Genomic DNA, 121,248 nt, shown 5'->3' with positions numbered 1-121,248 from the left:
CCCCAAACGACATGAGAAAGGTCGAAGAAGCTTCGTCGGGAAATGGGTCTCTCTCAGGTAAAGAATCAAACCTTTATTTGCTTTATGAAACTCGATATTTCGAACATGCAAAATAAAATGAAAAATGATGTTGTAAAAATGGAGGATACCTTGAAAGTTATTTTGTTCTTCGTCCGAATACTACAAAGCTTTTCTCGGATTTCGACGTGTATTACATGCGTATTCCTCGGTGATTTCTGTAAATCGTGTGTGAAGTACTTGAGCGTAAATCCCTTCTGATTTCGTATGTATTTTTCGTGTATTTGATGTAAAAACCCCCCCTACAATGGGTGATTTTACATTTATTTATAGCAGAAGAAAAATCCTATTTTTAGATTACATCTTTAAATCCTAATAGAAGTCTAATTTTGGGTTGATACTTTGGTTGTTGGTGATGAGCCGGACGTTTCGGAGACTGTTGGAGAGGCGTGCACGGCGAGGACTGAGGCGGCTAGAGTGAGGCGTGAAGAAAATGGGGTCTTGCGGTGCACTTAGGGTTTCTGGAAGAGATTGAGCATGCAAGAAGCGGCGGTGCGCTTAGCGTTTTCTGGAAACCCTGACTTTCGAAACGGGTCTTGGGTCCTCATTGTCGGGCTTGTGATTCCTTGGGCCTGTATCATGTAAAAACAAGAGAAAAAAACGTGTTATATAATTATAATAAATCATATGTATATTATGCAATACACATATATATAAACAATAACACATAAACATGAATTTATATGGTCGAAATTGAGTGTCTTCACTAGGATGCAATCCTTCATAATATGTATGCTTGATTCTGGTTGGTGTGGGCAGACCATACGAGCTTGTTCATTGATCACATGCCTGCCAAATAAGACTTGTTTTGTAGACAGTAATGCTTCCAAACTTGTATCTTTATTTTACGCTGCACCTCGCTTTCCCAAATTTTCTTCAATGTCTGCATTCGGCTCTAACTCCGTGCCTAGCAAATGCGAAAGCCACTCCTTACCGTATAGTCCCCTGTTTGTTCACCTCCCGAAACAAGCACGTCTTGTTGATCAAAATTCGAAAGTGGAATGCTTCTTATTTGTTCTGCCTCTGGTTGAGAAAAAAAACTCTATTAATAATATTGGGGTAAACTACACAAGAGACCACTAAACTATGGTCAAAAATCAATGTGACCACCGAATTTTCAATTGAATCAATCAGACCACCCAACTATTTAATTGATTCAATCAAACCACCAGCCGTTAATTTTTAACAGAGGTTTGGCATAATTATATATTTGGTCCTTAATATTTACATATTTTATCAATTTAGTTATTATTTTAATTCAATTAAATAAATGTAACTATCCAATTAGAACGTGACACGTGTCAATATATGATTGGAAGGTTTTATTTATGAATTTTAAATTATTTAATTAAATAATTTTTCTATCATCACCCAATGGAAGTGAAAATTAAAGGGACAAAGTTGCACTCTAATGGGATCTAACCAGGATCACACAGGGGGAAGGATAGAGCAGCCGCTCAAACCATTGGGCCAAAGGTCCCGAATGGTTTAAAGTTACAAAAATTTGTATTTGTCTTTTAAATGTTTGTTAAGGATAAAAAATTAAACAAATTATATGTTTAAATAAATTATTAAAAAAATTAAATAAATTATTCACGACTAATAATTTTCAAATAAATTTTGGTTCAATGGTTAAAGAAAAAAATTCGGTTAATTCAGTTCGATTAATTGAACCAAAATTTATTTGAAAATTATTAACCTAACCGAATTAATTTGAAATTTATTAAAAGAACCGAATTAACCGAATTTTTCAAAATTATTAACCAAATTAATTGAAGCAAAAATTCGGTTAATTTGGTTCGGTTAATCGAACCAAAATTTATTTGAAAATTATTAACCGAACTGAATTAATTTGAAAATTATTAACATAACTGAATTAACTGATATTTTTTAAAAAATTATTAACCGAATTAATCGAAGCAAAAATTCGGTTAATTCGGTTCGGTTAGTTTAAAAATTATTAATCGAACCGAATTAATTTGACAATTATTAACCGAACCGAATTAACCAATTTTTTAAAATTATTAATCAAATTAAGCGAAGTAAAAATTCAAATAATTCGGTTCAGTTAATCGAACCAAAATTTATTTGAAATTTATTAACTGAATCGAATTAATTTGAAAATTATTAATCGAACGGATTTTTTTTCTTTAACCATTAAATAAACCGAAATTTATTTGAAAATTATTAACCGAACCAAACAAATTTTGATTAATTCGGTCAATTTTTGAATTAACGAATTTTTTTAATTTTCTAATTTATATAAAAGTTGAATATTTTAATTAAAAAAACAGTTTACAATTAATTTATATAATAATTTGTTTAAACAAATAATTTTTTTAATTTTTTATCATTAACAAACTTTTATAAGTCAAATACAAATTATTGTAACTATAAACCATTGGGGATCTTTGGTTTAATGGTTTGGGTGTCTATTCTATCTCCCCCTCCCCCGCGAGACCCTTGTTTGATTCACTTGGAGCATAATTTTGTCCCTTTAATTTTCACTTCCATTGGGTGGTGACACTAATTTGATCGAAAAATAATTTAATTAAATAATTTAAAATTCATAAATAAAATCTTACAATCATATATTGACATGTGTCACGTTTTAATTTGGATAGTTAAATTTATTTAATTGAATTAAAATAGTGACTAAATTGATAGAATATATAAATATTAAGGACCAAATATATAATTATACCAATTAAGTTTAACGGACACATCACCACCTCTGTTAAAAATTAACGACCGGTGATTTGAATCAATTAAATAGTTGGGTGGTCTTATTGATTCAATTGAAAGTTTGGTGGTCACATTGATTTTTTATTATAGTTTAGTGGTCTCCTGTGTAGTTTACCCATAATATTATCCCTCCATTGGTGTGTATCAAAATCAATTAAACTCTATTAATATTTTTTTTATACTTGAAGTTCGATTGATATAATCTCTAAAGCTGCACTCTTTAAAAATCTGTTTGCATTACGAAACCCTTTATAAATTATGGAAATTTACAAACGCCAGAATTGATTAAATTTATGACTAAATAGATCTGACAATTAAATGTAAAATAAAATTGAAATATCTTTAAAAAAAAATAAGGTATCGTAATAACAACGGTCTTAAGCAAAATTCACTCATAACACGAATTATATCAAACATTCAATGGACCACAAAAAATTCTGGATTTTGAAATAATTTCTCTATAACCTTAATATTTCCAAACCAAAAAGTGATATAAACTAAAATTATGAACAAAATCTATAGAGATATAACCTTAAATTTGGTTAGTTTTGCATTTTTTTCAAGAAGTTAAAATATTTTTTAAAAATCTAAAGAAAAACAAAAGTTTCCAGACTTTAAATATGGTAAATATTTTTGAACGAAACATAAAATGTCTACAAAATCTACAAAGTTTACATAAAAAGCTAAAGAAATAAAATCCTACAACATCTAAGTTAAGAAAGATAAAGAACTCAGTTCTCGAAAGAAAAAAAAGAAGAGAACGTTAAGCTTACGTGGTGAAAATATCCAAATAACAATAAAAAATCAAAGAAAAATAGAAGTTGGTGAGAAATGTAAATTGTCGATGAGTGGGTGAAGAAGGTGAATTGTGGAACTAGAGTAAAAGATTTAGGGAAACAAAGATTTGGAGAGATACAAATTACCCAAACATTTTTGGTAAGTCATTTTATCCTGTTTGAACGCTTTTTTTTTTGTTAGTCATAATTAGTTCCTTTGATCTTAATTGATTTTCCCCGATCAAACACTTGAAAATGAAAAAAAAGTATTTTTAAAAAATAAATTCATTCTTTGAATACTTTTTATAATAGAAAAATATTTTTTTATTAATGAATTTTAAAAATTAAAAAAATAAAATATCCATCTTTAATTAAATTCAAACAACTTATTAACTTGACCATTTTTATAGAATTACTTGTAATGATCATTACAAGAAATATTGACATTGAAATGAGATGTACTACAGCTGGTAGGAGCTATGTAACATTCCCCCATGAACAAAATTGAGTGTGACAACAAAAAATTGGATAAAATTCTATAGTTTTTTTTGTAATGCCATCTCCCTTCTAGTGGCCCTAAAAAAGATTTAATAAAGAGTTTAATTAAGAACAAATATAAAATTTCGAAGAAATTATGTTGATGGTTATCACAAATTTAATGAGATAAGTTTTTTTTGTGCTTAAATGTATCTTTGGCCCCTAAAGTTTAAAAAAATGTGGCCTCTATCGTTTTTTGGATCAATGTGGTCCTCTAACTCGAGAAAAGAACACAATGTGGCCATTTGACTAACGTTTTTCGTCATTGACCAAAATTTCGTTAATTCATGCTGTTATAAATTGGGTAAATTACACCATACATCACTTAACTATTTTATTTTCTTTTTTTATCACTAAACTCTAAAATGTTTGGTTCTTTTGGTTGTATATCGTTTCCTGTCTATTTGATTGCATAGTTTTTCTTTCGATTTTTCTCTGTGTCCCTCTTGGCAGCTTGTTGGGGGTAATATATACACACTCTGTTGGTGGTCGTTGCCGAATATCTCAAGATGGGTCAATCTCGTTCGGCGTTCGTGGCACGACTTTTGGTTTATGGAATATGTGTGCTCTGATTTTTGTTTCGTGGGTTATGGAACGTATTAGCTCGATTTTGTGATATTTCCTTCTTCGGGTGCCGAGGATCTCGGGCGGTGGATGATTTTGGAGCCGCGTTACCTTCATGTGCCATTGAATGGTGACCACTGCCCTCCTGGTATAATCCAGACCGTTAGATTACAAGGCCAAAAAGTGATATAAATTAAAGGGTAAAGTATAGTAATAGTCACTGAACTTTTTTAAAACTTTCATTTAGGTCCCCTAACTTTTAAAACTTGTAATACAATCCTCCAACATTTAGTACATTTATAATATGGTCCCCAACGTTACACTGCCATTAGTACATTCGCAATATGGTCACTAAACTTTTCAAGCGCTTATATTTAGGCCCTTAACTTTTAAAACTTATAACGCATTCCTCATTTTCATTTTAAACCCCAAATTCCTTTTCAAACTCGAATTTCCTTTTTCGCTTCTCTCTTCTCATTTCCAACGTAACTTTTCAGTCGAGGATACATGAGAAATTCTAATCTAACTTTGAATTATGTGGAGGTGTTGACTTGAATAAGGGTCCATTGAGAGAAGACTCGGCTAAGGGACTATCGGGACCATCAACGATTCAAGGTGTAATGTTAGATACATGTCATCTCAGGTGAAGCATAAATGTTCGATGAAATGCTTGTGAGAAAAAATGGGGTTAGAAATACAGAGTCGACAAATACTACTAAGATGAACTAAGTATCATTTTTGAAAGTCACCAACAAAGCTGGAATTATTTTGTATAAATGACATATAATAATTTATGCGTTTAATCCTTGTGGTTAAATATTTTCCAACAGATGATCAAATATAATGATATCCCAAACAACGCATTCACCTCTCAGTCTCTTTCGCTCACATGCACTCTCGTTTGGTTTTTGTTCTTCAATTTTCCGCCATGTAAAATTGTAAACCTAAGCAGAGCTCTTTCAATTTTTTATTTATAAAGAAAACAATAGAGGAAGAATTGTTGGAATGTAACACCGATTGCTTTTATTTCTTAGCCTCTCCCCTCACTTGCAAGAAGGTATTTATTTTCTCTTTTAGGCTATCTGGAAGTAAGCTTTTCCTCTTTCACACTTTTTGTTGAAATTTTTATGTTTCTGGAACTGCATGTCAATGATTTGGATATTCAGTGTTAGTTTTGAACCAAAACCATCTAATTTTCTTTCTTTCTTCTTAATCAAAACTTTTAACACTCCTTATGAGATATATTCAGTCCATCAAAATAGAAATGAAAGAGGGTCCTAGGTTAAATGTTTTTGATCTTCTTGTTTGGTTTTTCTTTAAATCAGGGAATTAGTTGTGAGTATCGACATAGTGAAATCGCCAGGCTCAATCCTAGAGACTACTATACTAGTTTACTGGGAATTGTATTGATCCGACATGTGGTTTTCGGTGTCTTGTGAGCTCGTATTCTTTTTAATAAGTTCATGTTGATTATGGGACTGATATATCGTGAACGAATTAGAATTTTTACATGTTTTGGAAATTTTACAGTTGAATTGTATTGAATTATATCTTTAGAAGACAATTTTGCACGCACACAACTCGAAAGACATCATGACAGGGTAATATATTTGGAGCAGCTACTTGACGCTGTCATGATGCCTTTCGAGTTGCGAAAGAGACTGAGAGGTGAATACGTTGTTTGGGATTTCATTATATTTGATCATCTGTTGGAAAAAAAATTAACCACAAAGATTAAATGAATAAATTATTATATGTCATTTAAACAAAATAATTCCAGCTTTGTTGGTGACTTTCAACAATGATACTTAGTTCATCTTAGTAGTATTTGTCGACTCTGTATTTCTAACCCCATTTTTTCTCACAAGCATTTTATCGAACATTTATGCTTCACCTGAGATGACATGTATCTAACATTACACCTTGAATCGTTGATGGTCCCGATAGTCCCTTAGCCGAGTCTTCTCTCAATGGACTCTTATTCAAGTCAACACCTCCACATAATTCAAAGTTAGATTAGAATTTCTCATGCATCCCCGACTGAAAAGTTACGTTGGAAATGAGAAGAGAGAAGCGAAAAAGGAAATTCGAGTTTGAAAAGGAATTTGGGGTTTAAAATGAAATTGAGAACATTGTTGCAAGTTTTAAAAGTTGGGGGACCTAAATGCAAGCGTCTGAAAAGTTCAGTGACCATATTGCAAGCGTACTAACAGCAGTGTAATGACAATGTAACGTCGAGGACCATATTACAAACAGACTAAATGTTGGAGGACTATATTGCAAGTTTTAAAAGTTATGGGGTCTAAATGAAAACTTTAGAAAAGTTCAGTGACCATAAACTTGGTTAGTGATATAACCTAAATTTGGTTAGTGATATAACCTAAATTTGGTTAGTTTTGCATGTTTTTCAAGAAATGAATGGAAGTTAGAATATTTTTTAAAAATCTAAAGAAAAACATAAGTTTTCGGTCTTTAAATATGGTAAATATTTTTTGAACAAAACATAAAATGTGTACAAAATATACAAAGATTACATAAAAGCTAAAGAAAGAAAATCCTACAAAATCTAAGTTAAGAAAGATAAAGAACTCATTTCTCGAAAGAAAAAGAAGAAGAAGAAGAGAACGTTAAGCTTACGTCTGGTGAAAATATCTGAATAACAATAAAAAATCAAAGAGAAAAAGAAGTTGGTGAAAAATGTAGATTGTCGATGAGTGGGTGATGAAGGTGAATTGTGGAACTAGAGTAAAAAATTTAGGGAAACAAAGATTTGGTAAGATACAAATTATCCAAACATTTTTGGTAAGTCATTTTATCGTGTTTCAATGCTTTTTTTTGGTAATCGTAATTAGTTCCTTTGATCGTAATTGATTTTCCTCAATCAAACACTTGAAAATGAAAAAAAGGTTTTTCAGAAAAATAAATTCATTCTTTGAATACTTTTTATAATAGAAAACTATTTTTTATTAATGCATTTTAAAAATTTTAAAAAAATAAAATATCAATCTTTAATTAAATTCAAACAACTTATTAACTTGACCATTTTTATAGAATTACTTGTAATGACCATTACAATAAATATTGACATTGTAATGAGATCTACTATAGCCGGTAGGAGCTATGTAACATTTCCCCAAGAACAAAATTGAGTGTGACAACAAAAAAATGGATCAAATTCTATAGTTTTTTCGTAATGCCATCTCCTCCTAGTGGCCCTAAAAAAAATTTAATAAAGAGTTTACTTAAATGTATTTTTGACCCTTGAAGTTTTAAAAAAATAATGTGGCCCTTATCTTCTTTTTTTTTCAATGTAGCCCTCCAACTCGAAAAAAAGAACACAATGTGGGCCTTTGACTAACGTTTTTCGTCATTGATCAAAATTTCGTTAATTCTTGCCGTTATAAATTGGGTAAATTACACCAGTCGTCACTTAACTATTTTATTTGCTTCTATTTTGGTCACTAAACTCTAAAAGTTTTCAATTTCAGAAATCCTAGAGAATCAGGGACTAAGTCTGTAGTTAAACCATTTTACCCCCATTTCTCTAGCTTCTTTCCTCTCTTTCTCACCGCCGCCGCATTATTGCTCTCAATCCAGTAAGTTGTGGTTTTTTATTCAAAACCACTCGATTTCAACTCAGCAATATCATGGAACGTCTGTTGGAGTTCCTTTATCTTGTGAGCCATCCAAAACGAGATTAAACCGAACTCAGTAAATTCATAGTATTTGGGAAAGAGTGAGCAATAAGCAAAACATTGCTTCAACCGAGGAGACAGTTGATCATAACTTAGTTTCAGAACATAAACTATTTCATCATCTTCCTCCATTAATTTCCAAGTCTCACTATTTTTCACAAGTTCCCACTTCCGCTCTGATGTTTTGGAAAAAAACATACTCCCCCGTCCCCAAGGTCTTTAGTAGCAGTGGGACCCCATTGCATTTCTCGACAATTTCCTTTCCAATTTCCACAAGGTATGGATGTCGTTTCTCTTCCCCTTTCTCTGTGGTTTTGAAATTGAAAGGAAATACATTACCTTCTGTCGGATGTTACTCTTCCGAGCTTGCTTCCTCAGTACTTCATTCAATACATCTTCTATATCGTAACAGGCATCCCTCAGCCTTTGTATCCAAACCCGGAGTTCATGTCGATGAGCCTGTTTCTCTTCAGCATCTAAAAGCACGGCTTTGATCGTGGTTGACGTGATTTCAAGCTTTTCAAGTTCCCCCCGAATGCCCCAAGCGAGGCTAATTTCTTGAAGAGCAAACTCGCATAGTTTCGAAACATTTTCTGCAACCTTAAATTTAAATTTAAAGATGATCAATTTAAAATAGACATTGAATTCACATTATATATAATTTTCTGATTATGCATTTATGGTTGATCTATATCATTTGATTACGCATTTTACATGGACTACTATTATTAATATAGAAGCGAAGAAAAGTTTGGGGAGGGAAGATGTCCTGAAATTTTTGACCCCAAATCTCTCGCATGTTAATTTTTCTGAATGTTTTTAGATTATCTGAGCTCTCGAAACAACCGATTCAATAAATCAGAAGTCTAAACACTCTTATCAATATATCTTGCGACTATCGACTGTAATATGATACTATTAGTTTATCCCACAACTTTACGAATTAATAGTCACTATGTTTTATAAAAAATAGTCATTAATTATTTTAGGCACGCTTCTCACGTATGGTTTTTTCGCATGCTGCATTTGGAATGATGCAATTCAGTTGTGCAGTGATAATTTTTTTTTTCAAATATTTTAAACTAAAATTAAAGAGATTCAATTCGATTTTGTTAATTTTTAACCACAATACATAAATTTTCTTTTAACAAAGGTAAATGATAGCTAAATCTTGAGTGAGATTTGTTTAGGCTCGGTTGAGTTAGGCTACTATTTGAAAGCTCAAATAATTATTTATCATAATATATTGTAGAATACTTTTTTAATATAATTTTATAGTTTAATATAAATAAAACATTAAAATTTAAATAATAATTCAAATTATACTAAATTAAAGAAAAAAACCTTATCTAAGATAAAGTTTTCTCCCGCGATAAAGTTATCTTTTCTTTCAAATTCTCGTTATAATTTTTTTTATTAAGTTGGGGTGATTACTAGGTAGTATCTATTCTAAAGATTCTAAATCATTTGATAATGAAAGCGCTCAAACACCTCTATTTGTAAACATTGGTGCTCGAACTTGAGACTTTTAGGAGCAACAATCATCCCTTTAAACGCCGAGGTAACTTGATTCGTGCAATTTTAACCGTCTATGAAGCATGGGGATGGAGGGGCTAACTCAAACCCCTTCGATAAAATAAGAACAACACCCACATTCAAAGCCCATTTCTTACTATTAGCAAGAACTTGTTTCAGTTTCATATCATAAGGAATTCTAACAACCGCTTCAAATACAGTATCAGGAAGTACCGCTTGTGGAGCATCAATATCCACAGGTTTATTAGCTAAATAGCAATTGGCACATACAATATGCCCAGTTACTTCTCGTGGATTATCATACCCCTGTTGCTAAAAAAATGAGATATCTATTTTAAATAGACGCCTCGGTTATTTTATAGATCATGAGCGATACGAAAATGGATCAAGTAATCTCCTTCTTTATCCAAGAAAAGTAATTCTGGCAGAGGAAGGGCGTTTCAAGTACTCGTCAAGAGGACGACTGAGGTATGTACCGGGGACGTGCCACGGTGGCATGGTACGATTGAACGAACTCAGGGACGTTTTGATGCTTATCTGGGGACGTTTCGGGAACAATATGTGATTATCGCTTGCATCCCATGGATAATTTTTATATTTTTCATTAAAGAAATAAAATAATGTCCTCACACGAAAATAAAAACGGAAGTGGTAATGCAATAGAAATATTTGGGATGTTGACATCATTATATTGTTTATATAAATTTGTAACAATATTTATATAAATTTATACATGATAATTTTTGTCAAAAAAATTATGCATGATACTTAATGATGTATTAACATTTTTGGAAATTTTAATTAAAACGTTGAGAAATTTTTTATAGGAGGAGATGTTATGTTTTGTAAATTATGATGTTATTTATAAAATAAATTTAATTAAAATGATCGTTTATATTGGACATGTATAATATTTAATGCTAATTAATTAATTGATTAATAAATTTCAAATTATTAATAAAAATATTAATTAATTAATAAATATAAAAATATCTATATAAAGCGGAACGATAATTCAAAATATCAAATATAAAACGAGTCTTGAAATTTGATATTTAAATATTGTGATCTACTTATGGATTTCATTTTCTAATTTTCTATGATGTATTTAATTTATTTATGAATTTTTATATTTATTTATAATTTTAATCTTTTTTATGTTATACCCTTGCCGTCTTCATATCCTGTAATTTTAGAAATTATTGTTTCTTGTTCCCGCTCCCACCCCCGTATCTGTCCCGTATCCATATTAGTGCAACATAGATTCCAGTGATAAAGTTAGGTTGAACATAATTATCTCCCTTCCTTCTAGTTTTCTGAAACAATGTAACATCAAAACAATTCTTTCAACGTCCTATAACGAGAGAGATGTATTTCTAGAGGTCGAAGCCCTGTAGTATCGAACTTGTATTTATGAAAACCTATTGCTTTAGAGTTGCATTGTCGGAATTGTAACCACCCAAAAATTACAAAATAATGTTTAATTGAAATTTGAGGTTAATTATGAAAATTGGTGAAATTTGGGGACTAAATTGGAAGTTCTTTAAACTTGTAGCTTGTTTTAGAGTTAAAGGAAAATTCAGGGACCAAGCCATGAATTTACCCTAAAATGTTAGGTATTGGTTGTTATACACGTGAATTGATTTATGAAAATCAGAAACCAATTCCTCCCAAATTTCCCTCTCCCAACCTCAACTTTTTGAAAGCACCATTATGTTCGTTATCGAGTCAGGAACAATCCCCTCAATTTAATTGAAGCAAAACGCTGCCAAACGTTGTGAATTTCAAGTCAAAGTATCGACGTTTTTTTAGCTCAATCGCCTAGAAAATCCTAAATTCATCGCCGATCGTTGCTCCATTTACGACACCTCCCGCACCATCGTGTTCCTTGTGCCGTTCTGAGTCCGCCGGTGTTATCCTTGGTCTCCGTCGACGGCGGCTTGTTGGGAGGTGGATCAGTCAAAGATTCGGCCGAGTCGAAATCGAGCTCTCCGCCGTTCAAAAATTTGAACCGATCTTTGTAAGTATCTCGAAATCGCTCAAAATAATTTTTAGAAATTTTTCCGTAATTTTTAGAGCCCCGGAAGATGTCGCACGCGCCACACGTGCCGCCGTAGGCGAGTGAAATCTGAAAACCGGTCATGACTCGACCCGTTGACCTGGCCCTACCCGTTGACCCGACCCTACCCGTTGACCCGACCCGACCGTTGACCGTTGACCGGTGCTATTATGGGAATTAATTCGATTTTGGTGCTATTTTGGGAATTAATTTGAAAATGGTGCTAATTTGGTAATTGTTTTCAAAAAAGTGATATTCTGGGAATTAATTCGAAATTGGTGCTATTTTGGGAATTAATTCGAAAAGGTGCTGTTTTGGTAATTATTTTAAAAAGGGTGCTATTTGTGTAAAATGTTTGATAGTTTGTTGACCTCCTTTGACCAGAACTTTGACCGGCTATTAAACGACCGTTAATCTTTTCCGAAAATACCTATACTGACAGTTTTTGACGTCCCGAATCCGTTTTTGAGGTCCGTTTCACTAAATTAAAACCCGAAAGTCTCCAAATCGTCAGTCAAACCCGTTGACTTTAATTTTGACCAAGAATTCGAAATTTCGGAAGATCATACTTTATGTTTTTCGACGTCCTGAATATAATTCCAAAGTCCGTTTTTCCAAATTCTGACCCGAAATTCCTGAATCGAGCTTGTAAACCCAAAAGGCTTAATATTTTAATATTTTGATTATTTAAATGAGATTTGGTCAATGATTTATTCAATAAAAATATTTTATGAAAGTACTTGTGTTTCACCTGAGCAAGGATCAATTAGGTCCGGTGTTATCCGTTCGTTAGATCAGCCTGAACCGCGTACTACGAGAATTACCCGTAGGTTTCCGTATATTATTTAAATAATATTTAGATTATTTATATTAGGATTCCAATATGGATTTTTCCAATTCGTAGGATCTAGCACTGCAGAACGTGATCGACAGACCCAGTAATAGGCTTCCCTATCTGATTTCCCAGACTGTTACAAGTGTGTTTCCTGATAGTGTTATATTATTGTTTTAAAGTATATAAATATCTAAATACTGTGTATCTGATTTCTGATTTACTGTATATTTCTGATATGATTTCTGGTTACGGTATTTATTCCGTTTTCTGAATACTGATTACCCAACATCTGAATTACCATACATTACTGATTTGATTTTTGATTTATGTATTTCTGTTTATGGTTTTCAAGCTTGAAATATTCTTATGTTTTTAAAGAATTATTCATTGTTTTATACGAATACATTCATGTTCGTTTCTATCATTGGGGGGATATTGTTGGAGGAAGATTACTGCAGGCTCCTCGGCTGTGTGCTCAGGGCCTTACTGTTACTGGTTGTGCGGGGTGTAAGGTTCTGGGTAACCTACACAAACAGATTGTGAAAGGATGGGGGTAGTGTTCATGTTTTCAAAACATGTGCATAAATAAATTTTATTGAAATATTTCGTTAGTATGTTTTTATACACAGTTTGGAGCACACTGGGCTTTTTAGCTCATTCCGTAAATTTTAACCTTTTTCAGATAACAGCAGACCGTAAGCTAGCAGATTTGGTATCAGGAGAAATCAACTACTTTATTTTGTACGAACATATATTTCTATATGTTTTTCGGTTATGTTTGGTGACATGTATTTTATTATCGTTTTGGACATATCTGTATTATTAATATTATGTTCTATATTATATTTAACGTTCTATAAGTTATATAAAAAAAAACCTCTGAATGGGATATGTGACCCGCTTAGGTTTGGGTCTATCTTACAGACCGGGTATGGGGGGTTATATTTGGTGGTATCAGAGCCTTCGGTTTTAAACATTCAGACTGTATATGGGTCCTAAACTTTGAATTTTTAAGAAATAAAAAAATGTCACCTTATGTTATGATTTAAAGTTTTCTCGAGGTCCCTGATGCTAATCTGACATATGTTTCAAATTCTTTCTCTAGAGCCTTATAGATCCAACGATCAATGCTGCTAGAAGTTGTAGGACAGGACGTGGACGTGGTAGAGGGCGAGTCACTCGACCTTTTGTTACGATAGATGATCCGATGTCACCACGTGATCCTTCTGTTCCACAATTAGATCCGACTCTTTCTCATGATGATCAGTTTACTCCCGTGAGAGACCCTCCCGTCACTGAGGATGAGGATACTGAGATGAATGAAGACGCCATTAATAGAGTTATCTTCCGCATGTTTTAGAGAGCTGCTAGAGCCCCTAGTAACATGACTGCAGTGAAGATTTCAAATTCTTTGGTCGCTGCTGGTGTAACTCCATTCGAGGGTATTACTGGTGGACCCCCGACAGACGCTGAGTATTGAGTGGAGGACACAGCGAGGATTATGGATGAAATGGACCTCAGACCTGAGTAGAAGTTGAAGGGGGCCCTAACTATGTTGAAGAAAGAAAGCTTCAGATGGTGGCAATCCATTTCTGGTAGTATTCCGAGGAACCAATTAACATGGGATCTTTTCAAGACGCGCTTCCGGAGTCGCTACATCAGAGAGATATCTGTAGGAGCGACGCCAGGAGTTTCAGAATCTGGAGCAGGGTAATATGTCTGTTATGAATTACGAGCTTGATATCATCCGATTGAGCCGATATGCTCCTGGACTTGTGGACACTGAGACAGATCGATGCTTGAGGTTCGAGAATGGACTTAGGTATGAGATCATGAGTCGAGTCGCTACCCGTCGAGAGAGGAATTTTGATGCTTTGGTTGAGATAGCCAAGACTGCTGAGGAAATAGAGCGACTGGGTATAGAGCACATGAGAGACAGTGATCGAGCTCAAACCCGATTCAGGAGGCCTTCTGGTTCTGTTGATTCTTCAGAACACCCTAGCAAGAGAGGCAGGGGTGAGTCCTTTCAGAGAGGTGGTAAGAGTGTCAGACCTGTTGCATCTGGTTCTTCGACTGTTCAATCTTCTAGACATGGTGGATCTTCTGCGTCGCAATCTTTGCAGTCATGTAATTATTATGGAAAACCTCATTATAAGGAATGCAAGAAGAAATTGGGTACATGTTTTAGATGTGGTTCAAGTGACCATATTGTATAGGATTGTCCGGAGATAACTCATTCAGTTCAGACACCATCTCGTACTCAGAGTATTGTTCAAACTCCTACGGGTGGTCGTACTCAGGAGAGAGCACCTGGATTAGGTAGAGGCCGAGCATCTTAGAGTAAGGTCCAGTCAGATCTGAGGCCAGACAACCTGCATTGGTTTATACTGCTAGACTTCGACAAGATCGTGATGGGCCTAATGTGACTGCAGGTACTGTTACTATTCATTCAGTTTCATACTTTGCATTGTTTGATAATGGCTCTACAAATTCCTATGTATCATATTCCGTTTCTGAGGGTCTAAATATTCCTGTTGAGAATACTGAGCGTTCAGTGATAGTTCAAAGTCCCTTAGGCAAATCCATCGTGTTGGATCGTATTTTTAGAGAGTGCCCTATAGAGATCAATGGGGAGATTTTTCTGGCTGACCTGATGGAGTTACCCTTTGAAGAGTTCGATTTGATTCTCGACGTAGATTGGTTGGACAAATATCGAGTAAATATTGATTTTGAGACTAAGAGAGTTGTTCTGAAGACCCCAGATAATCGAAAGATTGTAATGATCGGGGAACGACGTGGATTTCTGACGAATGTTGTGTCTGCCTTGGTAGCGGAGAAGATGATCAGGAAGGGTTCCGAGACGTTTCTTGCTTATATTTTGGACACTAGGAGATCACAATCCGATATTGAAAGCATCCGAATTGTCAAGGAATTTCCCGATGTTTTTCCCGAGGAGTTGCCTGGATTACCTCCAGATAGAGAAGTCGAGTTTGTGATTGAAGTCTATTCTGGTTCCACCCCGGTTTCAATGGCTCCTTATCGTATGACCCAAAAGGAGCTTAAGGAACTAAAAGTTCAAATTCAGGAGTTGTTGGACAAGGGATTTATTCGACCTAGTGTATCACCGTGGGGAGCTCCAGTTCTCTTTGTCAAGAAGAAAGATGGGACATTGAGACTCTGTATTGATTATAGAAAACTGAACAAGCTCACTGTTAAAAATATATATCCTCTGCCAAGGATCGATGATCTATTTGACCAATTTTGAGGGGCTTCTATCTTTTCAAAGATAGACTTGAGCTCTAGTTATTATCAACTCAAAGTGAAAGATTCGCATATTCCGAAGACTGTTTTCGTACTCGATATGGGCACTATGAGTTTTTAGTGATGTCATTCGGGTTAACTAATGCCCCTGCTGCTTTTATGGATCTGATGCATAGGGTGTTTCGACCTTATTTGGACCAGTTTGTAGTTGTATTCATTGATGACATACTGGTGTATTCTAGAAGTGAAGCAGAACATGAGGAGCATTTAAGGATTGTTCTTCAGACTCTAAGGGAGAATAAGCTATACGCTAAGTTGAGAAAGTGTGACTGGCTCAGCGAAGTGACTTTTCTTGGACATATCATCTCTGCTGATGGCATTCAGGTGGATCCGAGCAAAGTGGAGGCTATTCTGAACTGGAAGCAACCCAGAAACGTCTCTGAGATCTGTAGTTTCTTGGGCTTAGCGGGTTACTACCGCCGTTTCGTTGTTCCATTTGTCTGGTCTGATGACCAACGAGCTAGCTTTGAGAAATTGAAGACTGTTCTAACTCAAGCCCCAGTGTTGATTCAGCCTGAATCTGGGAAGGATTTTTCTGTCTACAGTGATGCTTCTTATTCTGGATTAGGATGTGTTTTGATTCAAGATAGGAAAGTTGTTGCTTATGCGCCACGCCAGTTAAGGTCGCATGAGCGTAACTATCCTACTCAAGATCTGGAATTAGCTGCTGTGGTTTTTGCTTTAAAGATCTAGAGACACTACCTCTACGGAGAAAAGTGTTATATCTATACTGATCATAAGAGTCTGAAGTATCTACTTACTCAGAAAGAATTGAATTTGAGACAGTGTCGCTGGTTGGAGCTTTTAAAGGACTATGATTTTGAGATAGAATATCATCCAGGGAAGGCTAATGTAGTGGCAGACGCCTTGAGCCGTAAGACGATATCAGATCTCAGAGCCTTATTTGCCAACTTGAGCTTATTTGATGATAATAGTTTGTTAGCAGAGTTACAGGTTAAACCTACTTTGGCCGAGGAGATTAAGGCCAAACAACTCCTTGATAGCTCGTTGCTTCCCATTATTGAACAAGTTAAGCAAGGATTGAGTTCGGAGTATATGGTGGATCAGGATGGTATTTTGTGTTTTCACGGTCGTTACTGCATCCCTAAAGATGATGAGTTGAGACGGGTTATTCTTCAGGAGGCTCATAGTAGTCCTTATGCTATGCATCATGGTGGGGACAAAATGTACAATAATCTCAAAGAGCGCTACTTTTGGACTGGTATGAAAAAGAATATTTCAGATTTTGTGGCGAGTTGTTTGACTTGTCAGCAGGTTAAGGCAGAGCACCAGCATCCATCTGGATTATTACAATCAATTAAGATTCCTGAGTGGAAATGGGAGCGCATTACGATGGACTTCGTTACTGGTCTTCCTCTAACTCCTTCCAAAAAGGATTCTATCTGGGTGATTGTTGATCGACTCACCAAGTCAGCCCACTTTATCCCTATTCGGGTTAATAATTCTCTGGATAAACTGGCTAAGTTGTACATTTCTGAGATCGTTAGACTTCATGGTATTCCATTGTCTATCATATCTGATCGAGATCCGAGATTCACTTCCAGGTTCTGGAAAGCTTTGCACGAGGCTCTGGGTACTCGTTTGAATTTCAGTACATCTTTTCATCCTCAAACTGATGGACAGTCTGAGCGAGTGATTCAGGTGTTGGAGGATATGTTAAGAGGTTGTGTGATTGATTTTCGTGGTAGTTGGGAAGATTTCTTGCCATTAGCTGAGTTTGCTTACAATAATAGTTATCAAGCGAGTATTCGCATGGCACCGTATGAGGCTCTGTATGGACGTAGATGTCGTACTCCTATATGTTGGACAGAGTTACATGATAGAAAAACTTTGGGTCCAGACTTGGTACGAGAGACTGAAGATACTGTCAGATTGATCCGTGATCGCTTAAGAGAGGCATTTGATAGGCAGAAATCATACGCAGATAAGCGACGTAAGGATATTGAGTTTGAGGTTGGAGATCAGGTTTTCCTCAAGATATCTCCATGGAAGAAAGTATTGAGATTTAGACGTAAGGGTAAACGGAGTCCGCGATTTATTGGGTCTTATCGTATTCTGAAGAAAGTTGGATCTGTTGCTTATCAGCTTGAGTTGCCTTCCCAGCTCAGACGTATTCATGATGTTTTTCATGTATCTATGTTGAGGCGATACCGTCCAGATCCAGATCACATCATTCAGGTTGATGAGGTAGAGCTGAGACCTGATTTGTCATATGAGGAGGAGCCTGTTCAGGTTTTAGAGAAAGATGAGCGAGTTCTTCGGAATAGGCGTATTCCAATGGTCAAAGTTCAGTGGAGTAATCGTAGCCCCTCAGAAGCTACTTGGGAGACATTGGAGTCAATGGAGGTTCAATTTCCTCATCTATTTTCATAAGGTAAATTTCGAGGACGAAGTTTCTTGTAGAGGGGGAGAATTGTAACCACCCAAAAATTACAAAATAATGTTTAATTGAAATTTGAGGTTAATTATGAAAATTGGTGAAATTTGGGGACTAAATTGAAAGTTCTTTAAACTTGTAGCTTGTTTTAGAGTTAAAGGAAAATTTAGGGACCAATCCTTGAATTTACCCTAAAATGTTAGGTATTGGTTGTTATATACGTGAATTGGTTTCTGAAAATCAGAAACCAATTCCTCCCAAATTTCCCTCTCCCAACCTCAACTTCCGACGACGATCCCGCCGCCGTCCGAATTCCGATCGCAGTTTTGAAAGCACCATCGTGTTCGTTATCGAGTTAGGAACAATCTCCTCAATTTAATTGAAGCAAAACGCTGACAAACGTTGTGAATTTCAAGTCAAAGTATCGACCTTTTTTTAGCTCAATCGCCTAGAAAATCCTAAATTCATCGCCGATCGTTGCTCCGTTTACGACACCTCCCGCACCATCGTGTTCCTTGTGCCGTTCCGAGTCCGCCGGTGTCATCCTTGGTCTCCGTTGACGGCGGCGCGTGGGGAGGTGGATCAGTCAAAGATTCGGCCGAGTCGAAATCAAGCTCTCTGCCGTTCAAAAATTTGAACTGATCTTTGTAAGTATCTCGAAATCGCTCAAAATAATTTTTAGAAATTTTTCCGTGATTTTTAGAGCCTCGGATGACGTCGCACGCGCCACACGCGCCGCCTCAGGGCGAGTGAAATATGGAAACCAGTTTAACCGGTTTTGACCGGTCATGACCCGACCCGTTGACCTGACCCGACCCCTTGACCCGACCCGACCGTTGACCGTTGACCGGTGTTATTCTGGGAATTAATTCGGTTTTGGTGCTATTCCGGGAATTAATTCAAAATGGGTGTTATTTTGGTAATTTTTTTTGAAAAGTGATATTCTGGGAATTAATTCGAAATTGGTGCTATTTTGGGAATTAATTCGAAAAGGGTGCTATTTCGGTAAATATTTAAAAATGGTGCTATTTGTGTAAAATGTTTGACAGTTTGTTGACTTCCTTTGACCAGAACTTTGACCGGCTATTAAACGACCGTTAATCTTTTCCGAAAATACCTATCTTGATAATTTTTGACGTCCCGAATCCGTTTTTGAGGTCCGTTTCTCTAAATTCAAACCCGAAAGTCTCCAAATCGTCAGTCAAACCCGTTGACTTTAATTTTGACCAAGAATTCGAAATTTTGGAAGGTTATACTTTATGTTTTTCGACGTCCTGAATATAATTCCGAAGTCCGTTTTGCCAAATTCTTACCCGAAATTCCCGAATCGAGCTTGTAAACCCAAAAGGCTTAATATTTTAATATTTTGATTATTTTAATGAGATTTGGTCAAGGATTTATTCAATAAAAATATTTTATGAAGGTACTCGTGTTTCACCTGAGCAAGGATCAATTAGGTCCAGTGTTATCCGTTCGTTAGATCAGCCTGAACCGCGTACTACGAGAATTACCCGTAGGTTTCCGTATATTATTTAAATAATATTTAGATTATTTATATTAGGATTCCAATATGGATTTTTCTAATTCGTAGGATCTAGCGCTGCAGCAGAACGTGATCGACAGACCCAGTAATAGGCTTCCCTATCTGATTTCCCAGACTGTTACATGTGTGTTTCATGATAGTGTTATATTATTGTTTTAAAGTATATAAATATCTAAATACTGTGTATCTGATTTCTGATTTACTGTATATTTCTGATATGATTTATGGTTACGGTATTTATTTCGTTTTCTGAATACTGATTACCCAACATCTGAATTATCATACATTACTTATTTGATTTTTGATTTATGTATTTCTGTTTATGGTTTTCAAGCTTGAAATATTCTTATGTTTTTAAAGAATTATTCATTGTTTTATACGAATACATTCATGTTCATTTCTATCATTGGGGGGATATTGTTGGAGGAAGATTACTGCAGGCTCTTCGGCTGTGTGCTCAGGGCCTTACTGTTACTGGTTGTGCGGGGTGTATGGTTCTGAGGAACCTACACAAACAGATTGTGAAAGAATGGGGGTAGTGTTCATGTTTTCAAAACATGTGCATAAACAAATTTTATTGAAATATTTTGTTAGTATGTTTTTATACACAGTTTGGAGCACACTGGGCTTTTTAGCTCATTCTGTAAATTTTAACCTTTTTCAGATAACAACAGACCGCAAGCTAGCATATTTGGCATCAGGAGAAATCAACTACTTTATTTTGTACGAACATATATTTCTATATGTTTTTTCGGTTATGTTTGGTGACATGTATTTTATTATCGTTTTGGACATATTTATATTATTAATATTATGTTCTATATTATATTTAACGTTCTATAAGTTATATAAAAAAAAACCTCTGAATGAGATATGTGATCCGCTTAGGTTTGGGTCTATCTTACAGACCGGGTCTGGGGGTTACAGGAGCTGTATTTATGAAGCTCGGTAATAGTAAGTATAACAATCACAGTTCTATAAGAATTAAAAATTCAAATACTTTATCGATGATTAAAGGAATAATTGTTATCTTAAAAATTTTGAGTTTGAGCATCAACGATTACAAATGTATTTAAACGCTCATTGTTGAATGACTGAAAATCTTTAAAACATATACAATCATTTATAATTATCCTAGATTAATAAAAAAATTACCACGTAGACTATTTAACTATGATATGGGATTAGTTTATCCCAAACCTTATAGATTTAATGGTGATTAGTTATTTTAGGTACAAGTGTTCGTTTTCCAAATGTTTCAATTGGAACGGTGCAAATCAATTATGTGGTGATAATTTTTAACCACAGCACAGTTAAAGTAATAGCCAAATGTGGAGAGAGATTTGTTTAGGATTCTATTGAGTTAGGCTAGTATTGAAAGCCCAAATAATTATTCACTTTCAGATATTGTAGAACACGTTTTTTTTATATTTTGTTTTATAAAAACACGTTTTTATATTGATTTTTATATTATTTTATAATTTAATTTAAATAAAAAATTAATATCAAATAACAATTCAAGTTACTCTGAATTTAGAGAAACTTATACGAGACCTAATTTGATTTGTATGGTTTACAATAAAAATATATAAATTGAATATTCACGTTATTATTATTTTAATAATTAGTTATTCTGTTAAATGAAAATTAAAAAATAAATTAAATTATTGCCACCGGCCACCAACCAAGAGCTAAGTCAGAGGAAAGGAGTGTGGACAAAAAGTGTGTTTCCAGTCCATCAGCCAATCAGAAACCAGAAATCCCTCTCTATTTTCCATGCTAATCCCTTGCCCCAATTCAACTTTGGATAAACTATGTATTTAGTCATCCACCTATTTCTGTTATTTAGTTATGGTAATCTAATTATTGTTTCTCAAAAGGCATAGTGATAAAGTTACCCTCAATGTTTGTAAAAATTGTCACTTTGACCTTTACTTTTTTTTGGAGCATTTTAATTCAATGTTTCAATTTTTTTTAAAACAGATCACGTTAAATGAAAATTGTTAATTGACGTGATATTTTCACATGTGTTCAATTACAAATATGACACGTGTCATGTCTCCCAAAATGATAACATGACATGTGATAATAAAAAAGTGATCATGTGGCATGTGGTACGTGAGTAATTGAACACATGTGAAAATATCATATTAATATTGAACACATGTTAACTAACGATTTTTATCCAACAATGTTATGCTTAAAAGTCTAAATGTATAGGGTTAAAATGTTCCCAAAAAAAAAATAAGACAAAGTGATAATTTGTGCAAGTGTCAGAGAATAATTTTGTCATTATATGTTTTTTTAAAATCATACCTAAAATTACATTTTGATCAATTATCGTAAAAAAAAACATAACTACTGATATTAGGTAACAAAAATAGGACTAAGACATAATATTAAATATGTTTCAAAAATTAATTGATTAACCAAAGCTTAACTGAAGAAGTATATGAGTGGCTAAATACATAATTTACCCTTCAATTTCCCCCACATTTTAGGATCTATTTGTTTAATGGTAAACAGATTTCGGATAATGAATTCCGTAATGAATTGTATTTCCTGAAAAATATTTTGTAGAAATTATTTTACGGTGTTTGGATGGTATTGTGTAATTCATTTTCCAATGGTTGGTAATTTTTTAAATTATTATAAACATCAAATATAATAAATAATATTATTTATTAATATAATAATAATAAAATTAATTATTAGAATAATTTATTTAATATTATTTATGCCTATATTATTATTAAAATATAATATCTATAATTGCACGAACCAAGAGACCTCAGTGATAATTGAATTGTTTTTATTCCTCAAATGGTTGAGAGTCATCTTTAAACAGATAATGCCTTGTACTTGCCGTAGATTATTTAAAAAAAATTATATCTATAATTTTATAAATAAAAATATTAAAAATATTATACTTTATTAAAATAAAATTATTATAAATTATTTTAGTTATTTGCTAAAATAAGAATAACATGTTATTAATTATATTAATTACTACTTATTAAAATAATAATATTACTAAAATAATAAAAAAAATATAATTTTAAAATGAAAATATTATATTATATTTTTAGAAATATATTTTGAATATTCAACAATTCAATAATATTATTTTTATGAAATTAATAAAAAAATATTAATTGATAATTTATTATATATTATTAAAATAAAAATACAATATCATATATTATAACAATAAAAATAAAATATTATATTATTAAAATTATTAATAAATATAATTAATAATTAATATTTTTATTAAAATAATACTAAAAGAATATATTAATATTAAATATAAAAAACAGAAAGCTTGAATTGACCCGTTGTTGGTTGAATTTTGGTTTGGGTCAATTATTTCATACCAACTAAACTAATACCCACCCTTTATTTATTCGACCATATACAAATACCTACTCAAACCACACGCCTTTTCCCATTCAGGGCTCACGCTCTATTTCTCCCTTCAATTTGGGTTTCTGGGTTTTAATCTTTCTTTTTGGGGGGCTTAGATCGTGAGCTTTATCAATTTTCACATCACCATGGCGATTTATTCGAGTTTTTCCGGTTCTAAATTGGAGAATTTGTTGATGAATCATTGTTCATCGTCTTCGGCTTCTTTTTCCCGATCTTATTTGCCTTATCAGCAACAATTGAAGATCTTTAACAAGCCTAATCGTGGAATGAAAGGTACACTTTCGAGGAATGGATTAATTAGATGTGAAGCCGTCGAATCCAACCCGGCTTTGGAAGTCGAAAAAATCGATTCCTCCAAGACTGCAGTACTCTCTGCTCTTGAACAACTCAAGACATCCGCAGCAGACAGTACGTTTATCTTTTATTTCTGCTAATTTTTCTTTTCTATATTTTGCTTTTGATCGTGGATTGTTATTTGATTGATGTGGTGCTTAATTTGATTTCTCTGAAATGTTTCGAATTTTATTTTTTAAGCCGACCTGTTTGACTTGTTCATATATTTTAAATATTAGGGTAAAAATTTATAAGGAATATCTAGTTAATTGGGATTGGGAATTCCCCAAAATCATTAGTTTCTTGTGCTCATAGCTAATCGGTATAATTTTATGCTTTTAATGTCAGAGCGATTAGTTCTTAATCAACCAATATTTAGATAGAATGGCCCTTTATCTTTAATGTAGAATTCAACATTTTTTAGATTTAGCCCATGGATTTTAGTTAAATTCAAGATTTACAATCCTTTTTGCAAAAATATACATGTCAATTTTCCTTTTATGACTGATTTTACCGAAAATCTTCTTTTGATCCATGCCAGGATATACAAAGGAAAGGAGCAGCATTGTTGTCATAGGGCTCAGTGTTCATACTGCGCCTGTGGAGATGCGTGAGAAACTTGCCATTCCCGAAGCCGAATGGCCACGAGCCATCGGGGAGTTATGTGGTTTGAATCATATAGAAGAGGCAGCTGTTCTTAGCACCTGCAACAGGATGGAAATATATGTTGTGGCTCTATCTCAACATCGTGGAGTCAAAGAAGTAACGGAATGGATGTCTAAGGTACATTACCAGTTGGCCTTTTTAGTTTTGTCGTATTAACCTCTCTAAGTTAGTTTCATGGATCGGTTTTATGTGAAAACTTCAAGGCAGCAGTTGCTTAGCTAACGACAATTTGGTTTGCAGACTAGTGGCATCCCAGTTTCAGAGATTTGCAAGCACCGGTTTTTGTTGTACAACAAGGATGCTACCCAGCACCTCTTTAAAGTATCGGCAGGTCTAGACTCTCTTGTTCTTGGAGAAGGTCAAATTCTTGCTCAAGTTAAACAAGTTCTCAAATCCGGAGAAGGCGTCCTTGGTTTTGGAAGGAACATACATATGATGTTCAAGTGTGCGTCTACTGTTGGAAAACGTGTTAGGACTGAGACTAATATTGCTGCCGGAGCTGTTTCTGTTAGCTCCGCTGCTGTTGAACTAGCTTTAATGAAGCTTCCCAAGTCCTCACATGCCACTGCTCGAATGTTGGTTATTGGAGCTGGAAAGATGGGAAAGCTTGTGATCAAGCACTTGGTATCAAAAGGTTGCACCAAGATGGTTGTTGTTAACCGAAGTGAAGAGAAAGTTGCAGCAATCCGTGAAGAGTTGAAACGTGAGGCAAAAGGTGAGGCGAAAGGTGTAGAGATTAATTACAGACCTCTTCCGGACATGCTCGCTTGTTCAGCTGAAGCTGATGTGGTCTTCACCAGTACAACATCTGAAACACCACTGTTCTTAAAAGAGCATGTTGAGTATCTTCCCCCGGTCAGTTCTGAAGTCGGTGGTTTGAGGTTATTCGTCGATATCTCTGTTCCCCGAAATGTAGGATCATGTGTCAGCGAAGTTGAAGGTGCACAAGTTTACAATGTTGATGACCTGAAAGAGGTTGTAGCTGCTAATAAGGAGGATCGACTACGAAAAGCAATGGAAGCACAGTCCATCATTGCTGAAGAACTGGGAGAGTTTGAAGCATGGAGGGATTCACTGGAAACTGTTCCTACACTCAAAAAGTTGAGAGCCTATGCAGAAAGAATTAGGGAGGCAGAGTTCAATAAATGCTTATCAAAGATGGGTGATGATATCCCAAAGAAATCGAAAAAGGCAATTGAAGATCTCAGCCGTGGTATAGTGAATAAACTTCTCCACGGTCCAATGCAGCACCTGAGATGTGATGGTAGGGACAACCGAACCCTAGACGAGGTCCTTGAGAACATGCATGCACTTAACAGAATGTTCGACCTCGAGTCAGATATGTCACTTTTTGAACAGAAAATTAGAGAGAAGATAGAAAAAGGCCAAAAGTAAGCTTCGAATACCGAACCTCTAAAACACTACAATCAACAACACTTCCTCACAATTGATCTAATCTGTTTGAGGCCCTTGTGGAGCAGCTTTCAATTGATGTAAAAACACTATTGCTCGGCTCTCTGATTTGGCTAAACCATTTCTACTGTGCTTTTAATGGTCTTTCGGCTTTATAGATTGCAGAACGAGGTTACAGCTTGAACCCTGTTTGGGTTCATCCGTAGAATTTTTTTTATTGATACAATGGGAACAATATTAATAGTTGTAATTAATTTACTACTTATTTTAATATAGTGCTGGAATTTTCTGCAAATGCATTTATTGGGATTTTTCTTAGTGAAAATATATTCAATTATTCATTCAAATATAAAATTCTTCGTGCATACCATACCAATCTTGTTGGAGAATATTTCTAGGCTTAATACCATGCAATGCCATTAGGTTAGGTTACTGTGTTTGGCTGCTCAGAAAGGCAGAAACAGGAAAAAAGGAAAAGGAAACAATAATTTTAGGCTTTGAAAAACTGGATTGTACTTGAAAAGGAAGTTTCAAATGCATCAGAAAATTCATTTCCATATTTCCTTTTGCTGTGTGTGGGAAACAACTCAGCAGCTTCCTAAAAGTTACTGTGGAAATATTCTCATGGTATTGGGACTTTCACGTGTTGCATTCCCATAAGGTTAGTCATCTCCTGGTGTAAGATCAGAATGGTTTTCACCAATCAGGGCTGGCCGACGGCGTAGGAGTCTAACCGTTTGGTGATAAAATAACAGTAAAAATTATCCCAAATTATAGTTTTACAACTCTTTTTCCTTATTTTATAGAGCTATTCATTCATTGCATTTTTGTTAGCTTGTGCTTGGCCTGTTGCCTGGTTTCATCAAGTCTCTTGGCTCACTTTCCCAGTCAGAATTGCTTGCAGGATCCCTATATATCTGCTGAAATTCATCCCAATCTTCTCCATCTTCTGGATTCTTCCCCCCCCCTACTTAATCACTTATATTTGATTTGTTTCATTTATACTATTAAGATTTAAATCTTTAATATTATTTAAGAAATTTAATTAAACTAATTGATTGTCGGTGAATTCCCATTGATTATTACCATTTTCTTATTCTTCAGTACCATCCTGTCATGTAATATCAACATCTTTAACTCATTATTTCCATTCAAGTCAGCTTCTATTTTATAATTTTGTCCCCAACGCCATTTTCTTTTAGAAGTACTTATGTTCAAGGTCTCCAAATATATAAAAATCTTGAAAAAGAAGAAGATATAGTCTATACGACTATGAGAAAACCATAACACATCTGTCAAAGTCTGAAAGCACCATGAGAATTGTTTGATGCTGTCATACACGGATATATATTCCAAGTTATATATATATATATATATATATATGGCAAGATCTGTTCACACCGTAATTTACTGCTAATGAGCCTCCTTTGTCAACAATGGTTTTGTTCCATGCTTCAAATCTTTTGATGGGAAGAAAATAGAAACACCCAAGATTCCTTTGTCGATAGCTTACAAATGTAACTTTCAATTACTTATGAAATTAAAAAGTCAGAAAGGGAGTTTTAGTTGCAGAATTTCACTGTCACATTCCTACCCATTGAATAATAGAGAGTGGAGAAAAAGTTGATTTAGTCGAATTCGAGCTCGAGTATCGAATATGAATATTATTTAATATAGCTATTTCCATACTCATATTTAAAGATTTATAAAACACGACTGTCGAACATGGACATTTAAAAAAATGGAGAACTTGTGGAAACATAATAAAAGTTGATCATAAAGTAGCTTAATTTTTGGTCCTACAGTTTACAAACATCTTCCACCATAGCCAGCATTTCTAAACAACGCCTGCTTTATATCATCACAGCTCATTGATGTTCTCTGTTCCAAGTCCTGAAACAAAGATTAATTAATCCAGAAACAAAAATTAAAATTTACCAGCAATTTTATTACCTCAGAGCATGAAGCGTGCAATGCAAAATCATTGAAACAGCTAATCACACATTGTTGAATCTCAAGCCCCAGTGATTCCATTGATGTCACAGTTGATAACAACAACCCTGGATCCCCTCTGCAGCAAATCTCGATCCTCGTATCCCCATTTCGTCTTTCGACATCGAACTGCGAGGAAAAAGAAACATGTTTACGAACTCGGTTCCGGATTCAGGTACTAAAAACATTTGCAGAAGAATCAGTTCAATTACCTTTGGTGTATTTCTCACTAAGATTTCATTCGGTTTCTCGGCCTTGAAAATGTGATCCGTATTTAACTCGTTCGAACTTGCTGCAATCTCTTTCTGCAACATTTTGATCCTCTCCAAGAGCTCTTTGATATAATCTATAGTATCTCCAAGGATTGATGTTCGGTCCATCTGTTGAAAGAACAATGGTAAATATAATCAGATTAGGCCCCAAATAAGAACTTGAATTCTGCACTTCGCAGGTCACTTACCTTGCTTATCTTAGGCACGATGGATCTCAACATGGAGAGGCGATCGTTTAGCCTTTTTCTCCTCCTCCTCTCTGCCATTAGATTCTTCGAAGGCTGCCCTTCCGATTTCTTAGCTCGATTCTTGGGTTCCAAGCGTGCCTCGAAGTCGAAAACCGGTGGCTCGGGAGATTGGATTTGAACAGGCTCGATTTTGCAAGTAGCTTTGACATCCAGCTTGTGAAGTTTGTCAACAAGGAACCCCGACTCTTCCTCTTGTTCTCCTCTTTCCACCATGTTCAATGAGTGATCTTCCCGAACCGGAAACGGGGGTGTATCGAACGTGTTGTTCGATGAATCCGTAGCGAATTCATCGACGAACGGACAGTAGATTTCATTGAAGTTGTAGCTGAAATCCTGGTGAAATGGCAGTGGAAGTTCATGGCTGAAACAACTTGGGAGAAAGCTTGATGATGGAGGTCTATGATCATCAAAGCAATCAAAATTCCAGCTTCCATTAGAGAAAATCTCACTCATTTCTGTTGGATTTGTGTCCCAATTCTCTCTTCTTAGAGCTAATAATTCCTCTAAGAAACCTTGTTCATTAATCTCCATCTCTCTTTTTTCCCTCTATAGGAGATGCCTTGAGAAGATCAAGTTGAAGAATTTATAGATAGAAGGGGACTGTAGGAGTATGGTTTGGAAATAATAAAATATTCATTATACAATTATTGTGTGAAATTATATACTATATATGTATTAGCCCTAAATGCCCAAGCTTGAAATGGAATCTGCTTTTTTCTTTAATGTATATTCCACCGAATATCTTGGATAAAAAGTTTATAATTAATCCAAAATTTGAATCAGCTTGTTAATGAAATACGATTAATACACGTGTCTGATGCTGATATAGCCACATGTTAACTAACTGATTGAAATCTCCCCCGTAACAAAACACCTCTAGGCGCTAGCTAACAGCCTACTGGGTCCTAAATCTTGATCCATACGTTCTCACGGAATTCATTGAATAATTTTAGGCTATGATAGTTTCGCATATGATATTTTTTAGAAAATGTTTTTTTTATTTTATTTTTTTATGTTTAATTGGAGAAAAATTAATTAATCAATGTAAAATATTTTCCAGATCAAGATAATTTTCTTTGTACTTTTTGAAAAATGACTCACAGTCTTATTTTCCGTAAGTTATTTTTTGAGTTTTTTACTTTAAATTATAAATACTCAAAATAAATTTATTTTATATATTTAATATTAATATAATATTTTAATATCACTTTGATCAAAATTTTATTTATTAAAATATTTAGAATATAATTATTAATATTTTTAATAATATAATAGTATATTTTTTAAATAATATACTCACTTATATTATAATAATATAAAATATTTTATTTTTATTTTAAAAATTTCTAAAAGTTTCATCAACTAGTGAAAATGATTTATACAACCTATTCCAAACATCGTAAAACATTTTCAGGAAAATATTTTCCAAAAAAAGTAATTTATTTTACGGAAAACATTTTTAGTGAAATAAACGAACTTGTGATTAAAAAAGTGTTATTGTCGTTTGAGGTATTGAAGTTCAAATAATTACATTTATAAAGTTTGTGTAAGATATCAATATTTTTTTATTAATCTAGGATAAGTACAAGATAATATATGTTCAAACATAACTCACAACCTTTCGACATTAAATGCTCACACCCTAAAATCTATGGTGATCGAGTCCGAATCCTCAAGAAAAAAAATAATTCTTTTACTATAAAGACCAACTAATTCATATAGTAAATTATCAATAATTTAAAAAAATATAAACAAATACTGTCGTATAATTATACCCATTACGTTCTCAAAATATAACATCAACAAAACTTTTTCACTTCTTAGTGGGGTGATAAAGAGATATTCAGAATCCAGTTCTATGAAACTATTTTTTTAAATTTAAATATATCATTAATGTGAAACATTAGTACATATCACATTTGTTGTATTTTTTATGGGTGTAAATTAAAGGACTAGTCTTCTTTAATATGGAGCGTGTCAGAGGAAGATTGTCACATCTATTTTCAACTGTCTTGCTTTTAAGCTTATACAGAGAAAATAAATCGTCTTGCGCCTGTAGCTTAAAAGTTAAAAGGCTGTATTTGTCTCCCTATCAAGGAGTACTGTACCCTTTATTTTTAAAATATGATATATAATTTTTCGTCCAAATTAAAAAAAAGGATAAATCACAGATGAGTCATTTACTTTGTTTTACTGTTTAAATCACCGCTAATCACTAGCTCACCAGTTCTTGATGTTTCGTTGATGAAACTATGGGCCTATCTAATCGTACCGTGGCATCTTTAGTCCAAGTTCAGGACATGCATCTTCTAGTATACAATATTAATATACACATACATCTATCTCTTCAAATACAATGTGTCACTGTAAACCTTAGTCATTAATGTCAAATTGTCGAATACATTTTATCTCTAGTAATTTTTTTAATTTTTTTTTATCAATATACATATTTGAAGAGAGATCATCTTATACGTTATCGGTAAGGTTTTATAAGTTACAAAAAAAAACATAATTTTAAGCTAATAAGCATTGACACGAGTGGTTGAAATTCAATAATTTGAACTTGTAAAATCAATTTCGAATCCCACCAGTGTTACTCTTGATGAACAATATGTAATTTTCTATTTAAATTACAATTGAATTTTAAATATACCCTAACCCTAAACTAAGGGAGTCAACCCAGACTTAAATTAAAAAGAAATGTTAAATAGTTTTAAAAATTGTCTAATAAAGTAGGTAAAAATGTGTATAAATTAATTAATGTCACGTTCGAATCTAAAACAAGAAAATGTTTCAACTCAAAACCATGGGCATTTTTCAAACGAAACTAGGCGGTTTTTCATTCTCATTCAAACAGTAGCAGGAAAACAACTTTGACAGCCCACAATATCTCATTTAGGGTTTTGTGTGGAGTTGAACGAAACCACCCTTTCTTCTTACGTCCATTTATTTATTTCTTCGTACCTGTTCAAGTTTGTCGGGTAGTACGGGATTCAATGTTATGGGATCGGCTGTATTAATGAAGAGTTTAAGATCACTGTTTTCAAGCATTTTTTTAGTTATTTGAGTTTAGGGTATCGTTTTGTTTAAGGTGGTTTTATGCACTGTTCTGCTTGTGAAAGAAAGTCGCACACTCTCTCATTTTTCAATTACTTATTTATTTCATTTATTCAATATATTCATTTTATAATTTATATTTCAAATTCGTAATTATTATATTTTAATAATATCATTTCTTAAATTTATTTCTATTGTCTTTTATTTAAGAAGTCAACTTGTATTTATCACCGCAATCGATTAACATTTATCTACTAATATATTAGTATTATAACACCTCTTTCAAACTTATTCTACGAACAAATCATCCTATAATTAAAGCCTCAAGAATAAGAGTCATCCGAAAGATCTCATACTGACTCATGTAATCTATCAAAGTCAAATCTATTGTTATATTTTTATATTCATTCAACATGTCACCCTATAAGTAGTGATTATGATCTTAAGCCTGACATTAATCCACCCAAATCAAAATAATTGAATTATCAATAACAACTACATTTTTTTTGTGAGTAAAGGAGAATACACTAGTCCAATTCTATCTTAAGTCATACGATCCTTACGTAATATATCCACAACTCCATTTGGTGGGTGAGTGAATTCGCTTTTACTGCTTTGCATGGTCCAAGCATGTTTCGCGAGAATATCAGCCACTATATTTTCTTCTCTTGAGACATGAGACTAACTCTCCAGTTAAGCTTGTAGACCCTATCGATGTGTTGCAGTAAGGTAAGTTGCCTCCTTTCAGCGGTTTCCTCATTTATTAACTGAATGGCCTCGCCATTATCCGTTTTCACAATCACTTATTTTTCTCCTCTATGCCAAGATATTTGAAGTCCTTCGAGAATTCCCCATAGCTCCGGCTCTAAAGTATAACAAAGTCCCATTTTTTTGGCATAACCCCATATCCAATCGTCGTTATGGTTCCGAGCCACTCCTCCACAAGTGGTCTATCTTGGTAGCGAGTTACGAGCTCCATTCATATTTATTTTGCACCAACGCGTATCCGGAGGTTCCCATTTCCTTGTGACCGTCTGCTCTTATGTGCTTCTCTTATTTACTAAGGCCTTTGCTTAGATCACTTCCTGGGATATTCTTAATCCCTTCTCAATAACCGATTCTCTTTCGATCATATTATTATCGAATTTAGCATTATTCTTTTTGCTCTACAGTGCCCACAACACAGCGCTAAAAAAGGTTGTCCAATCGGGTATCTGGTTCGATGGAGATTTAGTATAGGTCAATTTTTCACTATCTAATCTTTCATATCACTGTTCAAGAATTCCTCCAACTTATCTGGTTGAATCACCTGCTTTCACGTTATGAGTGCTATCGAGCATTTTCTGAGGACATTGTTAATATCTTTTATAGCAACACCATAAACTTTGCAGCTCGCATAAGTTGATATATGACATCGGACTCTCTCTGCATTTGTTAAGAGACAACCTCTGCACGTGAGCCAAATGAACGTTTTAATCCTCGGTAGACTCTAGTGCTTCGCTATAATTTTCCAAACTTTGTTCCTTTGTTCGTCGCCGTTCCAAGTTAGGGTTTTGTATAGTGTTTTAGTGAGAACGGTCTTTCTCTAAGACTTTTCATCCTGGCTATCAGGAAGACTACTGTTTATTGGTGGTGCTACTGCCTCTAACGTTTTAAAAGTTTCCACAGGTAATATGTTTTCCAACTACTCATAGTCTCAATTTTCATATCTAGTGATCATGTCTTTAACTTTGATCGTTTAGTCATCAATAGTGCTCGGTTGTAGGCATATGCTGTTTAGCGGTCCCTTGTTTGCTAGTCATTCATCATTCCAGAAGTCAACATCTTTGTCATTTCCCAAGTTCCAATTGATATTATTTCTGAAGAAAGACCAAACTGTGTACAACACTTTCCACATGTGTGAGCAATTGCACCGGTTAAAAACCTCATGCAATCTATCTTCAGCCTTATACTTGCTACGAATCTAGGAAGCACAGGGACGGGTGGGGTACGTACTGGGGACGTGTCACGGTGGCAGGGTACGACTGAACGACATCGGGGATGTTTCATCGAGTCCTGGGGACGTTTCGGGGACGGCATGTGACTTTCACATGCGTCCCCAGGATATTTTCGTCATTTTACAATAAAAAAAAAGAAAAGAAAAACCTAATTTGAGGCTGGAGCTTTCAGCAATAATACAAAACCTAGTATTGGAGCTTTCAACAGTAATTGCTTCTGCTTCTTGAGCTTTTTGACAGTAATCAGCAGCAACTGCTTCTGCTTCTTTTACCAACCAAGTACACTGCTGGGATAAACTTGAACAAGCCAGATTTTTCTGCTACTCTTTTGCTGTAAGTATTTCAAGATCTAGCTGTATCCTTTTTGTGCCAATATCTTCAGACTTCAGGCTTCAGTTGGGTTCTCAAGTGCTGCATCATAAGTTATTAGTGATAAGGCAATTTGGAATCCAATTTTGTTGCATTATGTTATTGTTCTCCATAAATAATCCTCACCCTCAAATGGTCGCTACAAAAACTTAAAAAGGGAATTCATAACTTTTCCTTTTTTAAGTTTCAAGGAGATTTAGAACTTATAAATATTTTGTTTCGTTTTCACTTTAACAGCGTGCGTGTTCTGAAGGTATAAAGCAACGGATAGAATTTATAAATATTCACGACTTACGAGCCTGAAAAAGGGTTGCGCACCACACACTATTGTGTATTAAACAACTGAACGATGGAGCATATATATAATTATAAATACGTGTGTATGTATTGGAACTATCCAGATTCTTTTTTTATAACTTTTGATGCAATGTCTTGTATAACTTCAAGGTTACATGACTACTCAATAGACATTAGTTGCTTTCTATACGTGTGTATGTATTGGAACTATCCATATTCTTTTTTTTTTTTTGTAACTTTTGATGCAATGTCTTGTATAACTTCAAGGTTACATGACTACTAAATACACATTATTTGCTTTCTATGTTGGTTTTCATTTTTCTAGTAGTAGCAATTTTGATTTATCAAGAACAAAAAAACAGAGTATAACAAATTTCATATTCGAAATAGAATAGAACGAAATTCATTTTTCGGGGATCTTTTTTCAATTCAAAGCAAAACATATTGATGGTTGCTTATTACGTGGTTATTAAGAGAGTTTAACTATATCATTATTGCCATTTTTACCAAATAATGTACTTAGAGCACGGTTATTAAAGAGAGTTAAACTCGATTGATGCTGCTTATTACATGGTTATCATTTTATAATGTACTTAGAGCATATTAGACATTACCAGGAATGTTTGAAATTTGAATGGAAAATATAGTGAATGAAGCAATGATTGGAGAAGTAAGTAAAAGCTTCATTTTTTATAAAAAAATTGTATCAGTTATTCTAAAATATTATTATTTAATACATAAATTATATAAAATAAATTTTACATGAGTTATTTAATAGTAGTCTATATGTAACTTATATTCACATATATTTTCACCTTTTATATTCGCCTTTTATATTTGCATGTTTTGTTTTCAATTACATTCAATTGATGCATGATATTTAAACTCATTTAATTTTTTTTATGTAAACAAGTTAATTTAGTATAAATATGACATCTCAAAGTGGTAGTGGGACTGGAAGTAATAGTGGGAGCGAGTCAATTTCAACGTCCCAAAATGAGAATTTATCTCCATTGTGGAATTATGTGACAAAGATAAAAAAGCGAGGGACTGTTGGAGGAACTTGGAATTTTCGTTGCAATATTTGCGGCGAAACTCGTAATGGAAGCTATACTAGGATAAAGACACATTTGCTTCAAATTTCAAGTGAAGGAGTTGCAATTTGCAAAAAGGTAACTAGAAATCAAAAACTTGAAATGGTAAGGTTGGTAGAAGAGTGAGAGAATAGAAAGAAACAATAAGTAACTACATAAGTTTCTTTGCCCTCTCAATCTTCAGCTGGAATTGAGATTGATTCTTCTTCTAAGAAGAGAAAACCTAGCTTGTCACCTCTTGCTAGAGCATTCGACATGAATACAAGAGCCTAATTAGATGAAGAAATTGCAAGAATGTTCTACACCGGTGGTTTTCCCTTTAATCTTGCTAGAAATCCTCATTATCATAGGGCTTTCACTTTTGCTGCAACTCACAATATTCCTGGTTATGTTCCCCCTGGTTATAATAAATTGCGAACCACATTGCTCCAACAAGAAAAATATAATATTGAGAAGCTCTTGCAATCGATTAAAGCAATATGGCAAGAAAAAGGGTTAACTATTGTGTGTGATGGTTGGAGTGATCCAACAAGAAAGCCTCTCATTAATTTCATGGCTACTTCTGGAAATGGGCCTATGTTTCTTAAAGCTGTGAATTGTTTTGGTGAAGTCAAAGATAAGTTTTTCATTGCTAATTTGATGAAAGAAGTGATTGATGAGGTTGGTCATCAAAATGTGGTGCAGATTATTACTTACAATGCAGTTAGTTGCAAGGGGGCATGAGAGATTATTGAGAGCATGTATCCTCATATTTATTGGACACCATGTGTTGTCCATACACTTAATCTTGCCTTGAAGAATATTTCTTCAGCAAAAAATGTCGAGGGAAATGAGGAAACATATGGCTTATGCCATTGGATTACCGATATTCATGGGGATGCCGTATAAATCAAGAATTTCATCATGAACAATAACATGATATTGGTAATCTTTCAAAGATTTAGTCCTCTTAGGTTACTTTCAGTTGCAGATACTCATTTTGCTTCGATCATTGTGATGCTTAAGAGGTTTAAGCTCATCAAACAAGGACTTCAAGCAATGGTCATTAGCGATGAATGAAATTCTTATAGGGAGGATGACATGGTGAAAGCAAACTTTGTGAGTGATGATTGGTGGGATAAAGTAGCTTACATCCTTGATTTTACAAAGCCCATCTATGACATGCTTATAGTATGTGAAACTGATAAGCCATGTCTTCATTTGGTATATAAGTTATGGGATTCCATGATTGAGAAAGTGAAGTGTGAAATTTACAAGAAGGAAAAACGTCCTCTTTCAGACTTCAGTCCTTTTTATCATGTTGTTTATGGGATTCTTATAGCTCGTTGGACAAAGAGTTATACTCCTCTTCATTGCCTAGCTCATTCACTAAATCCAAGGTACATACATAACTTTGTTAGTTTTGAATTTTATATTTTCATCTCCTAGTTCTTTGATGCTATGTATAATTTTCTTTTTAATATGTTGAAGGTTTTATAGTGACGGTTGGCTAAGCGAGGATCCTTGTAGAGTTGCTCCTTATAGAGATGGTGAAATATCTCGAGAGAGAATAAATGTTTTCGTAGGTTATTTCCAAATAATGATGATTATGAAAAAGTCTTGGATGAATTTGCTTGTTTCTCACTTAAGCTCGGGCCTTTTAAAGATTTGATGTCTCTTATAAAGAGGTATTCTTCGGATCCGAAAAGTTGGTGGGCTAACTTTGGTACCAAAATTTTATTGCTTCAACCTTTGGCTTTCAAAGTGCTTGGACAACCTACTTCATCCTCTTGTTGTGAAAGAAATTGGAGCACTTATTCTTTTATTCACTCACTTAGGAGGAATAAGTTAACTCCGAGTCGCGCCGAAGACTTAGTTTACATCCACTACAATCTTCGTCTTTTATCAAGTAGTTATAGTCAATATGAGGATGAGAAAACCAAGATGTGGGATGTTGGTGGTGATGCTTTTGATTCATTGGGAGATGTTGAATATTTAGAGTTTGTCGAACTCTCGCTTGATGAGTCGGATTTAGAGAGTCAATTAATCTCAGAAGATGTTAACAATGTTTGATTTGAGTTTAATATTTTTCTAGACTTAATATTATAGTTTGAGTCTTAAGATTTGACACTTTAATATTATGGTTTTATTATGGATTTTATTATTCTAGAGTTAATATTATGGTTTGAATCTTGAAATTTGACATTTTAATATTGTTGTTTGTTTATGGATTTTACTACTATAAACTTAATATTGTTGTTTGAGTCTTGATATTTGACATTATTTATGATTTTTTATATATATTTATAATTATAAAATTATTTTATATGCCGTGCCCTTACCGTCCCCGTACCCTATAATTTTCAAAATTATCATTTCCCATCCCAGTCCTCATCCCCGTATCCGTATCCGTGCAACATAGCTACGAATAGCTGGCACCCAAAGGAGGTCTTGTCTGCTTACAAGTTTCAAGGTGATTCTCATAATAAATGCTTGATTTTGTTTATGCATGTGTTTTAGACCTTGGCCTCCTTCCTCCGTTGGTTCATACATCAAATTCCAATTGGCTAGGTGCTTCCCACATCCTTTCATCGTGCGTCCCCAAATAAAGCTCCATATTAGCTTTTCAATTTCATCACAGACTCCCTTAGGTAACAATGTCGTTTGCATAGTGTAGTATGGAATTGTCGATAGAACTGATTTTGTAACACCCCAAATTTAATGAAATTAGGGACTAAATTGAAAGTTCAGGAACCTTGCAACTTAGATTTGAACTTTTAGGGAGTCAGGGACTAAACTAGGAATTATCCTATTTTTCTGGTCAGTGAAAAAAAAAGAATCTGAAACCCAATTCTCCCCCTTGTGTGTGTTAGTGAACCTCGTGAACCCCAAACCCTTTCCCCTAAAACAACGACTTTCCCCCATCAAACCACTCTGCTTCGATCGTCCGAGGTGTCACCAACCATCTCCAATCGAAGTGTCAGGCCATCGTAAAGCTACCCCAACCAACTGTCGACTCTAATCGGCCGCCAACAGTCGTGGAAGAGTCGAAGAAGCTCCGTCGAACCTCTCGCTCTTTTGCCTCGGTTATTTGCAAAATTCGGTCGCCACGATCGTCCCCTCGCCTCACCACCGCTGCCACTAGACTCACCATAGTCGTCCGCTCGTAACCCAGCCTTTGGGTCACTCTATCGTTGCCGATTTCCTCGTCGTCAGCATGGGTAAGCCTGAGATATTTCAATTAATTATTTTTCTCGGTTTTGGCATGGTTTTGGATGAAATTTTGGGTAAAACTTGATTGTGTTGTTGTTTAGGTGATGTTGGAGTAATCGGCAGACCACCCCGAGCTCATTGTCATCGTCATGTGCCGCCGTACGAGCATGGGGCTCTTCTCCAGCCAAGGAAACCTTCTTAAACCGATTCAAGTGGACCGAATCGGCCCAACCCGGTCTGAACCGGGTCTGTTTGAACCGAACCGAGTCAACCCAATCTGAATTGAGTCAACCCGACCTGACTCGTTGACTTTGACTTGACCCGTTGACTTTGACCATAGTTGACCATTGACTTTGACCAAAAAGTCAAAATTTTTGAAAAGTTATATTTTATGTTTTTCGATATCCTGAGTTCGAATTCGAAGTCTGTTTCCCCAAATTCAATCCCAGTAAGTTGTTTTCAGTATTTTACCTTCCGATTCGAATCATTTTCTGCAATTAAGCCCCATTTCTAATGTAATTTCTATTTATATGTATCTGATGGCGTTAGATTCAAGTTTGAGAGTGATTAAATGGAGTTTAAATGTTTGATCGGTGAAGCACAAAATCGAGGTAATACATTACTACCTTATGTATACTTTATGGAATATGTTGGCAATGGTTAATGCATAGACGAATATGTTGGGATATATGTGTGTAATTAATACATTTCTAAACTTGATCCAAATGCGATAAAAAGTATTAAATTGAATATGACTTAAGATTTCACGCAAAAGACACTAGAAGACTGACAATAAATAATTTCAGGTTCAGTGATTAACCGATAAAGCAATCAACCTCAGGATCTTTAAATTCTTATTATTTTCGTTAAAAGTTTTAATACCGGAATTACATGGTTACCCCTATGAGGTAAAAATGGTATGGACTGACCCTGACAGTGGAAGCACCCTGAGAATTCGTATTTAATCCAACAAACTACTGTTCCATCTATTAAATTCCCGATATGCTCGGATAATAACTGATAACAGATCCTAACATTTGAGAAGATACAAGACCATAATTGTTGATTATCAACAAGCACCTATAGACTAAAATATTGGAAGTGCTATTCATGTTTGAATTATTCAAAAAAATTGAATTAAATGGAAAGACTGGACGAAAAAATGACATATTTGGCCAATTATCAGAAAAAGTGCATATGTTTGGATTGAAATAAATTACCGAAATGTCATCGAACTACGAAATAACTAAAATAATCTCCCATATTCAAATGATTGAAATACCCTAAATCCAAAAAGGACTAAAATACCTTGAACCTCAAGAATACTGAATTAACCTCGAGTGTTGAAGTGACCTAAATATCTTACCGACTTGGAATAAGTGATTATATTTGGATAAATTCTAGAAACACCAATAAACTTATGTTGTATCATCCCTAAAGGTTATGGAGCATAACTCAAGTATACTGGTATTCTTAATACTGATACATCACAGAAAAATATAATACCATCGAATTCCTGATCGTCTTCTCTAGTTCCGTTCAGTGGTGATTCTGGAAGTTACCAGTTCAACCAGTGTAATCAATATTAAAAAGTGGTTATCCGTGAAGTATATAAGTTTGATTTATTGACAAGTTTTACAGGGTGGAGATCGATTTGTACGATTTGACTCGAAGTTATGATAATACGATATAAATTCAAAATAATGCAAACTAATATTTTACCCTTATTGGATTAAGTTACTAAGAAGCCATCAAAAATTAAAATGTTCAAAATACCCTAAATTGTCTGAATAATGGAAACACTCATGATATCTCTAGGTCTTCAAAAAAATTCTGATGTAAAAGTTCATGAGTACTCTTTTTAATACATTCGAATCTTAAATGAATTTTGAAACATCAATTTCGGAAGGTTGATTAAATATGTTAATGAATGAACCCTTTTTATAAGGACCTCGATTATGAATTCTGTCCAATCTATAGAAGTTATACATTTTTTCTTATTAATAACGATCAATTGCCTCCGAAAAGATCTGAATACTATATGATCTTGATGAATCACTTCCCGAATGACTGATGAATCCATCAGCTATCAAACCCCTTTTTATAGGGATCTCATTTTAAATTTAATCAGTTTATAGAAGTTTGTGTTTCCCCCACTTGATAATTGCTAAGTACATCCGGAAAATAACTGGACCCTCTAGTGTGTTCCCTATGTACTACATGTCTGATTTATATGTTTTGAATTGCTTTTCACAAAAAATTATGATTTAATGGCTTATGAACCATGTCTACATGGTATGTGTTCTTTGATTCCGTTTTCATTGGAAAAGATAATCATTTCTGATTTATGGATCATGGGATCTATTGGTTACTACTTGAACTATTTTATTGAGACATTATCTGGGTAGGTTGGAGTATGGAGGTTTAGCTCTTATCAAGCTTGTAATTCCTTACGGACCTAAGGTAACCCTTAGGTAGGCTTCGAGGCCCCGAGAAACTTTCTTGGGTAGGCTCTCAGGCCCCAAGGCATTCCCTTGGGTAAATCCTAGGACTGAATATGGTGTACGGGTAGAGGGCAATTATGTAGTTTATTTCATTGTCACTCTTACGAGATTTTACTGGATCACGATCCTGATATTACAATTTACTGTTAAATTTGATTTCTACTGGATACCATATGAGTAGGATTATAGAGTATGAAGGTTCAGCTCTGATCAAGTTGGTAATTCATTACGGACCTAAAGAGACCCTTGGGTAGGCCCATATGCCCCAAGGTATTCCCTTAGGGTGACTGCTTTGTTGTGTGCTTAGGGTAAGTCCTTATGAATGCAATTCTGGGGAAAGCTACATAAATGTGTTCGGTTGGAGGGTATTACTGTGGTTTTAAAATATGTTTTAAACTACTAACGTTTTTAAAGGATTTATATACATTACTCTATTTTGTTGGAACACACTAGACATCCTATTATGATCTCTTGAACTTGGTCATATGAATGTTTCCTCTTAATTGAAATCTTCATGTCTTTTACTCGAAGAAATATCAGTGGAACCACATCTCATCCCGAAAACCTGTAGACGCTTGAATTGATAAGAAAATTTTTATGCTTGTCTATTATCTGCATGTCCTTCAACATCACTTAGTAGTTATGTATTATTGAGTTTCCCAAAGCTCACTCTTTTACTCACCATTTCAGGTTGAAAGAATCGAACCAGTGCAGCTATCGACATCAGTAAAGGAGTTTTACCGTTGTTGCTTGCGGAGTACGGTGCATGTAATTGGGGGGCATGTATGTTGTATTCTATTTTTATATCTGAGTCTAAAACCGGTTTTATTTCTGGATATTGTTAAATTCTACTTTTAATATAAAAATTATTTTACAATTTTATGTACTTTAACATAAATTTTAATTTTTTTTTGGTTTTTTACGATGGGTTACTTCAGTGGCCCTAATGTGGCACCTCGGATCGGATCGGGTCACTCGCATCAATATGAGGGTGTTACAGATTTTTCTTAGACTATTCTTTCAGCTAATGACAAGACTTTAGCTTTCCAATATGAGAGGTGGTCAAGCATTTTTTGGGTTAATAGCCGATAGGTTGTTTTGGTTACTCTTTTAGTAAAAGCGGAATGCCCTAATATATTCTGAGATCATTAACCACCTTGAATCCGAGACTACCACTGATCATCTCTTTGACTTGTTACGGGATATTTTTAGAGAAGAAAACATTGGTATTTGGGTTAGTAACCCTTTGGCCTAAGCTTTGGCAAAATCCTTATAATATCACAAATTTCAGGTTAACCCGAGACCCATAAGTTGATCCCATTAGATCTTCTAGATCAGTCTATGATGGTTTTGGGCTTAAGTTTGGCCCAAGAAATTAAGGTAAGTGATGGTTTTAAGTTGGGGTAAAAAGAAGAGGGACCAAATTAGCAATTTACCCATAGCTTTTTAAAGGATAAAAACCCCTTATTTTTCTAGAATTCATGTGAGAACCAAAATCCATCAAAATATCTCTTCCATTTCTCTCTTTTTCTTCATTCCCAAGAGCAAGCAAAGGTAAAAGCTTTAAGATTCTGAATCCTAGATTGAAGAAGTCAAGGTAAGAACCTTAATCTTCATCCTTCAAGCTTTCTTTCAAACCCTAATCTTAGGTTTTAGGTATAATTTCAAAAATGAGTTTTTAAGGGAATCAAGGATTCAAGTTGGTTTTAGTAATTTTGAGTTTGTTAGAGTATTCTTACCCTTTATTTAAGCTTTAGACAAGTAGTATTTCATAGTTTTGTCCTTGTTTAAGAAAAGAGGTGGGAGAAAGTTCCAAAGCTAAAGGTAAAGAGAAAGTGGGTTCTAGTTGATTTAAGGGGAGTTCTAGCTGCCAAAAAGGCCATATAACACACTCACATCTTCCTTATAACAGTTGTAGATCATTAGAAATTAGTTTAGCTAGAAAGTTAAGATTTAAGCATGTTGAGTAGAATTTTATGGTAGATTTAATGTTTGATGTTTATAGCATGTTTAAAGCCTTGTTTATGACCCCTATGGTGCATATAAGACTTAATAAAATATGGGAAACCTCAAAGTAAGGAAATAAGGGAGTATGGGTGGTGAATTCGTGCCCAAATAGGGCATTCTGGTCCGTTAGTATCGATACTGGAAGAACAATACCGATATTGTTCTTCGTGAAAGAATAAAACCCAACATTTTTATAAGAGCAGTATTGATACCTCCTTCAAGGAGTATCGAACTCAAGTGGTCAGTATCTATACTGAGGTATTTTTGAAAACATTGAACTCAATTTTGGTATCGATACTCATGACAATATCGATACCCCAATAGTAGAGTATTAATACTCAATATAGAGTATCGATATTACCTAAACCAAATAGCCTATATCAGTAGAGAGGTATCGATACCAGCAAATGAGTATCGATATCAAGGGGCTATTAATATATACTGAAGAGTCAATATCGATATCCACGGTCATATTTGGATGAGTAATATATGAAATGTTATGAGAAGTTGAGGTTTCCTAAAAATCGTATAATTTCTCTCAAATAAGACTACAAGTGAGAGCAATCATAATGTTTAATTCAAACATAGCAACGGGAATAAAGTAGGGTGAAATAAGACTAACCTTGTTTGTATGCTAGGGAAACGATCAAGACACCTGAGTTCCTTTAGAAAAGCTAACAGTCGAAAGTATAGGTTTAGTCCGGATATATCCTTAGGGAGTACGCAAGGCACTTTAAGCTGACTAACTAAGGCCAAGGCCTGACACTCGCAAGAGGTGGGTTAGTCGAGAGTGTTGTGTCCGATGCAGAGATTATAGGGGCCACATTCTCAGTAGACTAGATGGGTGTGTGAGCTCCGAGATGCAGAACCCTCAGCCGCACCATGATATACCATAGAGTAGAGAGTGAGTATACTTGTATACTCACTAAAGAAAAATAGTAGACTTGATAGCTTGAGCCTTTCAGTGATATATAGTTAGTATGATTTAGTTGTTAGTGTGACACTAAACTAGTTAGCTCAGCGTTTGGAACTTGTTTCCTTACTCAGATTAGGTGGAGCAGTCGAGGAGCATCCTTAGAGTAACCGAGGTATAGACCAGAGCATGTCAGAGTACGTCTCAGCGTTTTGAAGGGCATGTATATTTGTAAGCATTGTTGTCCATTTGAGTTGTAGATTCATTTTAAAGTTGGTATGTATTATTTTGAAATATAAATATTTTATTTATTTTGGAGCTCCCCGTTTAAAGTTTTAAAACATATTTTATGGAAGTTTTTTATGAATAAAATGGTCGTTTTAATATAAGAAAAAGAAGAAATAAGTTGGTCAACCACTCCGGTGGTTCTGTGCACGCACAAATAAGATTAAGTCATCAACAAAAAATAAATGGGTTATCTCGGGTCATGTTTTAGAAAGTTTCCCCCCACAATATGCAAGTTTTGTTGATAGAAGGTCGCGTGGATCTCCTCTGCTCCTGGTGTTTTTAAAGGTCTAGTATTGAACAAATGCTTACCTAATCTCCGAATCTTCAAAAGGTTTTCCCAGGGACTCAGCTTGCTTCTTGTTAATTTTTGGGAATAATCCTTGAGTTGCATTTTGAGAAACCTTAGCCCCTGCTATAGTAAATAAATTTACGAAGTACTCCATAGCATGCTTTTTCAAGTCTTCCTGGTTCGAGCTCCACTTTCCAGGCGTAATTTCAAGCTTTGTGATTTATTTCCTTCTATGTTTGGCTACTGCACTAGTATGAAAAAATGTTGTATTCTTGTCGCCATGACTAACACATTTGCTTCTAGCTCTTTGGGCCCATAATAATTCCTCATTTCTAAGGAGGGTGTCTAGCTCTGCTATGAGCTCATTGTCAAGATCAGTTAGAGTAACCGAGTCGTGATTGCGTAACGCCCTATCAATGCCTTTGAGTCGAGCTTGAATCCTTTTCTTCTCTTTACCAATGATTCCGAACATGTTGATATTCCAGCCTGCAATCTCTTTCCTGAATTGGTTTAGGTTAGTGCTACAATTTAAATGTTACTATCAACATGTATTTTCGTTAAATATATTAAAAATAAAAATAAAATTATATATTTAGTATAATATTTAATATAACAAATAATTTAGTAATTGATTTTAAAAAATAATATTTGGGTTTACGAAAATTTTGAAGAAAAATGAAGGGTTATACTTATACATCACGAGGAAGGGGACATTGCTTCACGAGTCAGTTCCTGCGCAAGGAAAGGAGAGGTCAAGACTTAAAATCACGTAAATCTCAGTCACATTGACTTATCAGAAGATGTGTCCACATTCAGCTCTTCTTTTGAATTATAGTTGGGAAAATCATTTTTTTTTTCAAAATCAAACAAAATAATGATAATAAAATATATCATTAGTTACTTAATTTTAGGTGTCATTTCATTTTAATCATTGAATTATAAAAAAACTCCAATTTACCACTATAATTTTTTGAATTGGTTTATTTTGATCATTGATCCGATAAATTATTAATGGCATGATAAAGTGATTGTTGTATTTTTTTTCATAAAACAATCAACTCATGATTTTCATTTCTGGTAAATCATTGTTTGTCATCGATCACTATTTATAGCAAGATCAATATCAAAATATTCATATTTATCTGTTCTTTCTTCTCAATTAATTTTTCACGAAATTCTTTTAAAATAAATGAAAATTCCTCTAAAGACTTGACCTTTAGTGCTATGATCTTCTTTGTTGGAAAACATTTCTCATTATTTTAGAATTTTAAATCAACACTCAAACCTTACAAAATGATGATTTTTTGAGTTTAAAATAGGTTTTAGAAAATTTTAAATTGACAAAGTGATAACAAAAATATCTGAACATAATTTTTTCACAACTAATTATCAAAATGAGACATAAATGATAATAAAAGAGATTAAATAATATTTGGAAAAAGGAGCTAACAAAATTTCCTAGTTAACTTTGTTAGGCAACTGTAGGTTGAATTCTTTTATCTCTTGTTTTAACTACCAATGCAGTTGGTGATGGTGATGGTGATGGTAGCCAATATGTGAGTGGCTCCACCAGAACTTAAGGTCCGGCCTGTCCCATATCGGCTGCTGATTCCAACTTTGATTTAGTTTTGTGCCCTAAAATTAAAATATGTAGGGCTGTTGACCTAGACGTTTAGGCCATCTTTTTTTTCATGAAAAAAGTTGTGCGGGCAAAAAGTCCTTGCCTAAAAACTTCTCTCCCCCACCCCCACTCCCACCCCCACCCCCACCCCCACCCCCACCCCCATTCCCACCCCTTCTAATCTTACTTTTTCTAATTCAAATTTAATCTAATAATAAGTAAAGTACATAAATGGTCCATAAATATATGACATTGCTTTATTGAGTCTTTTAATTATTAAAAGTTATAAAATAATCCTCTAAGTATAGGGAGTTGCTTTATTGAGTCCCTTGATTATTAAAAGTTATAAATGGTCACTTGACTATTTATTATGTTCCAAACTTGTCTTTTTCCGTTAAAAAATTGATGAGAGTTTGAGTTGTACGTTAACCAACTTGACTATTTATTATGTTCCAAACTCGTCATTTTTCGTTAAAAAATTGATGAGAGTTTGAGTTGTACGTTAACCTGCTGATTGAGATATGATAAAATATGATCTCATAATCTCAAACAACTATCATATCTCATTCAACATGTTAACGTCCAACTCATATGACTAATTTTTTTTTAATGAAAATTGATTGTTTGGAACATAATGAATAGTCGAGTGATCATTTTGTAACTTGTGCAGGTGGAGGGACTCGACAAAACAACTCCCTACAGCTGAGGGACTATTTTGTAATTTTTAATAATTAAGGAACTCAATAAAGAAGTATCCTATAGTTACGGGACCATTTATGTACTTTACCCTAATAAGTAAAAGTTCAACTTTGGATTTAAATTGAGGATTCAAATATCAAAATTAATAATGTGATATATGAGGTTGTGAGTGTCCTAATTTATGTCCAAAAGATCTTTATATTTTAATGTTTCTTCACGGAAAATAATTAAGCTAATGAAAAATTGGTTAGGTAGGAAGGGTTGATGATTAGTTCGTGGTTAATTTCAACGTTTTCTTTGATTTTGCAATTCCTTAATGGCTCCTACATTTATCACTTAATTTATTTTAAGGGCACGAACCAACTTACATAATTCAGTGATTAAAAAAAATGTTGTTATTCTTATAGGTCACGAATTCGAGAGCCAACAGTTATAACAGGGTGATTGAACATTCGTTATCAAATGGTTAATAATATTTAGAACATATATTACTTTGTAATCACCTTAACTTAATAAAAAATAATTTATTTTCAGTTAGTATTTATATTTTTAATGATTAGTAAAGATTCTAAATATATAATATTTTATAATCATTTTAGATTATTAAAAAAATATTAACTTTTATTTGCAGTGGGATTTCCTAATTATTTGGTAGAAACTCCCAATAATAAAGATATATATTATGTTCTCGTGGTATTTTCTTGTTGTTTGAGTTTTAAGATTTATCGTATAGTCCTAAAGAGGGTCACGAGAACGCCTCGATCGAGGAGAATAAAATTTGTAGATCGTATAGTCCTAAAGAAACTAAAACATTTGTAATATAAAAACAATATATTAAATGAAAAGGAAATATAAATTAGTAATTATAAACTACAAATAAAGCCACATATAAGTTTACATATAAAAATTTTAAAATTCGAATCCATCAAATGACTTCAGTGATAAAAGAGGAGTGTTGTTCTCCTTAAAGATTTCAAGTTTAAACAATTATGTCTGTAGGGCCAGATTATTAAAAAAATTGTATATTATGGGTGATTATAATATTATTATTTAAAATTTTCTTAATCTATTAACAACACACCCTGTAAACATAACTACTTGAATCCAAAAACTTTAGAGAAAATAGCATTATCTTTTACGACTTAATATACTCAAAATATATATGAATTGGTTGAGTGATTTTACTAATTTAAGAGAATGTTATTCTCTCTTAAGATACTGAATTAATACAGAATCCTATGACAAATTGAATGTCAATTAAAATTTTTGAAAAATGGATCGATTGAGTTTATAACTTGTGGGAAAAGGTTTTGTTTAGACAAAAAAACAAAAAACAAAAGACAGTTGAAATCAATGATTCCTCTACGGCCATAACATAAATACATCCACTGCTCACTGCCCCGCCGCCAACGAAATTATGTTTGAAAAAATCTCTGCATTTCATTATTGGTTTGATCCAAGAAGAAATCATTTATAAATATTAAATCTATTAAATTTATTTATTTTGATAAATGGGTTTTCATGTTTTAGGTTTATAACAATTGTTTTTTAATAATATCATTTTAAAGTCAATAATCTCTCAAACAAATGGTTACAAGCTCTCGATTAATATATTCACTCTCTCGTATGTTGTCAGTTCAATACTTATTATTAACAAAATTTCTCTTTTCTCTCCCCTGAGTAGATATTATTGAAAAAAATAACATCGTCTTTAAAGTTTAAAAATCAATTTTTTTCTTTAAAAAAGTTTAATATCTCGAATCATTACATTAAATCAAAACTTATTTGAAAATACCATAATTAAAAAAACCAAATAATCATTAAAAAGTAAAAAAATGATGTGAAAAATAAAAGAACTAAAAAATATCACATTCACATTACCATTAAAAAATTAACGACGAATGACCAAAACGGAATTAAAACCTAATATCGGGTATGATTCAAATAAACAATTGGGTGACTAAAACGGAACCAAAGTGATATTTAAGGTACTAAATGTATTGTTTACCCTAATTTCTTTTTTCTTTTTAATAACATCTACCTAGGAGAAAGGGAGATTTACTAGGGGTGGGTATTGAACCTACTCCAACTTAAGAGGAAAAAAGAAATGTTACTTTTAATTATCTACTCTAGATATTGTTGATTAGGTAATTTGTTATATTAAAACTTTTATTTTCAAAGAGAGATTTGAAGCTAATGAATGAAAATTTGGTGATGAATTAAAACAACTTGGTTTAAGATAGGACATTTTTAATTAGTTGCAAGTTCAACCATGAGAGAATCTTGGCCCAACTCAGTCTCGGAACAAAGCAGGCCTACTTGGTCAAGCTCAAAGCATGGTGAATTTCAAAGATTAATTATGATCTCACGCTTGGTCCAAAGCAACTATAAAAAAATAGCCAAAATCAGCTATAAAATATATTTTGATATAATATCTAACTCATTTTAAATTCTTAAATCCAGAAATAATATACGTTTACTCGAAGAAAAGGTGGTTTATGCTTTATTCCTGATATTGACAAAGCATGCACAAGTTTATTCTCTTGTATCCACTCAAATTGTTTTCTATGAGCGGTCATCACATGGCAATTCAACATATTCCAAAATTGTCTAAGTCGACTTATATTTTGTGAAAACATCAGGTGTCTTTAATAACTGATGACTATGGTCTTACAAGTTTCATTTCTGAATCCTGCATAGTTTATTCAAGTATAGTCAGGATCAAACATTCAGAATCCCGGCTATGTATTGTATCACAGGCAGGATAAATTGTTGATATCTTGATTACTGTCCACAGTAAGTGCAGATATACTACCTCACCTTACTTGTTGGAATACTACTGGAGCGTTTTGGAACACGATATACAAAATGTTTTCTGCTCGCTCAAGCGCCAAAATCGCATCTCTTAGGTATAGCCTTCTGTTGAGAGTTATTGCACTCATATGTATGCAGCAGTTCCAGACGTGCTTCCATGCATGCTGATACATGATTTAGTTGAGATGGTTATAGAATTAATAAGAGTCTAGAAGCTAGTTGGTTATAACACAAAATATTGTTAAGCGGTTTTTCAAGCTTGTAAAAGCTGTTATATAAGCTGAAAGTATGTGAGAATGTAATCATCATTTTTTACTGATTGAGTAAAGATAATTTCAAAAATTCTTGAAGGTTTTTGATTACTCAACATGGTATCATTCGCTTTTGGTCCTGGAGCGTTCTGCTGAAGCTGCGATGGTGCCATTTGCTGATTCGTCCTCCTCACAAGCTCGATTGTTCACTAACAAACGAGTGAATGTCGTGTTTGACGAGATGAACTTCCTGTTATGGAAGCAACAGGTTCTGCTTACAGTGCGCAGTCACTGTCTTGAACGGTTGTTGAACGACACTTTACCAGCTCCATCAGAAACGATTGTCGATGAGCATGGTGAAACAGTGGTGAATGAAGCTCATGAAGACTTTGTCGCACAAGACAATGCGCTTGCGTCATGGCTTCTCTCCACGATCAGTGCTCCATTGCTGCCACAATTTGTGGGTGCTGAGTCGACTGTCGCTGTCTGGAATACCGTACTGCAGTTTTTTGCAAATCGATCCACGGCTACTATCATGAATCTTCACTATAAACTTCAGTCCATGAAGAAAGGTGATGACTCGATTCGAGTTTATCTCACCCGAGTTAAAGAGATCTGCGATGCCCTTGCTTCTTGTGGGAGCCCAGTGTCCCAGGTCGAGCACATTGTAAGCATCCTTAAAGGCTTGCCACGAGAGTATCAGCCATTTATGGCAGTAATTACAACCACTCGTGAGTCACTCTAGTTAGATCAGGTTTATTCCATGCTGGTCGATGCCGAAACTCAGATTGTTGGGTTTGATTCCCAACTTGAGAACTTCCCAATGAATGCACATATAGTTCAAGGGAGGTTTATGGCTGCTTCGACTGAGTTAATTTGTGGGGGACGGTCTGGAGGTCGAGGTCGTGCTCGTCTTCAATGTCAGCTCTGCGGCAAGATTAGGCATTCGGTTGATCGATGTTGGTATATGTTTGATCGAGACTTCCCTGGGGTCAATGCGGTGTCTGGTTCATCACGATCCAGGGATGAGTCGGGTGCTGCTAACTGTGTGCTTATTGATTCGTCAAGATTTGCCTGTTGCAGTGCTAAAACTGGTTTCAGTCTTCCTCAAACACATATGGCTTCAGGTGAGTAGTGGGTTATTGATTCCGGTACGACCCATCACGTAACTCCAGACGCATCCAAGGTGGTGAACTCCTCTGAGTTTACTGGACCAGGTAAACTTTTAGTAGGTGATGATGTTTCTCTAAGGTTAAACTTGGTTGGTTCTTCTGTTTTAAATGCTTCTCCTCATGCATTAATTTTGAGCGATCTTTTACATGTACCAAGAATAACGAAGCATTTATTTTATGTGTCCAAGCTTGCTAAGGATAACAAAGTCTTCCTAGAGTTTTGTGCTCATGAGTGCTTGGTTCGGGATGAGATGACTGGTGTTGTGGTGCTTCGAGAACAACAACATGAAGGGCTTTATACGTTTTCTATAGAACATGCAGTTACTCCATATAATAAAGCTGAAGTTCATAATGTTATTGCTTCTAGTATGGTTGAACTTTGGCATAGGAGATTAGGACACCCTTTGTTTTAAACACTAAAAGATGTGTGTACTTCGCTCAATATCAATATTTGAAATTCTCTTAATTCAACTTGTGTTGCTTGTTGCATGGGAAAGAGCCACAAGATGCCCTTTGATTCCTCTGCTACAGTTTATAACGTTCATTTTCAACTAGTTTATTATGATCTTTAGGGTGCTGCACATGTTCCCTCTTGTGGCTATCGGTATTACGTATCATTTGTAGATGCATGCGCACGCCATACATGGGTCTACATGCTCAAAAATAAATCTCAAGCTCTTGATGCATTTCGATTATTTCACGCAATGGTTGGAACTCAGTTTTCTTTGAACATTAAATCAGTTCAAAGTGATTGGGGAGATGAGTATAGGCAGCTGTCATGTGAGTTGACTCGTGCAGGTATCTCTCATCGAATTACATTCCCTCACACCTCTGAACAAAATGGCGTTGTAGAACAGAAACATCGCCATTTAATCGAACTGACCATTGTACTACTTGCTCAGGCAGCCCTTTCATTCAGATTTTGGTCTTATGCTGTGACCATAGTAGCACATTTGATAAACCGATTACCTACAAAGGTGTTAGGTAACGTCTTACCATTTGAAAAATTATTTGGATCCAAACCTGACTTCAAGTCACTACGCGTGTTTGGTTGTCGTTGTTTTCCTCATTTAAGGCCTTTTCAATTGCATAAGCTAATGTTTGGGTCTGCCCCGTGTGTGTTCTTGGGTTACAGCTCTCAACATAGAGGATTTCAATGTCTTGCTCAGGATGGTAGAGTGTATATTTTGAGACATATCAAATTTGATGAAGATGTGTTTCCGTTTGTAGAAAAACAACAATCTGGTTGTGTATTTGATGTTCGTGCGTGGCAATAAACACCTTTACCGATTGTGTCAAGACAAGTACACGCAAGGGTTGTGGCTGAATCTTCACTGCTTTCTCACACGTCTTCGCATATGCATGAAGACTCTAGTAGTCAAAATGATGCAGGTTCCAGTGTTCAAGGTGTTGCTGATAATTTAGCTGAACAAGACAGCACAACCGAACCTAGAGATACAGAACCCATCCGTTCTCTCCTGCAGCGTCTGAACATCTATCTAATGACCACATGCAGTTTGCTCCTGAGCAGAATATGACCTTGACAAATCAGCATCTCATGCTAACAAGAAGCAAGTGTGGGATATTTAAGCCCAAGGCATTTGTCAGTTACTTGAATGACTCCCTTCCTACATCCATTGATGAAGCGATGAAGTCTAAAGAGTGGAGTGCAGTGGTTCATGCAGAACTTACTGCACTTCAGAGTAATAACACGTGGACACTTGTGAAACTACCCGAAGGGTGAACCACTGTAGGTTGTAAGTGGCTTTTTAAGATAAAGCATAATTCTGATGGGTCTGTGCAACGATACAAGGCACAATTGGTGGCTAAAGGGTACTCTCAGGTGCCCGGGAAAGATTTCAAGGAGACCTTCAGTCATGTTGTTTGATTTTCCACACTGAATTTCATTTTTGCTCTTGTCGTGTCTAGAGGATGGTCGTTGAGACAGGTGGATGTCAACAATGCATTTCTTCATGGTGATTTGTATAAATATGTATACATGCAACTGCCACCTGTCTTCGAGCAATTTACTCCCGATTGTGGTAAGTTAGTTTGTAAGCTCCAAAAATCTTTGTACGATTTGCGCCAAGCACCACGGAACTGGCATGCTAAATTGAAGAACAATCTGCTTCAACTTGGTTTCAAGGAGTCTAGAGTCGATGCTTCGTTGTTTGTTCTAACGGAGGGATGAGTGTCAACTTATGTCTTAGTTTACGTGGATGATATAATAGTCACAAGACAATTAGCTCATGGAATTGAGAAAGTGGTGTTGCTATTGAAAAACCGTTTTGCCTTAAAATATTTAGGTGAGTTACATTATTTCTTAGGTATTGAAGTGAAACGGTGTGATCAATTACTGTTTCTTAGTCAAAAACAGTACATCTTGGAGCTTGAGAAGGCACAAATAGTCAAAGCTACGTCCACGGCCACCCCCATGGTCGTATCGTTCAAGATGAATAAGGATGAAGGACACTTGCTTGATGATGCTCGTGAATTTCGTAGTTTGGTAGGGGGACTACTCTACGTGTGTCATACAAGACCCGATATTGCCTTCAGTGTGAACAAGGTGGCCCAGTATATGCATGCTCTTCGAGAGCAACACTTACTTGCTGCTAAACGTATTCTGCGTTACCTGGAAGGGACACTGAACTATGGCCTTGCTTTTGTACTAGGAAGATTGCAAGTTTCAGCCTTATCGGATGCTGACTGGGGAGGTTGTGCTGACGACAGACGATCAATGTCTGGTCACTGCATCTTCATTGGAAACAGTCAAGTGTCATAGAGTGCAAAGAAACAAAAGGTAGTATCACGATCTACCATGGAAGCTGAGTATAGGAGTCTTGCAGATGTTGCAGCAGAGGTAGCGTGGGTAGATGCTTTGCTTGCTGACTTGAAGGTGCCACGAGATAAGCAGTCCACTATATGGTGTGACAACACAAGTGCAATTGCTCTAAGTGCTAATCTAGTATATCATTCACAGTCCAAACATGTGGACTTAGATGTTCATTTTGTTCGAGAAAAATTGCAGCAAATCAGCTCTATGTGAGCTATGTTCTAGCAGCACCTCAAACTACATATGATTTGACCAAGCCATTGTCAAAGTCAACATTCATCAGCTTTCGTGATAAGCTAAAAGGTTGGTTGATTGCTGAAGACGAGAAGAAGCATGAAGAATGTTGAGAGTTACTGCACTCATATGTATGCAACAGTTCCAGACGTGCTTCCATGCATGCTCATACATGATTTAGTTGAGATGGTTCTAGAATTAATAAGAGTCTAGAAGCTAGTTAGTTATAACAAAATATTGTTAAGCGGCTTTTCAAGCTTGTAAAAGCTATTATATAAGCTGAAAGTATGTGAGAATGTAATCATCCTTTTTTACTGATTGAGAAATGATAATTTCAAAATTTCTTGAAGGTTTTTTATTACTCAACAACATACAGAAAAAGTGTGATTTAACAGTGACTGAGTATCTAGCTAGAATTAAGGTAATTTATGACTTTCTTAATGCTTAAGGCAGTACAGTCACTGAACAAGAACAAGTTAGTGTTGTGTTAGCTGGTCTTTCTATGGAGTTTGAGTCGGTAATCACTATTGCTTCTAGGTAGTTGATTTCTCTTAAAACTATGACTGAGATGATGTTAGATTATGAAACTCATCAGAAGATGTTTATTCAAGAGAGTTTATTTGCTCCTACCAATTTGATTACACACTATATTGATAAGAACTTTTAGGGTATTTGCATTTTGGTCATTTAACTTCTTAAACTTGCAATACAATCATCGAACTTTCACTTCGTTATCATTTCTATCTCTACTGTTATCTTAGTTAACTTTTTACTCACATGACATTTGTCTCAACTCCCCATTCTTCTTCTTCTACTACTACTATTATCTAAACTAAAACCATACAATGCACTCCACAATCCAATTGAAATCTCAATTTCTTCAATCCAGAACCGATTTTTTCTTAAACCCATTTCTCGAATCAATTGAAATATACTGTTTTTGCCGCTTCTCCTTTGTGTTCACGTAAAAACCAGATGATCACCGGTAAGCCTGCAAAACGTCCATTCAGGCAAGACTTTAGCACCCATTTGTTCATAAAACTTAATGGCATTTACATTCAAATCCAAAATCACCCATTTGACTCTCTCGTATCCCATTTTCATCGCCTGCTTCGCAACCGCCGACAACAACATTTTCCCAACCCTTTCCTTCGATAGCATTCCCTGACGAACAAATCATGTATATAAAACCATGTTTTCCCCAGAAACGTCGAGTAGTTCAAGAAAAACAAAATGAACCCAGCGATCGCAACTTGATCATTTCCATAATGAACCGAAAAGGCATCTTTTTTCAAGGCCGTCTAAGGGGAGGTCGAAGTTGAAAGTTTTCTCTATGGGGGTGAAAGTGGGGGAAGGGGAAGGGAGTGGAGTGGAGGAATAGGAGAAGACGAAAGTTCGAGGAGGAAAATTGTGGAGGATCAATTTGCATTATGCTCATTGCCCCGTAATCTAGAAAAATGTAAAGTTTGTGGTGATATGATTCCAAAAAAGCATGCAGAGGAACACTTCTTGAACATTCACACTCCGGTAGGTCTTTTCTTTTGAAATGAATCAATTCTGTATGTTATGTGCAAGTGCATGCCTAAAAGACAAGAATGATGCATGTCTTAACATTTGTGATGCGATTGACCACATATCTGTGCAAGCAGGTGGCCTGTTCACTGACCACATATGTAATGGGGTAAGGGAAGGTAGGGTAGTAGGCTGCTCCCAACACCAGATTGAGAGCAGCTTTCGTGGAAGACTTTCGTTATGAATTGCCCTAAGTGGGACTCGATTCCACGATCACAAGGTTAAGAGCCTTGCGCTCTACCAACTGAACTAGACGAGCAAGACATATTATGTTAGAAAGTATTTATTTCAGTCCAGAATCAAGCCATGCTGTGCAATCAATGATTTCATGAGCCACGTGATTATTGTAAGGAACGTACCTCTATTTCTGTGAAGACCACCGGTTAAAGTCTGAGATTTTAAGTATGCTTTGCAACTAGATTGATTGTGATTAGTATGTTGTTCATAATTTATGTGAAAGCCGTATCAGAATTCATCTCTTTGTTATCTGCCATATCTCTAGAGAACTGCAGCTATTGCCATTAGTTTTAATCAATGCATTTGGGACCGTTTAGGGATGCAAGGGCAATTGAAAGAGAAGAAGGCAGTTCAAGACGGCAGCGACCAGAGCAACCGGATTATTCAAGGAGACGAATTCTATTCACGATTGCAATAACCAGCATAGCTGTTCTACTAGGATCATTTTTTTTTCCAGAAGAAAACAGATAACAGTCAGGTACATTAGTTTCTTTTATGTAAATCCAGCTAGAGAACTACACATTCCATTTCTGCAGTACTGCTGGCATCAGAACTCATTCGGATTGTCATAATTTACTGCATTTTATTCGAAATTATAACACAATAACACTGAATATTCTAATGTATCGAAAATATTCTAATAATCTTTCTTTTAAAAAAAATCTAATATGAATGTGGTATTGTTGATATTTGAACCTTGTGCCCTAATTGGCGCGATCCTGATGATAATTTGCACTGAATGGGCTGAAAGGTTCTCTTTGAGCGTTGTCTTAAATATAAATTTGCATGACACCATGCATCGGCTTTTTAAGCAATGAAATTTACCATTAAATTTTTGACACGCATTAGTATTGTTATAATTTTGTATTCATGTAAATGTGTTTTCTTTAATAAAAAGAACACATAAACTTAGATTAAAATATTAACCAATTTTCAGCGAGGGATTATAAATATTTTTCAGGGTGAGCATACATATATTAATAACATAAATTTTTTAAATAGGATTGATATGAATAAAATTTTAAGGTGGGCACCGTACGTAAAATAAGTAACTAATTGAATACAATTAAGATATCAGGATGAGCACGAAAATTTTTATGATGAACACCTTCAATAAAAATAAATAAATAATCGAAAAAAATTCAAGTTACATGCCCCTCACCAAATTGTGACTTATATATGGTTTATATATATTTTTTTCTATTCAAGTTCAGCCCATAGATTAGTTTTACCTATTTCTTTGTTTTTCTCACTTTGCACCTTAAACTTTTTATTCTATTTTGGCCTTTAAAGTGTACTAATTTTCTCATTTTTGCACTTTTGAACAATTTGGACCAATTAGCTTGTGTTACGTGGTTTTATTTTTTGACTTGTTTTCATTGCTTTAAATTTGTCTTTGAGTGTAAAATCGATAAACGAGAATGATTTAAAGAAGGTTAAAGCGAGAAAGAAAAAGTTTAAGATAAAACAAGGTTGGTCAGTTTGTGAATTAAGTTTATTATTTGTCGTTTATATACTTTTGTAATTAAATTTAAATAAATTAATTATTAAATAGTTATTTAATAGGGCTAAATTGAAATGAATACATATAATCGTCATGCTTTAAGAAAACAAGTGTGATAAATAGATTAATTTTATTTAGAAAAATATATTTCATCAATTTTGGTAGACATAGTATTAATAATGTACGTAAGATTTTATGTTATGAAATAAATTTCAAAGATAAAACCATATATTTTTAATTATTAAAAATTTAAATTATATAATAATTTTAAATTTTCCAACACTATTGTAACTATTCATCAGTCAAATCCAATTAAAGACATTGTTGGCTACGCAGCTCCTTTTGACAATAACATTAAAGTTTTGATATAATAATATTGTTTTCGAAAGATATAATGACAATTTAATTTTAATTTTTAAAATATTTTTTTTATTTCTTTTGATCGGTAAACTTTTAATTATTCTGTTAAATTAAATTGCAAAAAAAGTATAGACTTATTAAAGTGATATTACACAAATGGTAATTATTCTTTTTAATACTGAATTAAATTTTAACTTTCTCATTATCTTTTGACTAGCTATTTTTTTCTAACATATATTTTGGGATTAATTTAGTGTTTTAAAAATTATACAATGGTCATTATTCTTTCTAATAAAATTTATATAATTTTTTATTTAACATTTCTATCTTTTTTATTTTGGTCACAAACGACATCATCATTGGAGAAATCACTCAGATGACCTATCACGTAAACAAAGGATCTTCTTCAAATACAAATCTTTCAAACAGTTGTACGTTTGTGTCCAAAGAATATTATTTTCGTAAATAATATTATTTGAGTGTTATTTAAAAAAAATGATTCTAATAATTTTGCGTTACATGTTATCTTTATCGTTGGGGTTAATTGATGACAGAGAAAACAACTTAGCATACAATTGGACAGTGACACGGTCTTCTTCAAAACTTGGCTTCTGAGCAGCACTTGACATGTTTTGTAAGAAATGCAAAGGTTCAAAACCAAACCTTCAAGCCATTGGTCTACTTCAAATACAAGTGTGGTAGGGAATATAGAAGAAAAAGTTAAAGGAAAGTTAATGATTAAGTTCCCAGTAAATGGAAGCCATACATGAATGGTCATAATGAGAGGTGAAATATAGTAATATTAACCCATTCACATGTCTACATTCTCCTTGGAAACATCCAAAAACTTTGAAAACCCTAATTATTGTCACGGGTTTCACAGGCTCTTTTACTACGTTTCTACCCATAATTTCAACACTCTTCACTCCATCTTCTTCTTTTTCAGAATTACATTTCCATCGGGCTTGAAAAATGTCTTCTCCGGGAGTTCAGTTATATGTCCAAGATAAATATGTAATATACTCTTTGTTTTCATCGTCTGTTTCCAAATTTTTTTTCTTAAGACAAGCACTTTGTTTAATGTTCAATCTTCATTCCGGCTTGTGACTTTGCAGGTGGTGATGGATAATGGTGCACTTCAGGTGACAATATCGAATCCAGGTGGCATTGTCACCGGTATTCAATATAATGGCATCGACAATTTGCTTGCTGTTGAAAACGTTGAAGCTGATAGAGGGTATTGGGACCTTGTCTGGAATCTAGCAGGAAGCAAAGGGACAAAGGGTAAATTCGACAGGTAAATTCGAAATCGGAACCTTGTGTTCTCATTCCGGTTCGGATATGCTTAGGACATGAATGTCGTACACGGATACTTCGAACGAAACCGACGATCCAAGTAAGGTAGGTTTTCGTATGTGCTTATGCAGGATTGAGGCAACAAGTTTAGAGGTTATAGTGGAGAATGAAGATCAGGTGGAGCTTTCGTTTACTCGGACATGGGATCAGTCCCTCGAAGGTGAAGTCGTCCCGTTGAACATCGACAAGAGGTACTCACACATCGGACTCGGAGCATAATGTTTTTGAACTATGTTACATGATGACGGGAAATTGTAACAAATTATGTTCTGTTTTTCAGGTTTGTAATGCTTAGTAATTCCTCTGGATTCTACACCTATGCGATTTTCGAGCACTTGAGGGAATGGCCTGCTTTCATCCTTGACAGATTCAGGGTTGCATTCAAGCTGAGAAAAGACAAGTATGCATATACATATGTATGCATGAATGTATGTGTTTTATTACCAGATTTCCTTCATGAGTCAAGTTTGAAACCTGTTTAAAATGCACAGGTTTCATTACATGGCAATGGCAGACAACAGACAAAGATACATGGCCCTGCCTGATGACCGTTTACCTTACAGAAGCCAAACCCTGGCATATCCAGAGGCTGTCCTACTCATTGATCCGTTGGAACCCGAGTTTAGAGGCGAGGTTGTTCCAAATTTACGAGTCGAACATATATGTATCGGATATGAATACTTTAAGAGTTTAATCCCGGACTTTGTCTAGGTTGATGACAAGTACCAATACTCGTGTGAGAACAAGAGCAACAGGGTGCATGGCTGGATTTGCGACGACCCGCCGGTGGGGTTTTGGCAAATAACACCGAGCGACGAGTTTCGATCCGCGGGGCCTCTCAAGCAGAACCTTACCTCACATGTCGGACCGACCACCCTTACTGTGAGCTCTCTATTTTTTTTAGATCGGTTCGTTAAAAGATGAACATCTTCCATTGAAATTGTGCTATTAAAACCACAATAATACTTACTTTATTTACAATCTTACGACCAATTGATCAGGTTATGCACAGTGTTCATTATTCTGGAGAAGATTTGTTATTGAAATTTGGAACTAATGAGCCTTGGAAGAAAGTCTTTGGCCCCATTTTCATCTACCTTAATTCTTTGTCGGATCCTGGAGATGACCCTCTTTCACTCTGGGAAGATGCTAAAGAACAGGTTCAGCTTTAAATACAGTCTAATTTTCTTCTTGCATGTTTAATCTATGTTACTCGAACTCGAGAATCTATGTCGGATATGAACATCCGATACGACTCTGGACGGTTTTTCAATATGTATTATCACGAGTGTCAGATAAGGATACTTGGAGGAATATGAATAGTATTTACTTTGAATTTAGATGAGGATTGAAGTTGAAAGCTGGCCTTATACTTTCCCTGCTTCAGAAGACTTTCTTCAGTCTGATCAAAGAGGCAATGTCAGTGGCAGATTACTAGTGAAAGATAGGTAATTCACCTAATCTGGGCTGTTCTATTCAAAGCTACACTTATGAATCATTTAGACTATGAACAATCGAACATACATTTTCTTATTCCCCGTCGGCTACCGGAATCATTTGATCAGATTTAAAGGCTTTTTTTCGTTCAAATTGATCTTCAGATATGTTTGCAATGAGAACATACCTGCCAATGGTGCCTATGTGGGCTTAGCACCCCCTGGAGATGTTGGATCTTGGCAAAGTGAAGTCAAGGTAATGCCTACAATTCGAGACGTTTTTTATACGAATTCGTTTCGACTTCGATTCAAATCGTGTCGGGTACTGAAATCTGTTTAGTCTGAATATGAACATCACATGATCACCTTTGTCACATATCAGGGCTATCAATTCTGGACCAGAACTGATGAAGATGGCTATTTCTGCATTAACGATATTCGGACTGCCGACTATAATCTGTATGCTTGGGTCCCTGGTTTCATTGGAGATTACAGATATGATGTTATCATCACCCCATGTGAAGGTCGTCTACTTAAATTTTGCATTTGTTTTTTTCCCATTGAAACCTTATAAGATCTTCTCATGAAGTATATATTTCGTAACATTCTGCTGCAGGGTATGATACTTACATGGGCGATCTAGTATACGAGCCTCCAAGAGATGGCCCTACGTTGTGGGAAATCGGAATCCCGGACCGAACTGCCGCGGAATTTTACATTCCCGATCCGAGTCCCATGTTCATCAACAAATTATATGTCAATCATCCCGACAGGTTAGCTTCTTTTCCTCCAATTTACAACTTCATGTAGGCCGCAGTCAGGTTCGGGTTATTTGGCCTGCTTTGCGGCACAAATAAGTTATCATTATTTGCAGATTTAGGCAGTATGGGTTATGGGAAAGATATGCAGATTTATATCCCGATGGAGATTTGGTCTACACAGTTGGGGTCAGTGACTATACAAAAGACTGGTTTTTTGCTCAGGTCACAAGGTACTCCCCACTAGAATTGGGGTTATTTCGATCAACATTTCCGGCTTTAGAGTCTACGAACCTTTCTTTCGATTCGCAGGAAGGACGACGGTAACACTTATCGAGGAACAACATGGCAGATCAAGTTCAAACTAGACCGTGCCGCGAAAGAAGCCGAAACGTACAAATTGCGATTGGCATTGGCTACTGCACACGCAGCTGAGCTTCAGGTAAGGGTGAACGAGGATGATGCAAACTCACCTCTGTTTTCAAGTGGACAAATTGGTAAAGACAACACGATAGCCAGGCACGGCATCCATGGGCTTTACCGGCTTTATAACGTCGATATTCCGGGGAATCTGCTCCTCCAAGGCCATAACATCATTTCTTTAATTCAACCCAAAGCCACTAGTCCTTTCCAAGGGATCATGTATGATTACATTCGATTAGAGGGCCCTGCATCCTCCAATGCAATCAAGAGACCATAATTTATTGTCCATGAAGCTGATGTTAGATAACAGGTTTGAACAAGTTTTTGCCAAGGAAAATAAGAGCGTCACTTGCTACATTTTAATGGTTATAAAATGTAGCCATGATTTGCTTTAGGAGTTGGTCACGCAAACTATATAATAATACATGGAATCCATAAAATAAAATAAAATCATCCCATAAGAGTCCATTACTTTTGTTGAAAGCTAGATCTTTACAGAAGCACTGAATTTCGTTTTTACAGAGTGAATGGTTATTGTGTAAATGCAAATAATATTAAGTTAAACTACATGTCTAATACCTAAACTATCACTTTTATTTTATTTTTGTACCTAATTTTTTTTAAACTATGCCTAACATTTACTTTTTTGTTTCATTTTAGTTTAAAAGTTTTTAATATAACAACTCAACTTTTAAATTGCTCTTGTTTTAATCACTCTAATTTGTTTTATTAATATTTTTGTGAAATGAAACTTTTATTATAATTTTATTAACATATAATTAAAATAAAAAATTAAATATAAAATGATATCTGTAACCCCCTAGACCCGACCTAGAAGTTACAATTGAATCGGAGTAGTGCACCGATCCTAGAAATAGTTTTTGGAATTTGTTTGATAAACCATTTTAAAATATTTACCAAATACGAGTTCAGAATAAACACATGTCACAATTTAAAGAGGTTGAAAGCAAAAATTTAACCTCACGTAATATAAATCGAGACTACTCCTCCAATAAACAAATCGGTTATGCATCCTAATATTCTGAAAATAGAAATAACAACAGAGTGAACTACAAAACCCTATGTGTCCTCTAAATGCAAATAATAATTCAGATATTTCAGGCATGTTATATGAACAATAAAATAATTAAGTAACAACAAAACTATATATTTATTACCAGAAAATCATAGATAATTCACATCAACCTTACCTCTCGTTACAGACGAACATAATGGAAAATACTACCTGTTGAAGGAAATCTAAGATCTCCAAAGTAGATCCAGAGTGGAAAATAGAAATCAAAATGGAGGCGTTACCCTCCGAAGAGGAAGTTGAGTTAACCTATAAGGAGGAACTCATCAGAAATTAGAAACAGAACGGGGATATTACCCTCCATAAAAGATCTCAAACAGAAACTGAACGGGATATAATCCCATACAAAACAGATCAGGGAACAAATCACATATAGAATAGATCAGGAACAAATCTCATACAGAATAGATTAGGGAATAAATCCCATACAGATATTAGAAATGCCTCAACATGCAAATAAATGGTAATTTCACAATATTCAGAAATCAGACATTTCACACACATTTATAAATATATATATACACAATTCACGAACATTTTTACAAATAACAACATATGACATAACATGTTAAATATATCAAACATGTTAAGGGATACACCTATATCAACTAATCTATATCACTTCCCACGAATAATAGTACTAGATCTTGCTAAAATGGTAGGAGATACAAGATCATCTCCTAAAACACGAAACTACAGTGTTTACCCATTTGTTTTCATGAGCTCCATAATCATAAGGCATAAGCTTGCACTATTTCCCCCCATCAAATTAACAATCGTAACATATAATGTAAAAAACATGTTACTATGATTACAACAAAGTAAACTTGTGCAAATACCCAGACAATATTCAATACATCAATATGTTATATTTACAAGTGAAGTTTCTGCCAAACACTATTTCAATAATCAATGGATATGGGGTCCACCGCATTATACCAAAACATTATACAATTCTTTGCATCGTCTTCTTAAAAGTGACAAATCATATTTAGTTATGAATATAGAGAAACATAAGGAATAATTTCATACTAGTCAACAATGTAATTTTCTTCGCTAGGTCCCATGTGTCGATCTCGGCAGAACGTTAGCCCACACGGGAGTTGGGCTCAATTAAATGCCAAGGTTCAGCGAGCGGGTGAAGCATATAAAGGCCTAATAGTTCGTATAAAAAATTATAGATCGAGATTTACAAAGAAAAACAGGTCATTTCGTGGTGCTTGCCTGACTTTATCAAAAGCTAGTTCATATGTTCTTGTACGGACTACTTAAGCTTCCCCATGGGGCAGGGCCGACTGCATATTATGGGCCCTGGGCGGGCGCCCGTCCTGCCCCCCTCTTATAGGCCTCCTCAACTCGTCATTTCCTTAAATCACAAAAATTATACCACAAACCTTAAATCACAAATCGTTTCTGGGTGTGACAATATCTAAACCCAAAAATTATACCATAAACCTTAAATTATACCACAAACCTTAAATCACAAATCGCTCATCCCACCCTCACAGCCTCCCTCTTATAGGCCTCTTCAACTCGTCATTTCCTTTTTTATTTTAATCATATATTAATAAAATAATAATTAAAAGATGTCATGTCAAAACAATATTAATAAAATAAATTAGAGCGATTAAAATATGAGTAATTTGAAAGTTAAGTGATCAAATTAAAAAATAAATTTCAATGACCAAAATAGGATTGAGAAGATAGTTGAGTGATGAATGATGTAATTTACCCATAAAAATATTAAGATCCTTTAAGTTTTTAATGGTATGATACTAAAATGAAATAAAAAGTAAACACTATGTGTGATTTAAAAAAAATAAAAGTTTGACTATTAAAATGAAACAAATAATAATTTAAGTACTAAACTTGTAGTTTGTCCAAATATTAAATACTATTCCCTTTGTCCATTAAATCCATCACCATTTTTTCCCCAATTTTGTAGATTCATTTATTGATAAAAATTTAAAAATATATTTAAAAAATATTAAATCAAATATTTTTTGAATATATATTTTATTAAATTTAATTATTTAAAATGTTTAAAATAATCATGATCAAAGTTTAAAATTTTTAACTTTAAGCACAAACCAACTTATTTAAGTGTTAAGAGAATCATTGTTATTTCTAGATATCATGGGTTCGAGTACCAATGACAACATCAATGTGATTAAGCATTCATTATCAAATGGTAGAATATTTATAACAAATGTTATTTTATAATCACATTGGCTTAATAAAAAAATAACTTTAAAAATATCAATAATAGACCCATATAATGAATATGAATTCAATATCACATCCTCCTATAAATTATATCAACGACATATTAATGAAGTTAAATTCAATTGACTATTAAATTTAAATGCAGTACACAGATATATGATTATGAACTTAAAGTATTATTAAATTTGATATAATTTTTAAAATACAGTTACCATATAAAAAAATACAAAAACAAAATACGAATATATAAAATTTAATATATTAATTGTATTCGATCTTTTTATTCTAGTGGTCCTTAAAAATCATTCATTATTTTACAAAATGTAAAATCAAATTTTAAATTCCTATAACCCCAATAGTTTGGTGAGAAAAATATCATTTTTGATACCGAAGACATATTTTTTTGCAACTCGATATAACAAATAATATATTAAATATATTATATTTAAATACGACTAGTATTATACCTTTTAATATGTATAATATCACTTTTAAAATTTTATAATTAATGCAAATAATATAAGACATAATATTTTTATTTAACAAATAATAACTCACATGTATAGTTTACATTAGTAAAATAATTCTTCATTTTGTGCTATATTATAATCGTTTTAATTTATTACATGTTCTTATACTTTTAATACAACAGAATATATTTTTGGCGGCCTTTTTTAACCTCTATAACAACATTTTAAAGCGTCATTAAAAACTCTTCCGACATAAGAAAAAAGGTCGCAGGCAGCCCGCTAAAGTAAGCGCTACAATTGTACTGTTAATGACGTTTGTGAAAATAAAACGTAACAACATATTAATGATTTTATATAGGTTTTTAAAATATTATATTATTTTTATATCATATTACATTTTGATTTAATCCTTATCCAATAGTCCTACTTTTTTTTCTTAGTCATTGTTAGTTTCTTTTCTTCTTTATTTTTTAGATTGACGACAATCGACAACATCAACCTTGGTGCTGATCGTCGACATTCAATATTCATTGTTTTTCTTTTTTTTATTATAGCATATCTTTATTTTTTTTTTCTTGTTTTTTGTTTTTAATAATTCTGTCTTTATGACACGTTTTCTTCTGCTTTTATGACACGTTTTTCTCTGTGTTTATGATACGTCTTCAACCGTTATTTTTGTTTATTTTTTAGGGTTGGATTTGACATCTCATGACTGATCAAGATAATGCTTTATTTGTTATCATGTTGATCTTCCATGTTTTGGACCCTCATATTGGATTTGGATATACGATTTACTTTCGTGGATAGTATATTTCACGTCGCTCAATTCTAATTTACGATTTGTCAGTGACCTTTCAATAACTTCATCCCCTTTTGTGATTTGTTTACCGATACGATCAGATATGTTCGTATGTAACACCCTAATCCAGCCTGACCCGAAGATCCATGCATTTCAATGCCACACGAAATTACCGAAATGGTCAACCCAAATTTTTTTCAAAACGTTTATAAGATATAAAAATCATTCATCATAACATAACAAAATCACCGTCAAGTTTACAAAATATAGGAGTCTCCCAAATACGTACAAATACAACCATTAAGTTTAAATCAAAATAGAGTTCTGACTCAAATAAATACAAGGTCCACATAAATACATGCCCTCTAACAGAGTCAAGACATACTATGAAACGACTGATCTGGAATCTATCTGTATGATATGCTCGTCGTCGATCCCCTACTGACCTGTGCACGCAAACACATTTCATACGCTGAGCTCACAAGCTCAGTGTCACGAAAACAACTATGCAATACTACATGCATTCATTACATGAACATGCTGGTGCGTAAAGTCATGAATATGCAAAAGTACATAAACAAACATGAGATAGGCCGAGTGATGTGGTTAGAGGAATTTAACGTGCATCTCGGACGACATACTAGCCTATCTAAAGATAACTTCGGGGTAAGAACCAGAATTTTACGTGCATCGAAACTTATAGCCCCAGTCTATCTCGGATACCCGAGAATTCGAGGTGAGGACCAGAATTTTACGTACATCGGAAGCTCACATCCTGAACCTATTCGAGCATAGGGGCACGATCCAAAATTTTACATGCATCGGTTGCGTACATGATTAAATAATATCTAAATATTTCACAAACGTAGGACAATCGTCATAATGCTAGAGTAACTCGAGTGTTCTGACCGTTTCCCGAGCGTCATACGAAGCCAATCTCATGTCATCCTAACTTGCTTGGTTTCTAGGCGTGATTTCAGTTAACTTGATTGTTTTCACTTGTATCGAATACTTAAAGCTTATACCATCTCAAAACACCTAAGCCCAAACCCCCAAACCAAATGAACCAAATTGCCCAAAAAAGAAAACAATATATTGTGCCAATAATATTGATACTGACCCTTGGGTATCGATACTCACCCTGAGTATCGATACCAAAAATACCTTTTATGTTTTGAAAAATACCTTGGTATTGATACTCTTGTGGGGAGTATCGATACTCTACCCTTTGTTTCGATACTCATATGAGTGTCGGTACCAAAAAATGAATTTTGGAATCCTTATTTTACATTTGGTGTCGATACCACCCCTTGAGTATCGATACTGGACCACAAGTATCGATACACTTTGAAGGAGTATCGATACTACCCTCAAGTATTAGGCACGAAATTGCATCACAACCTCACCCATCCACTCCCCTAAGCCTAAAACATGTTATTAGAATTTTATTTGAGTTCTTAGGGGTCAAAAGGAGTCACCTTTCATGCTTACAAACATCAAATGCATATTTTACCATGGATTTACTCTAGCATGTTTCATGAGCCAAACTAACCATTTATGCACATTTAATGACCTACATATGGTATGGACAAGTTAGAATCATGCTACTTTGTTGTTAGGTTGATGAAAAATGTTCTTGAATCACCCAAGGACTAACTTTTCCTTGTCTCTTGCCTTTGAGCTTTCCCCTTGCTCTTCCACTAATCAAAACCATGAAAAATGAGTTGTTAAATCATTTTGAAACTTAGGGTGATGCTAGAACGATTTCTACAACACAAAACTTTTATTGAAATCCTAAGGTTTCCTAAACCCCACTTAAACCCACTTTTTTGCTAACTCAACCAAAACTTGTAATTAGAGGCTTGAATTGAAGCTTGGAAGGAGTAGTTTGTAGCTCTTACCTTGGTAGTTTCAAAGGGTGCTTGGAAACCTTAAAGTTCAAAGCTTTGTTTGATGTTTGGAGATGAAGAAGATAAGGAAGAGGAGATGAAGAAGAAAGCTTGAGGGTGAAAAGAGGAGTGATTTTCTGACGTGATATTATCAACAATTAAGGAGTTTCAGCCTTTGATTAAAAATTGGTCTAATTAACTTCCTAGTCCTTCCTCATTTGGTTTATGATTAAAAACACCCTTTTTAATTCTTATTGGACCCATCTCAAGCCCAAATCAAACCCACTTGGGTCCAACTCTTCATAAGCCAAAGAAAATTTATTCTATGGTATATTTGAATAAACCCGTAACTTCTAACCCAAAATTCAGAGCATTACATCATATATATACATTCTATCTAAATTTATTTGATTAGGTTTAAAAAATATCTTTATTATATTTTTAACTTAATTATAAATTTTTAACTTATTTTTTTATTTTTAATAAAATTAACTATTTGTATTAAAAAAATTAATCATTGTCCAAGAAATGCCGCCAAGCCTGCGACAATCTGATCCTGTTTTAAGTCAAAAGATTTTGGAATTAACAATTTGTATTAGTTTAAACAACTTTGGAATAATCTAGATGAGTCAGTGAACATATCCCAAAACAGAAAATTAATATATAAACAACGTCATTATTTAAAAAAAAGCCCCAAGTTGACAACATGTACTCCAAATTTGAAATACCCAAAATAACAAATTTCAGTATAAATAATTGACCAAAAATGTCTTATAATATACGATTTTAATCAATTTTTTTTGGATTTACCAAAATGACCAACAAATTCGCAACTCAGGTAACGCGAAAGTCAAATTCGCAACGCGATACTCCAAAATCGCAATGCATTTGTTTCTTAAGAATTTTCTCTAAAAAGATAGTATCCGCGCGGACATGTCGAACACACGTATTACCACGACCATGACGGGACGGACGGCGACGGCGGTGCGCGAGAGTCCCCCTTGTTCTCTTTCACTCAACAAGGAAGTGGGAAATCCAATCATTAAATATCCATTCCCAATAGTGTTTCCAATACTATGTGGGATTGAGTATTACCAACATTTGTTTCCAATGCTAAGTTGAAACATTTAACATTTGGAAGTTGGAACACATTTAACCAAGTGAACATCCTTTCGATGGCCAAGATAATAAAGTTGGAACACATTTAATCAATGCTTGAGAAGGCAATGTACTTGGCGAAAGTTGGGTTAAGAGAAGATAAAAGAGATGATGTGAAACAAGAATAAACACTTCGTCGTGTTCCCCGACGATGTCGCCATCACACCATGTAGCCAACACAAAATACATTTGATTAACCTCAATGTGTTGTATACATCCTGGCACGTAATAATGAAATAAGATCTTATGTTAAAAACAAATATCACTTAAATATTGCAAAACAAACCAAGTTTTCCCAACTCGATTACAAATGTCACTTAATTATCTTGGACACCGAAAGGATGTTCACTTGGTTAAATGTGTTCTAACTTCCAAATGTTAAATGTTTCAACTTAGCATTGGAAACAAGTGTTGGTAATACTCAATCCCACATAGTATTAAAAACACTATTGAGAATGGGTATTTAAGGCTTGTATTTCTCACTTCCTTGTTGAGTGAAAGAGAACAAGATGGACTCTCGCGCACCGCCGCCGTCGTCCGTCTCATCCCGTCGTGGTCGTGGTCGTGGTCGTGGTAATACGTGTCTTCGACACGTCCGCACGAATACTATCTTCGTCATTTGGTGACGCGTGCATGCTCCCCACAGCCATACATATAATATAAATAATAATTTTTCCAATAAGCTCCCATTTCTCTCCTCTAACACTGAATTCAATCGCCGCTATATTATTAAAGGAAAATGTTTATGTGCGACAGTCTTAATATACGGTTAAAAAATCGTTATCGGTTTTTTATTGTTTAAATAACAAAACTGGTAAAAAATGACCGGAAACATTATTAGGTGCTACCAATTTTATTATTATTAAGCGTTTTACCGGATTTGGTAAAAATAACTGGACATATTATTAGGCGCTATCAATTTTATTATTATTGGATATTTTTACCGAAAATATTAAAAAAATTGATGAATTAAATAAAAATAATAATATTTAAGTAATATTTTATCGATTTTATTATTTAATAAAATAACAAAATCAACAACACCTTAATTTCATGCCACACCGTATAACTTCTCCAACGCCATAGACAGTAGTGTGCACCGCTGACCCCAACTCTATATTTTAATACTTTATTCATTTTCCCACCTATTATTCCACGTATAGCGCTCACCTAAAAAAACCAATATTTTTTAAGTTCCTTTCCTTCTTCTTTCCGCTTTCACTTCCAAATCCGAACAAACTTTACGTTTCTCATTCATTCATTTGATCTTTGATGTATCCTCGTTTCCATAGGGCTTGCGTTTGTGGCGATCTTCGTGTTCTTTGATTTTGCAAAACTTGTACGGTGTGAGCAAATACTCCCTGATCGCAGATCAGTTGGAAGAAGAAGAAGAAGATAATAGAGAGATAAGTGATCTGGTGAGGCCCGTGAGAAAATGCCTCACCGAGCGACTTACTTCTTCCCGAGCCAATTTCCGGATCCTGGGTTCGATGTATCTTCCAAACAACTGTTGGATGATCACGGGGAAAAGCCCCTCAACCAAACCCAACAAACAATGTTGCTGCTGGTGAAAATGACCTCAACAGATTAGTGTCGAGGATTGATGATCCAAAAGACTTCACGACGTCGCCGGTTTTTGAGTCCAACGTAAACAACAACAGCTCTCCTCAGTCAGATCTTTTCACGGATGAAAATCTTCACTCCAAAAAGAAACAGTTGGCTGCTTTAATAGATTGGTTCATCGGAAGAAAAGCTATTGTTGACTGGTCACGTCATGTGAAGCCTTTCTCTCGACGTCTCTCTTCAACTACCGATCACGATGAAGATCGCCAGTTGTTATTACGTCCGGAACCAGCTCCGCCGCAGACGCCTTCACCTCCTCCTCTAGAAACCACCGCCGTAATCAACGATCGTACCGTTGATCGCCGGGTGTCACTCCAGAGGTTATCAAGTGGTAGTAATAATAGGTATGGAGGAAGTTTGTTTTCGGGTACAACATTGGATGGCAATGTATCGAGTGAGCTTAAAGGTATATGGACTAAGGATGATCCATCATCATTCTCGGAGACTGTACAGGTTACAAGCGAAGTTAATGTTGCGGAAGACGGCTATCGGATAGAGCAAAATTGTAATTGATAATTTGAGAAAATAAAAAAATGAAGATAAAAGAGACACAAAATTTACGTGGAAAACCCTAAATAATATAGGGTAAAAACCACGGGTAACGGTAGAAGAATTTCACTATGAGAAAATAGGAATTACAATTTCTCTCGATCTACCAAAGAGAAAATAATGATAATTCTCTCTTGATAAAAAAGAGAAAATAACTCTCAAGAAACTCTCTAAATTATCTAGTATTGGAAGAAAACTAGAATGATTTGGGATGATTTTGAAGCTAAATGGGTTAGGGTATTTATAGTTGAAGCTTAAGGACTAATCTTGAAAATACCCTAAATTACAATGACTAAATGTGAGATTGTACCATTTCCAAAATTCAACTAAAATTTCAGTGCATGAAAGTGCCTATATTGCTGACTTTTCAACAATCTCTCAGTTGAAGATTTGATTGAAACAATCATATCTTCACACCATTTGTAACACCCCAACCCGTACCCGACCCGGATACGAGTTTGAGGTGTCACATTGACTTTTCAAACTTTGACTCTTGACAAAATTCAAAGAAAATTTAAATATTTCATTAAAGTAAAAACGGTTTAGTTACATAAATTAACCACAATACCCAAAAGAGCATAACCAATTCAACCAATTAGTACATGCCAACTATACTCAAAATGACCAAAACATTTAAAACCTCTATTTTCTGATCTGAAATTTTGTAAGGGAGGTGCTGACCTGTCTTACTCTTATTCTCTTCTCTTCTCGCTTCTGTAACCTACGTGTGAAACAATCACACGCTAAGTCGATGACTCAATGAGGCATAAAAAACACATATAATGAAATTCATACCCACTAATCATGCATGACTGTTTTATGCTATCAAATCATATAGCTCATTTACATATACATCAACATATATATGCACTTGTACCATGTTACGAGAAACACACATATCATTATATCAAAACATACATATTTATGTACAATCATTTCTATTATTATCAATTTGTACATTAGTCCTTATAATTTTATACTCTTATCCATAATATCCTTAATTATCACATCATAGCACATATATCAGTTCACAACGAAATAAACATATAATCATACCAAGTTTATTTATCTTATTATTTTTATTAGCCCATGAACACATGTGAGAACTATATATATGTGAGTCTATAGAGGTTGTGCACTAATGCTGTCACCACAGCTCGTATAAATGCACCAAAGTGCCACGTAGAATTGTACTATAGTACCGCGTAGAAATTCACCGAAGTGCCATATAATAATGTCCATAATGACCACATATCATTCCTTAAGAATCATATACATATACTAGGGATCAATTATGTGTCTCACAAGACTTCACACATGTTCCAAAGAATATATATATGTCCCGAAGGACCGCGTAGACCCTCGACTCTTGGCATGCCAACTATACCCCTAGCTCTCATGACACATAACATGGGCATTATCATTTATGTCATTTCACATGTTCACATATTCATATTACCTGGGCACGTAGTCTCATAGTTTTTTAACATAGCTCATTATCACATTTTCATATAATCACATAGTCACATAGTTCACTTACACGTAGATCATTTCCATATAATTCACATGTTACATATCTCAGGTTCTTGTATTCATATAATATATAATCACATGGATTACTTTCACATATACATGTTCTCATATAGTTTCTATCATTTCTCACACAATCACATTTATTCATGTATAGTATTTCATCTAAACCGTATAATAATGGCATATACTCATATCATCGAATAATTTCACCTGAATATATCTTTTGTTCATTTCAATGCTTAAATCATATAACACATAAGTTTTCCTTATGTCATTTATGTTACTTATTCATATAATCTTATGTTATCTCCTAGGTAAATGCTACCTAACTTATCTCATTTTCCATTTATACCAGTTTAATCTATTTATTTAGTTAAATTTTACTTAAATCCTATACCATAATTCTCTTTAAATATACTTCTTCTCTATAACACTTATCTTATAGTTTAGCATCCTCATTTATACTCAATTCCCTTCAATAATATATTATTCTCATATTACTCTATAGTCTAATCTTATTTAACTCATCACCCTTCTCCTGTAGTCATATAAATCTATTATATTGATTCTTATAATTGATCACATTTACTATGTAACATGTATGATCACCTATCATATAACCTATTTCACATTATCATGTAATCATATAGATCATTCATATTAATTCCTATAACTTATCACACTACATGCATTCACACAAATCATTTAATACATACTATAATATATATATCACATATACCCAAATCAAACATATGCATATGATCATACATTCAGGCCTTCTAATATAGGAAATAGACTTGTCGCAAGTCTTATTTCCGTTAAACATCATAAACTAACTTGTATGCACTCACTTGGCCTCACTAGTCAATTTCAATCTCTTATCTTTCCCCTTGATCGATCTTACTTGTCAATGATTCCAGAACTTGATTAGGCTCTGAATCTACATAATTATACATTTTAAGACAATTATTAGATACCTATACCTTGTAATTGATACTAGCAAGTTAAACGAACTTATTAAACCAATATTCACAATTTTCCTTTAGAGAGAATCGGTTCCCTACTATGGGGGTATCGATTCCCTCATGATATTCTGAAAATTTTTGTTCGTTTGAAGGGGTATCGGTTCCCCTTGAATGGGTACCGATTCCCCTTGAATGGGTATCGATTCCCCTAGCCCAGAAATCATATTTTTAGCTCGAAAATCACTTCATTTTCAGCTCAACACTTCATACTTCACTCCCTTTAATATTCCTAACTTTCATACACATACTTAAACTCATTTATACTCCATAATCACTTCTTTAAACTCAAAATTCTATCATTTACATGGCATTCAAGAATCACACTAAATTTCCAACATGTTCTAAAACTCATTCTATCACTTCATATCTCTTAATTTAACCCTTGACAAGTTAAATTAAACTTCAAAATCTATTAACTCCTTCTATTTCAAAAATTCACTTAAAAACTCATTTTTCTTAATTTCTCATAACTTGATAATCTTTGAGTTTTAAGCCACCTAAAGCTTTCCTTAATCTTTCTTAACATCCCAAGAATCAAAACAAGCTTTAAAACAAAAGAATTAACCAACTGAAGACCCACTTACCTTATACAAGGCTTCACGGTGGAGAGGAGGAAGAAGAAGACAAAAGAATACTCTGGAGAAATTATCTCATTTCCCACGTTTTTATATCCCTAAAAAAAGAATAAAAATCTTCTCTTAGAAAAGACCATAATACCCTTGTTATTTCCAAACTTTACCATTAAATCCAACATCAACTTTCTTCAATTAAATCCATGAACTTTTAACTTATTTCGAAATCGAGCACATAGTTTTTAAAATTTACAATTTAATCACTGACCCTGATTTGGGATGTTACACCATTCTTTCTACCTTGTACCATCATACTGCTTACGTCTCTGACATACCACAAGAGGATCGACACCAAGTAAATGTATCAGCATTTACTGCATTCGTCATGAAATATGTTATGTTGTCTTTGGTATGGATCTTCTGCATATCTACCGTCACTTCTTCCACCTTTTTATGAATGAAATGGTACTGAACTCGTATGTGTTTTGTCCTTGAATGAAATGTTGGATTCCTTGCTAGATGCAAGGTGCTTTGACTGTCACAAAACAGAGAGACATACTCTTGATTGTGCCCAAGCTCCTCCAATAGCATCTTCAACCAAATTGCTTCTTTACTGGCTTGTGTAGCTGCTACATATTCTGCCTCTGTTGTGGATGTAGCCACAACTGACTGCAATTTTAAAACTCAACTTAGAGCTCCACCAGCAACCTTAAACACATATCATGTAGTATATTTGCTTTTATCCAAATCCCATGCATAGTCAGAATCAACATACCCATTGATAAGTAAATTTGATCCTTCGTAACATAAGGTAACATTTGAGGTCCCTTTGATGTATCTCAGGATTCTCTTTACTGTATTCCATTGCTCTTTACCTGGATTTTCCATGTACCGACTAACCACTCCCACTGCTTGTGCAATGTCTGGTCTTGTGCATATCATAGCGAACATCAAACATCCCACTGCCGATGCATACGGTACTCGAGACATCTCCATCATCTCTTTTTCACTGCTAGGACTCATATTGGAGGATAATTTGAAGTTAATAGGAAGAGAGGTAGAAATTGGCTTACTATCTTGCATGTTGAATCGTGCCAAATCTTCTTCAAGTAATTTTGTCTAGGTGAATTTGCATCCTTAGAATCTTGTTTGCTGATTCCAAGTCCTTCATTTCAAATTCCCTAGCCAGTTGTACCTTCAATTATTCAATATGATCTTTGTTGGGTCCTGCAACCAACATGTCATCTACATACAACAACAATATAACAAAATCGTTATCACCAGACCTCTTGAAATAGGCACAAGGGTCTGCATTAAGTCTGTTGTATCCAAGGCACAAAATGAAGGAATCAAATCTCTTATACCAACACCTCGGCGCCTACTTTAGACCATACAGAGATTTGTTCAACCTGCAAACCAAGTTCTTCTTTTCTTTTTCTTCAAAACCTTCAGGGTGGAGTATATAAATCTCTTCTTCAAGATTTTCATGAAGAAAAGTTGTTTTAACATCTAGCTGCTCTATATGTAAGTTCAATATAGCACATATTGCCAAGACTATTCGAACTGTTGTTAGTCGAACCACAGGAGAAAAGATTTCATTGAAATCAATACATTCTTTTTGAGCATATCATTTGACCACCAGTCTTGCACGATACCTCTCTACTTGATCGTCACCATTTCGCTTGATTTTGAAGATCCATTTGTTACCAATTGGCTTCCTTCCTTGTGGTAGTGGCACAATGTCCCATGTATTATTTTTATGAAGGGCTTCAATTTCTTCTTGCATCGCCATCATCCATAGTGAATCATCTGAGTTGTTTATTACCTCCTGGTATGTTGACGGCTCACCATCCTCTGTTAAAAGGTAGTATGCAATATTTCCTTCTATAACATAATCTGAGTGCCAATTGGGACGTCTTCTCACACGATCTGATTGACGAGTTGTTGGAGCTTCAGAACTCTCTGGTTCTGCTTCAGAAGAATCTCCTTGTTCAACCTCCTTTTCCATATGTATCTGTGTAGTTTATGACTTTTTTGCGCTATCATCGTCTTCTTTTCTTTGTAGTTTATCTTCTACAAAGATAGCATCCCTGCTGATGATCACTTTGCGGACAGTGGGATCCCACAAGAGAAACCCCTTTACACCATCAGCATACCCCAAGAATTTGCATTTCCTGGATTTTGGATCCAGTTTTGAAATTTATTGGGAGTTATACATCACATACACAATACTTCCAAATACATGGAGGTTTGAATAATTAGCTGGTTTTCTAGTCCACATCTCCATTAGTGTCTTAAGCTCTATTGTAGTTGATGGAGCTCGATTCACCAAATAACAGGCGGTATTGACTGCTTCTGCCCATAATGATTTTTCTAGGCCTGCATCCCTCAACATTGCTCTTGTTCTTTCTAACAAGGTTCTGTTCATCTGCTCTGCCACTCCATTTTGTTGAGGAGTGTTCGCCAGTATGAACTGTCTTTTGATGCATTTTTTCCTGCAAAAGTCATCAAATTTTTCACTTGTTTATTCTCCTCCATTATTTATTTTGAAACACTTGATCTTATTTCCAGAATCAAGTTCCACCCGCGCTTTGAAGTTTTTGAAAGTTGAAAACACATATGACTTCTTCTTAATAGGGTACACCCAACATCTCCTAGAGTAGTCATTAATAAATTAGACAAAATATTTTACTCCGCCTAGAGATGTAACTGGTGCTTGCCATATGTCAGAGTGAACCAGTTCTAGAACACTTTTGCCTCTAGAATTGATGTGTTGAATTTCAACTGGTGCTGCTTACTTGTTATGCAATGCTCACACAAAGTAAGGGATACATTTGTTAAGCCTGGAAGTAGCTTTTGCTCCACAAAGACTTTCATTTCTTGTTATGACATGTGTCCAAGTTTCTGATGCCATAGCATTGCAGAATCTGAACTATATGAGGCAACAGAGGCTTCTGCTTCTAGCAAAGTCTCTCCCTTCAGTATGTACAAGTTTGTTGCTATCTTTTCGCCTTTCAGCACCACAAGCGCTCCACGGAACACCTTCATGATTTCTTTCCGTGTTTCAATCTTGCTTGCATTATTATCCAACAATCCGTAGGATAACAAATTTTTCTTCAGGCCTTTCATGTGCCGCACATCTCGAACAACTTTAATTGTTCCATCATACATCTTCAATTTGATGGTTCCCACGCCAACGATCTCTAAGGCATGATCATTGCAACTATACACAGATCCTCCTGAGACAGGTTCATACTGATGGAACCATTCTCTTCTTAAGGTCATGTGATATGTTGCTCCTGAATCAATGAGCCATATATTTGCAAATATTTTTCTACCTTCCACGGTGGTTGACGCTTCACAACATAGAACATCTCCATCATCTGAAGTGTTTACGGTATTGCCTTGAGGATTGGAGTTTTTATTTATACTCCAACAATTATTCTTCAAGTGACCATTCTTTCCACAATTGTAGCACTTTAAATTCTTCTTTCTTCTTGACTTCGATCTATCATATTTGTGACTGTTGCTTTGGCCACGTTCTGTTGATCTCCCTCTCATCGTTGTCAACGCTTCTACTTGTTGCAGATTTTCTTGTCTGTCTTCTTTGTTCTTGCGCCGATTTTCTTCTTGTAGAATAGCAGCTGCAACGTCATCGAAGACTAGACTGGTGACATTACTGTTTGTCAAATTGTTGATGAGCTGATCATACGAATCAGGTAGACCTTGAAGTAGAAGTTCAGTACGTTCTTGTTCTCCTATTGTACATCTTAGGGATGTAAGCTGAGAAAATAAAGTGTTCAGCGTGTTTAAGTGCTCTGTCACTGAAGTAGATTCTGGCATCCGGAGAGTATACAATTTCCTCTTAAGGAAAATTTTATTGTGCAACGATGTGACATCGTACAATTTGGTGAGATGATCCCGTATCTCCTTAGCTGTCTTTTTCTCCTCAATGCTTGACAATACTTCATCTGCTAATGCTAGATGAAATTTTGCCATAGCATTCCCGTCCATTTCGATTCATTTGTTGTCATCTGTGAAATCTACTGGCCTTTCACTAATAGCTGCTAGACAACTATCTTTCCTTATGATAGCTTTTATCTTAAATTTCCACAATGAGAAATTTCTCCCATTGAATTTTTCAATATCAAATTTCGTTTCCATAGCTTCTATTACGGATAACTCCCACTATTTCACTATCGTGAATAGTTCTCTAGAACCTTCAAAGAATGGGTAATACCTTCTTACTTTCTTATGTTGAAGGATCCACCTTTTGGTGGCAACCACAAAGACAATAAGCAGATATTACACACGCAAATCTGGCTCAGATACCAATTGTTGCGGAAGACGGCTATCGGATAGAACAAAATCACAACTAATAATTTGAGAAAATAAAAAAATGAAGATAAAAGAGACACAAAATTTACGTGGAAAACCCCTAAATAATATAAGGTAAAACCACGGACAACGGTAGAAGAATTTCACTATGAGAAAATAAGAATTACAACTTCTCTCGATCTACCAAGGAGAAAATAATGACAATTCTCTCTTGATAAAAAAGAGAAAACAACTCTCAAAAAACTCTATAAATTCTCTAGTATTGGAAGAAAGCTAGAATGTTTTGGGATGATTTTGAAGCTAAATGGGTTAGGACATTTATAGTTAAAGCTTAAGGATTAATCTTGAAAATACCTTAAAGTACAATGACTAAATGTGATATTGTATCATTTCTAAAATTCAACTAAAATTTCGGTGCATTAATTATAGGCACTTTCAGTGCCTATATTGCTGACTTTTCAACAGTTAAGGGACTGGAAGCAGAGGAGGAAATAAAAGATAACTTAGCGCTCAAGTCAAAGGAGAGCTATGATTTACAACTTACGATTGTTAGAAGGCTTACTTCTCAAGCAAGTCTCCTCACTGAACCCTTGCTGTTACAAGAGTACTGCGGACCTTGTGTCGCCGATGCAGAAATTGTTTCTTATCGTCTTTGGATATTTTCTCATCATTTCCACTTGAATATAGGTTTCTTTTTTTTATATTATCTTCTGATTAGGCATTTCACATTCAAATTTCCGTCAAGTTTTGTAACCGTTTATGATTTTTGTATTATTGTAATGGGTTTATATTTAATTTGCAGGTTAGCGGGTGTTTATCATATAGTGATAAGATATCTGTCGGTTTTTATAACATTCTTGGGGTGAATCCATGTCTATGGGTGATGTGTAATGAATTTGAAGAAGGAAGACGCTTACCACCTTTGATGTCTCTTAAAGAGATTGAACCCAGCGACACCTCTATGGAGATTGTTCTTGTTGATAGACGCCTGGATACGCGCCTCAAAGAGCTTGAAAATAAAGCACAGAAATTATATTGTGCTTCAGAAAACTCCCTTGTGTTGGTTCAAAAGCTTGTTGCAATCCACATTGGGTAAGTTATATTGTCTTTTGCTAGTGGTTTATTTCTTTTTTACTGATTATTATCGATTTCTATTTGTGCTTGAACTGTTCTAAAATCAGGGGAACCTTTCAAGTGGAGCATGGGGATCTCCACAAACGCTGGAAAGTGGCCAGCTGGAGATTGAGGGATTTTCAGAAGTGTGTTGTGCTGCCCATTGGCAGCCTCTCCATGGGACTTTGCAGGCATCGTGCAATCCTATTTAAGGTATCAAAAGAAATGCCTTTTTAGTTGCACTTTATCTACTAAGGCACAACTTCCCTCCACATCAATGACAAACACAGACACACATACTCAAAAAAAAAATGGAGGTGTTTTAGGGATCTCCTATGATTTATGAAAGATATAATTATTTATTTTTAAGGAATTTTGATATTGTTTGTTTGACGTGTCATGGTGAGGGGTCATTGACTGTGTATAGACTTAGTGTGCATCAAATACAAACCCTACTTTTATTGTTATAAACTACAAAGATTTTTTGTTGATCCTTGTAGATATTGCTTCGAAATCAAACCATTGTTTTGCAAAGGTACTTGGTATACTTTGAGTCAGTGGTTGAATACTCGGTTGGATTAGGCTTCTACTGTGATGTGGCTTTGAATAACAATACAAAGTACTCCTTGTTTTAGTATTGGCAATGGATTCATTGTAGGTTCACCATATAAATTTTGTCAAAAGAAAGTTAATTTTAATTAGTAGGTTGAGCAAAATAATGAGCTGAAGAAGGAGATAATCTATTGCTGCTTAGTCTGTGTTGGGATGTAAAACAGTTGGCACTTATCTTTGGGAAGTTTGGAAAAAGGGATGGAGTATTTTTTCTTTCAGAACCTTGATTTTTTAAAGGGCTTCTATATATATTTACGGTTTCATTATCCCAGTATGGTTAGCGTACAAATCCAACCCGGGCCTTGATAAAAATGGCTTCAACATATTCCCTATAGAGCTTTGCTGCAGGAAACATCATATGAATTATAATTTGAATGATTTACTAAGCTAGCAAATATAACATTTACATACAATTTAGATAAGATTATTACTATATTATTTGAAATGCCCTGTTATAAAAGTTTCCGTAGCAATGGTCATGATATCTTGAAGTACAAGAACTTTTTAAAGCATATATGAATGCCTTAACAGGGAGCATCAGTATTGCGACTAAATTAAAAGCATCAGTGACACCCAGAATTATGTAGCAGTCAATTATGAGTACTCCCTATTCCATCATCATTCAATGAAGTATTTGTGGCCTGCTATGACGAATTGACAAGGTTTTCGTGAAACTTTTAGTTCTCATGGGATCATCCAATGAGGATCAGGCTAATTTCCTTCTTGCTTAGTCACATGTTTTCACCTTTTTTAATGGATTTTTCCTTCTGAAATCATGTGTCATATGATGAATTTATGCAGCATATTTGTTTATTTTATGGCTTTATGCTGCTAGATCAGGATATCAGATGAAGGATGAGTGTTTTGACTTTAGTTTTCTATGCATATGTTGATGTCTAAAATGTATTTGTTCACTAACGGCCTGATCACCCTTCTAATGTTGATGTAATATTTAATGATGTTGCAGAAATGTTTCTTTTGTCAGTCCTTAACTAACGTGGTATACTGTTTACATTTGCAGACATTAGCCGACTATATAGGTTTGCCATGTAGGATTGCTCGAGGATGCAATTATTGTGCAGCAGATCACCGTTCTTCATGCCTTGTCAAAATTGAAGATGACCGGAAGTCAACAAGGTAATATACTCAACTTTTAGAATGTTGGGAGTTAACAAAATAAGTAGGAATAAGTTTATGCTGTCTTTGAAAAAACTTCCATTAAGAGATTAGTTATTCTTTGACCTCGTCTGTTTTATGTTTTCTTAGTAATCTAAATCTTTTAGACTTGATTGCATCACAGTCCTCCGCACTTCTGAATGTTATGTATGTATGTAAAAAGGTGAAAGCTTCTATGTTTAGCGATAGAGTAATGTTCTGTCTATATATGCCCTTTCTTAAAAATTTTCTCTTTCCTTTTTGTTCTTTTGTTGCTCAGAGACGAATACATTTTTAAAACAGGGAATATGTTGTTGATCTAGTTGGGGAGCCTGGAAATATCCACGGTCCAGATTCCTCTATCAATGGAGAATTTCTTTCATCTTTGCCTTCACCATTTCGAATTTCTCATCTAAAAGAATTCCAATTACCTTGCCTCGAGAATGCATCATATGGTCAGATTACAGATTCAAAGGATTTAAGTTATCTTTCTGAGAATCCTCCACATTCTGGTACGTGAAGTTTTGGACACAAATTCAGCAAAATAGACCAAATTTTTCAAAACCAAATTACACAGTGGTGATCAATCTCCTGCAGTTGTTCAACGGTTGGACACTGGTTTGCTTGAAAGTCAAAAGACACAAGTTGATCAAGACTGTTTTGGAAAGGAATCATCTTTGATGCCTTTCGAAACAGCTTCAGGAGCAACAATACATGAACATTCTGGACCCCGTGGCGAGAAAGTTGTCACAGAACAAACCCTTCGAAAAGAGGCCGTTGTATCTGGAAGCTCAGTGGTAAATGATGTGAAGCAATTGAAAATCAACTTGCCTAGTCAGTCAGATTTGGAGGAGATAGGGGCTGAACTTGATAGTCAGGGAAGATTCTCTTCCGTATCCACCTCAAGTTATCTAGATCTTGAACCTTCTCTTGCAATGGATTGGCTTGAGATATCATGGGATGAATTACATATTAAGGAGCATGTTGGTGCTGGTAATTTTTCTTCTTCTTGTTTAATATAATTTTCCACTTCTTTGATTTAAGCCTTTGGCTCCTATCTCATAAGATAATTGGCGAAGCCGGTAGTAACTTCTGCTTCAAATCCCATTTTGCAGGCTCATTTGGAACGGTACATCGTGCTGTGTGGCACGGATCGGTTAGTATTTATTTATTGCAATTAAATATCATTTATGGCCTAATTTCATGATGATTCCGATATTAATCTTTTCTTTTAACTAATGAGTTCGATGTAAATTCCAGTACTCTTATGCATTATTCGCCATCATTTTCCAATTAAGCCTGTTGAATATTTTCTCTTTTATTTTCCTAAGTTCTAATAAAGTGTGTAAATTTCTTTCTAGCGCTCAGATTTAAACCTTACCTGAAGGACATAGTTCATTCAAGAACTTAAATCCTGTTAAATTAAAGACTCAGAGTATTGTCTTCAACTGATACAGTAATACATGATTTTAAGGTACCATGAAGGATTTAAGTTCTTGAATGAACTATGTCCTTCAGGTAAGGTTTAAATCTGAGCGCTATAAAGAAATTTACACACTTGTTGGTTTAAACGCATGGCTTCATCTTTTCATGTCATTGTGTAGGTCTGTGATTTCGGATTGTCTAGGTTCAAAGCCGACACTTTTATATTATCAAAACCTGTTGCGGGAACGGTAAGTACTTCCTAACCGCATTTTAACAAAGACAATCAAATGCACACACCAGCACTAGAATGTCTGCAAGATCAATAGGTAGTCGCTGAGCTTTATTCTAGAGCTAATTGTTTCAAATAACTTAGTTATTTGATTTAGCATTACTAGTTATTCACCAACTGTTTCCAACTGATATCTGGTTTATGTCAAAACATAACATAATAATTCGTTTTGGAACACTAAGAATCATATTGACCGTCATAAACCTTTTCCCTGTAAAGTTTACAATGACTTTATTCTGTTTAAGAGTTGGATATTTCCATCAATCAGCATATAAATGATCATTTTTTTTTTGTTTTTCAGCCTGAATGGATGGCTCCGGAAGTCCTTCGTGGAGAGCCTTCAAATGAGAAATCTGATGTTTACAGTTTCGGAGTAATCCTATGGGAGCTTGTGACAATGCAACAACCATGGAGTGGACTCAGTCCTGCCCAGGTGGGGTATATTTTGGGTTTTCCCCCCTTACCGTATACAATCATAAACGTAACTGTTATTATTGTTAAAGAGGTGCAAATAAAAGGCAATGAAAGCGCACTTTGCTGTAAACTTGATTCTCCCCTTACCCTCCTTTATATATAGGTGGTTGGTGCTGTAGCTTTCCAGAACAGGAGGCTGGCCATTCCTCCTAATATCTCCTCAAAATTGGCTTCTCTCATGGAATCTTGTTGGGTTGAGTGAGTACTTCATTGCACTTTCATTTTTGATAATTGCTGTAAATGTCTAGACCTACCTTTTGCAAGCAAGCATTACCCTCTAAAAACAATGACAGGAAGGGGATATTTGTGGGTGTGTTTGGGTAGGTGATGTATAGCCCACCTTGCTTTAGATGTTTCCTTGACAGGTTACCATAGTTATTTGAAGAAAAAAACTTAAATTACACCACATGTCACTGTATTATGAGTAAATTTGTAATTGAGTAATCATATTCCAAATGTTACAATCAGGTCATTATATTTATTGATTGTAACAATCAGATCACTTTGTTTTTAATTATGTAACAATATGATTGTTACAATCAATACATAGATTGATTTGACTATGATCTTTTGAAATAAAATGATAAAATTACAAACTTATAATACAATGACTTATGGTGTAATTTAACCAAAAACTTTGGGATTTATTTAGGGTTTCCGACTATGGACAAAAGTATAATCTAAACCCTAAACAGCGAGAGAATATTTTGTTGTCAATATAAGTGCCAGTATAGTGGCGAACAGCTTCACCGCTAGAAGTGCTAACAGAAAAGTTCTATTTGGGGTGTTAACTATGGCGACAAAAGGGTCGTGTCAGTAAAGGCGCTAATGATTGCAACAGGACAATTACTCGCTAGAGTAAGAAACGTTGAAAATGATCTCCATCCATGTTATGGTTCAACACATTGCTTATCATTTTTCAAATATCATTTTATGAAAGCTAAATGGCCTTGTATTATGTGTTATGGCATCTCATATTATTCTTCTACATTGCATTTTTCTAACTACAGATGCCTACATTTTATTCATTTGCAGCGATCCTGCTCAACGGCCATCTTTTGCTAACATTGTAGAAGCACTAAAGAAGTTGCTAAAGTCATCGTTGCGGTCGATGCATACGGGACGCAACGAGAATGGCCCTATTTGATCCTACGCAACCGTAGGTGTTATCTTAACCCAGTTGGAAGATGGTTAATCCCATTAAAATTTAAGCTCTAACAATTTTCTAAAACAGTGTGTATATGTACCAAATTTAAAGGAAATAAAGTATTTTTTGTCTCCAATAATATGAACTTACCGAGAAAACAAATTGAAAAATTAATGCAATAGTTCACCATCCAGTTGCTTCAGCGACGGCATAACCTTGGTCAGAATCGACTTAAATTTCTCATCGACAATTTCATTCCCTATAATATCTAATTGCTTCAACTTCAACTCTTTAAAAATGAAAAATGCCTCCCATTGGTTAATTAGAGCAACATCACCGATCACGGTTTCTTCTTTGTTCAATTCACTTCCAACTGAATGAGACAAAGGAGAAGAGCACAAGTACCTGGTTGTGTCAATAGAATGCTCACCGATCTGATTCTATGAAATATCCAATACTCTTAACGACTTCAGCTTTCTTAAAGGATCCAGAGCTGTAAAACTTCTCACTTTATTGTTTCTCAGATTCAAGCAAGAGAGGAGCTGCATAGCTTCCAATCCTACCATTAAGATTAACAACATAACACCATGAGTCTTACAAGGATTATCGGTGGACAGAAGTAAAATGTTCTACTCCAAAATCATTATGTAAATTGTCGCATGACAATTAATCACATTGCAAACTACAAGTATGAAGGGGAAAATGTCCCAAACAAGGAGGAACGCCATCCATAGTTTACAAATACGAATTCAAGGTTTTTGTAATTTTTTAAGCATAAAAAGGGTGAGGGGGTGAGAAACTGTGAAGACAAGAATATATAAGAAACACTAATGGTTATGGGAGGATCAAGTGTAAGGAAATGATTGAATAATCTCCAACTCGACAAACAATATATTGAATATTATTGTCAGTACCATACCTTCAACTGAATGTAGTTCATTGTGGCTGAGATATAATATTTGGACCCACAGCAATTTCTTGAAAGCTCCATTTCGTGATAGCGATAAATTATTCAACCGGATACAGATAGGACTGTAAATAGTTGATGAAAGTGAGTCCTTAATCTGATAGCAATATTTCAGCAAAGACTCCCGCTTAGAAGTCACCTACAGAACAGATAGACAAAAGGTGTGCTGTTAGCCTCCATGTAACTGACAATCTTATACCAGAAGTTAGAGCAAGAGTGGAAAAATACATCTTATCATTACAGCGGAAGGGGGATAAAAAATTTGTGACAATGCAAAGGACCAACATTAGCAGAAACTTTCTAATGCCTAAATTTAGCCATCCGGAGAAGGCTTTTCCCCAGAAACTACTAATCAAATAAACATATATTTAACAGTCCCTCAGGATTATTTTCCCAGATAAAACAACCTAACAAGTAAAATAAATATTGTCAAAGTTGTATAAAACATCTGGCTACTTATACCAAGACCTTAGGAATAATTATAATCCGAAACTAAAGCTTAAATACTGATGCTTTTGGTGACAAAATTACAGAGAATAGAATGTAGCCACCTGTTGTATTAAAACTAAGCTTTGTACATTCTTGTAGTATTGGTAACGTGATGGATCCAACTTCATCAAATCGCTATACAATTCAAGGACTTCAGAATGAACCGGTTTGTTAGCTTGTGAATATGATATTGCATCATAAGCCATCAACAATCTTGCAAGTGTAAGCTTTCCAATTTTACTAAAAAGCAGAAGGGCAAAGAAAAAGGAATCGTATTAACAATGTTTTCTTCCTAAAAAGTTCAGTAAGGTACTTATTAAATTAAACAGGTTTACCAGTCCATCAACGGTAACAATTCACGGAAGCAGTCAATCTCTTCGGTTAAAAACTCTGCCTGCCAATTTGATGCAGTCGGTTCATGATCATTCCTAATATTTAGTTGATCAAAGGAGACGGTAGGGATTGCTTCCTCAGATTGTGTTCCATACAACTTAAGATTCTCTTCTCTCCATAAAATACTTTCTGAAACTGAATCTTGAGGGGAATCTCTTTAACTAGGTTGTGCATGTACTTTAAATGAAAACACTGAAGAGTGAAGTATAACTATACTGAGACCCTCTTTTGAAGTGATTCCCTTAGAATGCCCAACACTAACTTTGACTGAATCAGAAATTTTATATGTGCAACCCAAACTTGTGCAGTTTGCAACTGGCTCAGTGAAAGTGGTTTCCAAACAATATCTTCACTTTTACTAAACCCGGATTCAACAATAACTGTAGATGAGCTTACACCAGAAACATATTGATTAAAATAAAGAACAATTGGAAATGACCCTGAATCAGAACGCAAAGTTGTGAATGGAGAAAAACTAGAACCGTTTAAATAACTATTTAGAAGAAACAAGGAGAGGAGAGTCAGTTGTAACAGTCTGATCTAGAAGCCAAAGATGATAAAACCATCCACTTTGATCATCAGGGTCCATAAATATAGCTTGGTGTATAAACTCATACTCCTCTGCAAAGACATTCTCTTTGGAGAGAAACCCTTCAGCCTTTTTCTCAAGTAAAGCGGACAATAGTAGACTGTAGAAATTATTCATACAGTAGGCATCACCAGAAGACATATTCAACATGGAGAGAAACATTATACATCAACAACCACATGGTATTTTTTTCAATGATGGTTCACAAATGAAAAATAGATTAACCGACAAAAAGAAATTATATTGAATTGCTAGAACTTGATTCACTGTCATTACTACTATTCCTCAATATAAAGCTATGGCAGACGTTCAGAAGCAGCTAGCACAAATACCCAATTAGTTCATCAAACAAAGAATTAGCATTCACCTCCTACATACATTCATTAAATTGCCATAGAAAAGGAAGATAAACACTTGGACCTTAAGATTTAAAGAAACAATTTTACCTGCGATTGTGCCAAGCCGAGTAGTTGCTGAAATTCGTATAAATCATATCCTCGTTATACTTCAGTTCATCTTGCTCTGCTCTGTTCATTAACTCTGCAACAAATCTGGGGGAAGGAAAAAACACAAAAAACAGGAGGGGTACAAAAATAAGTAACATCCCCATATCTTCATACATCATGAATAAAAACAGAAAAAGCCAAAGTGAATGTACCTCCTGTAATTCCAAGCATGAAAATTACGAGAATCAACCTTCTGGAGCTTGTTCAGCAATCTCGGTTCGTTATCCGCCGCTGAATGGCCCTTGCTTAAAACCCATTTACGATAATGCCACGCTCCGTAGGACTTAGGATTTTGCTTCAATGCACTCTCTACCTATGCAACCTCATTCAATCAGTTACATTTGGAAAAAGAAAAAAAACCGATGCCTTTAAAATGAAATTGGACAAAATCATATTAAGTGAACAAAAATTAGTGTAGTAAAAATCAAATCTTCGCGGGCGCACCACTCTGAGTTCCTCATCGAGAATGGACTTGACCGAGTCAGAGTTAGACTCGGGCTGACTCAGACAAAGCTCAACAGCGAGTTTTATATAGTTCCAATCCAAGCGGTGTAAGATTCAGGATTGATCCCCTTAAAATGAAATTGGACAAAATCATATTAAGTGAACAAAAATTAGTGTAGTAAAAATCAAATCTTCGCGGGCGTACCACTCTGAGTTCCTCATCGAGAATGGACTTGACCGATTCAGAGTTAGACGCGGGCTGACTCAGACAAAGCTCAACAGCGAGTTTTATATAGTTCCAAGCAGTGTAAGATTCAGGATTGATCTCAAGAAGCTTAGCACTGACTTCGACTGCCTCTTTAGTGTAACTGACCATTTATTTACATATAAAGAATCGGGAAACGAGAAAACGCAATACAAAATTAAAATAGAACAAAACAGAGAAAATGATAAAGAAGATCATTAGAAGAAAAAAACTAAAAATAAATGAAAAACGCACATTTTATCGCGGCGATAAGAGAAGAATTGAGCTTGGAGATCGCGTAGCTTCTGGGCTTTCGCAGCAGAAGCTGCTTCGTCTTCCGGTTTGATTACTTTGCGAGGCCGACCATGCATTCTTTTAGCTTTCCTCTCTGTGGTGCATCCGCCAAAATTGCTAATGCTCTCTCTTTCTTTTGAAATGCTATTTTGAACCTAATGTTATTTTGGTATCTAAAGATGCTTTTAGTTCAATTTAATCCCAAAATCACCGATTTTTTTTAATAGAAACCACCACTTTGATTAAAACCTAAGAAATATCTAAAATTACAACTAAATAGATATTTATAATATTTTGTACAACATAATAAACTAACTACTTAGGATCGTACATGTGTCGTATAAAGAAAAAAGTTAAAAACTCATAAAAAAAACTCTACAAAATATATATACTAACATATCCGATTATATCGAAAAACAAATCACATTAGGAGATTAAATTATTAAAAGATCACAAACAATTGTAAATTAGAATCGAGTATTGTGAGAAAATTATCTCAAATGCAGATCGTGTATCCAAATCTAATCTAAAGCATGAAAGATTAGCATGATACCAAATAAAGAACATCTTGATCAATCGATACGATATCAAATTTAACTCTAGAAAATTAAACAAAAATAACTAATAAAAATTGAAAGCATACCAAAAGATATAAAAAATCATAAAAATAAAGTTATTAAAAAAATAATAATAATAATAAATATCCACGATCAACGTGAAAGAGAAAGTGAATATCAAGACTAATGTAATTGTCCGCTAACAAAGATAAAGAATAAAAAGCATTAGCCACAGGGTTGAGCGTCAAATCGAGTCTAGTAAATTTTTTTTAAAGTTATTTGAGTTAATTAATTTTATTTTATAACTTAAAACTAACTTGAAATCTTTTTGAGTCAAATTGAGTTTATAAAATTTGATTCGAGCCGAGTTGAATTTTTAAGTTTTTGTTTAAATTTAATTATAAATATTTATAATATTATGATATTATTTGATTCTAATTTAAATTGTTTTTTATAACCATGCACAATACATATATATTTTTTCATATTTTTTGTATTTGATATACATATATCATACAGAGTCGAGAGGTTTATTTTATTTATTTATTTAAACATGTATTGCATTTTATCTTTATTTTTAATTTTTTGACTGCCGGAGGTATTCCACGGAAGCTACTCTCAACCTAGCGTTGGGGGACAACCTACTACCCTACCTCTCCCTTACCCCCATTGTATATGAAAATAGGGTTTTATTATTGTTGTTGTTGATACAGAGTCGAGAGGTTTGACTCAAACTTAAAAAAATTAATCCACTAATTACTAAAAATTTCAAGTTATTCTAGTTGTATTTTATAACTCGATTTGAACTTAAAACTTTTTTGAGTCAGATCGAATTTATAAAATTACAATTTAAAATCAATTCGAGTCGAATTCGTTTCAATCGAGTTGAATTGAAAAAAAATCAATTTTTCTAGTGGGATTAAGTTTTACTCATCCCTAATTAGCAGCCAGGAAAAGAAACCAGTCTTTTTTTTTCTAATTATTTAATTTTTGAAGAATTTTTCTTATTTTAAATTATATATCTCATACCAAGTGGTACATTCCCATTGCTCCACGTATGGATTAACGTGGGAAACGTTTTGTAACTTTGGGGTCAAACAAAATAAAGAAAAACATTAAGTATCAAAGTGATATGTAGTAAACTCTAGGGGTGAAAGCATTATTTAAACCTTAAATAAATTATACGAACTTTAACAAAACAAAACAAAATGAAAAAAAAAACTCATACTTAGTTTTTCAACTATTAGTATATTTTCGTTTTAGTCACTTAATCTTTTCATTGAAGATCCTTTACTTGATCTAGCCACACAGGCTTTAAATTTAATTATACAATCATAAAACCATATTTCCTTAAAGACAATAACATATTCAAAACTCTCAAAACAGAAATGTCTTTCGGTTTAACCGTATTAGCGACCGCATTAGCTATTCCTGGTGGCAGTCGATAAGCACATCATCATTCTTTAAGGAATTCAATATATTTCCTCTATTTTCACTCCTTCGAGTTAATACATACTTTTGACTTTTGAGATCCGTACATATATAACGTCACTCACCATAAAAATAGTGGTGTTATATCAATGAAGGAAACACAACTATTGCCAACTCGAGATCATGAGTCGGATAATCTCTTTCATGATTCTTTAGTTACTTTGAAGCATAAACCTTAACTTTTCCTCTTGCACAAGTACACATCATATACCATTATGAGACACTTTACTATAAAATCACATAATCTTTTCCAGATTATGATTACACTGACACTAGAGCTTATGTCAGTTTTCTTTTTAACTTCTCGAAGTTTTATTGGCAGTTATCAGTCCAAACGAATAGTGTGTCTTTTCTCAATAGCTTGGTCAGAGGGAAGACAATCATATAAAAGTTCTTTATGAACCTTTGATAGTAACCAGCAAATTCCCAAGAAACTTTAAATTTCGAAAACCCTATTTGGACTTTATCATTTGACTATGGCTTGTACTTTATTGAGCTTTATTCTTATCCCCTCAGCTGAGATATTATAGCCTAGGAATGCAACCTTAGACAACCAACATTTACACTTGGTCAACTTAGCATGCACGTTTTCTCTCGAATAGTTGAAAGAGTTATAGAAAGACATGCATCGTGTTCTTTCCTGGTCTTACAACATATCAAAATAACATCAATGACACTAACACCAATTAATCTAAGTATAACTAAAATAATCGGTTTATCCAATCCATAAGTGTTGCAGGAACATTTGTTAAACTAAGCAACATTATCGTAAACTTGTGATGTTCATATCAAATTCTAATAATTGTCTTAAGAAGATCTTTTTCCTCGTCTTTAACTAATAATATCCCGATATGATATACGACTTGGGAGACACCAATGCACCCTTTTAACTGATAAAAAGATTATCAATCCTCGGAAGAGGATACTCGTTATTCTTTGTTACCTTATTTAAAGGACGATAATCCATGCATAATTGCATAGATTCGTCTTTTTTTCTCTCCCAATAACACTAGTGCATCCCAGATGAAACGCTTAGTCTTGTAAATCCCCGGTCTTAACAATTCTACTAATTATACCATTAATTCTCTAAGCTCGGTCGTCGACATTTGATACGGAGTTATAGAGATAAATGCAATACCTGATAACATATTGATTTCAATTTCTACATTTCAATCTAGAGGTAATCCAGGTAACTTTTGCAGATACACATTTGGATACCCTCGAATAGTTGGAATATCTTCCAACTTAACTAACAAAGTTTGAGTATCCACCTTCTTTACTACGAAGGTTTGACAACCTAGAAGTAATAACTTTATAACAGTTGATGCTAAAATCATATTAGAAAACAAATTTACTCTTTTTTCCTACCATAAATATCTCAAAACATTTCGAATTCTATAAAATTCAATCGCTCTAAGCGTTAATTCATTACAACATGGTAGTGGTAATCAATCCATTCCAAAAATTACCTTCGAAAGGTAATTCTATCAAGTCTATTATAAATCAACACGTTGAATCCTAACCAGACAATTACTGTCTACAAATACGACTGAATTGGAAGATATTCAAACTTTCTTAGTAAAAGAGGTGGATACTCAAACTTTCTTAGTTAACTTGGAAGATATTCCATCTGTTCGAGGGTATCCAAATATGTATCTACAAAAGTTACCTGGATTACCTCTAGATTGAGATGTAGAAATTGAAATAGAGATGTTATCAGGTATTGTGTTTATCTCTATAGCCCCGTATCGAATGGCTCCGACTGAGCTTAGAGAATTAAAAGCATAGTTAGTAGAATTGTTAAGACCGGGAATTTACAAGACTAAGTGTTTCATTTGGGATGCACTAGTGTTATTGTGAAAAAGAAAGACGAGTATATGCAATTATGCATATATCATCGCTCGTTAAATAAGGCAACAAAGAAGAACAAGTATCATCTTCTGAGGATTGATAATCTTTTGATCAATTAAAAAGGTGCATTGGTGTCTCCCAAGTCGGATATCCTATCGAGATATTATTAGTTAAAGATGAGGAAAAAGATATTCCTAAGACAATTTTCAGAATTTGATATGAACACTACAAGTTTGCGATAATGTCTGCTTGGTTTCACGAATGTTCTTTGAACACTTATGGATTGGGTAAATTGATTATTTTTGTTATACTTGGATTAATTGGTGGTAGTATTTATTGATGTTGTTGTGATATGTTGTAAGACCAGGGAAGAACACGATGCATGTCTTTGTATAGCTCTTCCAACTATTCAGGAGAAATATTGCATGCTAAGTTGACCAAGTGTAAATATTGGTTGTCTAAGGTTGTATTCCTTGGCCATGCGATCTCAGCTGAGGAGATAAGAATAGGCCTCAAGAAAGTACAAGCCATAGTCAAATGATAAAGTCCAAAGAGTGTTTTCGAAATTTGAAGTTTCATGGGAATTTGCTGGTTACTATCAAAGGTTCATAAAGAACTTTTCTATGATTGTCTTATTTCTGACCAAGCTATTGAGAAAAGCCACATTATTCATTTGGACTGATAATTGCCAATAAAACTTCAAGAAGTTAAAAAGAAAACTAACATAAGCTCCAGTGTCAGTGTAATCATAATCTGGAAAAGATTATGTGATTTATAGTAAAGTGTCTCATATTGGTATAGGATGCGTTCTTGTGCAAGAGAAAAAGTTAAGGTTTATGCTTCAAAGTAACTAAAGATTCATGAAAGAGATTATCCGACTCATGATCGCGAGTTGGCAATAGTTGTGTTTCCTTCATTTATATAACACCACTATCTTTATGGTGAGTGACATTATATATGTACGGATCTCAAAAGTCAAAAGTATGTGTTAACTCGATGAGTGAAAATATAGGAAATATATTGAATTCCTTAAAGAATGATGATGTGCTTATCGACTGCCACCAGGAATGACTAATGTGGTCGCTAATACAGTTAAACCAAAAGACATTTCTATTCTGACAGTTTTGAATATGTTATTGTCTTTAAGGAAAGATAGTTCTATGATTGTATAATTAAATTTAGGGTAAAGTATAGTAATTGTCACTGAACTTTTCTAAAGATTTTATTTAAGTCCCCCAACTTTTAAAACTTATAATATAGTCCCCCAACATTTAGTCTGTTTACAATATGGTCTCCCAACAGTTACGTTAGAGATCATATTGTAAACGGACTATATGTTTAGGGACCATATTATAAATAGACTAAATGTTGGGGACTATACTATAAGTTTTTAAAGTTGGGGGACCTAAATGAAAGCTTTAGAAAAGTTCAGTGACCATTAATATACTTTACCCAAAATAATATTAGCATCATTTCTATGTTTAAGAGGATAAAACCATATATATTTGGAATAATGATCTACGAAAATTAGATAATATTTGTAACCATCATAAGAAAGAATTGGAGAGGCCCAAACATCACTGTAAAGAACATTAAGAGGATCATAAGATTAAAGGCATAATGTAAACAAATACCCCTAACGTTTGACAGTATATGCATTTGTGCCCAAATCATTTTTTTGGAGCAGTTCTACCCACGACGTTTGATAATGAGGCATAAGTCCCCCCGGTTGGATGGAAACTGTCAGTCAACGGTTCTTTCTGACGTGGCATGCACATGTGGTCACCGATGAGGACGTGACATTTCAATGTCACTATTTTATGCTCACGTGGAATTTACACGTCAGATTTTTATAATAAAATGTAAATTAAAAATGTGAACCAGTAGGAGAGTGACACGTATCACTATCTTATTGGCGCATATTTGATAGAGGGGATGAAAGGCTCTCAACGCGATGAATGGGATTCGAACCTGGGGCAAGGGCGTGAAATGGGATAGCCCTTGCCACCAGGCCAGGCATGTTAATCGATAATTATGTGTAACAATATGGTAATAAACCAAAAATAAATATCCAGGTTAAAAAAAACTTGATACACGCGTTTAGCATACATATACGCTTCAAATGGTATTTCCCCCTAAACCTAAGTATCCCCAAATACAAATCAAACCGAAACCCTAATCGCATATCCCCTTTCAATTTCAACTCCATCTAATCTCCTCTACAAGAACGAATTTTCCTTTAAGCAGCAGCCTCAAGCCGATCAATTAAGCGTATATTTTGAAGGTGAGTTAATTTGTTTGAATGAAATCATAAATTATTTGAAATCGCAAATCCCCTTTCAATTTCGACTCCATCAAATATCCTCAATTTCAAATGGGTTTTTGATTTAGTTTTGTTAAATGTTTTGGGTATGTGCGGGTTTCGAATGGGTTTTCTATTAATTTATCTTTGATTCAAGTTTTTATTTGGTTTAGTTCGAAATGAATATTACTTGAATTAATTTAATAATTAATGTTGTTTGTTTCTTATTTGGGTTGTATTAGAAATTGTGTAATGGACAGGTTCGCATGTCCAACCATCATTAGTTCTTCGCGACGAGATTTCGTCTACGACAGTGACCCAAAAAAGTGTTATTATAATAAATTGGCATCTAGGGAAATTTCATGGAGCGATTTAAACCCCGAGAGAAGGTATTACGGTTGCTTAAATTTTTCGGTAAGAATATGTTTAAAATGACCTTGTATTAGTTAGCTTGAACGATAAAATGTTGTTGCATATATTGATTGATAACAAATATGTTTTTCCCCTTATTGTAGTACGGTTGTAGGTATTTTGAATGGTATGATGGTAGCATGTCAGAGCGAGCTAATTGCTTACTACGAAAATTACGTGATAGTGAGCAAAATTTAACAAAAGAGAATGCAAGACTTAGAAGACAGATTAGAAGTTGTTCCTGTGCTGCTCAAAGGAACAGTGTGTTGTTGGAAGATAGTGAAAGTGAAAGTGTTCAAAGAAAAGTTAATGAGATTGGAAGTGTGCAAAGTGAAGACAATGACAATGAATTAAAGGCAAAGATTAAGAGCTTGAAGGAAAAATTTAAAACAATGAAGAAAGAAAAGGATTTTTATAAGACAATGTGTATTTGCTCAATTGTGTGTGTCATATGTATCTTTGTGGTAATTGTACTTGTAATAGCACTTTAGGTGTTTTGTTAAGATTAAGTGTTTATGTATGTGTAATACCAAGTGTATGACTGTTACTTATTGAGAAGAAAAGACTATGTCTAATATTAAGTGTTTAGTGTTTTCTATTATATTGGCTAGTTAATATGCTTAAATCGAATAAACAGAAAATAGTCGAAAAGAAATGTTATTGATTCTTGAGTTAGGCATATATTTGCCATACAAAAAAAAACATATATTACTGCTGCAGGGTATATCATATAAAGTTAGGCAGATATTTGTTATACACAAAAAGAAGCACAACCCAAAACATATACCCTAACAAAAAGCAGCACAACCAAAAGACCCACTCGATCAGACAATTCATTTCTTCTTTTTTGATGCTACTGATTCTTGAGTGCCCATATGGTCCTCAACTCCTTTCCTTTTTCTTTGGTGCTCTTGTACCAGACTGATAACATAGTAGAAAATTCAAACATTATTTAAGTTTTTGAAAAAAAGACTGTTACTTATTTAAAATGTTCTTACATAGAATGTCTGCTCTCCAGTCCTCAAGTTTGTGTATAGGCCTATCCCTTCATATATTGTTTTCCTCATTGATCTATCAGAAGTAACACATGTCTTTTCCTTCTCATTTCATTTCCTTGATACGTGTGTTGGGTTTGAATCGTTTGTACTTGGTGATCTTATCGAAGAATTCCCATCGATATTAAGGTTCTGCAACAAAAAATTATACTGTAAAAATCTAACATTAACTTCAACTTTTAAAACAATTTGAATATATAAACTATAAATACCTGGTTTGCAGTACATGATCTTTTATTATGACATTGATTTCTCCGGCGGATCTACTTCCCTAATTTTTTAAAAATATTTTTGAAAATTGTAGATTTAGTTGCAGCTTCGAGATCTTGATCTAAGCTAAGCGTTATTATTATTTTGTTATTTCTGATTAACTATACCTTTCTTACTTTTTTGTTGCAAAACAGGCTGAATTTGTACTTGAAGAACAACGGGTTCGTTTCCCTTTTGTTGTTTTCGACCAGGAAACTTAGATCTCACTCTCCACACGGAATTTTACCTTCATTATTCTTTTGTCAGGTTTTAAACCTTCGATCTGCTTTCTTTTTCTGTATATAGAGCTTAATTTTACTATTCTTCAGATTTGTATAAGATCGTTCTAGATCTTTCTTTTTTGATTTCTGCCTAGATTTCGCTTGCTTGTTGATTTTCTCTTTTTTCTCGTTGCATGATAAGTTAGTAAGATCAAAATATTTTCTGGTCAAAGACCCTTGTCGTCCACTTTGAGTCTCTATACCTTCGTTTTGTTAGTGGAAGAGTTCTGTGCGTATGATTTCCTTAGAGATCTATCGGATCTCCAGTTCTCTCTCGCTTCATCGATCTCAATCTCAATATGTTCTTCTCTGCACTCTTTGCTATTTGCTCTCTTTGGTTTTTTTATTATTATTATATGTAGATCTAGTTTAGATCTAGGATTTTTCTCGTGTTTTTCCTTTGTTATTTTTAGATTGTTTTGTTATTTTATTGTGTTTTGTTTATAGTGTGTTCAATTAATTATTTTATTGTACTTTATAAACCTAAGGCTAGTTATTGTGTAATGCTTAAGTCTCTAATTAGCAGTATCGTTTTTTATTTGGGAAGATAAAAATCACTATTATTCTATTTTATCCCTTTTAACATTAGGCTTTTAACAATAATAATAACAATAATATTATATAAATTAAAATCCTATTAAGTAACTAACTAGGCTTCTTAGTACCCCTCAATTCTCTAGTGTTTTTTGGTGCATCTGTTGTCTTATTTGGATTCTTTTTCATAGATCCTCATAGCTTCGGATATAGATGATTACTTGACGTCATGTCCTTTTAGACCCCATAGGACGTATAGGGGGCGGGCTCGACAGAGTGGTGTCAAGGAGACTAGACTTAGAGTTTGTACGTTGAATGTAGGCACATTAAATGCTAGGCTGCTGACGTACTAAGTAATAGGAAAATAGATTTTGCATGTATTCAAGAGACTAGGTGGAAATGGGCTCGCGCCAGATAGTGTAACGGGTATAAGTTGTGGTATTCAGGCGTAGATAACACTAGAAATGTGTTGGGTATCTTGGTATCTTCTAGGCTCAAGGAAAATGTAGTTGAAATTTGTAGATACCGTGATAGGATCATGATGATTAAGGTTATTATAGAAGCAGAAGTGGTGAATGTCCTTTCAGTGTACGCCCCACACGTTGGCCTAGAGGAGGGGGAAAAATGTTGCTTCTGGGATTCGTTAGATAATGTACTTAGGAGACCAAAGAGTTTTCATAGGGGGAAACTTCAATGGCCATATAGGTAGTGAAATCGACGGGTATGACGGTGTTCATGGGGGTTTCAGTTTTGGTAATAGGAACGAGGAGAGTCGTTCGTTGCTTGAATTTGCTACTGCACACGATATGGTGGTCACTAACTCATTCTTTAACAAGAGATATGTGAACTTGATTATGTTCTATAGCGGGGGACATTATACCCAAATCGACTATATCCTGGTTCGAAATTGTGACCGATGGGCTTGCATTGATTATAAGGTGTTCCCAGAAAAGGCATGTGCATCACAACATAGATTATTATTTTTGGTGTTTCGCGTTCGCCACTGGCGGAGCACTCATAGGAGGGCTAAACTAGGTAATCCTAGGATCCTTTGGAAGAACTTATATGGAGCGACATCTGATGACTTTAGGAGTAAGGTTTTGTCTCATACAGGTTTTGGAACTACAAACTCAAATAACGCAGATATGTTATGGATAAATATGGCAAATTCCATCAGAGAGGTGGGCAAAAACACCCTTGGGTTGTCGACAGGGAAGGTCAAGGAACATAAAGAATCGTGGTGGTGGAACGACGAAGTCCAAACTAAGGTGAAGACAAAGCAAACTTGCTTCAAGGAGTTTCTACAATGCAATGAAGACGAAAAAAGATCGAGAGCTAAACAAAGATACAAGGAGGCAAAGCGGGAAGCCAAGAAAACAGTGGCTAAAGAAAAGGATAAGGCATACGAGGAAATGTACAAGAGATTAGACACAAAGGAAGGACAAAACGACATCTTCAGGCTTGCAAAATCTAGGGAGAATAGAAAAAGAGATCTAGGTAGCATTAGGTTTATAAAGGACAACAATGGTGTTCTTTTAGTGAAAGATCATAATATTAAGAGGGTTTGGGGTAGTTACTTCTTTGGCTTATTTAATAAAGGTGCCTCTCCCTATAGAGATAATATCGTCGATGGGACAGCTAACCATCATACTACGGCCAATAACTGTCCTACAAATAGGATTGGGATTGAGGAAGTCAAAATGGCCCTTAGAAAGATGGGGAGAGACAAAGTTATCGGTCGAGATCAAATTCCTATCACTGTGTGGTTGACCCTAGGAGAAGAGGGAGTTAAGTGGTTAACCAACATCTTTAATATTATTTTAGAGACTGCCAAGATGCCAGAGCAGTAGAGAGAGTCTACGGTGATACCAATCTATAAGAACAAAGGAGATCCCCAACGTTGTGGTAACTAAAGAGGTATTAAACTACTCAGTCATACCATGAAGCTATGGGAAAGGGTGATAGAGGCTAGGTTGAGACAGGTTACTAGGGTTTCAGAAAACCAATTTGGCTTTATGCCAGACAGGTCTACCACAGAGGCGATTCATCTACTTCGACGACTTATGGAGAAATATAGGGAAAAAAATAGAGATCTTCACATGGTGTTCATTTACCTTGAGAAGGCGTATGATAGCGTACCCCGCGATACGATCTGAAGACCTTCGAAATGAGACATATCCCAACTGCTTATATACGGGTGATTTGTGATATGTATTGTAAATCTACTATTTACGTTAAGACTACAGTTGGCGACACCGAGGCATTCCCAGTGGAAATCGGACTCCACCAGGGGTCGGCTCTTAGCCCTTACATCTTCGCCTTGATTATGGACGACATCTATTGTGCGACACCAGACGGTATTCCACGGTGTATACTTTTCGTTGACGACATTGTCCTAGTTGCTGAAACAAAAAATGAGTTTAATAGTAGACTGGCTATCTGGAAGACTGCTTTGGAAGAAAAAGTCTAAGGATCAATATTGAAAAGACAGAGTATTTATGTTCAAACTTTAGTGGGAATCAAAACGATGAAGATATAGAAGTATGCATCGAAGGACACGTTCTCCCCTCAAAGGATTATTTCAAGTACCTAGGGTCTATGATACATAAAGATGGGGTGTAGATGATGACGTTACTCACCGAATAAAGGCGGGATGGCTAAAGTGGAGGGCTGCTACTGGAGTTTTGTATGACAAGAAGGTGCCTTTAAAACTAAAGGGAAAATTTTATAGAATGGCAATTAGGCCAGCATTGCTGTATGAATCAGAATGTTGAGCAATCAAGAAAGATCACGTAAGGAGGATGGAGGCCGCAGAAATGAGAATGCTTCGATGGACATGTGGTAGGACTCTGTGGGATATGATACCAAACTCTGCAATTAGGATGTCCTTAGGGGTGGTGCATGTATCCGAAAAGTTGAGGGAGGGAAGACTACGGTGGTTTGGGCATGTTCCTAGGCGACAACCTTCAGATGCGGTCAGGAGGATAGAGTCGATTACAGTCGACGGTGACAGAAGGAGAGGTCGACCAAGGATGAAGTGGGTAGACTGCTTGAGATCTGATTTGAAGGATTTAGCCCTTACCAATGACATGACCTCTAACAGGAAAGTATGGAGACTTAAAACCCGGGTAGCCGAGTAATGTGGGTCATAGAAATAGAGTGTAACATCTCTGTCTTCTTTTTAATGTCTTTGTAGTAATTTACATGACTTCTACTTTTTATACGCTTCTGTCATTGGAATTTATGAAGGCTTAGAACTAGGGTAACGGAGTAGTGTAACCTTAGTTTAGGTTTTAACCCATTTGACTTTATTCCTTCTCATAACTTGTTATCGTTGACTACTGTGTATCATTCTCTTCATGTTTCCTCTTTTTAAATTTAGCCTGGACTTGCGTTTCTGTCTATATGCAGAGATTTTTACGCAGTGATTTATTTGCAGGGATTATTTCCCATTATAGACGCACATATGTAGACTGCATATGAAGACTGTTCAACTATGTATTTATTTATTTATACATGCATTGTATTTTATATTTATTTTTTTAATTTTTTGACTGTCGGAGGTCTTCCACGGAAGCTGTTCTCAACCTGGCATTGGGGGCAGCCTACTACCCTACCTTCCCCTTACCCCCATTGCATATGGGAATAGGGTTTTATTGTTGTTGTTGTTGTGTTGATCTTTTATTATGACATTGTCCACCACATCTTTTACAAGTCATAATAAGACCAATCCTGCTAACATGTCCAGCCTTGACTTTTTATGGTTCATCTTTTTGCTTCCTTCGATTTTTCTTAGGCCTTCCAGGAATATCTCTATCAACCGGTGGAAGAACTTGTTCAATTCCAAATTTCTTCCAATCCTGAGGCCCATTAATAGGTTGCAAATCATATTTATATGCTTTAATGTATGTGTCTTTGTGATAGAAGGAATGTATTTATTCATCTGGGTCCCTACCAGTATGCCATATTGCACAACAAGCATGCAGACACGAAATCCCACTTAGTTGCCACCTTTTACAGGTACAGGTTTTTTCATTCAAGTCTACAATGTACTGTTTATTCCCTTTATTTACCTCACATGCATTATCTCCATTCCAAATCATTCTCCACTGAATGTTGTCTTTCTTCATGATGTCAAATTTTTTCTTGATTAGTGGCCCAAAATTGTACTTCCATGTAGTGATGAATCTTCGCTTTTCAACTATTCTTGTCATTATCTTGACTCTAATCTCTTCAAGCATTGTAATAATGCTCTTGTACCTTGCATCTACAATGCTCGAATTAAAAGCCTCACACAAATTATTGTCTACTATATCTGACTTGGAATGCATCATTTGAAAGGCCTTAGACCACATTTTCTCTTTTTTGCTAAACAATTTAGCAGTAAGTACGCTATCAATATTTAACAATGCATCTTTGTTCTCTTCCAATTCTCTCTCAGTCGTGGACTTCACAATTCGCCAAAAGGCAAATTGATATGATTTGGCTCTCTTCCTTCTAGTCCAATTGGAAAACACGTGTCGAGCACAATTCTGATGTTCTACTCGTGGTAGAACATCATTTACAATAATCTCAATACCCTGTCAAGCAAAATTTAACTTAGTTTGAGATTCTATTTAATTATCATAGAACAACAAGTTATATAATAGCAATAAGTCAGACTGTTAACAGTACAATAACAACTAGCATCAAGTAAATTTAATATATTGATTTTCTTTGTGTTGGTCACTGATGATGGTGTAGCCAAATCCATCATCCAATCCCAAGTCTGCTGCCACTATATTTAGAAACCAAGACCAAGAATCTATGCTTTCACCCTCGACAACAGCCCAAATGATATGGTACATCTGATCATTGCCATCTCTCCCAACATCATATAAATGTATGCCTTTGAATGGGCCCTTAAGAAAGCAGCCATCTACACCGATTATAGGCCTACACCCTTATTTCCAACCTCTTTTCATAGCATCAAAGTATACATAAAATCGTTTGAAGTGAGGTGGAGAATTAACTGACACCCTATTTACTGCCATCTTTATTGTACTCCCTGGATTCTTTTCCCTTAACTCATCTGCATAATCCCACAAGTTTGCAAATTCTTTCTTCATGTTTCCACCCAACCTTGATGTCACTATTTTCTTTACCCGTCGACATTTACTCATATTAACATTTACATGTATTTCAGATTGCACCCTTCTTTGTATCTCTTTAAGCTTTATTTTTTGGGTGGTCTCTAATTGTATCTTCAAAATGTTCTGCAATTACCTTTGCAATCACCATCCCGTTAGTAAAAGTAACAGGACAGTTGTGTTCATCTATGGAAGTCTTCACCTGTAGACTCCCTACCCTCTTATTTCTACTCACATAGATTCTCCATGGACAACTCTTAGATGCATTACATTTGTAACTAATCCTGTTATTTTCAGAATGTATAATTCTCAACTCTCTACTACTGCATCTTGAGTATTTATGGATGACAGCTTTGAATTGTTTGCCATATAAAAATATCATCCCCAAACAGAAATGAGGACTCTCTTTATTTGGGTTGTAAATAGGATATATTCCTCTTCTCCTAGCACATTCTTCATGTTCATCATTATCTGACATAATCAAACTCCTATGGTCATCACTGTCATAGTAATCAGTATCATTCCCACCTACATCTTCTGTAACTCCCTCATCATGAAAATCAGTGTCATTTCCTATGAAACCACTATCATTTTCCTCAACATGTTTTTTGCCTTTATTATTCTCTCTGGCAGATTTCAGTTCATCATTACCCTCATCGTCAAATAAATATGGCACATCTATACTATATGTACTTTGTTCCTCACTTTAACTCTCTTCATCATCAACACCACCCCTATCACAATCTAAACCATCCTGTTTTGTAACATCTCCAATATCATCAAGACCAGTAGCATCAACTAAATTTTTAGCAACCCTCTCAGTAGCACAATTAGTAGCACCCTCACCAGCACCCTCATCAAGACCAGCAACAACTACATTTTCAGCAACCCTCTCAGCATCACAATCACCAACACCCTCTCCAGCACCCTCAGCAATACAATCAGCATCACACTCATCAGCACCCTAACCAGTACCCTCACCAACACCCACACCAGCACCCTCACCAGCACCCTCAGCGGTAGTTATTCGTAAATTATCATCAACAACAAAAGAGTGTCTATTTTATGCTCAACATATATGTCTATAAAACCATATTTCACCAGTAATTCAACATGGCAATTGTACTTGTATCATCCCAAAGCACCCTAAGATTATCTTGTAAACGACCACTAAATGGTTCTGTCTGCTATTTGTGAGTACTATATATGGGTGCGAAAATATGTGCAAATATACACAATCGAACAAGTAATACAATGATGCGTGATGAGTGAGTATCATCTCCACAGGGATTGGAGAAAATTGATAAGTTCAATCAAAGCACTTTACTATGTCACTTAAGTAAAGTTAGTGATGTTATTTGCAAATGAAAATGTTGTGACAAAATGAATGAATGTTGTGGAAATTTTCTGATGGTGATATGGTAGTAAATTGAGATGTTATGACAAATTGAATTGTGCTGAGTGCAATCAAATGAAAATGTAAAGGCAAAATAAATTGTAAATATTGGATTTGCTTATAAGAACTTTAGACTCCTCACACGACAAGCTACTATGGGAATGAATGATAAGAGTTACTTAGGAAATTTAAGTCTACTTCTCATAATGATCTTACTTCTATGTCTAATCTTCCCGACAGAGTCTACTAGGGTGCCTTATGCTATCTCTAGTAAGGGACTCGACAGAGTGAAGATTCATTGGCAAAATCGGTTGGCGTAAACCCCTGCAGTGATCCTATTGGTCCAGATAACAGGATATGTCTCGGGAATACCTTTTTGCGGCAGCATTAACATCTAACCTATCGCTCATATACAACTCCTTTTAGTCGAATAAAATCCTAGTCTTATCTCTAAGGTGGATTAGGCCTAGTTACTATCTAAAACCCCTTGCTTATATGGTTCCTCCTTAGTTTCTCTCGAACACTAAGAATATGCTACCTAGAAATCCTCTCGAACACTAAGTAATCTCCTAAATAACGGCTACTCTCGTAGCTCCTACAACCTTAAGGCGCTAAGATTCATAAACAAAACATAATATAACATAGAAAAATAATCATTCATTAGAGAAAAACTTAAATATCTAAAATAAATTCTCACCAAATATGATTAGTTCATGGTGGAGTTCGAAATAAGCAAGCACAAAGCAAGTTAATCCGTTCCTTACAACCCAAAAGATAAAATATGAAAGCAAAGAGCAAAGGGTAGGAGGAAAAGCCTTCGACGTGCACTGCCGGAGCTTCCCTCGGCCACCACGAACTGTCCCAGCGATCTAGCTCATTTCGGACGCCTAGTTCGCCACTCCCTCTAGCATGTCAGCGGAGGAATGCCACGGCAAAAACGATTGACGAAAAAAAAGAACTTTTTCTCTGAGTTTTTAGGCTCTTGGCAGTTGTCTAAAAATCTCCAAAGTCTCCTCAAAAAGTCAGGCTTCATCTTCTATTTATAGGGGAGAATAAACCTAGGGTTTTGTGTTAAAATTACACTAGCACCCTAAAGTTCATTCCTTTTATGTGAGAGTCGGTGCAAAGATGGTAACTGGCCCCTCCATTATGGTTGATTGCATAAAGCACTTTTTATGCCATGACAGCTGGCTCTTACTAAAAATATTCTTCTTTCATTTTGATCGCTCTCGAAATGCCAACGGGTTCGACATTTGCATTCTGCTCAACAGTCTCCTTATGTCATGACATTTCCTTGCTCCCAAATCCTACACATCACCAGACAAATACCTTCCTCATAAAATAACACTGATTACAAAATAAAATGCCCGACAAACAGAATTTCACCACATGCAACTATATGCTCCTAAATGCATCTATATGATCCTATATGAGCTCTAAGACAGTCAATAACTTAAGTGAAAAGGTCCCAAATATGACCTTTTTACGGAGTTATCACACTCCCAAACTTAAGCTATTGCTTGTCCTCAAGCAATGGATATTATTAAGCAAAATAAAAATACCATGGCAAGTTCAGAAGAAAAATAGTTATATGGGATAAAATTTCATCCCTCCAAACATTTGGCTTCAACATGCTAGACTAGTTTGAGAAATCAAGTCTGTTGCCTAGGGCAAGATTCTTTGTGTGGGTGTGTGCGTGTTTGTATCCAGTCCATGCTTAACAAACCTAAAAATTTTCTACGCAAGTTTTCTTGTCTTGCCACGACATTTACAATTTTTACTCCCACATTGTTTTCTTTTTTCTTTTTTTTAACACTGCTACGAGGGGAGTCAGTCCATCACACCAACCATCCCACACTCTAGGTGAAAGGGAGCATACCTTCCACCCCGAGCTAGTAACGTAGAGTCATCCCGTGACTACTTTTATTCACTCATATACCATAGCTGGCATTTATTTATTTGTAGTTTCCAGGAAATACTATAGCATAGCGGAGTATCCCTCTACAAATATATTGAAACATTTATTCACAACTTTATTTTTTTAACAAAGTGGGGTTTTCATTGTTTATGCTAAGACATGCAAGAGTTCTCTTATAAAAAAATTCTAAGTTCCTTAAGCATGAAAAACATGAAATCGTGTATTCAAAGGTTTCAAAGAAGCAAGTTCTAGAGTTTGTTCTATTATCCTTAACAGTCATGTACATTCAATCCTACCCATCAAGAGTTCATCATCATCGGGCATCCTTAATTTATTCCAGAAAACCAATTCAACCACTTACTAATGTCATGGCATATTCATTCTACTAATACTATCATGCAATGATTTAAGAACCCTACCTCCCCCAAACTTGAGAGAAGCATTGTCCTCAATGCTAAATAAAAACTAAGGAAAAATCTAAACTACATGCTATGAAATTCAATGCAATGCATGTACCTTGACTTCATGCTTGTGGTGGTACGGCGGTCGTGCGACGTGTGCACTTTTGTAATTGTGTGGGGCTGGAATGTTCAGAATATGATGTTGGTACGGTTGAAATCTGGATGGACCCTAACCTTGCAAAGAAAAATAAAATAATAAAATAAAAGGAAACTGAATAAAAATAGTAACAAAATAAACATTTATTTATGCACAAGAGTAAATCTAAAATGTCACGACATCCTTAAGATGTTGGGCTAGTATCAACTTCATGCAAGAAAAGTGCAGTCTTGTCACGCAATGGTGGGACTCCTTGGTATGCCTTCAGGCGCTGGCCATTGACTTTAAAGACGGACCCATCGTCCATGTTCTTGATATCCATAGCGTCATATGGGTAAACATGGTGGACTTCGAATGGTCCTGATCATCGTGACTTCAGTTTGCCAGGGAAGATTTTGAGCCTAGAGTTAAACAGGAGCACTTTTTGTCCAACATGAAAATGCCGTGGCAAAATAATTTTTTCATGCCACTTCTTCGTTTTTTCCTTGTAGAGCTTGGCATTTTCATATGCTTGTACTCGAAACTCTTCCATCTCATTCAGATTGAGCAGTCGTTTCTCCCCAGCTAGTTGTGCGTCGAAGTTCAGCTTCTTGATTGCCCAATATACCTTATGTTCTAGCTCAACTTGCAGGTGACAGGCTTTTCCATATACCATCTTGAAGGGCGACATTCCCAAAGGTGTTTTTAATGCCGTCTGATATGCCCAGAGCGCTTCATCGAGTTTTAGGGACCAGTCTTTCCTTCGGGGGTTCACCACCTTCTCGATAATTTGCTTGACTTCATAATTGGACACTTCAGCTTACCCATTTGTTTGTGGGTGATATGCTGTGGCAATTTTATGTCGCACCCTGTATTTCTGTAATGCCTTGGCAATTAGCTTGTTGTCAAAGTGGGTGCCCTCATCATTGATAATGGATCTTGGTGCTCCAAATAGAGTGAAAATGTTCTTGTGAAGGAACTTGAACACCGTCTTCGAGTTATTCCTTGGTATCGTAATTGCTTCAACCCACTTAGATACGTATTCCACCGCAAGTAAAATGTATAAGTTTCCAAAAGAAGATGGGGACAGTCCCATAAAATCGATGCCCTAAACATAGAATATATCTATCTCTAAAATATTTTGTAGCTGCATTTCACGTCGTCTGGAAATGTTCCCAGTACGCTGGCATTTGTCGCAGGCCTTGCAAAATTCATGGGAATCTTTAAATAGTGATGGCCAGTAGAAGCTTGATTGGAGGACCTTGGCAGTAGTTCTCGCACCTCCAAAATGCCCTCGACAAGGTGTTGCGTGGCAATGGTGTAAGATATCGCATTGCTCCTCTTCGGGGACACACCATCGAATCATTTGATCGACACATTGCTTGAAAAAGTACAGCTCGTCCCAAAAATATAACTTAGCATCATGCAGAAACCTCTTTTTGCCCTGGCTGTTCAATTCATATGGAAAAACACCACTAACAAGAAAATTAACGAGGTCAATGTACCATGCAATTGCCGTGGCATATAAAATTTTCTCATCAGGGAATTCTTCTTTAATATCAAAATTGCCATTGCATTCAGAAATGTTTTCTAGCCTAGATAAATGGTCTGCAACCTGGTTCTCTGTACCTTTTCTATCAACAACCTCTAAGTCAACTCTTGTAATAGTAATATCCACCTAATGAGTCTATGCTTGGCATCTTTCTTGTTCACTAAGTATTTTATAGCTGAGTGATCGGTGTGAACTATGACTTTGGTGCCTATCAAGTATGGCCTAAACTTGTTAAATGCAAATACCACGGTAAGTAATTCTTTCTCAGTAGTGGTATAATTTAATTGTGCCTCATTCAAGGTACGACTAACATAATATATAACATCAAAGATTTTACCTCTACGTTGCCCAAGCACAGCTCCCACGGTAAAATCACTTACATCACACATTAGTTCGAACAGTGTCGTCCAATCTGGAAGATCCATGATCGGTGCAGAGATAAGTCTTTGCTTCAGCTCTTTGAATGCGCCACATCATTTCTGATCGAACATGAACGGTTGGTTTTGTTGAAGTATGATGCACAAGGGCTTGGATATTGTAGAGAAGTCCTTGATGAATCGTCTATAAAATCCAGCATGTCCAAGGAAACTCCAAATGCCCTTGACAGAAGTTGGTGGGGGTAGCTTCTCGATCACCTCGATCTTGGCTTTGTCTACCTCAATGCCCTTCACAGAAATTTTATGGCCTAGAACAATGCCTTCAGTTACCATGAAATGGCATTTTTCCCAATTCAGCATGAGATCGGCTTCCTCGCATCGCTTCAGTACCTTTGCTAAATTGCCGAGGCATTTTTTAAAGTCGTCGCCGGAAACAGAAAAATCATCCATAAAAATTTCCAGAAAATCCTTAACCATGTCTGAAAATATGGCTTGCATGCAGCACTGAAAAGTTGTCGGGCATTACAGAGTCCAAAAGACATTCTTCTAAAAGCATACGTGCCATAAGGACACGTAAATGTTGTCTTCTCTTGGTCCTCCGGTACGATTACAATTTGATTATACCCCGAGTATCCGTCTAAGAAACAATAAAATGCATTGTCAGCAAGTCGATCCAGCATTTGATCGATGAACGACAAAGGGAAATGATCCTTATTAGTGGCCTTATTGAGCTTGTGGTAGTCCATGCAGATTCACCACCCAGTGACTATGCGTGTAGGTAGCAACTTGTTGTTTTCGCTTGTCACCACGGTCGTGCCTCCCTTATTTGGAACACATTGGACGGGACTCACCCAAGAGCTATCCGAAATGGGGTAAATCACTCTAGCATCAAGCCATTTAAGAATCTCTTTCATCACAACTTGCTTTATGATTGGGTTTAATCTTCGTTGTGGCTCTATAGATATGCCATGACATTCCTCTAGCAGGATTTTGTGCATGCAAATAGTTGGACTTATTCCCTTCAGATCTGCCATCGTCCATCCTAACGCTTTCTTATGCTGTGACAAAACACTTAGAAAACTAGATTCTTGCTTAGGAGTAAGGGCAGAGAAAATAATCATAGGCAAAGTTTCATTACTACCCAGATAAGCATATTTAAGAAGTTGTGGTAAATTCTTAAGTTTTAGGGTAGGGGCATACTGTAATGAGGGCTTGAGAGGAACAAACTCTTTAAAATTAAGTGGTTCAAAAGCTAGCCTGCTGCTTCTCTGATGAAAAATCATTAGGCTCTCCGACCTTTAAGTCTTCGAATAACCTCTCATCAGGTCCCACCTGAATGAAATTGTCTTGGCAAAATTGATATGCTTCTTTCGTGATTACTGTATCCACTTCTAAAATGCTTTGGTATTTTTCAGAATCATCTATGTACTTGAGGGATCGGAAGACATTCACAGTGACATGTTGATCGGCCACTCTCATGGTCAGCTCGCCCTTATCCCAGTCGATGATAATGCGACCGGTAACTAGGAAGGGTCTTCCCAAGATGATGGGTGCTGTGTCATCGACCTCACAGTCCAGAATCAGAAAATCAACAGGAAAAACGAACTTGTCAACCCGCACGATGACATCTTCAATTCGCCTTTCAGGACGCACATGTGAACGATCGGCTAATTGCAAGATGACGGATGTGGGTCTCGTATTTCTTATCCCAAGCTTTATAAAAATTGACTTAGGAATCAAGTTCATACTTGAGCCAATGGCACATAGTGTCTTCCCAATAAATTTGTCTCCTATCGAACATGGGATGATAAAACTGCCCGGATCATGTTTCTTCAGTGGCAGCTTGCTTAAGGATGAGCAAAATTCTTTTGCCATGGCAATTGTCTCATCCTGCTCAGTCTTTCTTTTTTTGGTCACAATCTCCTTGAGGAACTTAGCATATGTAGGCATTTGTTCTATAGCCTCTAGAAAAGGAACATTGATTTGAAGTTGACTCAGAATGTCAATAAATTTTCTAAATTGAATATCCTTGTTATGCTTTTTCAGTCTTTGCGGAAAAGGAGGTGGGGGTCTAGCTTCCTGTACTGACGGGGTGGGAACATAATTTGCCTTGGCATTTTTGTTTGCTCCCTCAATCACTTTACTTGATGAACTCTCATCCTTATCCTTTTCCTCTGGTGCTTCTTCTAGCACTTCTTGATCAGCTTGTACAGTCTCAGGGGGTGAATTATCCTTCGATCTTCTCTAAAACTTATCTTCGACATTAATTCGTGTACCACTTCGTAGAGTTAGCACACTACAATGCTCTTTTCCATGAGATTTTGTGACTTCAATGTCACTCGGCAGATGTCCTGGTCGTCATTCTTGTAATGCCGCGGCAATTTGACCAACCTGATTCTCCAATGTCCTCAGCAACGAACTATGGCTCTAAAGTAGAGCCCTTTGGTTTTTTAAGGAGGTTGCATGGTCTTGCAACATTATCTTCGTTGTTGCTATGAACTCTTGTATTGTGGCCTCCAAAGAACTGGTGTTAGATGAAGATAACCCTCCCTTGTTGAAATTATGCCATGGCATATTCGATTGAAATCCCTATGAGTCATTGAAATTCTGCTGCTGAGCTGGTTGATGAGCAATGCTGGTTTCTTGATTTCCTCATGAAAAGTTTGGATGTTGACGCCATCCAGGATTATATGTGTTGGAATAGAGGTTATTGTTGCCTCGGTTGAAGTTGCCTACAAAGTTGATAGATTCTTGATTAGTCAGGCAGTCACTCTCATTGTGATTATCGTGGTATAATAAACATGTTGAATGGGTTGCCTTTACTTTTCTCACCTCGCTTGGTCTTTAAAAATTCTTCAACATATTGGTGATAGCAGCAAGTTGGGTGGACACCAAATCCTTAGTGTCTAGCTCGAAATCTCCATGTGATTTTCGCCCAAGTCCAAGCCTTGTGGATGGGAACTGATAATCATTGGTGGCAATCATGTCCAGAATGTCAAATGCTTCTACTGGTGATTTGTCAAGTAATGTCCCATTTGCCGAGGCATCTAGCATCATCTTCGTGGGTGCATTAACTCCATTGTAGAACATCACCACTTGCATCTAGTCTTCAAAACCATGATTTGAACATTTACGAAGCAATTCTTTGTATCGATCCCATACATCGACTTGTCATCAGCTTGACCAAAAGAAGCAATGTTGTTCCTCAGTTGGATGTTTATGTTCGGAGGATTATACCGCAACAATTGTTTTTGTACAGATCAGCCCACGACTCCATTGAACCCGCTGGAACGCCACTCAACCAAGCTCTTGCTCGGTCACGCAAGGAATATGGAAATATCTTTAATTTCAGAACATCTTCGTGCACTCTTTGTTGGCGAAAAGAATCGCACACCTCTAAGAAGTTACGAATGTGCTACATGACATCTTTATTTGGCATGCCCCTAAATTGCTCTATGGAGTTCAGCATATTAAACATGACAGGTTTGAGCTCGAAGTGGGCTGCCTGAATTTCTGTTGCCACAATTCTAGGATTTAAGTCATCTAAGATCGTGTTTAAGTGATCATGAATGACATGAGGTCGGGTTGCATTCCCATCATTTAGATTTACCTTCGCATTCTGATCATCCTCATGACCAATGCCTTGATTTCCAATTTGATACATATTTGCACGTTGAACACTTATTCTTTGCCTAAAAAGCCTCTCGATCTCAGGTTCAACCGGTTCTAATAGCTCGTCCGAATGTCTTCTGGTCATACACCATGAAAAACCTAAAAAAGATAAGGAAAATAAAAAGTAAAACTACCTAAAAAAATAAACAAGTAAAATAATAATGCCATGACAAAACAAAATAACTTCCAGTTGCCAATCCCCGACAACGGCGCCAAAAACTTGTCCGCTATTTGTGAGTACTATATATGGGTACGGAAATATGTGCAAGTATACATAATCGAACAAGTAATATATTGATGAGTGAGTATCATCTCCAAAGGGATTGGAGGAAATTGATAAGTTCAATCAAAACGCTTTACTATGTCACATAAGTAAAGTTAGTGATGTTATTTGCAAATGAAAATGTTGTGGTAGAATGAATGGATGTTGTGGAAATTGTCTAATGGTGATATGGTAGTAAATTGAGATGTTATGGCAAATTGAATTGTGTTGAATGCAATCAAATGAAAATGTAAAGGCAAAATAAATTGTAAATATTGGATTTGCTTATAAGGACTTTAGACTCCTCACACGACAAGCTACTATGGGAATGAGTGATAGGAGTTACTTAGGAAATTTAAGTCTACTTCTCATAATGATCTTACTTCTATGTTTAATCTGATCGACATAGTCTACTAGGGTGCCCTATGCTATCTCTAGTAAGTGACTCGACAGAGTGAAGATGCCTTGGCAAAACCGGTTGGCGTAAACCCTTGTAGTGATCTTATTGGTCCAGATAACAGGATATGTCTCCGTAATACCTTTTTGCGGCAACATTAGCATCTAACCTATCGCTCATACATAACTCATTTTAGTTGAATGAAATCCTAGCCTTATCTCTAAGGTGGATTAGGCCTAGTTACTCTCTAGAACCCCTTGCTTATGTGGTTCCTCCCTAGTTTCTCTCAAACACTAAGAATGTGCTACCTAGACATTCTCTCGAACACTAAGTAATCTCCTAAGGAACGACTACCCTCGTAGCTCCTACAACCTTAAGGCGTTAAGCTTCATAAACAAAACAGAATATAACATAGAAAAATAATCATTCATTAGAGTAAAACTTAAATATCCAAAATAAACTCCCACCAAATAGGATTAGTTCATGGTGGGGTTCAAAATAAGCAAGCACAAAGCAAATTAATTCGTTCCTTACAACCCAAAAGATAAAATATGAAAGCAAAGAGCAAAGGGTAGGAAGAAAAGCCTTCGACGTGCACTGTCAGAGCTTCCCTCGGCCACCACGAACTGTCCCATCGATCTAGCTCCTCTCGGACGCCTAGTTCGCCACTCCCTCTAGCTTGTCAACGGAGGAATGCCAAGGCAAAAATGATTGACGAAAAAAAGAGAGAGAACTTTTTCTCCGAATTTTTAGGCTCTTGGCGGCTGTCTAAAAATCTCCAAAGTCTCCTCAAAAAGTCAGGCTTCATCTTCTATTAATAGGGGAGAATGAACCTATGGTTTTGTGTTAAAATTACACTAGCACCCTAAAGTTCATTCCTTTTATGTGAGAGTAGGTGCAAAGATGGTAACTAGCCCCTCCATTATGACTAATTGCAGAATGCACTTTTTATGTCATGACAGCTGGCTCTTACTAAAAATATTCTTCTTTTATTTTGATCGCTCTCGAAATGCCAACTGGTTCGGCATTTGCATTATGCTCAACAGTCCCCTTATGTCATGACATTTCCCTTTTGCTTTTTCTTGCTTCTAAATCCTGCACATCACCAGACAAACACCTTCCCCATAAAGCAACATTGATTACAAAATAAAATGTCGCGGCAAACAGAATTTCACCACATGCAACTATATGCTCCTAAATGCATCTATATGATCCTATATGAGCTCTAAGACAGTCAATAACTTAAGTGAAAAGGTCTCAAATATGACCTTTTTACGGGGTTATCAGGTTCATGGAAGTATATAATTTGGATACTATTAAAATGTAACGCATTTTGAATAATTTTACGAACTTCAAAATACGAAATTGTATATGGATCCTCTTTCAACCTAATCGACTCACCACCTACATATCACACATATGGATCGCGGACAAATTTGCCACCAACATGCAAATTCATGTAATACTCATTTTCCTTGTCCATCTGCATTTATAATAAAAAAACATTAATGTTAGCATGCACATGGAGGGACCCAAATAGTGTAAAAAAAGATAATTAATGCTGAATATGGGGGACCACTTTCCCAATAAAAAAACCAAACATGCAGTCCCCACCACTCATATACCCTACAAAATGCAGTCCCCAACCGATGATATATTCATCCAAAATAATCTTTCCACATTCGATTCATTACAGGAAACCCAAGTAATTAAGCCTCAAACCCAAATATATACCCTTTCGTGTAAAACCCACAAGTTATTAACATCCCACAAGTTAGAAAACCCAAATATTTTACAAATGCTTCGACACAATGACATAAACCAAAACATTTAACCCTAAACCCATTATACCTAAACAAACCCAAATAATCGATGTTATTCTTTACGAACTAAACTCACATTCTACTGTATTTAAGATGGAGAGATTGAATGGGGAAAAGATTCAAAATTTGTTCTTGTATAGGAGATTTGATGGAGTCGAAATTGAAAGGGGGATATGCGATTAGGTTTTTGATTTGATTTGTATTGGGGATACTTGGGTTTGGGGGGAAATACCGTTTGAAGCGTATATGTATGCTAAACGCGCGTATCAAGTTTTTTTTAAAACCTTGACATTTATTTTTGGTTTATTACCATATTGTTACACATAACTATTGATTAACATGCCTGGCCTGGTGGTAAGGGCCATCCCATTTCACGCCCTTACCCCAGGTTCGAATCCCATTCAAAGCATTGGGAGCCTTTCATCCCCTCTATCAAATACACGCCAATAGGAGAGTGACACATGTCACTCTCCTACTGGTTCACATTTTTAATTTACATTTTATTATAAAAATCTTACGTGTAAATTACACGTCAGCATAAAATAGTGACATGGAAATGCCATATCATCATCGATGACCACATGTGTATTCCACGTCAGATGGAACCGTTGAGCGTCAGTTGACTGACGGTTTCCATTAAACGGGGGGACTTATGCCTCATTATCAAACGTTGTGGGTAGAACTGCTCCAAAAAACGATTTGGGCACAAATGCATATAATGTCAAACGTTAGGGGTATTTGTTTGCATTATGCCAAGATTAAATGGTATTTTGATAAAATGGTAGTTTATGGCTTTTATTACAGTCGCATAAAATTGCAGTGAAACGAGATACGTTTAGGAATGTTTAAATTAAAAGCATTACTAATAAGATGTGGAATAGAATGAGATATATGGCTTAAGTGATGATGCCAATTTTCAGTAGATGATAGGTTGACAGAGTGAATTGTGGGACGAGCTGAATGTCATTCATAGATGTCATTTTTAATTGGTCATTGAAGAAGTAGTTCCCCCGTGCAAAGATCCCTCACGTGATAAAAATTTGGTAAGAATGCGGTAGAAGTATTATTATCACGACAAAATTTAGAACTAGAAATAATATTACGAGAAACAAAAGGTACATGAAGAACGTGATTAAGATTAAATTTAACAGTATAAGTGAAAAGAGAAGTGAAATCGGTGTTGGAGGTGTTTAGACCTGAGCCATCTCCAATAATAAGTTAATGAGTACCATCATAAGATGAGTAAAGTGCAAGGTTATCAAGATCATTAGTAATATGATGAGTAACACCACTATCAAGAAGCCAACCATTTAAGGGTAAATTGGTTGCGATTTTAGCATAAGCATGCGGGATTAAGGGTTGATAACCTTTTGGGACATGGTGAGATTGGGAAGGTGGTATGGCATTTGGAAATTGATGGGAGAAAACAGGACATTACGAGACATAATGATCTTGAGTTTGACACCACTGATATCTACTTTCGAAAAGATGAGCAGGTCGAGAGGAATAAAAGTGTTGATTTGGAGTGGAGAGAAAACCATCATGAGATGTAGGAGGACATGATGAATAGTTATATTTTTTTGTTTAAATGTATATTTATCAGTGGCAGGAAAGGTTGTGGATGAGTTAGATTTGTGTTTGAGTGAGAGTTCTCGGTTGATGAGTTTTTCATGTAACTCTTCAAATGTGATAGGAGTTTTACGACTTTGAATGAAATTGATGACACTATTATAGTCGATATCATTGAGTTGATCATGAACTTTATCAATTATATCATCAGGATTAAGAGGATAACCAAGAGAGTTTAGTTGATCAGTGCAACGTTTAATCTCTTGCATGTAGTTAGAGATTGAATGAGAGTACCCTTGGTAATACTGCAAAAATGATCCTTGATTTGCTTAAAGTGACCTTTGGAGGGACTAGCATAAGTTTTTGTAAGAGTCTGCCAAGCATCATGAGTGGTAGAACATTGTAAAATGAGACAGACAATGGAGTTGGAAAAGGTGCCGACAAGGGATCCGAAAATGAGTATCTTAACAAAACCAGCTGTTGTATGAGAGATTAGGAATGATAGTGTCATTTTGGGTAATGATTTTATAATGATCAAGATTAGAACCATCGATGAATTTATGGAGTTTATAGTTAATAAGTGTGGCTTCATGTAGAGTTTTCCATGAGAAGTAGTTGGTGGGAGCGAGTTCGAAAATGTGAGAAAGAGAGACAATGATGAAAGGCTTGGTAGTTTCAACAATGTTAGGAATAATCCCCCAACATTTAGTCTATTTGCAATATGATCCCTCAATATTTAGTCCGTTTGCAATATAGTCACTAACGTAACTGTTAGGGGACCATATTATAAACAGACTAAATATTGGGGGACTGTATTACAAGTTTTAAAAGTTGGGGGACCTAAATAAAAGCTTTAAAGAAGTTCAGTGACCATTACTATACTTTACCCTTAAATTTAAAGTTTGTGTGTCTAGATCAAGTAAATGATCTTCAATGAAAAGATGAAATGTGAATCTCTAAGGAAGATTGCAAGCTAAGGACACCAGGTGAGTGCAAATTTAATTTGTACTTATGTTATTGAACAAACATTGGATTGTGATGAGCCAGTGACAAAGTTACAATGGTAAGAAGTGACTCCTAATTGTTATGTGTTTTTTGGTGCATGCATTATGTGCATTTGGTGAGGTAATATAATTAGTAAACAAGTTGAAAATGCAAATAGGTGAAATCCGCTTAGAATTTATGTTTTGGACAATAAGTTTAGAAAATCACTATAAACTCTACAGAAAAAATTAGAGAATTATTTTTATACTACTGGATTCATACACCAGTCTAGTTTTGTTTAGAACAAACAAAAACTGATTTTGAGGTGTATATAAAAAGATATGAAATTGTAATCGAGGATAAAATAGAAAACATGGCAGCAAATTTTACTCAAACAAATTCTGTTGGTCAACTTTGAAAATCCACCATAAATCATACAAATTGAAATGGAAGTAGTACCTTATATGGTTAGATTTATATTCAAGTTTAGTTGTCAGTGCTATAAACAGAATAATTTTTGAGTGAGTATACTAATACAAAATAATATATATTTAAAGGTAGTGCAAACTGCAAGGATATGAAATTTTAATAAATTTTGAGGTTTAACCAAACTGAAAGCAAATTATTAAGTTAAAGCTTAGTGAGGCTTATATTTTGACTTGTATATAATGTCAAAGTGAGTAATATGCATGCATGACATTATACATGGATATTTTATATATCATCGGGTAGGACTTGCGATAAGTCTACTTTCTTTATATTGGCATGATATTTATGTCATTTATTATGTATTTGACATATTCTAAATATGTCAAATGTTGAATATAAAATGCATTCATCACCGATTATTATATATGATGTTTATCATGAATATATATTATGTGTATTACAAATGTTATTTCGGGTATGAACTTCCCAATACTAAATTAAATTGATATATATTGCCAAGAATGGAATAAAAATATATTATATGCCCGAGTAAGTCATTGAATGACAGGGTATAGTTGGCATGCCATAGAGTCCAGTAGTTGCATATTCAGGATTGCACTAAAGGATACCTAACGCATATGGTGGGCACAACCTTATATGTCTTATTCGAAACCATACTAAAGGATACCTAGTACGGGTCAGTACTAAAGGATACCTAGTACTGATGGTGGGAACAACCTTATGTGTCATACTTGGGATTAGCATTGCGATTGATATACTTGACTTGCATACCTAGGGTCTTCATAGGTTTACGTTTGGGATATGGTTTATTGGTTAATAAATGATAAACAAGTGAATAAGCTTATGAGCTTATGGAATAAATGGCAAGTATATTGATAAGAATTCTATATTCGGTTTATATCATGTTAATATGTGATAATATGGTTGGAATACATGTAAAGTGATCATAATGCATTGAATATTGTTATTCATTTACTTTCATGTGTTGCATTGCCTTGAATACTACTATGATTGCCTCACTGTGTGTATACTTAGTGTGTGATGATTTTCACGCGTAGATAAAAGAAAGCGAGAGGAGGAAGGAGTTGAGCTTGACATCAATCACAAAAGAATAATTATAGGTAATAGTAATGACATCCTAACATATTTTAAATTTCTAGCTGGAATGTATACGAATAAGAGATGACAGTAAATCATTAATATAGTTAGTATCAAATATAACTTAGTATGAACAAATATTATGACACTAAACTATGTTTTAAATGTTACTTTAAATATAATTTTAAGTTAGACAATTTTATTTATTATATGAAAAAGAGTAGAATTGCTTGTTATCGTCTGAACCTGGATTTGAATTAGAAGTAAAAAAATTATATTTTTATCTTCTATGATTACTTATTTTTATAATAAATGTACAAATATGAAATTTGTGAAAGAAACGAGATTTTACCTATTTTGGTTTAAGAAATGTTTTGATTATTTGATGTGATATTTATAACTCGTGTACGGGAACGCATACGGGAAATTGGTGTTACAATTATTGGTATCAGAGCTGTAGGTTTAGCCGATTCTAGGACTAATTCGAGCTTGATTTGAGTCACAAAGTGTATACATGTCACTAGGATGTCATTGTTACTAATCTGGTGATTGTAAAGTTTGATCGATACTACTCCTAACTAATAAAGGTGAATAAATATAGTGTATGCATAAGGTGTGTGTAATCGAGGGCTTGAAGTAAGAGACCAAGTAGGAGGTTTAAGACTAGATTAATAGTGATAGTAATACAGTTAGTCACAATTCTCCTATTTAGTCTAATAATGATGATGCATCAACACAATATGAAGTGCTAATATAAGTTTAAGAAAACCCTCGTTCATGAATAAGAACAACATTGATTGAAAAATGGAACATTATGATAGAATTGATCCTAAGTGATATGTGTGGGACTAACCCTTAAGGCCAGAGTGCGAGGGTGAGTCGTATTTGTATATAGTAATTGTCTGGTAAGGATTCAACGTGGTGATTTATAATAGACTTGATAGAATTACCTTTCGAATGTAATTTTGGAATGGATTGATTACCCCTACCATGTTGCAATGAATTGCCACTTAGAGCGATTGAATTTTATAGAACTCGAAATGTTTTGAGATCTTCTTAGTAAATAAGATGGATACTCAAATTTTCTTAGTTAAGTTGGAAGATATTTCAACTGTTCGATGGTATCCAAATGTGTATATGCAAAAGTTACCTAGATTACCTCTAGATTGAGATGTAGAAATTGAAATAGAGATTTTATCAGGTGTTGTGTTTATCTCTATAGCCCCATATCGAATGACTTCGACTGAGCTTAGAGAATTAAAGGCATAGTTAGTAGAATTGGTAAAACCGGGGATTTACAAGACTAAGCGTGTCATCTGGGATGCACCATTGTTATTGTGAAAAAGAAAGACGGGTCTATGCAATTATGCATGGATTATCGTCCGTTAAATAAGGTAACAAAGAAGAACAAGTATCCTCTTCCGATGATTGATAATCTTTTGATCAGTTAAAAGGGCACATTGGTGTCTCTTAAGTTGGATATCCTATTGGGATATTATTAGTTAAAGACGAGGAAGAAAATCTTCCTGAGACAGTTTTCATAATTTGATATGAACACTACGAGTTTTCTATAATGTCGCTTGGTTTAACGAATGTTCATGTAATACTTATGAATTTGAAGAAAGAGCTGATTTGTTATTGTAATGTGTGGTTTGTAATGTGTAGTTATTATTTATATATACACACACGAATAAGATTGATTTTCGGGTTATTGGATTTAAATTTTAATTTCAATTAATATTATTTTATAAATGATTGTATGTATCAATTAAATTTAAATGGATTTAAATAATTTTACTAGAATAATTAATTATTTTTAATGATAAATGTTATGTATATCACTATAATATTGTTCCCGTAAAATTATTTGATTCAATATAATTGGTGTTATATTTGTATAATATCTTTTATGTTACATATGTTTTTTTGTATGGTTTTAAAATATGTTTGTAGACGATGAAAAATAAATTAAGCAAATGAAAAAAGGGAAAACAAAGTAGAAAATAAAAGAAGGGTTAAATTTAATAAATTCTGATCCAAAAACTAGATTATACCATGAAATCCGAGGGAAATTCACATTTTTATTTGGCTAGACTAAAACGTTTGGTACTCAATTATCTTATGGTAATACGTTAGCATCATTGTTAATTTTTTAAAGAAGAGTAATCAAAATGAAACTTAAAGTATGATATTGAAACAAAAAATAATTGGGTGACTAAA

At 34.9% G+C, this 121,248-nt stretch overlaps 4 protein-coding genes, 1 long non-coding RNA gene and 1 pseudogene across 6 annotated transcripts; 3 read left to right on the top strand and 3 right to left on the bottom strand.

The window, feature by feature from the left end:
• The first annotated feature begins 23,407 nt into the window (after positions 1–23,407).
• LOC120156211 (glutamyl-tRNA reductase 1, chloroplastic-like) lies at positions 23,408–26,223 on the top strand. The gene is made up of 3 exons (XM_039167605.1): positions 23,408–23,924; positions 24,391–24,632; positions 24,756–26,223. The coding sequence occupies exons 1-3, from the start codon at positions 23,642–23,644 to the stop codon at positions 25,908–25,910; spliced, it is 1,680 nt and encodes a 559-aa protein (XP_039023536.1). The 5' UTR covers positions 23,408–23,641; the 3' UTR covers positions 25,911–26,223.
• A 1,282-nt stretch (positions 26,224–27,505) lies between these two features.
• On the bottom strand, positions 27,506–29,007 carry LOC120156196 (transcription factor bHLH93-like). Of its 2 annotated transcripts, XM_039167599.1 has the most exons (5): positions 28,381–29,007; positions 28,133–28,300; positions 27,882–28,049; positions 27,732–27,821; positions 27,506–27,525 (listed from the first exon to the last, which is right to left on the bottom strand). In XM_039167599.1, exons 1-4 carry the CDS (start codon positions 28,969–28,971, stop codon positions 27,735–27,737), a joined length of 1,014 nt encoding a protein of 337 aa, XP_039023530.1. In that variant the 5' UTR covers positions 28,972–29,007; the 3' UTR covers positions 27,506–27,525; positions 27,732–27,734. The 2 variants fall into 2 exon arrangements, with proteins under 2 accessions (XP_039023530.1, XP_039023527.1); XM_039167596.1 differs by lacking the exon at positions 27,506–27,525 and having other exon boundaries at positions 27,566–27,821.
• A 27,348-nt stretch (positions 29,008–56,355) lies between these two features.
• On the bottom strand, positions 56,356–72,333 carry LOC120156188. The gene is made up of 3 exons (XR_005519045.1): positions 72,324–72,333; positions 66,664–66,668; positions 56,356–56,489 (listed from the first exon to the last, which is right to left on the bottom strand). It is a non-coding gene; the product is annotated as an uncharacterized LOC120156188 (long non-coding RNA).
• On the top strand, positions 58,860–62,171 carry LOC120156179 (probable rhamnogalacturonate lyase B). The gene is made up of 12 exons (XM_039167583.1): positions 58,860–59,041; positions 59,172–59,291; positions 59,381–59,500; positions 59,592–59,733; positions 59,812–59,982; positions 60,102–60,260; positions 60,442–60,548; positions 60,702–60,792; positions 60,919–61,060; positions 61,153–61,309; positions 61,411–61,527; positions 61,607–62,171. Exons 1-12 carry the CDS (start codon positions 58,866–58,868, stop codon positions 61,992–61,994), a joined length of 1,890 nt encoding a protein of 629 aa, XP_039023514.1. The 5' UTR covers positions 58,860–58,865; the 3' UTR covers positions 61,995–62,171.
• Positions 72,334–76,896: 4,563 nt separating the features above from the next.
• Positions 76,897–85,207, top strand: LOC120152312 (serine/threonine-protein kinase CTR1-like). The gene is made up of 12 exons (XM_039164570.1): positions 76,897–76,902; positions 79,463–79,630; positions 79,795–80,084; positions 80,174–80,318; positions 81,739–81,854; positions 82,176–82,384; positions 82,470–82,865; positions 82,988–83,028; positions 83,477–83,545; positions 83,888–84,019; positions 84,164–84,258; positions 85,096–85,207. Exons 1-12 carry the CDS (start codon positions 76,897–76,899, stop codon positions 85,205–85,207), a joined length of 1,779 nt encoding a protein of 592 aa, XP_039020501.1.
• A 156-nt stretch (positions 85,208–85,363) lies between these two features.
• Positions 85,364–89,210, bottom strand: LOC120156167 (annotated as a pseudogene).
• Between the last annotated feature and the right edge of the window lie 32,038 nt (positions 89,211–121,248).

The sequence above is a fragment of the Hibiscus syriacus genome, unplaced genomic scaffold (assembly GCF_006381635.1).
Source record: "Hibiscus syriacus cultivar Baekdansim isolate YM2019G1 unplaced genomic scaffold, ASM638163v2 tig00002840_pilon, whole genome shotgun sequence".
In the NCBI taxonomy this organism is placed as follows: Eukaryota; Viridiplantae; Streptophyta; class Magnoliopsida; order Malvales; family Malvaceae; genus Hibiscus; species Hibiscus syriacus.
Note: the sequence above shows the minus strand (reverse complement) of the source record. Positions and strands in the feature narration are given on the sequence as shown.

Coding starts and splice junctions, on each gene's coding strand:
- LOC120156179 (XM_039167583.1), top strand. CDS start 58,866: ATGGATAATGGTGCACTTCAGGTGACAATATCGAATCCAGGTGGCATT. Junction 59,734..59,811: donor AACCCGAGTTTAGAGGCGAG/GTTGTTCCAAAT, acceptor GACTTTGTCTAG/GTTGATGACAAGTACCAATA. Junction 60,549..60,701: donor AGATTACTAGTGAAAGATAG/GTAATTCACCTA, acceptor ATTGATCTTCAG/ATATGTTTGCAATGAGAACA.
- LOC120152312 (XM_039164570.1), top strand. Junction 79,631..79,794: donor GTGTCGCCGATGCAGAAATT/GTTTCTTATCGT, acceptor TTTAATTTGCAG/GTTAGCGGGTGTTTATCATA. Junction 83,546..83,887: donor CAAAACCTGTTGCGGGAACG/GTAAGTACTTCC, acceptor TTTGTTTTTCAG/CCTGAATGGATGGCTCCGGA.
- LOC120156211 (XM_039167605.1), top strand. CDS start 23,642: ATGGCGATTTATTCGAGTTTTTCCGGTTCTAAATTGGAGAATTTGTTG. Junction 23,925..24,390: donor CAAGACATCCGCAGCAGACA/GTACGTTTATCT, acceptor GATCCATGCCAG/GATATACAAAGGAAAGGAGC. Junction 24,633..24,755: donor TAACGGAATGGATGTCTAAG/GTACATTACCAG, acceptor TTTGGTTTGCAG/ACTAGTGGCATCCCAGTTTC.
- LOC120156196 (XM_039167599.1), bottom strand. CDS start 28,971: ATGGAGATTAATGAACAAGGTTTCTTAGAGGAATTATTAGCTCTAAGA. Junction 28,050..28,132: donor TAGTGAGAAATACACCAAAG/GTAATTGAACTG, acceptor TTTTCCTCGCAG/TTCGATGTCGAAAGACGAAA. Junction 27,822..27,881: donor TGCACGCTTCATGCTCTGAG/GTAATAAAATTG, acceptor TCTTTGTTTCAG/GACTTGGAACAGAGAACATC.